Raw genomic sequence first — 144,179 nt, 5'->3', positions numbered from 1 at the left:
GGAAAAGACAGACACCCATTAGATCAATCAAAGAATGCTAAAGATTGCTAGAAAATGCCTATAAACTATGGAAAGGATTCTTGGTCAACATTTTGTTCTAGGTGGGTTTTCCAGTTTTCCTTAAGAAGAAGAAATGTCCAAGAATAATTATGAAATTTAATGATTCAGAGTACTAGTTCCCCAACATTGAAACTAATCCCACTTTTTCCTATAGTTGGAGAAGTGAAGGCCAAGAAATATGACTTTCATGGTGGCTACAGAAAAGATTCATTAGGATGTAAAAGGACACTTAGAAATAAGGATCTTGACCCAGGATAGGAGAATGCTAGGCCACTGAGACAGGAGTGGGTAGGAGGGTGGGGGAGCATCCTCATAGAGGCAGGGGAATAGGGGAGAGGGTAGTGGGCTTGCAGAGGGGAAACTGGGAAGGGAGATAACATTTGAAATGTAAATAAATAAAATAACCAATAAAAATGATTTTTTTCACCAGGGGTAGGTGGTGAAGAAATAAGGATCTTTCACATTGTGCCCTCTGTTCTGAGGAGACAGTGAGAAAAATTAAAGGGGAGTTTTCATTTTCAATGCAATATGAACATGTTTCCTGACTTTGGTGCAGTCAACCTGACCTAGTCATTTTCAATGGGTCTAAGGATAAAGCCTGAACATATATCCAAGTTGGAGAGTGTGAATACCTTAACAGAATACAGTAAGATGACATTATCATACCTGCCACCAAGTAATGGGGTATTAATCTCAGGGGTGACGCATGGTCCAAGCATGTGCAATGTCTTGGTTTTGATAACCAGGGCCAAACAACAAGAAGAAATTTAACTACAACCCAGAGGACAGAAATGACTGGCAAGTTAGAGGCGGAGTTGGTCAGTAGAGTAAAAAAATCTTGATTTTTCATCCCAAGAAGCTTCTGAGTGGAGTAGCATTGTCTCACCTACAATTTTGAATTTAAGCATTCTTTTGCAATGTGTTTATTCTTTTATTGTGTAATTAATGTGAAGTTAAAAAATGTTTCAAATAGGAAAGTGCTAGCTAGCATTTATTTGTCTCATAGGGTGGTCTGATTGACACACCTAAGTAGAGTAGCATGGGGCTTCTACTTGTGCCAGAATATCATAACTGCTGCTCAGTAACTCTATGATCATGGACAAGTAACCATAAACCTTAGGTACACTATAACTCATGTAACATAATAATACCCACTTCTGAGAGCAGGACCTGCACAGGTCTGTCTGCACCACATCTGCTGCATACAGACATAGTATGGCTTCCAGTTTAGGGGTTTTATATGATTTCTGAGACTGCCAAAAAAAGTGAGTTTCTGATTTTGTGCCTTCTCTTGGGTTCTTTTCATTTATTAGGCTTTTTTTTTTTTTTTTTACAACTTTGATGTGATAGTTTTCATCTCATCATGATTTATTTTGTTATGTTTTGTGGTGACATCTTAGAAGCCTGTTCTTTTCCAATGAGAGACAAAAGAGAGTAGATGTGAATGGGAGGGGAAGTAGGGAGGAAGTTGTAGTATTAGTGGCAGGTGAAAGAGTATTCAGGATATAGTATGTGAGGGGAAAATGTATTTTTTGTCTCTTTTTAGGAATGTATTTTTCATAGAAAAAGTAAGTCCACCCTTCTCCAAGTGTTACAAAGTTCATTTTTTATTTTTGTTTAGAATTCTGAGAATATATATATATATATATATATATATATATATATATATATATAACTTCTATACTACTTTATTAGATTGATTATATATTAAATAACTTTTGAACTTATATTAGATGATGATAATAATAGCTAAGTAACCAATATGGTTCATACACACTTGAAATGTTGCTACTATACATCATCCTCTCCAATAATATTTTTAAAAATCTATGCGAAGGGGAGACACATTTGTCAAGATTTTAGGAATTGCTAAGGAATTTCGGATACAAGATGTAAGAAGTCATGACCAATGGTGATAGTGAAGAGAAGGTGCTGATGAGATTGTGGGAGAAGGAAGAGTAAATGCAGATATGTAAAACAATTGATAATTCCATTAGGATGTTGAATGGCCAGGGATTTTCATCCCCAAGAAACAATAATAGTACTTTGCATAGTTAATGCATTAGTGTTATTCTAACATGAATTTTTCAATAACATAGTTAACTCATGTATAATTTAGTATCACAGTTTTTTTTTAGTTGATATTTTTTTATTGTTATTTTTTTTATTCGATATAATTTATTTACATTTCAAATGATTTCCCCTTTTCTAGCCCCCCCCACTCCCCGAAAGTCCCGTAAGCCCCCTTCTCTTCCCCTTTCCTCCCTCCCACCCCTTCCCACTTCCCCGTTCTGGTTTTGCCAAATACTGTTTCACTGAGTCTTTCCAGAACCAGGGACCACTCCTGCTTTCTTCTTGTATCTCATTTGATGTGTGGATTATGTTTTGGGTATTCCAGTTTTCTAGGTTAATAACCACTTATTAGTGAGTGCATACCATGATTCACCTTTTGAGTCTGGGTTACCTCACTTAGTATGATGTTCTCTAGCTCCATCCATTTGCCTAAGAATTTCATGAATTCATTCTTTCTAATGGCTGAATAGTACTCCATTGTGTAGATATACCACATTTTTTGCATCCACTCTTCTGTTGAGGGATACCTGGGTTCTTTCCAGCATCTGGCAATTATAAATAGGGCTGCTATGAACATAGTAGAGCATGTATCCTTATTACATGGTGGGGAATCCTCTGGGTATATGCCCAGGAGTGGTATAGCAGGATCTTCTGGAAGTGAGGTGCCCAGTTTTCGGAGGAACCGCCAGACTGATTTCCAGAGTGGTTGTACCAATTTGCAACCCCACCAGCAGTGGAGGAGTGTTCCTCTTTCTCCGCACCCTCTCCAACACCTGCTGTCTCCTGAATTTTTAATCTTAGCCATTCTGACTGGTGTAAGATGAAATCTTAGGGTTGTTTTGATTTGCATTTCCCTAATGACTAATGAAGTTGAGCATTTTTTTAAGATGCTTCTCCGCCATCCGAAGTTCTTCAGGTGAGAATTCTTTGTTTAACTCTGTACCCCATTTTTTAATAGGGTTGTTCGGTTTTCTGGAGTCTAACTTCTTGAGTTCTTTATATATATTGGATATTAGCCCTCTATCTGATGTAGGATTGGTGAAGATCTTTTCCCAATTTGTTGGTTGCCGATCTGTCCTCTTGATGGTGTCCTTTGCCTTACAGAAACTCTGTAACCTTATGAGGTCCCATTTGTCAATTCTTGCTCTTAGAGCATACGCTATTGGTGTTCTGTTCAGAAACTTTCTCCCTGTACCGATGTCCTCAAGGGTCTTCCCCAGTTTCTTTTCTATTAGCTTCAGAGTGTCTGGCTTTATGTGGAGGTCCTTGATCCATTTGGATTTGAGCTTAGTACAAGGAGACAAGGATGGATCAATTCCCATTCTTCTGCATGCTGACCTCCAGTTGAACCAGCACCATTTGTTGAAAAGGCTATCTTTTTTCCATTGGATGTTTTCAGCCTCTTTGTCGAGGATCAAGTGGCCATAGGTGTGTGGGTTCATTTCTGGATCTTCAATCCTGTTCCATTGATCCTCCTGCCTGTCACTGTACCAATACCATGCAGTTTTTAACACTATTGCTCTGTAGTATTGCTTGAGGTCAGGGATACTGATTCCCCCAGATTTTCTTTTGTTGCTGAGAATAGTTTTAGCTATCCTGGGTTTTTTGTTGTTCCAGATGAATTTGATAATTGCTCTTTCTAACTCTGTGAAGAATTGAGTTGGGATTTTGATGGGTATTGCATTGAATCTGTATAGTGCTTTAGGCAAAATGGCCATTTTAACTATATTGATCCTACCGATCCATGAGCATGGGAGGTTTTCCCATTTTTTGAGGTCTTCTTCCATTTCCTTCTTCAGAGTCTTGAAGTTATTGTCATACAGATCTTTCACATGTTTGGTAAGAGTCACCCCAAGATACTTTATACTGTTTGTGGCTATTGTGAAGGGGGTCATTTCCCTAATTTCTTTCTCAGCCTGCTTATCCTTTGAGTATAGGAAGGCCACTGATTTGCTTGAGTTGATTTTATAACCTGCCACTTTGCTGAAGTTGTTTATCAGCTGTAGGAGCTCTCTAGTGGAGTTTTTTGGGTCACTTAGGTAGACTATCATGTCGTCTGCAAATAATGATAGTTTGACTTCCTCCTTTCCAATTTGTATCCCTTTGACCTCCTTATGTTGTCGAATTGCCCGAGCTAGTACCTCAAGTACAATATTGAAAAGATAAGGAGAAAGGGGGCAACCTTGTCTGGTCCCTGATTTCAGTGGGATTGCTTCAAGTTTCTCTCCATTTAGTTTGATGCTGGCTACCGGTTTGCTGTATATTGCTTTTACTATGTTTAGGTATGGGCCTTGAATTCCTGTTCTCTCCAAGACTTTAAGCATGAAAGGATGCTGAATTTTGTCAAATGCTTTTTCAGCATCCAATGAAATGACCATGTGGTTTTGTTCTTTGAGTTTGTTTATGTAGTGGATTGTATTGATGGATTTCCGTATATTGAACCAACCATGCATTCCCGGGATAAAGCCTACTTGATCATGGTGGATGATCGTTTTGATGTGTTCTTGGATTCGGTTGGCAAGAATTTTATTGAGTATTTTTGCATCGATGTTCATAAGGGAAATTGGTCTGAAGTTCTCTTTCTTTGTTGGATCTTTGTGTGGCTTTGGTATCAGCGTAATTGTGGCTTCGTAGAAGGAATTGGGTAGTGCTCCTTCTGTTTCTATTTTGTGGAATAGTTTGAAGAGTATTGGTGTTAACTCTTCTTTGAAGGTCTGGTAGAATTCTGCACTGAAACCATCTGGTCCTGTGCTTTTTTTGGTTGGAAGACTTTCTATGACTCCTTCTATTTCTTTAGGCTTTATGGGACTGTTCAGATGGTCTAGTTGGTCCTGATTTAATTTTGGTATTTGGTATCTGTCAAGGAAATTGTCCATTTCCTCCAGATTCTCCAGTTGTGTTGAGTACAGGCTCTTGTAGTAGGATCTGATGATTTTTTTGGATTTCCTCAGTTTCCGTTGTTATGTCTCCCTTTTCATTTCTAAGTTTGTTAATTTGGATACTTTCTCTGTGCCCTTTGGTCAGTCTGGCTAAGGGTTTATCTATCTTGTTGATTTTCTCAAAGAACCAGCTCCTGGTTTTGTGGATTTTTTGTATGGTTCTCTTTGTTTCTACTTGATTGATTTCGGCCCTGAGTTTGATGATTTCCTGCCTTCTACTCCTCCTGGGTGAAATAGCTTCTTTTTGTTCTAGGGCTTTCAGGTGTGTCATTAAGTTGGTAATGTATGCTCTCTCCATTTTCTTTTTGGAGGCACTCAGGGCTATGAGTTTTCCTCTTAGCACTGCTTTCATTGTGTCCCATAGATTTGGGTATGTTGTGTTTTCATTTTCATTGTGTTCTAAAAAGTCTTTAATTTCTTTCTTTATTTCTTCCTTGACCAAGGTATCATTGAGTAGAGTATTGTTCTATTTCCACGTGTATGTGGGTTTTCTATTGTTTCTGTTGCTATTGAAGACCTCTTTTACTCCATAGTGATCAGATAGGAGGCATGGGATTAGTTCGATCTTCTTATATTTGTTGAGGTCTGTCTTGTGACCAATTATATGGTCGATTTTGGAGAAGGTATCATGAGGTGCTGAAAAAAGGTATATTCTTTTGTTTTAGGATAGAATGTTCTATATATATCAGTTAAATCTAATTGGTCCAAAGCTTCAATTAGTTTCATTGTGTCCTTGTTTAGTTTCTGTTTTCCTGATCGGTCCATTGAGGAAAGTGCAGTGTTGAAGTCACCCACAATTATTGTGTTAGGTGCAATGTGTGCTTTGAGTTTTAATAAAGTTTCTTTTATGAAAGAGGGTGCCCTTGCATTTGGAGCATAGATGTTCAGGATTGAGAGTTCTTCTTGTTGTATTTTTCCTTTGACCAGCAAGAAGTGTCCCTCAGAGTCTCTTTTGATGACTTTGGGTTGAAAGTCAATTTTATCTGATATTAAAATGGCTACTCCAGCTTGTTTCCTGAGACCATTTGCTTGTAAAATTGTCTTCCAGCCTTTTACTCTAAGGTAGTGTTTGTCTTTGACCCTGAGGTGTGTTTCCTGTAAGCAGCAAAATGTAGGGTCCTGTTTACGGATCCAGTCAGTTAGTCTGTGTCTTTTTATTGGGGCATTGAGTCCATTGATGTTAAGAGATATTAAGGAATAGTGATTGTTACTTCCTATCATTTTTGACGTTATTTTTTAAATTTGATTGCTTAACTTCTTTTGGGTTTGATGAAAGGTTACTATCTTGCTTTTTTCAGGGTGAAGTTTCCCTCCTTGTATTGGTGTTGTCCTCCTATTATCCTTTTTAGGGCTGGGTTTGTGGATAGATATTGGGTGAACTTGGTTTTGTCGTGAAATATCTTAGTTTCTCCATCTATGGTGATTGAGAGTTTTGCTGGATATAGTAGTTTTGGTTGGCATTTGTGTTCTCTTAGAGTCTGCATGAGATCTGCCCAGGACCTTCTAGCCTTCATAGTCTCAGGTGAAAAGTCTGCTGTGATTCTGATAGGTCTTCCTTTATATGTTACTTGGCCTTTTTCTCTTACTGCCTTTAGTATTCTTTCTTTGTTTAGAACATTTGGTGTTTTGATTATTATGTGACGGGAAGTATTTCTGTTCTGGTCCAGTCTGTTTGGAGTTCTGTAGGCTTCTTGTATATTCACGGGCATCTCTCTCTTTAGGTTAGGGAAGTTTTCTTCCATAATTTTATTGAAGATATTTGCTGGCCCTTTAAGTTGTAAATCTTCACTCTCATCTATGCCTATAATCCTTAGGTTTGGTCTTCTCATTGTGTCCTGGATTTCCTGGATATTTTGGGTTACAAGCTTTTTGCATTTTGCATTTTCTTTAACTGTTGAGTCCATGGTTTCTATGGAATCTTCAGCATCTGAGATTCTTTCTTCTATTTCTTGTATTCTGTTGTTGATATTTGCATCTCTGTCCCCTGATTTCTTCCCAAGGCTTTCTATCTCCAGAGTTGTCTCCTTTTGAGTTTTCTTAGTTGTTTCTACTTCTGATTTTAGATCCTGGATGGTTTTGCTTAGCTCCTTCACTTGCTTGTTTGTGCTTTCCTCTAATTCTTTAAGAGATTTTTGTGTTTTTTCTTTCATGACCTCAGCCTGTTGACCAAAGTTCTCCTGTATTTCTTTAAGAGATTTTTGTGTTTCGTCTTTCATGACCTCAGCCTGTTGACCAAAGTTCTCCTGTATTTCTTTAAGTGTTTTTTTGCATTTCCTCCTTGTTGGCTTTTGTATTCTCCTGGATTTCTTTCAATGATTTTTGTGTTTCCCTTGCAAGGGCTTCTAACTTTTGATCCATTTTCTCCTGAATTTCTTTATGTATGTCCTTCATGTGTTCCTGTACCAGCATCATGACCAGTGATTTTAAATCCAAATCTTGTTTTACTGGTGTGATGGGGTATCCAGGACATGCTGGTAGAGGAGAATTGGGTTCAGATGTTGCCATATTGCCTTGATTTCTGTTAGTGACGTTCCTGCGTTTGCCTTTTGCCATCTAGCTCTCACTGGTGTTACTTGGTCTTGTCAGTGCTGGACTCACCAGTGCAAGCTGCCCCTTCCCCGTTGGCCTCTGGTGCACAGCTTGCACCCTGCACTGCCTGTAGACAGGGTGCTGCTGTCCAGGCTGTTCAGATCCCGAAGCAGGCACCTGAAGGCTCCCGCTGGGGCCCGCAGGATTTATTGGAGCACACCGACTTCTCCCAGCTGGCCGCCCGGAAGCCCCCACTAGCCTCTTGAGGGACCTGGAGATGTGGTGCGGCCGCCCAGGCTGATCTGAAGCGGAGAGAGTTGACCTGAGGGCTTCTGCCTGAGGCCTTGCCCCAGATTGTGTCTGTGGACCAGATGGAACCCGTGTGCACCCCCAGGGAGCTCCGAAGGTGTATGCTGCTGTGACCTCTCCTGTGTTCCGCTCACTCCGCTGGGCAGCCGATTTCCCCAACCGTGCTGGCGCACACTAGGTTAGCCTTGTCGCCCAGGCCCTGAGTCCAGGCAAAAGCCTGGGAGGCCAAGGTCCGAGCAAAGTTCCCCTAGGGCTATGACTGCTAATTGGGTCTGCCAGGTGACCTGGATGGCGGGCGTGCGCGTCCGCGCTCCCCAAAAGCACCGGGAGAGTCTGTTGTGCTAATAACCTCCTGGGCGGGTTGACACACAGATGGCCCACCAAGCCGCCCAGTTCTTGGGGTCAGTCCTGTGCCTTTTGGGGCCTAGACCCCCGTTTTGTTAGCCTCAGGCTACGCTTGTTAGCAGTCTCTGCCCTCCCGAGCACTCTGGGTCCTGTGGGCAAAATGGCGGCTTGTGCGCCGGCCAGGGCAAAAAAAAAACTCCTGGCTGGGTTGGCGCCCCGATGGCCACTCGAACAGCCCAGGGCCTGGGTGCAGGCCAACGCCCGTCAGGCTCAGACCCCTGCGGTGTTGGGCCTAGGATTATGTTTGTGTACCTCAGTCTGTCCGATCTCTGGAGCCCGGAATCCAGATGGAGGTGAGTCTCTCCTGACTGGCGGGAAGCCGAGTTCTGAAGTGGCTTCCATGCAGCGAAAGGCTCCGCAGAACCGCAGCTGCTTGCCGCCCGGCTGGTCAGCGAAGGTCAGTGGTCGTGGACGCAGGGCCTAACTGGACCCTGTGTCGCCTTGGTTCCACCGCTGATGGCCCTTCAGCTGGACCAACTACTGCTGCCGCCGCCGCCGCCAGTATCACAGTTTTGAGAACTAAATTTTTAAAAAAGTATTTACTATTTCAGAAATATTTTAAGCAGGATTATATATCTTAATTAATTACATTAATTTTTAAAATCTAAATAAGTAAACTTCCAAAAGCTAATAGTCCAATTTCTAACTACTTTGGGTAACTTATCTATTACTTTTTTCATTATCCATGATATGGTGAGAAGAAAACACATATAATTTGAATGTAATAATTTTAATCATGTAAAATACAAGATACTCTCATTGTTGTCTTTAATAGTAAAATTCTGTTTGACCTCAAGAAAAGAAACAGCTAAAGTGATTATTCTTTTTTTTTGTGTTTGAGTTTCATCCTAATTTGCTAATTCACTGATTATTCTTTTCATCTGTCCATTCAAAACCTTGTCAATTCCAAATATTACATTCTAAAGTGAGAATACTGAGAACAGAATAATCATATTCTCCAAAGCACCATTTAGATGCAGAGATGGATGTCAAAAGAGATAGCTTCTCTTCCCAGAGAGCTACTCTGTAGGGATGCAAACCATAATCAAACTGATTTTCTACCTAAAACATGGCCAGAAAACAATAAAACTTTACACTATGTCTTAGTTACCCTTATATTACTATGAACAGACACTATGACCAAGGCAACTCTTATAAGAACAACGTTTAATTGGGGCTGCTTTACAGGTTCAGGGGTTCAGTCCATTATCATCAAGAAAGGAACACGACAACATCCAGGCAGGCATAGTGCAGGAAGAGCTGAGAGTTCTACACCTTCACCTGAAGGTTGCTAGCAAAATATTGGCTTTCAGACAGCTAGTATGAGGCACTTAAAGCCCACACCCACAGTGACACACCTACTCCAACCAAGTCACATCTACTCCAACAGTCATACCTTCTAATAGTGGCACTTCCTGGGCTGAGCACAAATGAACCATCACATTCAACTCCCTGGCCACCATAGGGTTGTTAAAACATGAGTCTATGGGGGCTAAACATAGCATAATAAAAAGTACATTTAGTTCAACTTCCAAAAGCCCCATAGTCTATCAAAGTCTTAACAATATTCAATGTCTGAAGTTCAAGGTCTCTTCTGAGATTCATCCACTCACCCGTAATCTCCAAGGCAAGACATGAAAGCAGCTGGGCAAACTCCAAACTCTGCATCTCCATGTCTGATGTCAAATTGGTCTTTAGATCTCTAACTCCTTTTTCATCTTTATTGACTGTAACAAACTTCTTTTTCCTGGTTTGGTTCTACTCCCCGTTAACAGATATCCTATAGCTCTGTCATCTTGAAAATCTTGGGGTCTCCAAGGCAACATCAATGTTTCAGCTTCTTGATTCTATGTCTGGGATCCACACATGATCTTGTGGGTTCCTCCAAGGGGCTGGTGTCACTTCTTCAGCTCTGCTCTCTGTAGCACTCTAAGTTCTGGTTGATCCACTCTGCTGCCACCTGCTGCTGTTCATGATGATCATCCCATGGGACTAGCATCTCCAAATCTTCCTCTGCATCTAGTCTTCACCAATAGCCTCTCATAGATTCTCTTCATGGTGCCAGGCCTCAACTCTTTTGCATGACCCCTTCAGTCCCGGGCCATCAACTACAACCAAGGCTGCACCTTCACAAATGGCCTTCCATGACCTCTCACAGTATCAAACCTCAGCTGTTCTTCATGACTCCTTCATGCCTTCAAAATCAGTGCCACCTGATTGACTCTTACACATTACCAAGTATGGCTTCAGCATGAGGTGTAAACTTGGCTGTCTCTGGAACATAGCTTCGGTGTGCTCTCAGAAGTTTTCACCTCACTGAAGCTGGTCTCTTCTTACTCACTGCTAATATCTTAGCTCCAGCTAACCAGCATCAATTGTCACAGTAGTCCCTTCTATTCTGGACTCTAAAGCTAGAGACACATGGTCAATGCTGCTTAGCTCTGCTGCTTACAGGGGTTAGAACACGGCCCCCTGGTTCCACTAGTTTTCCTTTTCCAACTCCTTCGCTGCCTAAGCTTGGCTTTCCTGAATCTTGCTTTGTAGACTGACCTTGGTCTCAAAGATATGCATGCCTGCCTCCTGGGATTAAAGGTGTGTACCACCACATCTGGGTCTAAATTTTGCTGGGTAGGATCTTGCCTCAAAGTCTCACTCTCTCAATCTGCTATCTCCTAGAACACAGAATTCAGCTTCTTCCTTCCTTCCTTCCTTCCTTCCTTCCTTCCTTCCTTCCTTCCTTCCTTCCTTCCTTCCTTCCTTCCTTCCCTCCCTCCCTTCTTTCCTTCCTTGCTCCCTTTCCCTCTCCCCCTGCCTCTCTCCCTCCTCCCCTCTCCTTTCCCTCTTCCCCTCTTCCCCTCCCCTTGTCCCCCTTTCCCTCCCTGTCCCTCTCCCCCTCTCCCTGTCTATTTTTCTTTGTTATTTCTTGATGTGGAACTCACTAGTTTGGCTAAACTGGATGGCCAGCAATCCTCAGTGCTCTTCCTCAGTGCAATGATTTCAGAAACATGTCATGGTACTGGAGATTAAAATCTGATCCTCAGGCTTTTAGGGCCAGCACTTTACTAGTACATTATTTCATTCATACTGAATTTTCCTGATTATTATTAGATAGTTGCTACCATGTGTTGAATACATTAATGATTTCTCAAAGTAAGATTTTCCTGAGTCGCATCATGACAATACATTAGGCATTTTAAAAATTATTTTATTTACATCCCACAAATTGCCCCCTTCCTATCCCACCTCCTAGACCACCATCCCATCAACCCTGTTCCCCTGCCTCTGAGCAGGTGCTCCCCCACTTGCCCACCACCTACACCTCACTTCCATCAGCATCCCTCTTTCCTGGGGCATCGAATTTCCACAGGATTAAATGTTTCCTCTTTCACTGAGCCTGGACAAGGCAGTCTTCTACTGATGGACATAGACTGGCCCACATATGCTCCCTGGTTGTTGGCTTAGTCTCAGGGAGTTCTGAGGGTTCTGGGTTAGTTGGCACTGTTGTTGTTTCTATGGGGATTTTAATCCCCCTCAGCTCCTTCAGTCCTTCCCTGTTTGGTGTTGCGTCTACGTTTAAATACATTGCCTCGATGTATTGTAAATAGATTCTACAGTTTTCTCTGAGAAATAAATGTGAAAATCCAATCTAGTATTGAAAAACAGTGTTCCTGAAAAATGGCAATCACATATTAATAAGAACTTTCTACTTACCTTGCATTGTGCCATACGTTCTTGTTTTATGCTAAACAAGTTTTTAAACGCGTAGTGTTTTAAAACTCACAGAACTTGTAAACTTAGAGAACACATTTCTGGTTCCTAGCCCAGAAATGAGCTAATAAGAACTTTCTTATTGCAGTTAAAGCATATGCATTGTGTGAAATGTTCTTGATTTCTCCTTAGCAACTCATTTAAACGCACAGTGTTTAAAAACTTTCAAGACTTGTAAACTGTAAAAGAGCATACTTCTAGTCATTAATACTAAAAATAATATGAATGCATCCACGTTGTAGTGCATTTGGTGTTGTGACTAATGTTTAAACACGTTTCCTTCACGAATGATGCATTCTACACTTTTCTCTGAGAAATACATGTGCTAATCCAATATAGTATTGAAATACAGTGTTCCTGAGTAAATACAGTCACATACTAATAAGAATTTTCTTATCGCAGTTAGACTTTATCATGCACTGTGCCATATGTTCTTGATTTCTGCTAAACAAGTCGCTTAAACCCATAGTGTTTTAAAACTTACGGAAGTTGTAAACTCTAAAGGAACACACTTCTTGTCATTGAACATGAATGCATTCACATTGTAATTTGTTTGGAAAACCTTCAATTTTATCAATTACTTTATGTAATCCTCAATTTTATCATACATATGTTCTATGAAAACTTCACTTTTATCAGAGAATGTCTCCACTATCTTGTTCAATCTGTTTTAATTGTATTTGCATGCCTACCATTGTATCTGAGATGTTTTCCAAAAAATCTTCAATTGTATCAATTATCGTATGTAATCCTCAATTTTATTATAAATGTTATATGAAAAACTTTATTTTCATCAGAAAATGACTCCACTTCTGTTATCAATCTATTCTAATTGTACTTGTATGCCTATCATTGTAGCTGAGGATTTTTCCAAAAAATCTTCAATTTTATAAGTTATCCTATGTAATGCTCAATTTTTTCATACATGTTATATGAAAATCTTCAGTTTTATCAGAAAATATCTCCACTTCCTTATTCAATTTTATTCTAATTTTATTTGTTTGCCTACCAAGGTATCTGTGAAAATTGCCACAAAAATCTTCAAATTTTACATTTTTCATACGAATTTCCTTAATCTTATCAGAAATATGTTATATGAAAATCTTCAGTTCAATCAGAATATGTCTCTACTTCCTTTTTCTATTAAATTCTAATTGTTTTTGTATGCCTACCATTGTATCTGAGATTTTTTTAAAAAAAATCTTCAATTTTATCATTTATCCTATATAATCCTCAATTTCATCAAACATATGTTATATGAAATCCTTCAGTTTTATCAGAAAATGTCTCCACTTGTGTAATGATTTTAGCCTGTTTTTTGAAGAATATGTATTTGTGGTGATTGCTTAGCTTGTGGTTATGAGGTAACTTTCTTTCTGAATAGAAAAACTTTGTCTTGGGGGTATAAAAAGGGTTAAGAAAAAAATAAAATGCTAGAATCTGAAAAAAAAAAAGAGGATCCTTTTTGAGCTTTGGACAAGATTGGCAATACAGCAAGAAGGGATAGAGAAGAAATAGGAAGTTCCTGCCCAGTACAGCATCAGAAGTCCAGGTCAAATACATTTTAGTATAACAGAGATTATTAATACAAAGACAACAAGAGATGAAGTTGGAGTAATAGAAAGAACAAAGTTTTGAAGGGGTCCCTGTATTATAAGAGGTTACTCCCCCTTACAGGGATATGATAGACATTTATCTCTCTGTTAGTTTTATTTTTGCAGTGAATGCTCAGCTTGAGAAGATGCATTAATACATTACAAGCCAGGAGTGGTGAATTTAATATGTAGCAATCCAGTGAAACTACCACGAAGAGAACTGGGAGGAAGGAGCTGTAAGCATCCAAGTGCAATTTAAGCAGCCTCATGCTGGGACTTGACAGGATGCAAATTTTATGTTTAGAAACCCTAAGTGTATGTTAAAATATTGTACTGGCTAGTTTTGTGTGTCAACTTGACACAGGCTGGAGTTATCACAGAGAAAGGAGCTTCTGTTGGGGAAGTGTCTCCATGAGATCCAGCTGTGGGGCATTTTCTCAATTAGTGATCAAGTGGGGAGGGCCCCTTGTGGGTGGTACCATCACTGGGCTGGTGTTCTTGGGTTTCTATAAGAGAGCAGGCTGAGCAAGCCAAGGGAAGCAAGCCAGTAAGAAACATCCCTTCATGGCCTCTGCATCAGCTTCTGCTTCCTGACCTGCTTGAGTTCCAGTCCTGACTTTCTTTAGTGATGAACTGCAAAGTGGAAGTGTAAGCTGAATAAACCCTTTCCTCCCCAACTTGCTTCTTGGTCATGATGTTTGTGCAGGAATAGAAACCCTGACTAAGACAAATATCAATGTATATTATGACCTAGAAATTATACCCTTCAGTACAATTTAGGGAATGCACATATATTGTGGGATTATTTTTAAATACAATGTATACATATTTGTCTGTTTAAAAAAAGTATCAATTGTTTAAGATTTTTAATTTATTGGTTATTTTATTTATTTACATTTCAAATGCTATCTTCTTTCCCAGTTTCCCCCTCCAACTCCTCCTGCTTCTATGATGGTGTTCACTCACCCACCCACCCACCCAATGACTCTCACTATTTTTGTACATTTTGATCATAGTTACCCAGCTTCCAACACTGTCCTTCCCTTCCCAGCCAAATTTGTGTCCTTCTGTTTGTTTTTGGTTATAACCTTTCAAAACAAGTCTCTATTGCCCAAATGTTCTTCAATAGATGGTCTTCCACTGGAGTGTATTTGCCTAACCCAGGGCTACACTTTAAACTGTCTTTTCTTCAGCAGCTAAAAACAGCCAATAGCTCCAAGGCTAGCATTGGGATTTCATGTGCATCTCCCATTCCCTTGCTGGGGTTTGGGCTAGCTTGGACTTCCCAGGTCTTGTGCATGCTGTCACTGCTGCTGTATGTTCCTATGTGCAGCTGTGGCTGTGTCCAGAGGACAGTGCTTCCTTATAGTTCTCCATCACCTCTGGCTCTTACACTCTTTTCACTCCCACCCCAATGAATGACAATGAACCCTGAGTCTTAGGGAAAATTCGGTGCATTAAGTATATTCCATTTAGGGATTAGGATTATGTAACCTGTTTTTCTCCACACCATGACCATTTGTAAATCCCTGTATTAATCACCATCTACTGAAAGCAGAAAGCTTTCTTTAATAAGAGCTGAAAGATGCATTGATATATCTTGATAATGATGAGTCATTAAGAGTCAGTTCAGTATTGTGTCCATTTAACAGAAGAATAGTTCTATGTTCTCCCTAGAGCCCTTAACCTGTCCAGCTATAAATTCTTGCGCTGATAATGACACCAGCTCTAGGTTTTATCTTGTGGAACAGGACTTAGGAAGTTGAGGCCAACAAAAGTACATGTGGGGGTGGGGTGGGGGTAAATGGGAAGGAAACAAAGGAAATGAAGACATACTATACTTCTGGGTGCCTTCCAAAAGGATTCCTTTCCTTTTTCTTCCCTTTGTTCCTTCTTTTACTTTTTCTGTGCTGGGAACAGAACCCTGGAATACATGCTGGTAATCCTTAATTGAAAAAAAAAGTTATCCACTTGGGAGGCAGAGAAAGGCAGATTTCTGTGAGTTTAAAGTCACACTGGTCTACAAAGTGGTCAGGACAGCTAGGGTTGTTACACAGAGAACACCTGTCTCAAAAAAGCAAAAGCAAAAACAAAAACAAAACCCCAAACCAAAAACAAAACAACACCACCAAAAACCCCTTGTAATGGTGTAATAAAATTTCGATATCCCCAAATCACTTTTGTACTTCATAGAAAGGAACAAACCTGTAGATCTTACTATCAAGCAAAACAACCCAGACACATTATTCAATTTGCTCTATCTGTGCTTTCTTTCATTTGTTGTCTTTGTTATTTTTGGTACTTAGTCTTTTCCTTAGGACACAGACTTTGTCAGTAAACCATGCAGATTCATCCAAGACAAGTTTGGTATTATAAAAGCCAGTTTACTTTGTCATGTCTTTGTCAATAAAGTAGTTAAAACGAAAGTAACATCTTTAAAGGTATGAGATGTACAATGTTATAATAATAATGGATAACATATAAGACCCAGTTACTCTCTTAGGAGCCTTGTATAATCCATTTCTCATTTAAATTATTCTGTGATGTTCATATTATCCCAAATCTACTGTCTCCATCCAACAGTTTTGAAAGCCCCACTTGGTTTCATTTTTTTCTCACATGAGAGAAATCTTACCTGAACTGACTAAGGCTTTCCTTCGCTCTCCAACTACTATAATAATTTATTATAAAACAAGAAGAGTTTGCAGCCATTTACTAAAATATGAAGGAATCTTAAATCCTTTCAGTTTTTGTAACATATCCAAATTATGAGCAATTTTTACAGAATATCTTTTATCTGTTGCGCCAATACAGGGTTGAGTCAGGGCTATTAATTCAGCCTCCTGGGAGGACTGAACAGGGTAGAATGGAGCAATCTGGATGACCGCGATTTCAATGAATACAACAAAAGAAGATGATACTGTTACCTTTAAGAGTACAATTCATCAAATGCCTGTCTTTAAGATCTGACTCGGCTGCACTAAACTTTCATTCCTGCTCAATGTATTTTCATTATACAAACGAAATCCAGTTTTCGGAGTGAGATCTGAACTGTGCTAAACAATGACAGTTAACAGATGATACAACTCGTTCTACACAGCATGGACAGGCCTTCAGTTTGAAATCCTGCTACCTCAGCTACCTGAGTAGCCAGCCCAGGTCACCAAGCCCTGTTGTAAGCACCATCATAATAGAAGCTTCAAACAATTTGGCTGTAGTCACCTCTTACAAACATGATATGTAAACTCCCCTGCCTTTTTCTTTTTTAATTGAAGGAATATGCTATAAGAGGCAATAGAAACATTTTGTTGGATTATTCCTCACAATATGCCATCGTCCCCTTCTTAAATAAAGGAGACACTTAAGTTGGAAGGTTTTGAAGAGAGAAACAAAAGAGAAAGCTTCTTTTACATCTATATCCATGAGGAGACTTAGGAAGTGCCATCTCAAAAAGTTCCTGAGATAGCTAATTTTTTTTAAAAGGGTGTTATTATTTATTTTTCTTTTAATTACCAGTCAGTCTTTCTAATATTTTCATCCTCTTTTAGTGGTGCGGTCTGTTCTTTGCAGGGCAGAAAATATCCACATGTATACAGTGCTTGAAATAATTTCTCTAGCTTTGGAAAGTATTGTGAATTTTGTTTTTATATATTAGCTACTTAAAAAAAAAAGATGAAGATCTTTTCCCAACTTGTTGGTTGCCACTTTGTCGTTTTGACAGCATCCTTTGCCTTACAGAAACTTTTTAATTTTATGAGGTCCCATTTGTCAATTCTTGATCTTAGAGCGTAAGCTATTGGTGTTCTGTTCAGGAACTTTCCCCCTATGCCCATGTCCTCAAGCGCCTTTCCCAGTTTCTTTTCTATTAGTTTCAGTGTGCCTGGTTTCATGTGGAGGTCCTTGATCCACTTGGAGCCAACCCTACATCTGATAGAGGGCTAATATCCAATATATACAAAGAACTCAAGAAGTTAAGACTACAGAGAGCCAAACAACCCTATTAAAAAATGGAGTGCAGAGCTAAACAAAGAACTTTCACCTGAAGAATTTCAAATGGCTGAGAAGAACCTTAAGAAATATTCAACATCGTTAATCATTAGGGAAATGCAAATCAAAACAACCCTGAGATTTCACCTCATACCAGTCAGAATGGCTAAGATTAAAAACTCAGGAGACAGCAGGTGTTGGTGAGGATGTGGAGAAAGAGGAACACTCCTCCACTGCTGGTGGGATTGCAAGCTGATACAACCACTCTGGTAATCAGTCTGGCGGTTCCTCAGAAACTGGACATGACACTTCCAGAGGACCCTGTTATACCACTCCTGGGCATATACCCAGTGGATTCCCTGGCATGCAATAAGGACACATGCTCTACTATGTTCGTTGAAGCCTTATTTATAATAGCCAGAAGCTGGAAAGAACCCAGATGTCCCTCAATGGAGGAATGGATACAGAAAATGTGGTATATTTACAAAATGGAATACTACTTACTCAGCAATTAAAAACAATGAATTCATGAAATTTTTAGACAAATGGTTGAACTGGAAAATATCATCCTAAGTGAGGTAACCCAATCATAAAAGAAAACACATGGAATGAAGTCATTGATAAGTAGATATTAATTAGCCCAGAAGCTCTGAATACTCAAGACATAATTAACATATCAAATGATTCCCAAGAAGAAGGAAGGAGAGGGCCCTGGTCCTGGAAAGGCTTGATGTAGTATTGTAGGGGAATAATGGACCAGGACAGAGAAATGGAAGGGGGGGGGGTGTAATTGGGGAATGGGCAGAGGGAAGAGGGCTTATGAGACTTATGGGGAGGGGGGAACCGGGAAAGGGAAAAGCATTTGGAATGTAAACAAAGAATATAGAAAAAAAAGATATGTAGAGTTTCTTGTGTTCTATTTTGATCAAGTAAGGATATCAATGTACCAATTATACATGATATGAGCCAGTCCCTTACATAATGTTCAGAAGAAATAATATTCAAAACACTCTTAGAATCTGTTGAAGTGATGTTGTGTACACTATGTAAAGGTTAGTCTTATATTCCTCAAATACTGATTTCTATACAGGCAGAGGGTTGAGTATAGGCTAGACTTCAGTATTGTTATTTTTATGAAGTATCATCTGTCTCAATGTTTTATAACCATCACCTTCTAATTGGTCAATAAGGAGATGATCAGCCAATTACTTGGGCAGAGGAAATAGGAAGGCTGGACTTCCAATCCCAGTTAGGGTCCCAGGGAGAGAGGGAAAGGCTCAGTGCAGCAGTGTAGGGGAATACCAGAACAGGGGAGTGGGAAGGGGTGGATGGGGGAACAGGGGGAGGGAAGAGGGCTTATGGGACTTGCGGGGAGGGGGGTATCAAGGAAAGGGGAAATCATTTGAAATGTAAATAAAGAATATATCGAATTAAAAATAAGTTGTTTCTCAAACACACAGAGTAAACTCCTTCAATGAATCTACTCAAAGGAGGGGAGAAAGGACAATATTATAAAAGAATGTCCATGATAAAGCAAAACAATCATTAATTAAATCGCTACATGCCTTTTTATTCTGTGTGACAGTAGTAGGAAAAAAAAAAAAAAGAGAAGGAACATGTGGAAGATTTGCCACCCCAAGTCATAAGGAGAGAGTAGACATTGGGACACACCAGAGCAAGCCAAGGTAAAGCTAGATCTAGGAAGGAATGGATATTTGTCTTCTACTAACAGCCTTAGAGGGTTAGAATACCTCAGAACCTGCCCAGCCTAGGCTAACAGCTTGTTAACAAACTTAATAGGTCTTTGTGTTTATTATTTAGGAGCTAGAGTGGGAAATGATAAGGATTTTATGCTTAAATCACAATCTACAGAATGTTTTGTTTAAATAATTTATAATTGAAAGAAACACGAGGAGACTGCATAAAACTCATACATAACCATCCATGCATGCTACTAGTTTACACCTAAAATAGCAAACAATTACCAATTATTGTTGTATACATACTTACAAAAGATGCATTATCTAGGTCTTTAGGAAACTGACAGAACACCTTGTCATTGGGCGCTACCATGATCTAGGAATCTGTTTCACTACTTCCACTTGAATTTAAATGTTCTTAAATATGAGTTTACTTCTTTGACTGGCAACTTACCCGAACATTTCAAGGTCTGAGGTGTCTATCATTATCTAATAAAGATTTAAGACCAGGTTTTATTCTGGTTTAAGTGGATAATAGGATGGTGTCAGTGTGGTTTTAAAGGACCCATTTACTCAACTACAAATATTCTAGTCATAACAGTAGAATGTCAAAGCCCAATAATAGAGAGTGTGATATAACGGTACCTTAAGAGAGGACAGTCCAAGCAAGAGAAGCATTGAAGCTCATTGTAAGGAAGGTGCTAACACCTGATGAGCACTCAGTTTGATAAGGCTATGAAGTTGGCACATAATTGACACAGGTAAATTTGCAGGACTGGTCAGGTTTATGCTATCAATATTTATTTAAAAAATACAGCAATTGTTATCTTGGCACATAAGAAATAAAGTAGAGATAGTTAAGATCATGTATATCCATTAAGAATAAGAAGGTCCACTCTGAAAGCAGACATAATGCCCAGGGTATAGTGAGGGTGTCACTGAACTTCTTGGAAAAGCATCACTGTTTTTCCAATTTGACTTCATAGGTTCCTTTGCCATCTCAGCAAGAAGATATTCTTATAGTATCTAATTGTTTCACATATATTGAAGTTCCTAATACATTAAAAATACTCCTACCATCTAATTTGGTACCTTCAAATTTACCAAAAGGAAACTAAAGCACTGACCAACACAAGACTAAATCAAACACTAAAAAAATAAAAGAAAGAGAGGAAGGAAGGAAGGAAAAAAGGAAGGAAGGAAGGAAGGAAGAAAAAAGAAATGAAGAAAGAAAGAAAGAAAGAAAGAAAGAAAGAAAGAAAGAAAGAAAGAAAGAAAGAAAGAAAGAAAGAAAGAAAAGAAAGAAAGCTTCAGTTGTTATGGCCAAACACTGAGAATAGCTCATTTAATCATTTAACAAATCAACTCTGAATGGATAGAGTATATCTATCCAATAAAATATTCCTGTTTCAGGAAAAACAAACTATTTGCAAATACTGCAGCAACACATATGAATTGATAAGTATTTGTGCTGACTAGACAAACTGCAAAAATAGAGCACAGTATAGAACCCTTGGTGTTGCAGGGCGGTGGTGGCACACGCCTGTAATCCCAGCACTCTGGGAGGCAGAGGCAGGCGGATTTCTGAGTTCAAGGCCAGCCTGGTCTGCAGAGTGAGTTCTAGGACAGCCAGGGCTACACAGAGAAACCCTGTCTCAAAAAAAAAAATTCCTTGTTGTTACTATTATTATCATCATTATCATTAGTATTTTGAAAATGAAGGCTGGATTGTAACAAAAGATGATCAGGTGCTGCTTTCAATCTGTATGGGGGCCACTGGGAGGACCCATTACAGAGGCCCAGGAAGAATATTTTGAAGCTGATGCTAGGAGACCATAGAGAGACTTCATGTGCAGATATATGTCAGACTCACCAAGTTTTCCAGTTATGTGTTTAATGACACGCCTCAGTGAAGCTGGCAGCCCTACAAATGATTTAATGGTGATGTTCTTAATAAAAGTTATTCAAATAAAGCAGAAATTCCAGGGGACATAAAAAAGGAAAATATTTATGCTTTCCAATTCTGCATGTTTTTTCTCATCAGGCTCCTGGAATAAAGTCAAAGCTTCATATGAAATCATCATCTAGGTCAACATTTTTTAAAAAAATAATTACCCCTAGATTCACACTTTCATACTGTTAAAAGTTCAAAAAAGTAAAAAAATTGATGTCCTCCCCAGTTTCATGTTTCACTCACGTGACACAGCCAAAAGTGTGCCTAACCCTCAGGCAGCGATTTCAGTGGGTTCGGCTTCGTTGTCTATTTTAAGAATGAACATGAGTCATGAGCTCTTCAAAAGCTAAACTGACTCAACACCAAGTCTGGAGTGTCTCTTGATTTTCAAAAGGCCTGAGACATTAATAAAACACCCAAGCTCATCACACTTGTCTCATACCCTCATTTAAAAGGCGGCTCTTCTGTACATGATTTCACACCCACAACTCAGTTTTTGCTTTTGCCAGTTGTAATCCGAATCAGAACCTCTGAAGTCGAAAGTCATGGATCTAGAGAAACAGGGGAGATAGCTGATGATGGCTTTAGGATCTTACAGCATGGCATTCACATCGATTGCACACTTAAACTAATCTGGAAGGCATCTGTCAACAAGGAGTTAAATCTATCATCCTCCTACATTTGGCATGGCAGACTGATTCTCTCCTCTCCTCTCAGGCAGTGAGTATTTGAGATACTAGTGCAGCCTTAAAAAGCAGAGCATTTACAGTGATACCATGCCAACCACTGGGTCCCTTTAACTACTTTGGCTCTTTCCTACTTACAATGGTCAAACTCTAGCAGTGTGCACTGCAATTCAGTGACTGGTACAAACAGGCTAGACCTTCAACTTTTCTGGAGCTCTGTACTGCACACAGGCATCTGTCTTGAAGCTATAAAAGCAGCAAGCACTGATTAATTGATCATATGTAGCATACCCAATTACCATCGTTTGTTCTGTCCTTGAATCTGAGTTGTAATTAAGATTATTATCTAGTTTTGGAAGCCACTGATGAGCCCCTGCTGTTCATACGTGCATTTTAAATATAGGTCAAGGTCAAGCCACAGCAGTCTGTACCTTGCTTGATATTAGCATACTTAGCAGAGCTTGTCAAGTGTCACCTTGGCTGCCATCTGCTGTAACCACCCAGAACACCAGCTTTCCTGAGCCGCAGTCTCAAGCATAAAGCCAGAGAGGTTTATTTGCTTTTAAACTTTGGAGGAGATTCTGTGCCTTAGATGAAGGCCATGTCCAGCACCTTTAAGTCACATATCACTTCTTGTCTGAGGCCAAGTATTACACTCCATTTCTGTAGACTATTTTTCTGATAGATAAAGCTGCTCTGAAGTTAGGTCAAACTCTCATCACAATCCTTTAAGGATGAGTGCAGAAAGCTGGATGTGGTGGCACACGCCTTTAAGCTAGCACTGGGAAGACAGAGGCAGGCGGATCTCTGTGAGATTAAGGCAACCCCGGTCTGCAAAGCTTCCTGTGTATGGTAAATTCAAAGACTGAGATCAGTCTCTGGTCATCTAAAGCTTCTTCATGTTCACAGTTATCCTTTTACAGTCTTCTCTTGGTAATGGACATATGTGGCTTAATATTTTAATTATTTTGTTTTGTAGCACTGGGGCTTTAGCCCAGGACCTTGACAAGCTAGACGAGCAACGTCCTGTAAGCTGTAACCTCAGCCTACAGAACAAGTTCTCAGCTACTACACTGCTCAGAACATTGGCCTTTTCCTTGCTTTGTGTCTATCCCCATTTTTATCCTTTCTCAATAGAATTTATTTTTATAATTTATGAGAATGGTGATCAACAGTGTGTATACTCTGGTCCAGTACACTGACATGTGCCTATAGTGCTACTAGCTGGCCCCTAGGGATATGGAAGATCAAGTCCAGTTGATGCCAGCTTAGGCAAATACCTCAAAAGATGCCCCAGTCAGTAAAATGACTCCTATGCTGTCCAAGCTGGTATATCTGAGCTGGGATTCCCCAATACCTGCTTAAAGGCCAAAATGATGTTCCTGAAACCCCAGTGCTGGGGAGGCAGGGGCAGGAAGACTGAAGGTTAGTGAGAAACTCTAAAACAATTAGCTTCTATGTGATTGAAGGCTTCAACTGTTGGGTGTCCGCACTCAAGCATACTTGGGCATATAAACATAATGTAGTATATGTACATCCAATATATATACAAGTAGGGTGGGTTGGGATATGAAGACTATATGTCCTCTAAACCAGCCTGTATGTCAAATTTAAGTTGCAATACTGTCCCAAGGCAGAACAAGTCAGTCAGTAAGGAGACAATATTTTCTCTGTATGAGAGGGACAATTAAGAATAAAGAGGAAATATGCACTTCTAGTTTGTCTCTAGCTTTAGTAACCTTGAAGCCTTTTCTTAAGCATTTACCCTTACAATTATTTTTCTCTCTGTACATGGCTGATACAACTAATCCCTTAAGCAACAGGATTGTCTCAGCCTCCACACCCAGCTTCCCTATGTTTTGTTTGTTTGTTTATTTACATTAAATTCCTCCATGATGTTTTGGCTAAGGCTTTGGGAAGTGTGGCACAAGAATCAACAACCATTACTGAGCCAATCTCTTCTATTCAAACCTCAGGGTAGAGGTTTCAGATGAGCAGTATGTTTTTTTGCCACACTCAAGTCTAAACCTTTTCTTCTGAACATAACGCTGATTGCTGTCCTAAAATATCTTTGGATGTAAACAAAATGAAATAAAAACATGTGACCAAGACTAAAACAAAAACAAACAAACAAGCAAACAAACAAAGCAAGCCCTCAACACAGACCTCTCCTCAATATTGTTGTAAAAGGTACTTCACCTGATTTTTCACTTAAATCTTAGAAGGACCAGATCTCTGTTTCAGCCTGAAGACTCTAGAACAGAGATTTGAATAAAGGAGTTCAATGATACTGCTTACTGTGTGTGCTTCCTTAATCAGATCATGGCTTTCTGGGCTGTTCAGGAGCAATAGCACATTACACACTTCTAAGCACTATTTTTCCACACAGGGAGCAAGTTTTGTATTTCCTCAATATGTTATTGAACTTTTAAACACAGGATGAAGGCTGTAACACACAAAGCTTCTTTAAAATCTTTAAGACAGTTTTAGAATGCATTTGCTACTGTTTATAAAGCACACAGTTTTATAACCATTACTGTGCAGTCTATTTGCTTACAATGTCAAGACTTTCTAGTTGTGGCAACTGAAGGCAGAAAGGTTCTCTCAGCTTGCAAAAGTACCAACAATATTACATGATGACAACACAGAACTTGATTGCTATGAAAATGCTGAGGTTCTACCATTATTTAAAAGATATTATACAAATGTTTCCATTAAACAGAATGCTTCTATGAAATTCAATTCCTAAATCAAATGTATTAGGTCTGTCTTACTATGGTGATACAAACTCTTTTACTCTACTTTTAGGTAGCCTAGAAAAATCCACTTTCCTGTACCATGTACTAAAAATTAATAAATAAAAACTCCAAAGGTGAGTCATTCCTTCCCTTAATTAAAGTGAACTTCAACAATGAATAATCTATCAGGGCTGGTGGTGTGGGTGTGACATCCCAGTTCTCCCGGTGGAGGCAAGAAGTTTGAGAGCAGAGACCTATAAGCTGCAGAGAAACCCTATCTCAAAACTCCTGGGGCTCCAACAGAGTTCTGTGTTAGTATGGCTGCCAAACCCGTGCAAAGACCTAAGGTTAATTTCCTAACCAACTGAAACATGTTCACATCATTGAAATGTCTCCCTGTGAGCTCAGGCCTATTTCAAAGTAGTTTATTTCACATAAATTCCACTGAAGTTTTTAAACATCTTAAGGATTAAAGTCATTTTTTTATGGAGAATATATATAGAAAATTTTCTTTCACAAAAACAAAAAAATAATTCAGCAATTCATTTGATATCAACAAATTGAGTCCATTCATGGAGGCTCCTGATACACATACAAAAAGAAGCAACAGTCAGTCAGATTCAATCCTTAAGGAGAAAGTGTCTGCTCTAACTGTTTTCTTGTATTTTCTGAAGAAGATACTCCATCTGTAAATTCAGGTTAGGCTGGCCCTTTTTTGTCTTTTTGCTCAGTATTTTGAAAGCTTCCATTTTTTTCTTTTTGTAGAGCTTCTGAGCCTCTTCTCTCTCTCGCTTTCTCATTTCGTATTCCTATGATCATAAACACACATGATTGTCATTAGTGATAAACAGGAAATATAAGCCAGAAATTGTTCTGAAATTCCTGTTGCTCTGCTATCTTGATAATCTTTTATATTTTTTAAGAGGGGAATTGATGTAGTTGTCCTCTTTGCTTTAATACCATAATGATATAAGGAGTACCTCATAGTAAGAGAATCAGCACAGCACTTAATGCATTTGTATATAAGAAAAAGAGAAGTGTTTAATGATTTCACTGAGAAATTACACTTAATTAACAATTTCATTGTTTAAATCCACTAATGAATTAGCCCTCTAATTTTTTATTGAAAAAAATGAATCCTTTCTAGAGGTTAACTGTTAATATCCTGGTAATAGTAAAAAGTTCATTTCTAGTAAACTGTACTTGTATTTTTTTTTTTTTTGCTGTTGTTGTTAACTACTTCACAGATTTAACTTAGAAAATGCTGACTACCTACCTACTAGATAAGTGCAAAACATTCTGCTAGACATGAGTCATTTCACTTGCTATGATAAAAATTCAAATCTAAGTATAGAGGACTATAATTCACAATGATAATAGTTCTGCAGATCCACTATTCATCAAGCACTCCAACATTCTTACTAGCTTCAATGTAACAGATGAAAAGACGCTGTACTGTACTTCATCTCTGGTCCAGAGTGCCTCAAAATGATATACTAGACAAAAATTAGACTTGTACTTATTTGTAACTAGAAGTAATTATAATTAGCAAGGAATCTTACATGCAATTTGTGCATCTATAGCACTTATCCTAAAAAACTCACAGTTTACTTTGTTGGTAAACTAGGGCTAAGCTCAGTAATAAGGAAGTGCTGTGCTGGGGACCACTCTGTGGCAGAGCTTGGTTTTATAAACAGATTTTCAAGTGCTCATCATGCTATATCACAATACTTAAAATCAGTTAACCATGTATTTATTTTAAACAAACTTAAGGATAAGAAGCTGGATGTGGTGGAGCAAGTGTTTAATCCCAGCAATGATGAGGCAGAGGCAGGGGGATCTTTGAGTTCCAGGCCAGCCAGAGCTACATAGTGACACCCTGCCTTAAGAAAGGTCTGAAAATTATTCATTTTCTTAAATTAAGAAAATCATCAGCCGGGCGGTGGTGGCGCACGCCTGTAATCCCAGCACTCTGGGATGCAGAGGCAGGCGGATTTCTGAGTTCAAGGCCAGCCTGGTCTACAAAGTGAGGTCCAGGACAGCCAGGGCTATACAGAGAAACCCTGTTTCAAAAAAACCAAATCCAAAAAAAAACCAAAAAAAAAAAAAAAAAAGAAAGAAAAAGAAAAGAAAATCATCAATATTTTGATTAATTAGGTCTCAAGAACTCAAATTTACATCACATAAGATTATTTCAAGGAACTTGCTAAAGAACCCAGTTCCTAGGCCATAGTTTGAGAAACATCACAGATGCTGATATTATAGACCAGCAACTTTTTTTGCTAGTTTGTTTTTTCAAATCTTATCATCGACCTACTAAGATTGTCTGAGCCAATCAAGGACTTTGACTATTGTACAATTCTACAAGTCTACTGAGTAAACCCTAAAATAAGTATTAAATCAGATAATATTATGTAGCAATAGCAACACTAAGAAGCATAGCTTGCTCACATGTTTAAGAAAAAGAGAAACAAGGCTAAATAACCACAAAGTAGGACTTACGAATTTCTTAGCAGCACGCTTCACTTGTACGCGCTCATACTCTTCTTGTGCCTTCTGGTTCGAAGTTTTCTTTTTATTTTTCTTTGGAAAAGTCACAGAACTTGCAAGATAGATTAAGAGAGGTAAGTGAAAGCATTCAAAAATGATTTAGCCAAAATTATGCTACTATGTCAGATCCAGTATTTATACACAAAAGCTTCCCTAATACAAATCAAAGGTAGCATGAAGAGAATACCAATTCCAACTACAGCAACAACAAAAGGGAAATGCCCCAAAAAGCTACAGTATAGTCATGACTGCAGATTAGAGGGTGGTAAATGAAGATCTGGGGAGAAATATTCAACAAGCTCAGTAAGGATGGAGAGTGAACTGTTAATACAAGTTGTAAGTGAAGTACCAGATGCATCAGAGGTATAAGCAAACCTCAATGTGACTGCTTTCGTCACCTTGTGTCTGTTTCCTCCTCTTACCACTAGTCATCCCTCTTAGACAGTCTCCATTCGCTGTTGAACTACCTTGAGCTCTTGGAAAGGGAAGTCGCTAGTGTGTCACTTGTTACCCGACTTAGTAACAACCTTCCTTCCCTGTGAGTCTCACTTTCTCAGATCATAACTATAATCCATTTCAGCAGTTCCTGAGTTAAAAATAAGTGTATGTCTTTCACCACCAAAGTCTATCTGCTGGCAAGTTAATAATGGTTAGCTTTTCATAGTAAATTTCTGGACGAAGAATAAACCAGTCATGACTTCCCATTCACTCCTCGACTCTCTGACAAGCGATTTCTGCTCCATCATTCTAAACCGTCCTTACCAAGACAGCACTCATCTCCCAGCCCAAAATATCCAATAGGCTTTCTGCTTCCTTCTATTATCTACTCCTGAAAACCTGAGTGTGACCCATAGAGTGTCATTCTTCACTTCTAATTCTCATGCCTGTGAGTGTTCCTGTAGGTTTGGGCACAGTGTGTGACATGTACGGAGACTAAGGGACTGCTCACCACTATATTTGAGGCAAGGGCTCTCCACAAACCAGATAGTACCTGTCTCATCTGTTTCCTGACAGAAGTCTACTGAAAACTAAACACCACCAACCCTCATTTCTTCCTTTATCCCCACTGTATACTTTGTTCTCATTTGCAACACAATAATGCTCAATGTTGTTTTTGAGGATTATATACATTCATACAAAGTATTATTGATCAAGCCTACCCACCATTTCTTCTTCTCCAATTCCTTCCCCACCCTTTACTTCTCTACACCTTTCCCTCCCAGCTTCATGTGCATCTTTTGTATTTTTATTAAACGGAGTAGTCCACTTCCTGATGCCAGCATGTGCATGGTTGTAGAGCCATCTACTGGAGCATGGGTAGTCTCTTGGGCATGTCTGAAGAAGACTGATTCCCGTCCCCAGCCATAAATGCTAAAATCTTCTAAGCAACATATGGGACTTTGTAACTCCCTCTTCAGTGCATGATGGGATTTTGCCTGGATCTTGCATATGTCTTGCGCATTTGATCATTGCCCCTGCTTTGAAAATAGTAAGTTTTATAAACTAGCTCTAATAAAATCAAAGTGGTTAAGATGGTTTTGTTTTAAGGTAAAGTAACATAAGCTGGTCTGACACTCACCATCTACCTTAGCCTATCCTCTAACTATTTGGTCCTCCCGTGTTAAGCCTCTTCAGTACTCAGTACAGGAATTAACAGGGATGAGCCTGCACTCATCCAGGAAAAAGTCCATGTGTTAAATATTTTTGTTGTTTAATAGGATGGAATTTTACTATGCACAAGCTAGCTTTGAATTACCAGCAATCTTCCTGCTTCAGCCTTCTGGGAAGATTTCAGGCATATAAAACCATCCCTTGCTTGGTTTTCATTTATTGCAAACTATTTCCCGTACCCTTTGTAGAGAATGCAAATTAAAATACAGACAACAGCAATTAGCAGTCATAAAGTTACCAAATACTAAGCATGTTTTAGAATACTTGATATAAATGAACATGACAAAATGTCATGCTTTAGGAACATGATTGACTGAGAACATGATCCAAGTTGAGGCTGCGAAAGATGGTGTACGGGATGGCTCTCAAATAATCTTAAACTATCCTACCTGTCATAGTGGACACTGGTCTACCAACATGGGATGTCTGGCTTTACAATCCAAAGTGCCAATGGCTACACACTTACTTTATTTTTCTAGTATCTGGCTATGTTGCCCATGCTGGCCTGAACTGGTAATTGTCTGGTCTCAACTTCCTAAATGTTGGGCTTGCAGATCTACAACATCGAACCCAGCCTCCAACCCCAAATTAAAACACACACATTAATACTGGGTTTAATTACAGTCCAATTATACGACTTATTCTTGAGAAGCTGCAATTCAAAACTCAGATCTATTAATTCTCATGTCAGATTTTCGTCATGTCTGCTCAATTAGCTTATTTCAGTCACTGAACACTAAAAGGGGATACTCCATGAAATATTATTACATGACTTGAAAAATGTTAAGAAAAATTTTAATTCTTACACAAGTTTCTCTGTGTCTTCAATAACACATTATTTACTTTTAAAGTGAAGAATTTCCCAAGAAGAAAGTGCATATTTAGCTGGGCAGTGGTGGCGCACGCCTTTAATCCCAGCACGCCTTTAATCCCAGCACTTGGGAGGCAGAGGCAGGCGGATCTCTGAGTTCGAGGCCAGTCTGGCCTACAGAGTGAGCTCCAGGACAGCCAGGGCTACACAGAGAAACCCTGTCTCAGAAAAAAAACAAAAATAAAAAAAAAGAAAGTGCATACTTTCCTGTGCTCAGCTCTTCTGGCTGAGGCTGGAAAACACTGGACTGCTCTTTGCATGAAGTTTGCTCAGTGTTGCCTTCCTCTTCAGGCAAAGGCTGGTCAACTTGTTCTGACAAAAGCAGGCCAACCTTTCTTTGCTGTTTTCTGAGTCTTTCTTCTTCAGCTAGATAGAGGTGTTTCAGATGTTCTGGGTAATGATCTGTGAACTGGGATTCCTGTGAGATTGGTGCTTTCTTCACCTTCCACAGCAATTTCTTGTAATTTTGCTGGACCTTCAGTTTTCTCCGGAATGCAAAACCTTGTCCTATCATTGAAGGATATCAGTCACAATTACTTTAACAGAAATGAAGGGTCTTAGTTTCTTTTACATATATTCAGATGATAGAATTACTTGGCTTTGCTTTAAAGATTGCATTTATGTAACACATTCAATGATATGATGAAGAGCAGGTCATTAATATACCTGAATATAAGACTAACAGTTGTTAGATATCGCATAAGAACTTCTAAGTACTGCTAATCAGTAAACAAATCTTTACTGCTCAGCTTGAATTTATAATTGTATCTACAAATTACATTTTCTTTAATTCACACAAAATCTCACTTGGGTCTCCAATAAATACTTAAAAATAAGGTAGGACAATCTATTATTGGAGAAATTTACTAATCACTTATTTCCCAAACAACACTACAACACACAATAAAACATAAAACAACAAAAGGGGAGATACTGTAAAAATTTCTGAACATGTCAATTATTATTAGATCGAACAAAAAAAATACTTAACCATTTGACGTGCAATGAGAGGCTTTAAAAGACAAGACATCAAATCTAAGGAAGACAACAACAGTATAACCCTGGAGGGCTACTGAGGTGTTTTTTACTTATCAAAGCTTCGGGACACTGTATTTTTTAATTCGATCTTGCTCTCTTTCCTTTGCTGTAACATAGAAGTCTGTTTGTCCGTATTCTACGTAGACAAGTGCACCTAGACGCTCCATGCTCCCGCTTAGACGAAAGAGCTGCGTTAAATGATTTAAGCTGACAGCACCGTCCGATTCTCCCAAAGGACTGAGAAGCTCTCGGGTTTGGCGGGCGTAGGAATGGTTTCCTCTATCTCAAGCTGAACCGAATCTACGTCCTGGACTTTTTCCAAGCCGGGAACCTCCACAGCTCTCTCCTTACATACCCTCGCGCACGCTCCCCAGGAAGGCTTGCTGGTGGTTCGGCCGCCAGTTCCTGCGTTTCCCATTCTGGTTTCCGAGTCTGACCTGAGGAGTCCCTTCCCCATGCGCCACAAATCCTCCGGTCCACCACCTCGAAGACGGCCGCCCGGCCGCCATTTTGCATCACCCGATTCTTAGAAGTACAGTGGACGCTGACATAACACGTCACCAGGCAGAAGCAATCAATTGCCCACACTAGTGCGTGCTCGGAGCTCGATTGCTTCAGCCTGTGCCGCTTCCTGGTAGAGAGGTGTCGTACGGCCTTGTTGGCGCCACCTGCAGCCGTGGAGGGCGAGCGTCATGGCGGCGGCCTGTCCTCTCCCCGGGACCCCAGACCTGCCCACGCTGCACGCCAAGTTACAGGACTTGCTGGGCTTCCTAAGGGGCGCCTTGGCCATTTCCAGCGCGCATACGGTGGACTTCTACACCAAGTCGGTCTGGCAGGAACTGGTCGACCTGCCCCCTGAGAGCGTGCTGGCCGCGCTGAGGAAGTCGGCGACGGCGGCCGAGCCGCGAGAGGCGCTTCCCCTGGAGGAAGCAGAGGCGGGATCAGGTGAATGACGGAGCGGGCGGGGCGGCTGTCAGTGCGTCCCCTGGTGGAAGTCGGCGGAAGTGGCAGGGACTTGAAGAATGCTGTCCCCAGTTGGAGGCTTGTGAATAGTGAGGGTGGGCGGGGACCGGCGGGCTCCTCTCTGGGTTCTAGTCTGGGTGTTGGTAGAGTTCCACAATATACAGTAGTCAACACAGGGAAGAGGCGTTCCTTCACTTAATGATTCAACAGTTTAGTTCACTTAATGATTCAACAGTTTAGTTTTGAAAAGATCAAAAGACCGTGCGACGACCATACAAGGTTGAAGTGAGCTTGGGAGACCAAAAAGAGTCTGTTCCTAATCGGTACGAGGAAGATTGCATCCTGGACGAGGAATGGTGATAGTGAAAGTTTGGAATGGTCGCTAGTTCGTTTGAGAACTGTACTTTCTATATCTGTTATGCGCCCGGGTGTTTTCTAGGCTCTGGAGTTTCATACCCTTAAGAAACTTAGATTCTCCCAAGTTTCTGGGGGTGGGGGGTTAGAAATAGAAAAAGAAACAATAGCAGCTACTGGAATTGCTTGTGCTTTGCTTCCAAGTTTTCCAGGTGTTGTCAGGGTTAGTGAACTTCATCTTTGAGGCATCCTGTACTTGCAAAGTGCTGCGGGGTGGAGGTAGGGGGGTGGGGGAGTGTTATAATGATAGAACTTAGGAAATATTGCTTCTTTGAAATCGTTCTTGGTTGTTGGAGAGTTAGGCACCTTTCAGTTTGCTCCCATAGTATTCTGCGTTGATAATTTGGTACATAAACTTGTAGAAAGCAGGAATCATATTTGCCTTAACAATAGATGGATTTCAACATGTGGGTAAATATTCGGCATACATTAAATATTCCATAAAATGTTTGTTGAACAAATGATTCTTGTTGGCTTTAAAAAAACAAAAACAAACAAGAAAACAACTTCCAAGTGCAGAGCAAGACTTTGTTTAACTTTGTCTCTACCTGATGGAATATTTCCTTAAATAAACATGTATGTGTCTCAGTTGTTACATCACTTTCCAGCTATTCTCTCAAATTCTATACAATAAAATCCTTACTGTTTGCTCCACAGTCAAGTTGCTCCTCACTAAAAGCAACTTTTTACCCCGTATTGATCCTTGTGTGGTGTGCATACATGTGGATATGTATGTTGTTGTGAGGGATGCACACGCATGTGGATGTGCATTTGTGTTAACTGATATTGCTGTCCAGTGTCTTCCTGGTTGCTCTCCACACCCATCGTATGGTAGGCAAGATCTCATGTTGGACTGGAGCTTGCCATTTTGGCTGGCCTGCCCAGTCAGCTTTTCCAAGGGTTCCCTGTTTCTCTCTCCCACAAGCAGGAATTATAGGGAGTGGGCTGGTTAGATTTGTCAGCTTGATAGAAACTGGGATTATTTGGGAAGAGAAAACCTTAATTGGGAAGGTGCATTCATCAGACTGCCCTGCAGACAAGTCTTGGGGAAGTTTTCTTTATTCAAGAATTGATGTGGGAGGGCCCAGCCCTCTGTGGGCAGTGCTATCCTTGGGCAGCAGGTGGTCCTGGGTTGTATAAAAAGCAAGCTGTTAGAGCAGTGAACAGAAAGCCAGGGAGCTTTATTCCTCCATGGCCTTGGCTTCAGTTCCTGCCTCCAGGGACTTGACTGCTGGAGATCTCGCTTCAGTTTCCCTTAGTGTTGGATTGATTGCGACATGTTAGCCACATAAACCTTTTCTTCCTCAAGTACGGTCTTTGTCACATTGAATAGTTTATTTCTGAACAAATTAAGCTATGTAAAGAAATTTTAAATTCAACTATTATGGTTAATTCTAGTTTTATATTTAATTTTATTTTCAAATGTAATGCACTTCAATGGGAAGATGCTTTTAGAATGATTGACTGTATTTATGCATTCATTATGGTGTTAATATTGGTGTGGTAAGGATCTGCATGTTACTCCTTCATATGTACTATTTCATCCAAAATCATGGTTAGCATGTTTAAATAAAATATTTTTCATTTTATATGCAACTGTACATTAAGCTATAGTTGTTTAGACAGAAAAAGAGAATAAATTCTAGCATATAACTGGATCATAAAATTGATTCATACTATGCAACAATATGTATATTACGGTATAATGGATATTTGCAAAGTTTGTAAATTTTAACACAACCCATTTTTCGAAGTTTAGTAAGACAGACTTAACTTTTGACTATTAAAATGTAAGACCCCCAAAAATCGAGGGCATCCTAGTGCCCCACGCCTTGGAAGGCGACACCCAAATCACTCTCGAGAAACGGTCTCAATGCAATAGCAAGAGGATTTTTTTATTCCAGAATTCTGGGTTCCACAGCCATACACCGAGCAGGGGTAGAGGACTGTGGACCCCGCGTGCAGAATTGCGACAGCTTTTAAAAGTTTACAACAAAGCCCGCGAATCACAAACCAATCATTCCTTAGCATTGAGAGCCCTGGTAGTGCGAACCAATCGATTTGTACCACTCTATAGTTTTTGGGCCAATCAGTTTAAATTATCGGAGCCCACGCTCCGTGGACCAATTAGTTTCCTATTTTCTTGGAGGTCTATAGCTACGTGAACTCCTGGATGTGGGTAATGGGTAAGCAGTTTACAGAAGCAAGATAAGCAAATAATTAGCTCATTTCCAGTTACCTTACTGTGGCCAAGATCACCAATTCAAGGCCTTTTTGCCTAACTCTTAAAGGGCGGGCTCTGGAATGTGAAGTGTTTGGGGCTCCTTTGAAGGCTGGAGTTAGAGCTTCTTTGGAGCGAGATAGCATTTTAAACTTCTGACTTCTTGGGGTCATTAGAATTAGGCTGTATTATTTTCTATCCTTTCAAAACAATTAATAATTAAACCTTGTAGTCAACTATTGAAGAAGCCAAAGCCTAAAACTTTTATTAAATTTTCATGGGATAAAAACCTCCTTTTTCGAAAAAACACGTTCAACTCATCCACCACTTGGGGACCATTGTGCTTTTTATCGAAAGGAAAACTACCATGAGGCTTTTGTGGCAGTGCTAGAACTAATGGGGTTTGCCCATAGCAGTGATGGGGAGGGATTTTCAAATGAAAGACGATTTTACATCAGGCTAGGTGGCTAGCTAGACATAAATTGAAGACACAGAGAATGTGAAAGATAAAAAGATTTTTTAACTTTTACAGAAAACGAAATGCTATTGATCAACACAGGAAGTTTGCAAAGAGAAAAATATGTCAGGGATAAGAATGTTTATAGAAATAAATATAAAATATTTTTATATCATTGTGAAGATAATTATCAAGAAGATACTCTTGTCAGTATCTTCCTGAAATTCTGGTCCATTGGCTGTGTGATTAATGATTTGCCCAATGCCTATAACGGAGTTATATCTGTAACTAGTACATGTTTGTATCTTATATTGTGTTCTGTAGGATCTAAGTCACTCTTGTCTCACACTAACATTGTCAGCATTCAGGCTGAAACAAGGTTTTATGCTTCCCTAACAGGCTCAGTGGTGCTATTGAAGTCCTCGTAGTGGCCTCAGTGATTACCACCACTATGGAGGCTTAGGAGAATTCCGTAGTTGATGATGCTACAATAGTAAGTGCATTGACGTATGCTGTCATTCATGCATGCATCCATCCATCATCCATTCATTCATGCTGTGTGCAAAATACTTTTGCTTTACAACTAAACATGGAATGGTAGTAATTCTTTGTTTCTAGTGATACCACAAAAAAAAAAAATCTTACACAAGTATTTTACTGTCTTTTCAGAGACATTAATTATCTCATATGTCCAAATTACATTTTAACTTCTGGAACCAAGATCATTTCTAGTGGAGAAGGAAATATTAAGAAGAGTAAAGAAAGTGACTAAAAAAATAAGCAAGTGTGTGATCTCTTAACATACCGCTATAGATTGATCTCTGCCAGAGAGGTTGCCAAACCTGATTCTGATAGTCAGGTCCATTATAATGCCTGCTGGTATTTTGCCTGGTGTGGCATGCTACTGGAACATGGGGATTAAGAGCAAACTGTAAAGTCAGACTGCCATGGTTTGTTTGTCCTGATAGTGTGTGCACATTTGAATCAGTTACCATCTTGTCAAGTCTTAGATTTTTCCACCACAAATGACATAAGAGCAACAATTAACTTGCTCAGATGACAGGTAAAATGTTTAACCATGCCTGGCATGTGGTATTAAACATTCAGCACATCTTAGCAATGGAGCAGTGTGTTGTTGTGAGACCTGATGGAGCGCGTCTTCCTTAGAGTCTGATAGGACACTCACATATGATAACAGGTGAGTAGTTTTGAAATCTTAATTACGAATATATATTTGTTGCTTTTATTTCTAGTTTTAAAGTTTTGTGCATTTTTCCTCGGAAGTTCTCATGGTCTGTGTGTTTGACTCTTGTTTTCCTGTATACATTGGCATCTGGTAGAAAGAGTAAAAGCAGGTTAGAAGTATCTTGGTATCATGTTTTGAAAACAACCTCTCCTGCCTCATTTCCATCTTATTTCCTAAGTTGTTATTGTCTTTAGTCTTACTTTTGTTTATTGTTTTGTGTGTGTGTGTGTGTGTGTGTGTGTGTGTGGTGTAAGCATGACTTGTTAGTGCAGATGCTTTCATAGCATACCTTTGTGAGTCTGTGGAGGTCAGAGAACAAGGTACAGAAATCAGTTCTGGCCTGAGGATAGCCTCCAGTTGTGGGAATGTGCACAGGCGCCTTTACCCACTGAGCCTCTCAGGCCGCTCAGTTCATCCGTTTTACATACTGCCTTGCAGTCTCTCTTACAAGAGACTGCTGTGGGACAGTGATGCAGGTGGCACAAGAAACCGCTTGAAGCTGACACTGAAGTAAGATCAGGAACCTCCAGTAGAGGGCTCTGTAAGCAAAACCGTCAAGCCTTGGAGTGTGCAGGGGTAGCCAGCAGGCAGCAAATTTTAACAATGCATCCTTCCCTGTGGGGAGGAATGTTTGCACCCAACTGAGAAGTAGCTAAAGCTACTGCACTGTACTGCACTGCAGCTTCCCTGCTCCTAGCTGCTAATCACAAACTGATTATGCTGACACCCAGTCACCAAGACACAAGGTGTGGTGAGGACCTCAACATCTGCATTGGCCTGTGGCCTTCTCGTATGCGGGATGACAGAAGAAAGGAAAGATTGTTCTCCTTTCTTATTCTCTATGAATCTCTAAAAGCAGCAAACTGAGTCTCTCAAAAGAAGAAAAGAAAATTACCTCAGCTATACTTAAGTGATCAAAATAATTTTTAATTGTGGAACTCTGGACTAAATAAACTGATTTTAACTCTAAATATATAAACTAAGATTGAATCAAAATATATATATACCCCTTTAAACATTAACTTCTGTTGAAAACACTTTAAATTAGGCATCCAATATCCCAAATTTGGGGGCGCCTGTAATTAAAAGCAAATTAATAGCATTTAGTTCAAGTCAAATTGGAATATTTTTAAGAATTTTCAGTAGGAAAGCTAAGCTGATTCAGACATTTACTTTTCCAACAGAAACATCACATTTCTTTCTGTTGGCAACATTGCCCAATAACTGACGATTATAATGGCCCCTCTGCTCAGTGCCATTTAATATTCTTAGTCTATCACACTTTGAGAAACTGCTCCCCTGGAACCTGCAGATGTCGAGACTGCTCTTAAACCTGAGAGTCTCACTTAATAGTTGACTGAGTTTCTCCCCCTGCATCATATCTAAATATTTTGATATAGATTTTTATTACTTTTGGCTGCATCAGTAAATTCAGCTTGTAAAATGTCCCAAAATCTACATCAAATAAATTCGCCATAGTAACTTTGTGTTTTTTTTTTCTATTTAGTTGTTTCAAAGTTCAAGTCACACATCTCTGCTATTTTTTAATAATAAATATAGCACACATTATAACACCAAATTAAGAAATACTAGTTTTACAAAGAAGGCATGTATGCACAAAAGCATTCACTTTTTATTTAGAATTTGAAGATATCATGTACATTATTTTCGAGTTTTGTCAGAGAACAACAGTTTTCTTTGTGTTTCAGTGGACTTTTAGTAGACAAGATTCATTCTGTATTTATTATGGCCTTCGTTCATTTGGTTTTCTTCTCTAGAGTGTGCTCCCCAGAGAGAATGCCTTGCACACTTGTTCAACACTAGATTTGTTGGTTTTGGAAGCTTGCTTTTAGTTTGTTACACATTGATTTAATTTTTAAAAGTCCTTTTTAAATGAATTGGGCTGTTTTATTCACTAAGGATTTATGAACTGCTATGTATAAGTTAAAATGAAAAGAAAAAACTTTAGAAACAAATTGATGCTCCTTGACAACAGCATAAAAGAATACGACTGTGCAATACTGTTCAACAGGAATGAGGAACAACGGTGTGGTAGAGAATGGCGTCTTAACATGCACAGTTGTAGGAATGAAAAACAGTTCATAAATTAAATATATTACTCTTCAGACTTAAAGCTTCTGCTGTTGTTGCTCCTAGAAAACGCAAAGACCAAATTTTAATTTGATCTTTAAAGACATGACTGGAGAAAGTGCCAAAGCCAGGTTTTATGGAGACTGAGAGTTTAAATAACAAATGCACAGGAACTGTTGGAAATAGTGCAGAGATTGAAGTTAAAACATTGTTAGTTGCTGTAAAATTCCCATTGTTCATTTGCTGTTTTAAAGATCTCAACCATAACTGTTGCTAATCTTTTTATGTCTGGTTTTTTAGGTTTCACTGATCTCCCCAAAATGTTTTGTGAAACTTCTCAGAAGCTGTTAAGTGTGGAAGCCTTTGCTCTAACTACAAAACACTATTCTGTGCAAAACTTGGGACTGTGTACTCCTTTTGAGCAGTTGCTTACAGCCCTCCGAGTAACTAAAAAACAGAGAATTGGTATGTGTGATTGTGATGTATACTTATGCTTTTTAGGTACTTAGATGCCGTATGTGGCTTATTGAGGTATGTCTGTCCACTATAATCTTAGTTTATTTACTGTTGGATATCATCAGCCCAGATAAGTTAGCTCATACTGAAAAGAACAGATTCCCTATACCCATATTAAGAACACTTATAGATCTCTATGCTCTTTCCTATATTAGCCTCTGAGTGTCTTTACCACAGTTAGTTTCAGACTCTCAAACACATATTGTGCTACTACATATTGTGCTACAGTTAATGACTTGCATTCATTTTTATTTCAGTGTGATAATGGTTTCTCTATGGCTGGTTCTTAGGGAAGATGTGAAGAACGTGGAGGGTGGTTGCTGGGGAAATGTGTCAGAAAATGGGGATTTTCCAAATTAAAACTCAATTGGCTGGATAGATTAAAACTCATGCCCATAGTTATGTAAAATGTCAGAAGATACTCCAGTTGAAAGGCTGTGGTCCGGAGGCTGTGGTTTTAGAAGCGGGCTGTGTTCCATGCTGAGGAACCAGCTTTAGTAGTAGAGACAGGGGGTTAAATTCTAATTACATCAATGATATAAATATGTGACCTTTATTATTTCCTAAGGTCTATATTGTCTATCTCATTTGACTCTCATTAGTTCGCCAACTTTTTTTAGAAAGCTATAAACTTAGAGAAACATTTCATGAACCCTGCCGTGAATCCTGATATGTTTGACCTAGATTTGCCTGCCATGCTACAACCCTCCCTGTTTGCTGTTAGGAGGCCCACATACATACTTTTTAAAAATCTGAGCCCTTTGACCATCAGTTACAGATACCGAGTTACCTTCTATATTTTAGCACATGTCTACAGAACCCAGTACATTCCTGCTTACCCTGTAGCATGTCGGTTTATTCAGGACTCTAACTGTGCGTGAGTAATACTATCTAATAAGCAGACTGCATGCAAATTTGTCTGTGTTGCAGAAATTGCTTATAGCTTCTTTTAAAAATATTTTTCTTTTAGATTTTTTAATCTTATGTATGTGAGTGTTTTGCTTTCATGCATGCCTGGTGTTTGCCTGGTGCACACAGAGTTCAGAAAAGGGTGTCTGAACTAGTTGTGAGCAGTTGTGAGCTGCCATGTCAGTGTCCTCTGCAAAACTAGCAACTGTCAGGTGGGGTGGGTGGGGACATTCACGTGGAGAAAGGCGGGGGCTTGGGGGGTATGGGATGTGGAACAGTCAGAGGGTGGACTGGGTGGGGGGAATAAAATATGGAGTGTAAGAAAAATTAGTTTAAAACAAAACAAAACAAAAAATTAGCAACTCCTCTTCCCCTCCTAGTCACCTCTCCTGCCTGCTTTTTCTTAATGTAGGACTCAGTCTGGGCTCATTCATGACTCTTCAATGTAAAGTTTATGTCCCTTCCATTGAGAATTTTACTCCAGTCTCTTTTCATGTTTATCCTGACACTGGTAACTTGATACATGCAGGAAGGTTGTTTTCCCATGATTAATCAGCTTTGCTATTTTAACGGGAATGCTAATTAACTTGCTTTTTCATGCACCTCACTAAGAGGCATATGAAATTTTGTCCTATTACTAGTAATTAGTGTTTGCTGGCAAAAGCTGCTCCACAGAAGTCCTTTATTGTAAAGTGAGTTTATCTTCCCATGCTGATATAATTTTTTTTATTATTATTGTTGTTCTTCCTTTATCTCTAAGTATTTTAACCAAAATTATTTTCACATGTTCATGTTTCACTGGAACAAATTACAAAGGACTTTGGGAAGTCATAGCTCGGGGTAAAGGTGTTCTGGCTGTAATTGTAATTGTATCCGAGGCATAAGTATTTTATCCCAGAGGTTTCTAACTGGCCACAACTGAGTGAAATTCTCATTAAGTATGTCTGCCTAGCCTTCCCTCTGCCTTCTAAAATTTAAGGACTATGTGTTGGGTATCAAAGTGATGGAGAATAGCAGGTGTGATCACCAAGATCTAGATGAATGCTGTCTTATACGAGTTAAAGAAAGCTGACATCACAGTGTAGAGACAAAAGCTAGTGACAGCTAGCTGTATATGGAGGGAATATACTCCCCATCCTCGAGTATGTCAGTTTATTTGTGTTCTAGGCAAGTACCTGGCAGTGGAATGCCATTGTATTAAAACCACTCCTGGAAACATCTTATTAGTAAGGTTTACATTTTCCTATTCTTCAGTAGGAAGAAATAAGAGGTCCAGCCTGTAAGCAGGCATGCTGCATGTGAGCACTACCGTACCATAATAGATTAATAGATTGTTTTTAGCCCAACCCTAAATGTGAACTTGCCTTCCCAGTTCCCACATGTGATGCTGTGACTGACTTGCTTTATATGCTTTATATTCTAGAGCATACGGCATGTGCTCCAAAGTGCTGTGTTGTTGAGTGTTCTGCAATACTATACACTAAAATCACACACATACACACACACACACACATTAGTGTATATAATTGCTATACGCTATATAGTAGAAAATAATCACATGTGGCTATTAAGCACTTCAAATATGGCTAACATAGCTTAGACGTTTAATTTACATTTTGGCTTTGGTAATTTTATGTGTGAGTGTAGCCACTTGTGCTTGGTAGCCACTGTGTTGGACAGTACAGGTAGTAAAATGGCTGTTCCTCTGTGCTCCAGTGGCTCTCGTACTGGGCAGTTGGTTTATTTTTACATATGAATATGTATTAGAATGTCTTTTCCAGTTTGTTGCTTGCTTATCTTTTTACTCTCTTAAAACGGTTCTTTGATGACACAATTTTTTTGTTTTGGTAGTTCAGTTTTTCACTTATAGCTAACTATTAGTTATATCAAGGGATGATTTTAATAATCTGTGGATTTTTATTACTTAAATTTGAACCATGATTGTTAATATATTTACACAGATAGTACAGTAGAATTTATGACATTTTAATGTTTAATTTAAAAAGTTATGAATTTCAGATGACAACTAAAATTTTCTTTCATAGCAGTATTCTAATTTTCTTTATGTTTGTTCAGATGAAAATGTGAAGGCAATTGAGTTTATGAATACAAAAAAGTCTCATGAGGTTCAGGCAATGTCAGAGCTAATCTGCAGTGTTGCTGATTACTGTGGCTTAAAACAGGTAAGAATATTTCCTTACAAATCTTACCAGTCTTTGGTATCATTCAGATTTCCTTTTCTACTTTTACCTTTGGATGGACTGTTGATCCCCACCCAATCCTCCTCTCCTCAACTTCCCTTTCCATGTTTATTTCACTTATCAAAGAGGTTACACATAGTACTTAAATCTTCATAGAAAGATCTGTATTGTATCGGAGCCACACCAAGCTGGAATAAGGCAAAGGGTGGTCTTCAGTACATGCTGGAATTCTTGACACGTAGGCTGTAATTCCAGTGAAAGAATGGACTTGCTGGTGAGGCGAGAGAGCAAGCAGGGAAAGAGAAAAAGCTTTCTTCTCCCTTGTCCTTATAGAGGCTTCAAGAGCAGATTAGAGGTGGGTTTTCCATTTCAGAAGATCCGGATAAAAAATGTTCCTTCACATCTCAAACATCTGTATTAGAAGTGTATCTTCTCACTTCTGATTAACAAAAAGCCCTCACAGGGGTACTTCTCCATTTTTTAGTTTTTAATCCCAGATAAGGGCAAGTTGACAGTCAAGAATAGCCATCGCAGGTACCCAGACAGCAAGATTCCATACACTTTAAGGTCTAAATTGTGAAAAGGAAGAGTCACAAAGAGGTTTTCTGTTCCGGAGAGGTAAATACCTAAGACAGCCACTGTCTTCAGCATACAGAACTTATTGAAACTTGGGTCCAAATGGGGCAGGCTCTATCTTGAGCTGGCACTTGAACTTGACAATGTTGCCATGTGGTTTTGGAGGCATAAAAGATGTAAGATTGAGGTAATCATGTTTTCTTCCTCCAAGATTTCAGAGTCATTGAGACCTGGCAACATGTGGCAGAGTCATAGTCCCGGTGAGGAAATCCAGAGAGGCCACTGTGAAGGTGAAACCTGAGTTACTGTGCACAGCCTGAGATACCAGAATGTCAGAACTGTGGGAAGACTGCCAAGGAAGGGCTGTGTAAGGGGATGGAATCAGTTTAAAAGAGAGATGAGTATTTTAGGCCGCAAATTTGGAGGGACGAAGCTACCTAAGCCCTTTGAAACCAAAACCCAGATACTGGACATGGAACCACAAAGTTTGGTGATTTTCCCCAATGTGTTTCAGTATTGTTTTAGTTCAGTCTTTGCTACCTTTATCCCAGTCCTCCCTTTTTACTAAAAATGTTTGCTCTGTGTCACTGGGTATTTAATAAAGAAGTATGTAATTAAGTACATGTACTATATTGAATAGATAGGGAGAGAGTGGGCAGCCTTGTTTAGTCGCTGATTTTAGTGGGATTGCTTCAAGTTTCTCTTCCTTCCATCATTGGTTCTCTTGTTATTTTATAGCTCAAGTCCAGCCAGTGCTGCCTGTATTACTCAGGGATGTGGAGTTACTGGAGCATGCTGGAGCATGCACTCACTGCTTGGGTCCCACCCTTAAAAGGACTTTTAAAAACTGACTCTTTCTTCCCTGTCCATCATCAGATGTCAGGTCTATTTCTAGAATCTTTCCCTGATGATTTATATCTGTTCTTAGAGCACTATTAATCTGTTTGGGTCATTGTTTTATGTTAATTTTTTGCATGTATATTCATGTGTAGTGTGACTCCACATCTATATGTGTCTTCAAATGATGTATGTATGGATGTGCTTGTGACAGCCCAAAGCTGACATCTGATGGACCTTCTGGTCGCTCTCAACTTTATTTATTGAAGCATCATCTCTTGTTGAACTCAGACCTTGCCAATTCAGATTAGCAAGTCAGGTTACTGGAGGGATCCTGTCCTGCTTCTTGGTGCTTTGCTTCCAGGTGGTTTCCTGCCTGCCCCACTTTATGGTCTTCTGGGAATCTAAATTTAGGTCATCATGCTTGCAAGACAAACTCTTTATCCACGGAGCCTTCTTCCGAGCCTATTATGTTAATTGTTGAACTAATATCTTTTAATTTCATTCTTTCTGAAAATCTTTTTCTTATTTACAGCTGATTTGCATTCCCATAAATTGTAATATATGATTTTCAGTGTCTTTAGACTCAGTTAGGATTGTGTTGATCTCTGTGAATTGAAAGAGAATAATTGCAATTTTAGGATTGAGATTGTTGGTTCAGGATATGAGCTACCTCAGCCATCTCTCTGTCTAACCTTTCAGGGTTTATGTCACATTTACAGTTTTCAGTGTATGCATCTTCTGTCCTTTGTTAAACTTACTGCTAGGCATTGTTATATTGTCTGGTTTTAAAACATTTGCATTCAAAATGTTCTTTACATATGTTCTGTTGGATCGTTGTTAATCTCTATTTACTTGGTGCCTTGTATTGTGGGACTTTCGGGGGTCTTGCTTGCTGACACAATCCCTCAGCTAGCCCAGCTAACTTAATCAGATTTCTCCTCCACTTCATCCCTCCACTTGACTCTCACCATTCATTTCCCTGCTCACTTTCTGCTTTGGTCCCACTGCCTCTCTCTTCTCTGCTTCTTTTCTTTTTCTGCCCAAGCTTCAGCCTACAGCACTTTATTGGTCAAACACCACACTTCTTTCTCAAAAAAAAGGGGGGTGGGGTGGGGAGATTCCTCCCCGACAGCAGCTTGCCTTTCTTTGTGGGCAGGCAGGGGAGGAAGTGACAAACTTACATGTCCTGCTAGCCCAGCACTGCTGGCATAGCAGTTAACAACTGAGAGCAGGGGACTTCGTAGCCAGGTGATACAATGTGTATGGTTATCCCAACACCTTCGTACAGTGTTTAGTACAGCAGTTATTTTTACTGATGTCTAAAGATATTCCTTAGAATTTTTTGTGGAGATAATAGTGCCATATATGATACTTTCTTCCTTGCTTCCAATATTATTTCTGTTCCTTAGTCGTTCCTTTGATTTACTGTACTATCTGGAACTGGAAAATGTTGGATAAAAATGATCAGTAATTTATTTTTAATAGAAATCGAAACATTAAATTAACAAATATAGCATGTAATGGATATATTGCATTTGTTACTCATCTTTATAAAATATGTGGACTGTTTCTTCTCTTTTGTTTTCTTCAGATAATTGACGTGGGTTCTGGTAAAGGCTACCTAAGCTCCTTTCTGTCCTTAAAATATGGTTTGAATGTTTATGGCATCGATTCCTCAAACACTAACACTGATGGAGCCAAGGAGAGAAACAGGAAGTTGAAGAAACATTGGAACCTGCATCATTCTCAGTCAAGAGCAGATGCCAACAGATTGGCATTAAAGATGCCAACGGAGTTGAAAGTACAAGAGGAAGTGAAGGGGGATCCTGAGCGTGTGCAGAGGAGCAGGCTTGGGAACCGAGACATGTCTGCCGATGCTTTGCCAGATTTTTCAGGGTCTGCAATTTCAATCATCAGAAAGCAGCAAAAAAATCTGCTTGCTCAGCCAGTTAAGGAAGAAAATGTGTGTTTTGAAGATGCCTTTTCTCTCATAGACTTTTTGCCTGTTGATGGCATCAAACCTACTTCATCACAGGTGCACAACACAGAAATGTCTGGACTGGGAAAAGAGAGAAGAAATATGACATCCAAAGCAAGGGACTCAAACATATATTCACCACTAACCTCTTTCATCACTGCTGATTCACAATTGCATGACATTATTGAAGATCTTGAGGTGATTCAACCTTCAAATTCTTTAGTTTGCAAAAGTGCTGTTGACAGAGAATACAATTTGAGTAGCTTGTTATTGTACTAATGTGATCTTATCTGACACAGTAATCCTAAAAAGCAAGAGTAGAATCCTAAAATAGTTTTCCCTGTACCCACAGCTGTCAGCACTGAATAAGGGTGTGCTATAGAATTCAAAACCCTCTACTCATTTCACTTGTAAATAGAAGAGCTAGCACAAATGCTAGTCAGAAAGTCAGATAATCCACAGTTAAGAGGTTGTTTAAATGTCTATTTTCATAATTTTATTGTTTCGAATTGACACAGTGTTTTCATGCACACACTTAATCAGATTAGGATAGTGGGAGCAGTTAGAGAGGTAATGAGCACAGACTTATTAACCAGCATTCAGTTCCTAGAGCAAGAATAGCCTATGAGTATTCTTGAAGGTTTTAATGTTTTCTAAGTTGTCAAGTTTATAATTGGAAGGCAGTACATCTTAAATGCACTGTTAGATGTTAAAACAGTATTATGCAGAAACTTAGCCTAACTCCTTTAAAAGGTAAAGTGTCTTTTGAAGTTAATATTATTCTTTGTTAATTTTTAAAGATCTTTCTAAAGGAAATGTCTAAACAAAGATATCAGAATTCTTGAGATATTTAAATCTTTGTTTTATATGATTTTTTTACAGGATTCCCCAGTCACTGATTTTCTTTTAAAGATGTTATTCTTATTTTTAAATTATGTGTATATGCATGTGTCTTTATATAGTTTATACGTGGAAGTGCAGCAAATACACAGGCCAGAAGAGAGGATAGGTGCCCTGGATCTTTAATATAGGCGGTTAAGCATCCCACCTGCGTGCTGAGAACCAAACTTGGCTTCTCTGCAAGAGTAGTAAATGCTGTTAACCACTCAGCTGCTTCTCCAGTGCACCCCATCCCCAGCCATGCACTTATAAAAGGTACAAATTAAATGAAACCTTAGTCAGCATGCATTTAAAAGCAGTAATTAGGTTGTTTTTGACAATTTTTAGGGGTAAAATACAAAATTTTAGTGCATTTTGTCACTTAAACTTTTCAAAACATTATTGGGATTATATTACTAGAACTTTGCAAACTGCTTGTGGTAGCATATGCTAGAGATAGCATAATGACTAAAGCAAGGTGACCCTGAATTCAAGGACATCCTGGGAGATATTATCAAAGGGAATCTATAACAAAAGGCAAAGTTAAAGTAGCAAGATCATATTTTTAGAAGCAGACTCCAAATTCAACCGTTTCTCAAGTTTATATTCCTAGTGATATTGATATATTTTATTTGTATAATTAGACTCATTGATGCTTAACCAGTTTTTTGATATCTCTTAAAGACTGTGTCATCTATATTTATTTTTTTGTTGTCATTTGTTTTGTTTTGAGACACAGTCTTGCTACATAACCTGACTAAGCTGTAATTCATTGTAGCCCAGACCAGCTTCGTGCTCGTGGCAGTCACTTGCCTGAGCCTCCTAACTGCTGGGACTTCTTGCTGCCATGCCTGACTTTAAGTTTAATTGGTATTTAAAAATTGAGCTGTTAGAAGAATCATTCCTTACTGAGCATTTGGAGGATGTGATGGCTTGTGTTTTCTATTGTTTTTATTTTTATGTTGTGGAAAAAAAAAAACCCTGAGAAGTTACTATGACTATATTCAGATCTTAAATCTAATACTAATGTGATCTATGGACTATCTATGTTTAAGGGTGTTTCCTTAAAAACTCAAAAGATCTTATAGCTTCCCTGAAACTCTTAGAATCCAAATACCAAAAGTACGTGGACACAGATTTTTCTACAGAGAGGTCCTACTTGCTTTTGTTAATTTACTTTTATGATTCATATAAAAAAAAACATGAGAATAAATTGCTTTGAGATAATTGCCAGATTGACAAAATTCTGTGCATGTATACATTTGTACTCAATTGCATGTGAGTACATTTAAATTAGAATTTGAGTAATTGGAAAAAAATTTTGTAAGACAGCTTTTACATAAAAGTCATGCTAGAAAATTGAGAGCAAAAATACATATCTCAATTCTTAGTTTGTTAAATTTGATCAATGAATAAAATAAGTAAGCATGTTGGCATTTGACTAGAAACGACAACTGTGTGCCATTTCTGTTTCTTGTATCCATGTTTTACAAGGTGAGCAGCCTAAAGAAGTTCAGTCAATAAAAGAAATTTGGCTAGTCATATAAAGATCTCAAATCCCAGGTTATCAGAATAGCTGAATTTTTGACCCAATTTCAACCTTTAATTTGCAGTATCTAGCTGTTGAACAAATATTACTTGTACAAGAAATGAGAGAAAATACAAATGAAGAAATTAAAAAACAAACAAACAAAAAAATCTCCACAGAAGCCATAGGAAAGTATGGTCATTTTGCCTAAAAGGAACCAATTACTCATTTTGAGTATAAAATGATACATAATACTTTTTAGGTAGAATTAATCATTTAAAAGGTCCACATATTTTAAAAGACATTTAAAATCTTTACCCGTGTAGTTTTTAACTCTCCTGTTGATTGCTGTTTTTTCTTCTTGTCTCTAAAGGACTGTTTAATGGTGGGGTTGCATACTTGCGGTGACCTTGCACCCAATACCCTTCGGATATTTGCATCCAAGGCTGAAGTCAAGGGAGTTTGCAGTGTGGGCTGTTGCTACCATCTCTTATCTGAGGAATTTGAAAACCTTCATAAAGGTAGTAAGCGTTCTATGTGTTGTGGTTTTCACTGATTTCAGTTATCAGGACTATTTTCTATTTCTCTCTTGGGCATTAGTGTGACTTGATTGCTTTGTTTTGTTTTGTTCTTGAGAATGAATCTCACTGTATATAGTCTTGTGTGTCCTGGGGCTCACTATTAAGACCAGTCTGGCTAGGAACTCTAGGATCCCTCAGCCTCTTCTTCCTAAGTGCTGGGATAGAGTGAAAGACCCCCGGAGAGGGGAGACCCTCACTCAAATTGTGGGATAACACGACCCCCAAGAACTCACGAAAAACCGTCCTTGCTGCAATCACATGAGGTTTATTCGGGGAAACCAGTGCACTGGGGTCGAGCTCATGTCCTCACTCATGTCCCACACAGGGGTAGAGGAGTTCGGACCCCCCCCCCCCCCCCCCCCCCCCCCCCCCCCCCCCCCCGAGCAACTGAAGTCGGGTATTTAAAGGGGAAAATCACAAGGCAAGGGGTGGAGGAAAAAACCTGCACAGGATGGGGAAATACAGAATGGGGAAGTACAGGATGGGGAAGTGCAGAATGGGGAAGTACAGGATGGGGAAGTGCAGAATGGGGAAATACAGAATGGGGAAGTACAGGATGGGGAAGTGCAGAATGGGGAAGTACAGAATGGGGAAGTTCAGAATGGGGAAATACAGAATGGGGAAGTACAGAATGGGGAAGTACAGGATGGGGAAGTGCAGAATGGGGAAATACAGGATGGGAAAGTGCAGAATGGGGAAATACAGAATGGGGAAGTATAGAATGGGGAAGTGCAGAATGGGGAAGTACAGGATGGGGAAGTGCAGAATGGGGAAATACAGAATGGGGAAGTACAGGATGGGGAAGTGCAGAATGGGGAAGTACAGAATGGGGAAGTTCAGAATGTGGACATACAGAATGGGGAAGTACAGAATGGGGAAGTACAGGATGGGGAAGTGCAGAATGGGGAAATACAGGATGGGAAAGTGCAGAATGGGGAAATACAGAATGGGGAAGTACAGAATGGGGAAGTGCAGAATGGGGAAGTACAGGATCGGGAAGTGCAGAATGGGGAAATACAGAATGGGGAAGTACAGGATGGGGAAGTGCAGAATGGGCTCGTACAGGATGGGGAAGTACAGAACGGGGAAGTACAGGACAGGATGGGGAAGTACAGAAAGGGGAAGTACAGGATGGTGAAGTACAGGATGGGGAAGTACAGGATGTGGAAGTACAGGATGGGGAATTGCAGAATGGGGAAGTACAGGATAGGGAAGTACAGGATGGGGAAGTACAGAATGGGGAAGTACAAGATGGGGAAGTACAGGATGGGGAAGTGCAGAACAGGGAAGTGCAGAACGGGGAAGTGCAGACAGGGGAAGTACAGGATGGGGAAGTGTAGAATGGGGAAGTACAGGATGGGAAAGTGCAGAATGGGGAAATACAGAATGGGGAAGTACAGAATGGGGAAGTGCAGAATGGGGAAATACAGAATGGGGAAGTACAGACAGGGGAAGTACAAGATGGGGAAGTGCAGAATGGGGAAATGCAGAAAGGGGAAGTACAGGATAGGGAAGTACAGGATGGGGAAGTACAGAAAGGGGAAGTACAGGATAGGGAAGTATAGGATGGGGAAGTACAGGATGGGGAAGTGCAGGATGGGGAAGTACAGGATGGGGAAGTACAGGATGGGGAAGTACAGGATGGGGAAGTATAGAAAGGGGAAGTACAGGATGGGGAAGTACAGGATGGGGAAGTGCAGGATGGGGGAGTATAGAAAGGGGAAGTGCAGGATGGGGAAGTACAGGATGGGGAAGTACAGGATGGGGAAGTACAGGATGGCTCAAATTTTGCAGGTTACCTAGTTCCTTGAGCAGGATGTTCTAGCCCTGGGGCCAGGCCAGTTCCCAGAACTAAGAGTCCAGTAAGGTGGGGCTTAGCCAAACGTGCAGTTCCGACTCTATTTCTGTCTCAGGCTCTCAGTTCGATAGGGGTCTAATTTTCTCATGAGGGACTTAGGTCTTTCAAGAGCAGCTGTTCTCATCCTTCCTAACACAAGGCCCCTCCAAACAGTTCCTCATGTTGTGCTGACCCCCAACCATACAATGATTTTCATTGCTCCTTCATAACTGCAATTTTGCTACTGATCTGAATCCTAATATAAATATCTGATATGCAGGATGTCTGATATGTGACCCCCTGTGAAAGGCCACACCTGAGAACCACTAGACTTGAGGCTTAGGCTACCATAGCCAGTCATTATTGTCACTTGAATTAGCATTTGAGATAGCATCTAATATTGAGGCGAATTTAACTTTATTAGTATTGATGAAATTAGATATAATATCACCTTTATATTTTATGATCATTTCTTTGGCCGTAAAAAGGACTTAATGGAGGCTGAAAATTTTGTAAATATTTCCAAAATTCTATATTAAAATATCTATTTTATAAGATTTATATTTATTAACTCCTTAAAGTTTTGCTTTGATTGTGATAGTAATATTATTTTCATAAATACAAAACTTTACTCTCATTTTCAATTTTCTTCATTTCTGAAGAATTGATATCTTTTTAAAAAGAGTAATCAATATACTTAGATTTCTATGCTTGAAAATCTGTAGAACTTTTATTTTATTAATAGCAAAATTCCGTTTGTGTTCTTTGTACTCTGCCTGCAAAGCAAAATGAAAAATGTGTTGGCAGCTTCTAATATATCATTTGCTTGGCGGGATTTGAATGATAAATCTTTCCGCAAGTTATAGCTTCAAAACTGCTATTTCAAATTTATTTTGCATAATTTTTAGGCTATTAATAATGGCTATTCTCTTACGTATTAGGTCGTATTTTAATTAAATTAACTTTGAATAGGACATTGTTGTGGTGTGAATAAGAGTGGCCCCCATAGCTCAGAGCTTGAATGCTCGTTCTTAGGAAGCGGTATTACATGACTCTACAATTCCAGCTTTGCTGAAGGTAGCACACTTCTCTCTGGCTGGTTCTACTCCCTATGTGCAACTTTCCCTAGTCGCATCCATGGCTCTGGTGTGTCCACCATTTTTGGGTCCCCAGTGCAATCCAAGGTTTACTTTTTACAGCTTCTTGTAATGGTATCTTCAGGCCTCCATGCAGGAACTCCCCTCTTAGTGGTTTTCTTAACCACAGAAGATGCAGCCCCTTTCTGCTGTATCCTCCATACATTAAAGCCAGAATCGTGTAGCTGATGCTTGCTCCAGATTGCTCTCAGCATTACTTCCTTCCAAGCTCCTATGAGGATAGGATGGCTCTGTAAGCCCAAAATATAGCAATCATCCACTTTTTAAATCTTAAGTCCCATAGTCTTCCAAAAAATAGCATGGCAAGGCCCGTCACAGCAATATCCCACTTCTGGAATCTTCTTAGTTAACTTTTTATTGCTTCCAGTTTGAGAGGGCAAGTCCATGACCACCATGGTGGGAAACATGGGAATAGATAGTCACTGAAGCCATATTTGAGGGCTCACATCTTGAGATAACAACCATGAAGTAGACAGGGATAATTGGGAATAGCATGGGCTATAGAACCCTCAAAACTTACCCCCAGTAATATCACCTTCTCCAATAATATCACAACTTCCCAAAGAGTCTCACTGACTGGACCAGGCATTCAAATATTTAAGCACATTGGGATCATTTTCACTCAAACTGCCACATATTCCAAAGAAAATTTTTGCAATGAGCCATTGGACTTCTTGTTTGCAGAATTAAGCATATCAAGTTAAACTTGTTTATATGGTTTATATGGATGAATAATGTGTATCTAATAGATTGTTTCAAAGAAGTCATCAAGTATTGGGACAAAGTACTATTTCCTATCATAGCAGCTGCATTTTATGTTAGTAAGGAGAAAGGTGTCATAGCCAGTGTTCTGTGAAGAGAAACCATGACTTTGGCAACTCTTAAGAAGGCATTAAATTGGGGCTTGCTTACAGGTTCAGAGATTTAGTCCATCATAAGTGTGGCAGGGAGCATGTGGTACACACACAGACAAGGTACTTCTGGATCCAAATGAAGCAGAAAGAACCACTGGCCTGTCTTGAGCTTTTTAAACCTCATAGCCCACATTCAATTACAAACTTCCTCCAACAAGGCCAGACTTACTTGAAGACCACACCCCTAATCCTTTCAAATAGTACCATTCCCTGGTGACCTAAGCATTTGAATATTTTATAGCCTATGGGGCCATTATTCAAAACTTCTTCTGTTTTTAAAGCACTGGGCTTGAGACTTCGAGAAGGGAGGAGCTTGGGGAGTGGCTCATACAAGTCAGTATTTCAAGAGCTAAGACAGGCAAATGGATGCAATCATTGAATGTCAACTATTTACACTCTTTTTTGTGGTAATAATATAAAATATGTGACGTGCCATCTTTATCTTCAAAGAACTTTGTTGCTTTTTTTGTTTTTTTATTTAAATTTATTTATTTTTTACACTCCATATTTTATTTCCTCCCACCCCATCTACCCTCCTACTGTTCCACATCCCATACTTCCTCCCCACACCCCTGTCTCCACATGGATGTACCCATCCCCCCATCCCACCTGACCTCTAACCTCCCTGGGGCCTCCAGTCTCTTGAGGGTTAGGTGCATCATCTCTGAATGAATACAGACCCTGCAGTCCTCTACTGTATGTGTGTTGGGGGCCTCATATCAGCTGGTGTATGCTACCTGTTTGGTGGTCCAGTGTTTGAGAGATCTCGGGGGTCCTGGTTAATTGAGACTGCTGGTCCTCCTACAGAGTTGCCCTCCTCCTCAGCTTCTTTCAGCCTTTCCCTAATTCAACCCCAGGGGTCAGCGGCTTCTGTCCATTGATTGTTCAAATGTCTGCATCTGATTCTTTCAGCTGCTCATTGAGTCTTCTGGTGTGGTCATGCCAGGTCCTTTATTGTGAGTGCTTCAATAACAGCTTAATTCTAGGAACCTTCTTTATAAGTTGTAAAAATAATGTAGACTAGAAAATGGAAGAATAGAGAATATTTAAATGCATAATTAATTTCTCTTAGTCTTTTTGGAATAAAAATATACATAGACACATTAAAGCTACATACACCTGTTGTGTTATTTTAGCACGAACATAAACCATTCTATTACCTTATATTTCTTAATATACTTTGATGGTCTTTGTATATTAGTACAGAGCATATTCCCTTAAGTCTTTTTTATTATTATTCCAAAATATTTATTTACCATGCTTATATGTCCCTAATTAGGAAATGTTTGTTTAAAACAGTGGTAGTTCTAATGAACAAAAAATTAGTAAATAGATTGGTAATTCATACAGTGAGGAAAACACAAAGTGTGCCACCTGTATTTAGCTCTAGTTTCTTCTGAATTTAGCTTCAATGGAGTGTAATACAAGTTCTTTGCTGTTACGAGTATAGTATATTTATAAAACTATTATATCTGTTGCAGAGTAGCACATCTTTTCTCATTCTGAGGGGTTGAATGTGTATTCCAGTACAGTCATCTGTGGTACATCTTGAAAAGTAGGGAAGGCACTGCAGTAGCTCAGTGACCAAGGTAATGAGTATCCAAGGTCAAATCTCCTGTGTTCACTTTCATGCTTACTGGTTCTCCTCATAGCTGTCTTCTGTCCAATTGTCTTCGTACCATTCCTTCCTAGGAAACAATGTCTTAATGACCAATTCATTGACATACCATTTTTATAGCAAATAGGGTCTTTATATTTCAGTTTATTTTAGAGCTTATTATCTAAAGAATTTCTTGGTTCACTTTATTTAGTTAGTATGTTGTTATTCATAGATTAATCTTTGAATGTAGGTTAGCTTAAAGAAAATCGTTGGTTGTTTATACCCTAGAAATGGAAACCTAACAGATTCTTGAGCAGCGAGTCTTAGCAGCTTGCTTTTAGCTACATTATCACTGATAGAACATTACCAATGTTCAGTGAATTCATTGGCCGTTTGGGGTCCCAAAATAGAAAAAAGAATTATGAAAGTTAGTCATCAAAGACCAACAGCCACATTCTCAGTTTCTCTCCCGATATACTATTTAATAAGGAAATACCATAATACCAATAGTAATAATAGCTTTATATTTATTGTAAAATAGAAGTCAATGTCCTCATAGTTTTTTTCTTATATATTGTCCTTTGTCCCTCATGCAAAGCAGTGTGAATTTTAACATGCAAAATTCTGTTGTTCAGGTTTGTAGTGAACGGATTGGAGAACCACTGTATCTTTCCTGATTCTTCTCCATCTTTCCTGATTCTTTAGTAGCAGCAGCTGGAAGAGTGAGCTATAAGAGCAATGTGTGGCCTACAGAACTCCCACAATGCATCCATTTCATATGCATTTGGCCCTACAACCTCTTGGTAGCTCATTCTCACCTTGTCCTGTTAACCTCTGTAGACCTCCTCACCCTTGCTCAAAACTCAGCTCCTCCATTCTAAGCACTACAAGTGCCATTCATGTTGATGTCTACTGGACTTCTAATGGTCTTCTCCAACTCCCTTTCATTCTACACAACTGTCCCTGAAGCTTCTATCTTGGTGGCTTTTCTGAAAAAGCTCTTGCCATTAATGAAAGCAATGGAAGACCTTCCTGATAAGATCTTGTTTCTTATCTACAGAGAATTCTTGATATTATCAAATAGATAGAGATAAACTTTAATCAGGAAAGAAAAATAGTTGTATCCTGGTTTTTGTCATATATACCTAAAAGCTGGGAGTTCTGCTTCTCAGTAAAACAGAGAATAAACAGGAGGACAGCAGTCTAACTGACTTTTGAAATGGGTGGAGATTTAGACAACATGAGTAACTACACAACCTGGACATCAGGAAAAGAGTTGTACCTCCAAGCAAAAGGAGAAAATGTATACAAAAGCAAGCAGGAAGAAAAGAAAAACCTTGGTTTACGGTTCAGTTTTTCCTAGACAGAACTTGGTCTTTCTGCAAAGCCAGGTAAGTTTGGGAGGTCCATTGCTTGGCCTTTTGCAGATTGCACTTCCATTTTCTCATCGTGTCCTCAACTGTAGTGAAATCGAGATGGGGTGAGCCACTCTGGCAGCTTTCATAGCAGGGCTTCTTAACTCTGATTGACAGCTAATTCAAACTTGTTATCACTGCATGCTAGAGAACTGCCTGTGAATTACAGCCTAGGTTCAGAACATGAATATGAGAACTTGTTGAAGCCCCATATGGAATTCTGATGAACACCACCGTGAAAACAATGGTGTTATAATAATTCTTTTAAGACATAGAATTTGAGAAGATGGTTTGTAGAAACATGTTTAAGAAAATACACACAATATTTATTTTAACTTTTTCTATGCAGACTTAGGTGGGACACATATTCAAATGCCAGTTTGCAGATCATAACCAAAGATTCAGCTGCAAGACCCCAGCAGGACATATCAAATTCAGGGCACAGAAAGCCTGTTCCTAACAGTGCTATTGTAAGACCCCCAAAAACCGAGGGTGCCCTAGCACCCCACGCCCTGGAAGGCGACACCCAAATCACTCGTGAGAAACCGTCTTGATGCAATAGCATGCAGATTTCTTTATTCCAGAATTCTGGGTTCCCTAGTTGTGCACCACGCAGGGTTAGAGGACTATGGACCCGAGTGCCTAATTGCGACAGCTTTTATGAGTTTACTACAGAGCCCTCGAATCACAAACCAATCATTTCTTAGCATGGAGAGCCTGCAAAATGTGAACCAATCGCGACAGCTTTTATAAGTTTACTGACAAAGCCCGTGAAATGCGAGCCAATTGATTTGTACCACTCCATAGTTTTTAGGCCAATCAGTTTAAATTATCGGAGCCCGCACTCAGTGGACCAATTAGTTTCCTATAAATGTCTACAGCTGTGTGAACTCCTGCTTAGACGTAATGGCGTAAGTTTACAGAAGCAAGATAAGCTTAGCCCATTTCCAGTTACCCTATGGAGCCAGGATCACCTATTCAAGGCCTTTCTGCTACATCTCAACAAAAGGCGGGCTCTGGAATGTGACCTTTTACCTAGTTTCTAACAAAGCGAGATAGCATTTTAAACTCCTGACTTCTTGGGGTTATTAGAGTTAGGCTGTATTATTTTCTATCCTTTCACTATAAGAACAGGCCTCTAGCTTTTTCTAGGAAATAAAGCTTCATGAACAGAGGAAATAGTGTTGTAAATCTGGAATGAAGAGTTTGAAGCTAACCTAACCCTAACCCTAACCCTAACCCTAACTCTAACTCTAACCCTAACCCGAACCCTAGACACATTCATGGGGAAAAGCCTGAGCCAAGCAAGGTGTATCTCTGATAATTAATCTTGATTGTTAGAGTGATGAGATTTAGACTCACCATGGAGGCAATTCTGGGAAGCAGCTGTATGCCACTGCTTAGATTAGATGAGTAGGTTAGTTAAAATGGGAAGACGCTCCCTAAATATGGATGGTACCATTTCATGAGCTGGGACTCTTGACTGGATAAAAAGGAGAAAGTGACACAAGCACAGGTGGTCTTTGCTTTCTGCTCCCTGGCTGTGGATACAGTGTGGCAGTTGCCTCAAGGCCCTGTTGCCAAGATTCCCATACCCTGATGGACAGTACTCAGGAACTACAAGCCAGAAATAAGCAGTGCTGTTACAAGAAGGAGAATTTTGATAGCTTACAGTTTTCATTGGTGAGCACATTTGTGTGTGTGTGTGTGTGTGTGTGTGTGTGTATAGCGGCCAATGGAATATAAATGCAGCCAGACTTCCTTTGTAAATGTAATATAGATCCTAGTATTCTTTTTAAATTATTTTAGTTTTGTTTGTTTTGATTTTAATGTATATGAGTGTTTTACCAGCATGTATGTTTGTGCACCGTGTGCCTGCAGAAGTCAGAAGAGGACCCCAAATCCTTGGAGACTGGATTTACAGATGCTTGTGGGTGCTAGGAACCAAACCTGGGTTCTCTGCACGAGCAACAAGGTTTAAACCACTAAGCCATCTTTTCACCTCCGACACTAATGTTCTTTCCAGAAATAGGAATATGTCACTATATAGTTTAGTCATTATATTAGACCTGCTGTCTTTACAGGGCAAGTGGTTTATGTGCACAAGACTAGCATAATTTCTGTCATATATCAGGCACTAGGCTCCATGGTATTCTGTCTCAGAGTTGACAAACATGTGTCCCTCACCTCATATCTTACCCACCTGACCCTTTATCCTCACTTTATTTGAACAGCTGTTTTGAAGTTTGAGTTGAGGTATAAATTTGAGTTGTTAATGGTCTTAAACAATTTAGTAAAAGATTCTGGTATATACACTGCAACTTTTTAAGATTGTATTGACTATGTAAACAATGTGTCTTATATGAATATATTTATCCCATAACATCAGGCATGGTAGACCATACAGGTGTGTAGCCGCCCTCAGCTACATTTGAACGTTTTCCCTGGAAGGAAAGCTGGGGATAGGGAACAGGGTGACAAGAGAAACATGGAGTCAAGACAAGATTTCCTGCTCAAGGCTCAAAGTTTAATGAAAGTATCCTAATATATAATATATGAGACCCCTCCCCAAAAGCTGGAAACAGGTCTGCAGAACTGGTTCTGCTTGCTCAGCAGGAGGAGGCTTAGGGTGGTGGCTAGTGTCCTTGGAGAACAGTGCTCAGTCTGAGCGCTCCACCCTAGGTGGGAAGCAGTGACTTGCAGCTAGCAGAGTTTTGAGCTCTTTTGAGCTCAAAAAGGCTGGGGGGGGGGGGAGGGCACACAGGTGGTTTGTCATGGATATGAGTTTAAAAAAGAAAAATTCCCCAATGTTCTGTAAATCATTAGAATACTAAATTTATACCATATGTTTTACAAAGTGCTTTTAGATGCATTATAAGCCAGTAGCTCCCAAGTGAACATTAATTTATTGCAGTGTATTATAGAATAGTTTGACTTGATATTATTATCACAATTAAGTAGAAATAGTCATATTATTTCTTGTCCTAGAAGGAGTAAGTCGATTTGTCCATTTTAATTTTATATATGTATATTTTTTCCTTTTACTTATTCCCTCTACATCCCACTCACTGACCTGCTGAGTCCCTTTTGGCCCTTGTTTATTTTTTACATCTCGATCCAGCCCAGCTATTTCTTATACAAATGGAAATGGAGTACAGAAACATGCCTGAAATGACCCGGATCCACACAGCACTTCCTGATAAAGGAACCTTAATCTTGTCCAAGTATCAGTTATCAGGGAAATTAAGCTCTTCTGTATTGTAACCTTAGAACTAACCAAGTCTCTTGTATCCTAAATTATGCTGATTCAGTTGCCTTAGGAGTAGCTTTGAGACACAGTTGTTATAGGTGCAGCATGTGAGCACAGCTCCTAGGTAGCATTTCTCCCTGATATGGTTTGAGTTTGTTTTTGTTGCTATTAATTTTCTATTTTTATTAGTGTAGAGGGTGTGGAGAGATTCCAGGGCTTGTGTGTGAACATCAGAGAAAGCCTTGTGTGCGAATGTCAGAGAATGCCTTTGTGGACTTGGTCCTGATTTCCCACATCCCCATGGGTTCTGTGGATTGAATTTAGGTTGCCTGACTTTAGCAGCAACTGCACTTCTGGCTCAGCCCTCTCACTGGCCTGCTTGGTGTTCTTCAAGCCATCCAAAGCACAGGAATACCTGCCACATTTTGGTTTTGTTTGTATATTTGTTTGTTCAGCCTAACAGAATGCTGCCCTGCTCTGGCATTAAAGGGCATTCTGGGCATATATCCAGAGGCTTCCCGGGCATGCAATAAGGACACATGCTCCACTATGTTCATAGCAGACTTATTTATAATAGCCAGAAGCTGGAAGGAACCCAGATGTCCCTCAATGGAGGAATAGATGCAGAAAATATGGTATATTTACACTATGGAATACTACTCAGCAATTAGAAACAACGAATTCATGAAATTCTTAAGCAGATTGTTGGAACTGGAAAATATCATCCTAAGTGTGGTAACCCAATCACAAAAGAATACACATGGAATGCAATCACTGATAAGTGGATATTAGCCCAGAAGCTCTGAATACTCAAGATACAATTAACATATCAAATGATTCCCTAGAAGGAAGGCCCTGGTCCTGGAAAGGCTTGATGCAGCAATGTAGGGGATTACCTGGACAGAGAAGTGGGAAGGAGTTGATTGGGGAATGGGCATGGGCGGAGGGAAGAGGGCTTATGGGACTGAGGGGGAGAGGGGAACAGGGAAATGGGAAATCATTTGGAGTGTAAAAAACCGACTGTAGGAAAAAAAAGACCAGTGCTCAGAATGAGCTTCTCTGGTGAGTCAGAGGAATGAACGGCAACTGCTTTAAGTTTATGCAGCTGTTCCACTGATTTGGAGGTACTGGGGGATTAGAAAAGGGACAGGCACCCAGAGAGTTGGATGGTTTCATTGCCCTTCTTCCCTGGCTTTCCTAGGACCAGCTCTGGCCAGGGAAGTGATCCTGTGTCCTTCCCACCAGCTCCTCTTATCACCAGGAAGTCTGAGCAGTCAGGCTCAGGTGAAGCCTGACTGGAGTGTGCACTCAGTCTTTAATGTGTCACAGGGTTCCTCACAGCATGTTCTTCACTTGCCTTATTAGCCTCTCTGGTTGTTTATTAGGCAGCAAATTGTACACAACTTTTGGAAACATCTTTCATCCTGATTCTTAATATTTCTTACTAAACAAAAATTGCCAAAGGTGAATGAAAGCTGGATACTTTGTCTGAACCACTCTAAAGGTTATAAGAATTGGTTTCATTGCTTTATTAGAGCTAAACAGATCTAGCACTTGAATAAAAGCATACTGAGTGTGAAAATGTAACATTTGAAAATCTTACGTACTTGTTGAAAACCCAGCTTTTATTATGTTTCTGTTCTTCCTGATATTTAATGTGTAGCATGAAGAAATGATGATATGACTATTAGTAAACGTAACAGCAACGAGTTAATCCCATCATTGCATCAGTGTTTGAAATTACAGTCTTATCAATGTAGACCTGGCAGTATCTCTTGTCTATGTCACTATGCACTTTACTAAGTGAACATATTTGATTGCACATAACACTGTCCATCATATGTGCTATATAGCAAGCAATGAGTGTAGCAACATGCTTCCAGCCATGAGAATGGACCAGTCCTCTGAAAGTGTAACCAGCCCCCAGTTAGATACTTTCCTTCCTAAGAACTGCATTGGTCATTTTTTTTTCACAGCAGTAGAACAGTAATTAACAGAAACCAACATAGGAAATAAAAATTCTAATTTCTAATAACTGATTCAATATGAAACTAAAGATATTTGGTAAGAGAAATAACCATGTTGACTGCATTAAGCTCATACTTAACTAGAGTCACTGGTTCTGATTCTTTTTTTTTTTTAATTGAATATCATTTTCATTTACATTGCCAATGGTAAAACCTTTCCCGAGGTAAAACCTCCCCAAAGACCCCTCCTCCCACCCCCTGTATCCTCATATATGCCCCTCCACCCAACACACTCCCCCTTCTCCCGCCCCCCCATTTCTCTTTGTTGGGGCCACTATTGAGCCTTTACCTGACCAAGGACCACTCCTCCCACTGATGCCAAACAAAGCCTTCCTCTGTCACATTTTTGGCTGGAGCCATGTGTTGTACCCCTTGGTTGATGGTTCAGTCCCTAGGAGTCTTGGGGCATCTGGGTGGCTGAAGTCATTGTTCTTCCCATGGGGCTATAAACCCCTTCAGCTCCTCCGGACCACACCCAATCCAATAGTTGTTTGCTAGCTTCTGCCTCTGTATTTGTAAGGCTCTGGCAGGGCCCATCCAGAGACAATAATGGCATGCTCCTTTTGGTATACAATTCTTGTCATAGTGGCAGTGTTTGGTGACTGTTTATAGGATGAATCCCCAGGTAGGGCAGTCTCTGGGTGGCCTTTACTTCAGTCTCTGTTCCACACATTGTCTCTCTTATTGCTCCTGTGAGTATTTTGTATCCTTTCTCAGAGGAATGAAAGCACCCTCACTTAAGTCCTCCTTCTTCTTGAGCTTCCTGTGCTGGGTGAATTGTAACTTGTTTATTTTGAGCTTTTGGGCTAACATCCGCTTATTAGTGAGTACATACCATGTGCATTCTTTTGTGATTGGGTTACCTCGCTCAGGATGACACTTTCTAGTTCCATCCATTTGCCTAAGAATTTCATGAATTCATTCTTTTTAATAGCTGAATAATATTCATTGTGTATATATACCACAGTTTCTATTTCCATTCCTCTGTTGAGGGACAACTGGGTTCTTTCCAGCTTCTGGCTGTTATGAATAAGGCAGCTATGAACATAGTGGAGCATGTGTCCTTATTACATGTAGGAGCATCTTCTGGGTATATGCCCAGGAGTAGTATAGCTGGGTCTACAGGTCTATGTCTAATTTTCTGAGGAACCACCAAACTGATTTCCAGAGTGGTTTTACCAGCTTGCAATCCCATCAACAATGAAGAAGTGTTCCTTTTTCTCCACATCCTCTCCAGCATCTGCTGTCTCCTGAGTTTTTCATCTAAGCCATTCTGACTGGTGTCAGGTGGAGTCTCATTGTTGTTTTGATTTGCATTTCCCTGATAACTAAGGATGCTTAACATTTCTTTAGGTGCTTTAGAGCCATTTGAGTTTCCTCAGTTGAGAATTCCCTGTTTAGCTCTGTACCCTATTTTTTAATTGGGTTATTTGATTCTCTGGAGACTAACTTCTTGAGTTCTTTGTATACATTGGATATTAGCCCTCTATCGGATGTAGGATTAGTAAAGATCTTTTTCAAATTTGTTGGTTGCCATTTTGTCCTATTGACTGGCTCCTTTGCCTTACAGAAGCTTTGTAATTTTATGAGGTCCCATTTTTCAATCCTTGTTCTTAGAGCATAAGCCATTGGTGTTCTGTTCAGGAACTTTTCTCCTCTGCCCATGTGTTCAAGATTTGTCCCCACTTTCTCCTCTCTAAGCTTCAGTGTGTCTGGTTTTATATGTAGATCCTTGATTCACTTGGACTTGAGCTTTGTACAGGGAGATTAAGAATGGATCGATTTGCAGTTTTCTACATGCAGACCTCCAGTTGATCCAGCACCATTTGTTAAAAATGCTGTCTTTTTTCCACTGGATGTTTTTAGCTCCTTTGTCAAATATCAAGTGACCATACATGTGTGGGTTCTTTTCTGGGTCTTCAATTCTATTCCATTGATCTTCCTGCCTGTTTGCATACAAATACCAAACAGTTTTTATCACTTTTGCTCTGTCATAGACCTTAAGGTCAGAAATGGTGATTCCTCCAGAAGATCTTTTGTTGTGGAGAATAGCTTGTGCTATCCTGGGTTTTTTGTTATTCCAGATAAATTTGAGAATTGCTCTTTCTAGATCTATGAAGAATTGATTTGGGATTTTGATGGGGATTGCATTGAATCTGTATATTGCTTTCTGCAAGATGACCATTTTTACAATATTGATCCTGCCAATCCATGAACATGGGAGATCTTTCCATCTTCTGAGACCTTCTTTGATTTCTTTCTTCAGAGGCTTGGAGTTCTTGTCATATAGATCTTTCACTTGCATCTTTAGAGTCACACCTAGGTATGAAATATTATTTGGGACCATTGTGAAGGGTGTCATTTCCCTAATTTCTTTCTCATCTTGTTTATCCTTTGAGTAGAGGAAGGCTACTGATTTGCTTGAGTTAATTTTATATCCAGCCACTTTGTTGAAGTTGTTTATCAGCTTTAGGAGTTCTCTGGTGGAAGTCTTGGGGTTTGCTTAAGTATACTATCATATCTGCAAATAGTGATGTTTTTACTTCTTCCTTTCCAATTTGTATACCTTTGACCTCCTTTTGCTGCCTGATTGCTCTGACTAGGACTTCAAGTATTTTATTGAGTAGATAGGGAGAGAGTGGGCAGCCTTGACTGGTCCCCGATTTTAGTGGGATTGCTTCAAGTTTCTCTCCATTTAGTTTGATGTTAGCTACCAGTTTGCAGCATATTGCTTTCACTATGTTTAAGTATGGACCTTGAATTCCCGATCTCTCTAAGACTTTTATCATGAAGGGACGCTGGATTTTGTCAAAAGCCTTTTCAACATCTAATGAAATGACCATGTGGTTTTGTTCCTTTAGTTTGTTTATGTAGTGGATTACATTCACAGATTTCCATATATTGAACCATCCCTGCATCCCTGGGATGAAGCCTATCTGATTGTGGCGAATTATATTTTGATGAGTTCTTGGATTCGGTTGGCCAGGACTTTGTTCAGTATTTTGCATCACTGTTCATGAGGGAGATTGGTCTGAAGTTCTCCTCCTTGTTTGGTCTTTGTTTGGTTTATGTATAAGCATTATTGTGGCTTCATAGAATGAGCTGGGTAGTGTTCCTTGAGTTTCTATTTCATGGAAAAGTTTGAAGAGTATCGGTATTAATTCGTCTTTGAAGATCTGATAGAATTCCCGGCTAAACCCATCTGGTCCTGGGCTCTTTTTTGATGGAAGACTATTAATGACTGCTTCTATTTTCTCAGGACTTATGGGACTATTTAGATGGTTTATCTGATCCTGTTTTAACGTTGGCACCTGGTATTATGTATCTAGAAAGTTGTCCATTTCATCCAGGTTTTCAAACTTTGTTGAGTATAAACTCTTGTCATAGGATCTGATGATTTCTTTGAATTTCGACAGTTTCTGTTGTTATGTCTCACTTTTCATTTCTGATTTTATTAATTTGGATACTGTCTTTGTGCCCTCTGGTTAGTCTGGCTATCTTGTTGATTTTTTTCAAGGAACGAGCTCCTTGTTTTGTTGATTCTGTGTATAATTCTTTTTGTTTCTGTTTGGTTGATTTCGGCCCTAAGTTTGATTATTTCCTGCAGTCTACTCCTCTTGGGGGTATTTGCTTCCTTTAGTTCTAGAGCTTTCAAGTGCACTGTCACGCTCTCTCCATTCTCTTTTTGGAGGCACTCAGAGCTATGAGTTTTCCTCTTAGCACTGCTTTCATTGTGTCTCATAAATTTTGGTATGATGTGTCTTCATTTTCATTAAATTCTAAAAAGTCTTTAATTTCTTTCTTTGTTTCTTCCTTGACCAAACTATCATTGATAAGAGCATTGTTCAAAGTCCATGTGTATGTGTGTTTTCCATTGCTTTTGTCTGAGTTTAAGACCAGCCTTAGGCCCTGGTGATCTGATAAGATACATGGAATAATTTCAGTATTTCTGTATCTGTTGAGGCCCGTTTTGTGACCAATTATATGGTCAATTTTGGAGAAGGTACCATGAGGTGCTGAGAATAATGTATATTTCTTTGCTTTAGGATGGAAGGTTCTATAAATATCTGTTAGATCCGTTTGGTCCATAACTTCAGTTAGTTTCACTGTGTCTCTGTTTATGTTCTGTTTCTGTGATTTGTCCATTGGAGAGAGTGAGGTGTTAAGTCTCCCACTATTATTTTGTGGAGTGCAATGTGTGCTTTGAGCTTTAGTAAAGTTTCTTCAATAGAGAAACTGTTGTAATACTGATTACTAGAGGTCATAGAAAACATATTGGTAAGAGAAATAACCATGTTGACTGCATTAAGCTCATACTTAACTAGAGTCACTGATTCTGATTCATTTCTGCTCATAAACTGTAGTTTTTTTTTCTCAGTATTTCTTGAGAAGGAAGAACAGGCTCCAAATGTTTTGTAAACTCCGAAGCTCTTATTCCTTTCCTAATGTGTGATCCTAAAACAGCAAAACATACAATATAAAACATATATATGTGAGTGAAAATTATGTATTTTTCTTTAATAAGAGTAGTATAGTCACACATTTTGCTATGGTCACCTAAAGAAATATATTTTAGGGTTTGATACATGTAATCCATGACAGGGCATTTATATGTCAGTGTGAGTAGAGCCCTGGGTTCCACTCTCCACCACACACATGCACACACAGAAATGCCCACACACATTGCATACATGTTATGATCTTCTGTATATTTAAAAATTATACAAATATAAAAGAAGTGCTTCAGCTTTATAAAAAGGTACATTTTTATCTTTTGGGTAATATTTATACTTTAATAGGTCCTTAATGTAATACCATGGAGCAGGTTGCCATTTTTCTTCTACTGTGCTCTTGAAAATTTTGTAAAGTGCTGATGACAATTCACCGGGTTGATTTTATAACTCATCAGTTGGTCGTAGCTAGATGCATGTTGGTAAATTGTTGCCCTTACTAAAGGCTGTTTTATATATACATATGTATATGTATATACAATATATATTTTTATTATGTTTTGTCATTTTATATATTATATATAAGATATAAATTTATTTTTATATAAATATATATTTTATATTTAAATTTACATATGGCATATTTATGTGCATTGTATATGATATATAAGCACATATTTTATATGTTATGTGTATAATAAACTAAACTTAGCTAAATAAGCATGCAGCTGATGGCAGTGACCAGTGTTCCAGGTGCGCTGACATCTCAGTTGTTTCTGTTGTTGTGTAAGGATATTGAACACATGTGCCTTAAACCCCATCTTCATTCTTTTTTCCCCCTGTTCCTGTAATAAAATACCCTGATAATAGCAAATTAAGGGAGAAAGGACTTACTTCTCCTTTGGTTGTAGAGGGATATAGTCAGTCCATCATGCAGCAGGCAGGGGAGTCTTGGCAGCAGTAGCAGGAAGCTGGCAGGTTGGTCACATGTCAGTGCATTCACACTTGGGAATCAAGGAGTAAACAGCAAGTGGAAACAGGTTTCAAAGCCTCAATCCCACCCAAGTAGTCACGGCTCTACTTCCAAAAGTATGATCACAGTATGATCTGAGAACAAGTGTTTAACACATGAGCATTATCCATGTCTTCTCACAGTGGAGCTAGGTAAAAAAAAAAAATGTATTAGAAGCCCCTGAATGTCTACTGGAGTGCAGAAGCACTGGTCAGCCAAGTTAGGTTGTCTAACTAGACTTCTCCTGTATATTTTAGTGTTTGCCTTGGTAGCTCTTTTGTAAATTAGTGGAAGAAGTCAACTTTGATGATCGTTGTCTCATGCTGAAATGATTTTGGAATTTTAAATGATTGATTTGAATACAGCTGTCCAAAGCAGGTTTGTTAGTTAAACTTACCTTATTTTTATTTAACATTCTAACTTAGTTTCATCTCATTTTTTTAATTTCATTGGCTTTACATAACCAAATATTTGGTTTCCTGCTCTGATTCATTTGGCTGATTCTTTGAAATTTAAAAACCTGCACCAGTGTTATAGTGCACATAAATTCTCTGTTTCTCAAAGTTTTTATGTTTGGTTTCTAAGAAGTGAGTCTAGCAATAATTTACAGCAAATACATATATGAGCTTTGACTTTCTTAGACAGCAATATTAAGTTTAATAGTTAACGATTAGAAAATATCAGGACCTGTTTCAGTCTCACCTTGAAAAAAGGATCAGGCCAGGCTGTTGTTGGTATTGTTCTATGATGGTTATAGAACAGGTGGATGAATTTTCCTGCCAAACTTAAGAGTTGCCTATTTATATAGATTTTCTTATATAGCACATGGCTTTAAAAAAAAAAAAGTTGGACCTATGTCACAGGAACCTTTTTGGCAGTTTGCATGGGGTAAATGCAGGTATTTTTAATGTATTTGGCATTCACTGCAGTTTCTTCACATTAACAGCTGTATCTGATCTTCAGTTAATTCTATGTTTTCTACAATGTTGGCAATGATTTATTTTTTGCCCTAGGGCATCTTTTAGCTGTCTAGCACTTTCTAGAAATGGATTTTTAATATTCTTTCCTACTTTCTTACTTTAGTTTGCACCTCATTATTTTCTCCAACTAATATAAAATGTTTTTAAAGCTTATGTAGGGTGCGGTTAGTCAGCACAAAAGTCCATCTTATGTTAATTCATAGTAAATAAGAGAAGCCAAAAATATGAATAAATAAACCTAAAACAAATTGTAATATATCTACTCATAACTAAGAAAATAAACAAGCAAAGGCAAGCCTGGGAAGACAGCACGGTTGGGAAAGTGCTTGCCACATAGCCTTGAGGTCATGAGTTTGATTTCAGTGTGCATGAAACTGGGTGGTGGTAAGCATTTGTGTGTGGGAGGCAGTAACAGTAGGATTCCTCTGGCTCGCTGGCCAGAAACCCAGGCCAGTCAGTGAGCCCCGGGTCTCAGGGAGGGTTCTGTCTCAGAAAGAAGACAAAGTGGCAGGCTCCTGAAGGACAGCAAACTTGATCTCTGTCCTCCATGTGTGTGCACCTGGACACAAATTATACTTACATACAAAGCATGCAAAACACACAAAAGCAATAGTAAAGAGAAATCATTTCAACTGTGAACATGAACAAATATTAAAGTTAATAGAGTCGGCTGATAGACCTTAACAAAAACTAGTTTATATATATTGCAACTTATATGCACATCTGAACTTGGATACCTTAGAGAAAATGCTCTTAAATATATGTTGGATGCATTGCATTTCATGGTTTTTTTTTTCTGAGAAAAATCATACACTGATTGTCTAAATTTTCTCCTTCATCTGAAACAACAGAAATAAAAGCACAGTCTGATCTACAGTATGAGTTATTTCAAAAGTTCCATGTATATTAATATAGTTTAGGTTTTAATAAAACACAGCTTCTTACAGCAGAGGAAACCCTTGCCATACACAGTGATATACCTCATCGGGGAGCTGTTGTTATAGTGTTTACTAGAACAGCAGTCCGCAGTCATGAGTGAAAATAGAACAGTCCTATCTGGACAACAGTCCATCACAAACACTTTCAATCTAGAAGGAATGCTAAATATGTATACTTTTTCACTTAGTGTATGTTTGTATATATGTACATATGTACCTATAATTTGTGTATGTGTACACTGAAATTATATATCTACCTTGTATTCAAAACTGAAGAATAAGTGAAATCATAAAGCATTGATTACATAACACACTGGTTCTCAACCTGTGGGTCACAACCCCTTTTAGGGTAGCATATCAGATATCCTGCCTATCAGATATTTACATTACAATTCATAACAATAGAAAATTGTTCTGAAGAAGCATAGAATAATTTTACAGTTGGGGTGACCACAAAGGAGGAACTGTATTAAAAGATCACAGCATTTGGAAGGTTGAGAACTACTGATATAGTGGAACTAGATATAGGAATAACAAGCAGGAAAGTTATTTCATCAATAGTGCTATATGCAGTGGTGCAATAGTCAGGTTCTCATGTATTACATATGCACCCACAGAAGCTCCATGCACATATATTATGCATACTTAAATAATGTGATTTAAAGAATTGGTTTCCATTGATTATGGAGACTGAGAAGTCCCACATTAGAAAGAATGAGGATACTAAAAAGCCAATTGTATACATCCTAGCCTGAGTCTGAAGATCTAAGAACTTGGAGTACTGATCCAGACTTCTGAGTCCAAAGTTAGAATACAGGTGTCTCTGCTCAAGCAGTCAAGGAGAAAAAGACAGTCTAACACTTCCCCACTTCCTGCTCAGTTGTGGCCTCAGGGTATCAGATGGTTCCTCCTTACACATGGGAAGGAACCATTCACTCGTTTTTCCAGTTTAAATTTCAGTCTCACCAGGACTCCATTATAGACACACATATTTTAAGCACATACAAGCCCATCTTGTAACACAGTCAAGTTAGCATAAACTTGACATTTTTTAGAAAGAAAGAAATCAGAAATAGTACGTTGTTCTTTCACTATTATCCTGATGGGGAAGTGAGCATTTTGCCATTGTGGTCATCCCCTTTAAAATATTCCTTGAAGCAAAAGCATATTTGTGAATCTGTATCGTAGGGACTCAAAGGTCCTTAACATATTTACAGAATGAAACCATAACATTGAGCATGTAACCATTATGCTGTCTTGCATTCTAGGATCTGTGTCTAGTAAGTAACTCCTTTTCAGCTAGAATCATTTAAGTGTTTGCATTTAAAAGTCTCTTAAGGATTCCAAATTTTTAAACTCATTTTGCACAACATGGTAGGAACTCCTTTTAAACTTACTTTTTATTTATGTGAGTTTTTTATCCTCAGTGTATAGAATTTATTTGTACATTTTATTAGTCTTTACTATGCTACACAGTTTATATATAGTATGTATACTATGTATATATATGTACATAGTGTGATTTAATTGTGATTATCTGTTTAGTTTTAATATGAGAAAGCAGTAACTCATTTTTACTTCAGAAATCTTAACAGTCTTCATATTAAATTTATTTTTAGGTGGTGTTTTCAGTGCTGTTTGAAACAGCCTTATTTATAATCGGAGATCATTAATGCAGGTAGAAATAATAAACAGCTATAGAAAGTATTAGGATTAGGTTGTAGGAACATTGATACAAGATAGAAAGTAATTAGTCAGCAATGTGATATGAAGAGAATTAAACCTACAAATAAGAGACAGTGGTATCATAGAACCCAGATGCCACACCACCCTAAGTGTGCCCGATCTCGTCTGATCTCAGAAGCTAAGCAGTTTCCAGCCTGGTTAGTTCTTGGATGGGAGTCAAGACTGTTTTAAGGAAACAATATCAAAAACAACTAAAAATTCATAGTAAGAAATCAATCATTGAGCCAGGCAGTGGTGGCACATGCCTTCAATTCCAGCACTTGGGAGGCAGAGGCAGGCAGGTTTCTGAGTTTGAGGCCAGCCTGGTCTACAGAGTGAGAAACTCTGTCTCAAAAAAAACAAAAAAAGAAAAGAAAAGGAGAGGGAGGGGGAGGGAGAGGGAGAGGGAGAGGGAGAGGGAGGAGAGGAGAGAAAGCAAAACAAAAACCAAAAACAAAAGAACACAAACAAACAAAGAAGAAAAAAGAAATCAATCATTTAGTTAAGGACACATCTTCAGTATAATTTCCTTTTAGCTAACTAACTTGCAAAGACCCAGTTTGAGGACTAAGGATCTACAGTGTACTGCAGTACTCTGTACCACAGAGTACTAGCTTGTCTTATAAGTGGATCAGGTTACATTCACATTACCATCTCAGGTAACTCACACTTGCTATAATACCAGTTCCAGGGCATTAGCTCTCTCTTTCGGCTTCCTTCTGTGGACATCCTTGGGGGAAAAAAGATTCACTTTCCATTGAGTTTATCATATATATACCACTGATGAGGAAAACAGAAGGTGTTGAAGTGGCCTAGCTAGGTGTCTGTCCCCTTAGTACCCCCCTTTTTCCCCCATTTTTTTTTTATTAAATATATTCTTTATTTACATTTCAAATGTTGTTCCATTTCCTGGTCCCCCCCCATGAAGATCCCCTAACCCATCCCCCCTCCTCCTATTCACCAATCCACCCACTCCCACTTCCCTGTCCTGGTATTTTCTTACACTGCAGCATCGAGCCTTCTCAGGACCACCCTTTGATGTCCAACAAGGCCATCCTCTGCTGCTTGTGCATCTGGAGCCATGGGTCCCTCCATGTGTACTCCTAATATAGAGAGAGGGTAAGCCATACTAGAAGGAAGTAAATAGTGGTTTTACTGTAAGAAAGTAAATAGGTGTTGCATATCAGTTAAGAGCTAATGAAGATGAGTGGGAAAGTAAAAATCTGTGTCTGTGAATTTGGAAATTACAGAAGGAAAGAATAGGAAATGATTCTAAATTTCAAGTTTGTTTAATTAGTGGACAGGGATGCTGTTAACACAGGAAAAAAGACAAGTAGAATCCCTGAAGAGATTCCTAAATGTCAAAAGCTTACTCATAATAGTAGTAAGGACTAATTATATTGTGAAAGAAAACTGAAGGACTTTGTCTGCTCAGAATTATTATTTAAAGATATCATGAAAGAGACAAAGGTAACAAGGGCTATAGATGCCCAGCTTGACTAAAGGAAAATGTTATAAGAACATGTCTAACAGAAGCTGTGAACTCTGGTTTTCATTCAAGATATAAAGGCCTCATTCTTCACAGGAGTCAGGGTGAATCTGATAAATGACTTCCAAAGACAATGTTTAACATTTACCTGGAAGACCTTCACTGAGATTTTCAGTTATTTCCACTTACTGTGTTCAAAGAGCTGAGCTGTCATAGCATTCTGATCTCAACAGCTAAGGTAATAACTTCAGAGAACTTCTCTCTTTCTCTCTCTCTCTCTCTCTCTCTCTCTCTCTCTGTGTGTGTGTATGTGTGTGTGTGTGTGTGTGTGCGCGCGCACGCGCTCGTGTGTCTGTTGGTTAATTTCAACTGTTCACATATCATATGAGCACAATGCTTCAATTTAGGGATTGCCTATATCAAATTGACTTATGGGCATGTCTTGGTGGGAGGGCTTTGTCTTAGTTATTAATAGACCTAGCCTATTGTGGGTGTTATTGTTCCCTGGTTCATGGGCCTGGAGTGTATACAAGGAGAGGAGAGGTAGTTGAGGTCTAAGCTCACAGGCAACATGGTACATTTGATTCTCTTAGTTCTTGGCTGTGGCTGTAGTGTCAGTAGCTGTTTGAATTGCTCCATTGGCTGCTATCAATGATAGACTGCAACTTGGAACTGTAAGCCATATAAATCCTTACCTCCTGGAAGTTGCTTTAGATCATGGTGTTTTATCACAGTAACAGAAATAAAAGTAGCCCAAATGGTTTAAGATGAGACTGTCTTACATGCAGGTTGGGGTCTCTCTAATTGCCCTTCATTGCAATAGTACTAACTTTATATGTTCTAAAGAATATACTCTTCTTCTGCCCTCATTGCAACTATGAGTACAAGTTAGGAAACATGAAACTCTTTAATAGTGTCTGCTTTTCCAGTGATAGTTTCTTGTACTGGGGCATGACTACTCCTCAAGTGATTGTCATGCCAAATCATATAGAAGCATGGACAATTATGGGTGTGTCTCCCAAGCCTTTCCTTTAATACATAACTTGCTTGGGAAATCAGAGCATTCTCTGTTGCCTCAAGAGAAGTCCCTTCCCTGTACCACAAGACGCTGCTTTACTACTGCCAATCTTAGAAATAATTTTACCTTTCATCCCATCCCAGACCTTAACAACTCATCTTTAGTGAGGCAGAGTGGCTCATCCCTTTAATCCCAGCATTTAGGACACTGAGGCAGGTGAATCTCTGAAAGTTGAATGCAATCCTGGACTCTATAGTGAATTCCAGAACAGCTAGAGCCATATAGTAAGACCCTGTCTCAAAACCACCAAAAAAAAAAAAAAAAAAAAAAAACCAACCAAACAAACAAAAACCATATACACACACACACTCATACACACACAGAGAGAAAAAGTTTGAGATTTTATGACACTAGTGAATAATTACATGTACTTTGATTTAACCTGCATTCTCCGACTTCTCAGTTACAAAGTCCTACTACTGCAGACTTACAGTCTCTCCATTTTAGAAGTGCCAAAACTATCACTATATGGAACATCTGCTCCTAATGCTCTTTTTATTTTTTTATATAATGAAAACCTGTCCTTTCCCCTGAAGAAATACGTTCCTAGCAGTACCTACTCTCTAGTCATACCTCTTGTTTGGGATAATTGTAAGGCACTCAAGGCATGTGAGAGGCCCCTCCCCTAAGGACCTACAACCTGGAGTTTCTACCCATAGATCATGCCAACTGCTAGGCGCTGACCCAACAGACAGAGTGAAAAACCCAAGCTCTAGACTTAAAAAATCCACCACTCCTCACCCTGAAAAGCTCCACTTCCCAAGAAACACTGTATAAACCCTGCCTTCCACCCCATTCTCTGCTGCTGCTTGCCTGATTAGAGGCGACCACCCTCATAGGTCCTTCCCTCCCAATAAATCTCTGTGAGGTTTTTTTGTATAGTGTGACTTTGTGGTATTCTGTGGCTCTCAACTGCCAGGATATCTTTTCCTTTAGAGCTGTAATACTTTGGGGAAGCCTTTCCCCTGGAGCTGTAGTATCTACAATAATTACCTCCTTACAGTTCATTGCTAACTCCAAGATTATATCTGTGCCCTAAATCTATGTAAGAAATCAACCCTGAGATTTTATGTTTACAGCCACAGTAATTTATTATTTCTCACAGTTCCTATACTTAAGAGATTAGGGAATAACCTGGCTATGGGTTAACTACTAACTTTTTTCCTGATAGTGATATACCCCTTCCAAAGTATTTTTTTCAGAAGTTCTTATTCTTTTCAATCTAGCATTAAGTAATTTTTTATAGTGTAAATTTTGTTTATTACTCTAGGAGACTCTGTTTACCTGTTCCCAGGCAAGTAAACATACTTTTTTTTTATTCGATATATTTTTTATTTACATTTCAAATGATTTCCCCTTTTCTAGACCCCCACTCCCCGAAAGTCCCGTAAGCCACCTTCTCTCCCCCTGTCCTCCCACCCACCCCTTCCCACTTCCCCGTTCTGGTTTCGCCGAATACTGCTTCACTGAGTCTTTCCAGAACAAAGGGTCACTCTTCCTTTCTTCTTGTACCTCATTTGATGTGTGGATTATGTTTTGGGTATTCCAGTTTTCTAGGTTAATATCCACTTATTAGTGAGTGCATACCATGATTCACCTTTTGAGTCAGGGTTACCTCACTTAGTATGATGTTCTCTAGCTCCATCCATTTGCCTAAGAATTTCATGAATTCATTGTTTCTAATGGCTGAATAGTACTCCATTGTGTAGATATACCACATTTTTTGCATCCACTCTTCTGTTGAGGGATACCTGGGTTCTTTCCAGCATCTGGCAATTATAAATAGGGCTGCTATGAACATAGTAGAGCATGTATCCTTATTACATGGTGGGGAATCCTCTGGGTATATGCCCAGGAGTGGTATAGCAGGATCTTCTGGAAGTGAGGTGCCCAGTTTTCAGAGGAACCGCCAGACTGATTTCCAGAGTGGTTGTACCAATTTGCAACCCCACCAGCAGTGGAGGAGTGTTCCTCTTTCTCCACATCCTCGCCAACACCTGCTGTCTCCTGAATTTTTAATCTTAGCCATTCTGACTGATGTAAGGTGAAATTTCAGGGTTGTTTTGATTTGCATTTCCCTAATGACTAATGAAGTTGAGCATTTTTTAAGATGTTTCTCCGCCATCCGAAGTTCTTCAGGTGAGAATTCTTTGTTTAACTCTGTACCCCATTTTTTAATAGGGTTGTTTGGTTTTCTGGAGTCTAACTTCTTGAGTTCTTTATATATTCATATTGGATATTAGCCCTCTATCTGATGTAGGATTGGTGAAGATCTTTTCCCAATTTGTTGGTTGCCGATTTGTCCTCTTGATGGTGTCCTATGCCTTACAGAAACTTTGTAATTTTATGAGGTCCCATTTGTCAATTCTTGATCTTAGAGCATACGCTATTGGTGTTCTGTTCAGAAACTTTCTCCCTGTACCTATGTCCTCAAGGGTCTTCCCCAGTTTCTTTTCTAATAGCTTCAGAGTGTCTGGCTTTATGTGGAGGTCCTTGATCCATTTGGATTTGAGCTTAGTGCAAGGAGACAAGGATGGATCAATTCGCCTTCTTCTGCATGCTGACCTCCAGTTGAACCAGCACCATTTGTTGAAAAGGCTATCTTTTTTCCATTAAATGTTTTCAGCCTCTTTGTCAAGGATCAAATGGCCATAGGTGTGTGGGTTCATTTCTGGATCTTCAATCCTGTTCCATTGATCCTCCTGCCTGTCACTGTACCAATACCATGCAGTTTTTAACACTATTGCTCTGTAGTATTGCTTGAGGTCAGGGATACTGATTCCCCCAGACTTTCTTTTGTTGCTGAGAATAGTTTTAGCTATCCTGGGTTTTTTGTTATTCCAGATGAATTTGATAATTGCTCTTTCTAACTCTGTGAAGAATTGAGTTGGGATTTTGATGGGTATTGCATTGAATCTGTATATTGCTTTTGGCAAAATGGCCATTTTAACTATATTGATTCTACCGATCCATGAGCATGGGAGGTTTTCCCATTTTTTGAGGTCTTCTTCCATTTCCTTCTTCAGAGTCATAGAAAGTCTTCCAACCAAAAAAAGCACAGGACCATATGGTTTCAGTGCAGAATTCTATCAGACCTTCAAAGAAGAGTTAACACCAATACTCTTCAAACTATTCCACAAAATAGAAACAGAATGAACACTACCCAGTTCCTTCTACGAAGCCACAATTACGCTGATAACAAAACCACACAAAGATCCAACAAAGAAAGAGAACTTCAGACCAATTTCCCTTATGAACATCGATGCAAAAATACTCAATAAAATTCTTGCCAACCGAATCCAAGAACACATCAAAACGATCATCCACCATGATCAAGTAGGCTTTATCCTGGGAATGCAGGGTTAGTTCAATATACGGAAATCCATCAATGCAATCCACTATATAAACAAATTCAAAGAAAAAAAACCACATGGTCATTTCATTGGATGCTGAAAAAGCATTTGACAAAATTCAGCATCCTTTCATGCTTAAAGTCTTGGAAAGAACAGGAATTCAAGGCCCATACCTAAACATAGTAAAAGCAATATACAGCAAACCGGTAGCCAGCATCAAACTAAATGGAGAGAAACTTGAAGCAATCCCACTAAAATTAGGGACTAAACAGGGCTGCCCCCTTTCTCCTTATCTTTTCAATATTGTACTTGAGGTACTAGCTCGGGCAATTCGACAACATAAGGAGGTCAAAGGGATACAAATTGGAAAGGAAGAAGTCAAACTATCACTATTTGCAGATGACATGATAGTCTACCTACGTGACCCAAAAAACTCCACTAGAGAGCTCCTACAGCTGATAAACAACTTCAGCAAAGTGGCAGGTTATAAATCAACTCAAGCAAATCAGTGGCCTTCCTATACTCAAAGGATAAGCAGGCTGAGAAAGAAATTAGGGAAATGACCCCCTTCACAATAGCCACAAACAGTATAAAGTATCTTGGGGTGACTCTTACCAAACATGTGAAAGATCTGTATGACAAGAACTTCAAGACTCTGAAGAAGGAAATGGAAGAAGACCTCAAAAAATGGGAAAACCTCCCATGCTCATACTTTTGTTTATGAATGCATTGCAAAGCACTTGTGCCTTTCATTATAAAACCATTGTTTGGGGGTTGGAGTATTTTTAAAATGTATTTGTACTTTTTAATATATTCTGATAATATATTCTGATTACATGTTTCCTTCCCTCCCAGTTTCTCTCCACCTCCCTTCCCATCTGGCCCCACCACCTTCATTCTGTCTCTATTTAGAAAAAAAAAAGAGAAAGAAACAGGTTTTGAAAGGATAATGTGAAAATCAGTATCATAAGATAAAAAACAAACTATTATTTGCACCCCCTATGAGAGCAGATGACTTTATGTTAAAGGGTGTGTGTGTGTGTGTGTGTGTGTGTGTGTGTGTGTGTATGAGAGAGAGGAAAATTTAAAAAAAAAAAGGAAAAAACCTGACATGACAGTATGCAACAAGGAACTTGCAAAGATACTGTTGAGTTTGTTTTCTGTTCTCCATCTAGTGATAGACATGCTACCTGCCAGCTGACCCTTAAAGGGGGTTCGTTTCCCCTGTGAGACACCCTTAGAAAAAACTAGATTTTCATTTGCAAGTAGTTATCAACAGAGATTTTTTTCTCCGTTAGTACCCACTTGTCCATTCAGCCCTGGAACCCCATCTGTTGCAGAAGCCTGTAAGCCTTGTGCATGCTGCCTCAGTTTCCATGAGGCCATATACGCAGAGATTTTCTGCCTCTGCTTCTTCCATTTGGAGTTGTCTGGCCCTTGAAAGGAGGGATTTGATGGAGACATCCCATTAAGAGCCAAGTGTTCCAAGGTCTCACTTTCTATATAATGTGTGTCTGTGGATCTCTGTATTTGTTCCTGTAAGCTGCAGGAGGAAGCTTTTCTAATGATGGCTGCACAAGGCATTGATCTTTGAATATAGCAAAATGGCATTAGGAGTTGTTTTATTGCTTTTTTTTAAATAATAATAGTCTTTGGCTTTATCCAAGGTTCCTGGGTGATCTAGTCCCAGGTTCTTGGTAACCTAAGCAGTGTGGTGTGTGATGAGTTCCATCTCTTGGAGTAGACCTTAAGTCAAATCAGAAACTGGATGGTTACTTCTACAGGCTTTGTGCCACCATTGCCCTAGCATTTTCTTACATGCTAGGACAGCAGTGTAGATCAAAGAGTTTGTGGCTAGTTGGTGTTTATATTTCTCCTTTGGTAGGTGCAGGATAGCTTCCCTGGGAATGGAGAGAGTGAGGAGAGGCTGCAGAGCTGAGGATGAGACTGGAAGACTGGATGTGGAGCAGAGGAGGGGGAGTGAAGGTCTGAAGCTCACAGGCCTATTTTTTTCCTTGGGAAACTTGGCTGGCAGGTAACCAGGGAATGCCTGCTGAAGTGGAAGGTTGGAACAGGAGTGAAGGAGGAAGTGTGGAGATCTGTGATCTACTGAGATCAGGAGCTTTCTGCGGGGTGTGGGGTGGAGGGGGTGGAGGGGGGGTGTCTGCCACAGAGCTGGGGTGAGAGTGCAGAGTGGATTTATAGGAAAGGAGAAAGATATGAAGTTCTACCTGCTTTCCTTTGGGATTGGAGCTTTTTTACTTTGGGGACAGTGGATTTCTTCTGTTTCAAGTAAGAAGAATTAGTGTGTTCTTTAGTAAATAAATTGGCTTTTGTACACTTTTTTCAGTGGAATAAGCTTGCTTGCTTACAAGTATGTGGTTGGGATTTTAGAAGGAATTGAGAAATTGCTATTCAGTTATGAGTTTTGAGGTGTTTATATATTCAGCTGTTTGTGGAAAATATCTCACTAGAAGCTTGAGGGTTTTGTTTGTTTATGGGGTTTGTTTGTTTGTTATTTTGATTGTTATATCATTCTGTTATCAGAATCATCCCTGATACTATTGTTCCTCAATTTCTGCAGGGTATTAGTTACAGGCTCCTTCAGAGCTAAACTGAAGTTGTCTAGTTCTTCATATAAAGTAGTATAATGGCGTTATACAACCTATATAGAAAATCCTCTATATTTTCAAACATCATTCATAGATTAAATAGATACCTCATAAATATAGATGTGATATAAAGACATGTTAATGCCATTTTGTTTAGGGAGTAATGACATGGAGAATGTATTTGCCAATGTTCATTCGGTACAGACTGAAATTTTAAAAATATGTATGTTACGCTTTAGTTGATGTATCTACTGACATGGAATATAGGAAACAGAGGGCCAACCATAATCTCATGGCTTACTTTATCATTTAATTTTTCTATTCAACTATCACATCCTTAAGGAAGATTAATAATTAGGACAGAACTATCTGATTACTGTCCTTTTAGTGCTTTATGTCTGTTCTTAAGGTATTGCTTCTCTTATCCCATGAGGTTTGCTTCTGAATAAGATCGTGTTGATGTGCAGAATTTACATCACCCTAAGACTGCTAAGACAAACTTGAGGAAGCATAATAGGTTTAGACAAAGAGTGACAGTGGCCTAACCAAGACAGGGGCATAGTTCTGTTTCAGTCCAAAGACAACAACTAGGATTGGTGTGGGAGCTGTCCATTATAAACAGCTTCTGAGACTCCATGTGCTGTGCCTCTTGTTTCTGTTCCAGTTGTTCTACCACAGTGATCACATTCAGCTAGAGCAATAACAGAGGGAGGAAGAGCGTGCCCACTATATTTAGCATGAGTGTGCATCCATTGCTGCTGCACACATCCAACTGGCCTCATCCAACAGTAGTAACTCTATGAGAGACTGGAAATTTCAGTTGAATCTCAACAACTAATGTACAAATAACAAGGGCACGGTAGAATTAGCTTTTATTAGTGAGAGTTTGTTCTAATAACAGTAAGTAAAACAGCACACCTGCTCTCCAGTGCTTCATTCTTTGCAGTAATATCTAACTATGGCAATCTTTCTATTAAGCAACAATTAATGTCATAGTTAAGTCATAAAAACTTGAGTAAGACTCAACCAAATTTTCTGGGTAATCTTGAAAATAGAAGTGGTCCAGGGAGCAGTGCAGTTTGGGTAGGCTTCAAGGGCTTCATGCCTCAGATACAGTTGCAGTGAGATGGATCGGGAGCATGCATTGTCATTGCTGGATATCTGAAAGCATGGAACTCTGCAGTCTCACTGCCTGTGTGACAGCGTGTAAACCAACCAATGCACTTTCTTCACTTGGCTATGCCCAGTTTCCTTATCTAAAACATAGGAAGAATAGCATACCTAGATCATAGACATTGCACATTAGTACATTTTAAGCACTCAGAGTAGTATTTCCTAGTATTGAACACCATGTCAGTACAAGAATTATATCTGTGCTCCAGTGCTAAAGGTAGGAGAGCCAGACTTTGAGTCTGGCTTTTGGTAAGCTTTGTTAATGAATTTTAATTCAATACTTCAATGATTTATTATCCACATAAAATTAAAACTTTATCTCTTTTAATCAAAATTTACCCAATCCTTCATAGTATAGGCATTTCTTAGTAGAATAAACCTCTATTGCATTTTCTTTAAAGATTTTTTTCAAGTTTTTAGTTTTTATTAATCTAAAACAATATGTTTATCTCAATTTTCAGTTATTTGTCACAATTTTAATAATATTAATATCTGTTTCTGAGATCTCAATTTAAAATACAGAGAGTTTCTTTGTCTTCTCAAAGTATAGTGGCTTTATCCACATAAGGTGTTTGAGCCTTAGCAAGTTGTACACATCTGAGTTAGTTGGTAGTAGAAATGTTGGGTTTTGTTGTCCTTGTTTGAACCAAAAAAGTGCAGTTGACTCAAATGGCAGTGCACAAAAAACATTATGCCTTCTTAAAACAATTAAAAAAAAAAAAAGAGCCCATATAGCTGTTCCATTGCAGAAAAGGGATCACAGTGACAGGAAGATGATGCTGTAGTGTTGTTAGGAATGAAGTCATAAGTCATACTGTTCTTCAATAAGTTGTCAGCTCTTGTATTTTCTTCCTCTTAGAAAGATGGGTCCACAATAAATGTCGAGTATGTCTTTAGTTGTCTCCTTTGGTTACACTAAGGATGAAGACTGTTGAATTTTAAGTTGATTTTGCTAAATCTTATATAAATAGTTTTTGGCAAATTGGTTAATACCAGATCTGAAGCTGAAACATGAGGTAGCTGTTGTTGAGCAAATGCATTTGATTACATGACAGCGTTGGAATGCATTGTTAAACATCTTGTCACCACTTCATTTTCATCCCTGTTTGACTGCCTCAATGACTGATGGACTCTCAGGAGATTATTTATGGCCACTGGAAGAGGAAGAATTTTATTGAAATAATCCTTATTTTTCCCATCTGCAGGATATGCTAAAGAAAACTGGGGATTTCCAATGTGCCGCTATCTAAAAGCAGAGCGATGGTGCTGTGGCCGCAATGCAAGAATGTCCGCATGTCTGGTATGTCTGTCTCCTAGAAAACACGAGAACATTATCCAGCTCTTATGTGATTTGCTACTTTTGGAAACAATTGTTTAGCAACCATTAATGTTTCTGAACATTGCAATTTGTGAAAAACATGATAAAGGTATTCACCCATCCATTTTGCATGCAGCATCATAGAAAACTTTACATGTGACTGTTTTGTTTATGATATGAAGTGCATCAGCTACATGTCTTAAACACAGAATTAATTCAGCAATTTATTATATATAGCTTGACAGTGTCTGTATATTTGTAAAAGTCTTTACATAGTCTAACTTTTTATAGAATATGAAAATATTAAACTTTAGTCAAAAACTTTATTTTGTTTTATTTGAATGGTGTTCCTAAATATAGAACATTTTGGCCATTGGCATTATTTTTCCATGTTACCATACGACCTTACAAAAAGGCAAGCTAAATGCTTACCACCAGAAAGCTTAAATGATGCAATTAGTTTGGAAGAATGAATCTAGAAAATGAAATTGGAGAACCAAGACCATAATATTACAGTGCTATATTCTTAAATATTCTGAGTATAGTGCTCTTAAAACACACACACACACACACACACACACACACACACACACATACACATACACACACACAAATATACAATAATGGAGATGTGATATGGCTTTCCTGAGCTAATCATTGCACTGTGTATATGTGGCCAGAGTAAGTCTTTAAAAACAAGATAGAATTGGTTGAACAAGTTGCTTGAGGTCCAACCGCTAGATAAATGAACTCTCAAAGGCCATTGTCTCTACGTCACTGGTCTCCTGCCGTGTGCAGATAAGTAACTGCAGAGGTTTTGTATCCCATGAATACCTTAGAGATCTACTTCTCAAATAATAATTTTCTTGCGTAGCACGTTTAACAGACTTCTCTGGAAATTTCTCTTCTTCATTTTATGTGTGAATGAAACACACAGACTATTGTTTGAGTGACGGTAGTCCTTGGAAGGTCATGACCATGGAATGAGGCTCACCAGACATATACCTAAGGCAGGACACTGAAATAGATTTGTTAGTGTATGTAACATTTCAGTGTTATATACACTGAAATGTATTTGTCCATAGAGTTACCTCGATGGACCTTTGTTGTGTGACATGCATGAAAGCACATTTCCATACAGTGAGCATCCCCCGCCTGATCTGTGTGACATGAGGAACAGAGATATGAATAACGGGTTAAATAACAAGGTTAACTTAGAATCACTTACTAACTAGCCTCCCAATCTCAGGTAAGCCACAGCTCATGACCATGCTGGTGACCTTGTGTGTATGTAAACACTGCACTTACACAGGATAGTCTGGACAGTTCATTTTAATTCACAGTGTTCGTTTCAGCTATAGCTTAAAACCTATTATGGAAACCTAGAAACCTGAAGCAAAATGCAGAGATTTATAATTTTTGTAGCAAGCTTACGCAGATCAGTTATACTTTATCTGTCTTCTGTTTGGAGAGTTTCTAATTAAAATTTAAAACAAAATTTTAAATATTTAACATCCAATAACTGTAGAAATACATATCTAAGAAATAAAAAGTTTTGTAAAGGCTTATTCTGTATATAAATTATATGGTAAATATCATATATATGTATTCAGCATGGTTATTAAAAGTATTAGGATATGTTTTATAAAATATCTGAGTTCTTAAGTATAAATGTAAAATCAATAACATGGATTTATAGAAGTGTGCTATAGTGCTCTATTAATTATGTTTGTGTCACTGTGAGTATAATACCTAACAGTAACAATATAAAAAAGCTTTCTTTTGGCTCACAGTTTCAGGAGGGTCTCAGTTCATTGTGGCAGGGAAGGCAGGGTGAGGCAGCCCAATTCATGTTAGTGAGGGCATAGTATTCACACCACTGCACGTCTGGAAGCAGAGCCACCGTGACTAACCAGAGCCTGGGTATAACCTTCAAAGGTCCGTCACTAGTAATTGATTCCACCAGATGACTGTCTCTAACATGTTCTACAGCCTCCCAAAATAACGCCAGCACCAACCAAGCATTCAAACCATGCGTTGACACTTCACACTTTTAACAAAGTCCATTTCTTCTGGCAATAGACTGGATAAAACTGTGCTTTAAATTCATATAACATGCAGATTATATTTCCCCTAAAATACTCTTCCACCAGCAATCTGTTTATGCTTGCTTGGGAAAGATGAAATTAGGAGATCAAAGGGGTAGCTTACTGGTAGAATACCTGCATAGTTAGAACAAGAACTTGGGTTTAATTCCCAACATTGGAGAAAAACTAAAATGATGAAATTACATGCCCCATAAACTATAAGACATCACAGAGAAGTTTATAAATACATCTATGAGTGTGTCATATATAAAAGCAGCTTTGAGTTTTATTATCTAGTCACACTAAACACCAGTCAGACTCTGTCATATTTCCTGCTAATTCCTTCTACAATTCAGAGTATATAATCAAAAAATGAATGTTTGTATATATGACACTTATCCATTACAAATTAGTCCTAATTTATACAAGCATATGAGGTAATATTCTTTAACAATATTAATGCTTTTAACTATGTAAACTTATATGTTATCACTTAATTAATCTTTTTGCTTCTCACTGTTGTAAATCCTTGTAGAGTATATTTATAAATCTCCCAAGACTAAATATGTCAGCAGACTTTGTCTTGTTTCTTTCTTCTTTAAGGCATTGGAACGGGTTGCAGTTGGCCAAGGGGTAAGTGAGAGTGTCTCATGTATGAGAGCTAATGTATGAATATAGTTTTTCTCTCAAGCCCTCTTCAGACTTGACCTGCTGTTGAACTCGAAACCTGGTGGATTTTAATAAATATCACCTCTGCTTGTCATCGCTGCACATTCAAGTGTATACAATGCTCTGTGTGTTTAAAGTGAACTTTGAGCATGATACATTAAGGTTTGAGGAAAATGGACCCTTTGCCCTCATCCTATGTGTCACACACAAAAGTGTCAGAAGGTCCACAGTCTCGTTGTTTCCTCGCTTAAAATCCACTGTAAGTGTCAGGGGGATTTGTTCCTTGTGGAAAAAGAAAAGTCGATTCTAAGACATGTCTAGTTTATTCTCAGAGCAGCCAGCTACAGGCTACGTGGGAAACGTTGACCATCTGTCCCTCCCTCTCATCCGTACTCACCAGGATGGAGCAGACTCCATATTCCAAGAACGAGCACTTGAGGGACCTGAAAATCCCTTCATTTCGCTTGGAAAACAACTGTAAAGCTGTATTTGCTCACAATAACTTGGGAATAATAGTTGGTTTTATCCTGTTGGTTTTTCTCTGTAAATTCTCTTCATGTATATTCCCTTGTTTAAAATGCAAATGCATCTCATATAGTCTGTTGTTACTTTCTCACTCAACTCTTTATTTTTTATAAAATATACATTTACTTACAAAGTATCTTTTTATAATATATCTAGATATATTATGATAATATAAAGAAAAATTGTCATCTTCTCTGTAGCTATGCTAACAAAAAGTGAAGAACTTTGTAAGCAATTTGTAACTAACAATATTCCAAACAAGAGTAAATTTACCAAAATACTTGCCATTTCAGTAGGTCAAGCGTGTAATTTTTAAACCCCAAGTCACTAGTATTAATTTTGTTTCTGGGTTTCATTTATTCTTATACATATATCTGCATTTTTTTCAGCTGCCTACTGAATCACTCTTCTATCGTGCTGTTCTTCAGAGTATTATTAAGGATTATTATGGCATCGGCAAATGGTATGAGAATTTTATTTTGTCATTTTGCTGGGGCCCAGAGATAGATAGTTTACCTATAATATGAAATACCTTTGGTTCAATACCAAGCAACTAAACAATGAGTAAATAAATAAAATACCTGTGTTATATTGTTAGATGACTAGGTTTTTTGTTTTAATATTTGAGTTAGTTTAGAAAGAATAAATTATAATTAGTTTAGTTTGCTTATTCTTTGAAAAGAAACATATTAGAGAGAGACAATTGAGTTTATTAATTATTACTAAATAATCAGTATGGCCCAAAATTGGCCCAAGCAAACAGGAGCAAGATTATCCCTGATCTTAAGTACATTTCATCATCTGCAACAGTGGAATGACAGTGCCAGCCTCAGGGGTTTTCCACAAGCAAGAACATGACCATGAAAGTAAAGCAAATGGTGCAGTGTCTGACAGTTGGAAGTGAGGAGATGCTGGTCTTTCCATTAGTAAAACTTGTTTTATTAATGTTAAAGGACTTGCATAATCTTTCCAGTGATGCTTTGTAACTAAAGCAGAAATTTCCAATTTCCCTTGACTGTGGCACACACTGACACTGAGATATTACATGAGAGTCCATCAGAAACCCAGGAAATCCATGATTCAGCTGTTCTCAAACCAAGGTATTGGGTCTCCAAATAGAAACACTTTTGAAGGCAAATTTCCCGGTTTACGAGCTTTCCATTGAGTGGGTTTTAAATTGGACGGGACATCTTGTGATGTGGCTGGACTCCTGTAACTGCAGAGCAGAAAGATACCGTGAGGAGAGCTAGGGCCTGGAGGTTGAAGGGTATGTTCTTCAATGCCAGGGAAGATGATGCGGTGACTTGTGAGTATGCTTAACCTTTTGTCTTCCTTCTTTCATACTCAACTTTTTCCTCTCCCCCTTTCACCCACATCAAGATTAATTTATGCTGCCCAAATAATCTTGAATGTGTGTCCTTATACTGGAGTGTAGTTGACTTCCCAGACAGTGACTACACTAACTAACCCTTCCTTTCCTAGCACTTAACAAACGCCAGAAGTCCTCAGGGGTGGAGCTTTGTGCCCAGTTCCCCCTCTCCATACGAGAATTCCATCTGGCTTCAGCTTCATGGTCTTGTGTATGCTGTCACGGCTACTATAAGTTCATATGTGCAGCTGCCGTGCTATGTTCAGAAGATACCATTTTCTTGGCATCATCTCCCTGCCCTGGCTCTTAAACTCTCCCGCCCTGACAATTAAGGCTAAGGCTGAATAGACAACTTAGTCTTAGACCACATGAAAGCTTTGCTCCCTCCCTTACCAAGTGACCCAGCAATGATTAGTTGCCTCTGCCCCTTTCTCCTACCAAACACAGTAAAATAGAGATTGAGAATTTACACTGTTTCTCAACAGTATTTAGTTACTCCAGTGTCAGTATAGATCACTTGGGGCCATAACAGTAGCAAGGATGAACTCTACCAAGCATGTAGAGTATCCGTAAAGACTGACTGCAGAGCCGGGTGGTGGTGGTGCACGCCTGTAATCCCAGCACTCTGGGAGGCAGAGGCAGGTGGATTTCTGAGTTCAAGGCCAGCCTGGTCTACAGAGTGAGTTCTAGGACAGCCAGGGCTACACAGAGAAACCCTGTCTTGGAAAAAAAAAAATCCAAAAAAACAAAACAAAAAAAAACAAAAACAAAAAAGACTGACTGCAGATGTTTATAGCACATTATTCCTAGGGTGTACAAACTGAAGCAAACAAATAGATGTCCACCAGTGTAGCTGTAGTTAAAACAATCTATGATAACACCTATCAGAGACTGGGTAGCAAAGCAGAATGAAATATTGATATATACAACAACTGGGGTTAATCTCCAGAGAACTATGTTGGGGAAAAAAACCCAAATTATAAAAGTATATATAGTATTTGATTCTGTTCTTACCTATTCTTAGGGATGGAAGTATAGCTCAGTGGAAGAACAGTTTTGTAGTATTCACAAGGCCATGGGTTTATTCCCAGTATGACAACAGAGCAAGGTGTTGGGGACAACAAAGTAGACCCATTCCAGTACGTTCTTGAAATGACAAAGTTATAGAAGTATAAAATATTGCTGATTTCTGGGGGAAAGGGGAAGAAGGTGGGATGACAAGGTGTGGGTGTGGTTGTAAGACTGCAGCCCAAGTGACCCTGCAGTAATAGAGCTGTTGTCTAGGCTGTTAGAATCGATGTCTATGACTTAAGCACATTAAGGGTATACTTAAAAATCTTCTTTCTTACAACTTTTTTAGTTTTACATTTTATGATTAAATATTTAATAAAAAAATGGGAGACAGAACATACAATGGCCTACATAAAAGTTCTAGATGTAAAGTAACAGTAAATGACCAAATGAAGAAAAAGGAGAGTGGGGCATGACTTGGAAAGAGAGAGGTGCATGTATGAGAGACTTTAGAAGGTCTGTTTAATAAATGTATAGGGCAGAAAAAAAAACTACAAAGAAAGTATTAAACAGAAGATCTTAGGATGAGGTCAGATTTTTCAGAAAGATGTTTTTTTTTCTTCATTTAAAAGCATAATTTTTAAATACCACTAGAATCTTAAATAAAAAGTCATCCATATCTAGGCTTGGGCATGCTCAAACACAGCATAACCCCAGCTAATCAAGAGACTGAGGCAGGAGTATTAAAGTTTAAAGCCTGTACAGTCTTAAGATTGGAAGTCACTGTTTTCGTGAACTTACCCATTATATTTTATTCTATTCTAGTTTTAGTTTAGCACTCAGTACACTTAAAAGTCAGTAACTTGTAGAAATTACTTTGTTTCATAGTCCATGTAGGGAATTTCTGCCCAAATGACCAGAAAAGAGAAAAATAGTATGCCTAATTTATAAGCCTAACTACAATAATTGAAGACACTAAGAGGAATATAATAATAGAAAAATGTATGTACTGAAAAGCTAAATTGCAAGCTCACAAGCGGATCTCAAGCTTCCTGTGATCCACTGCCTTTAAGGGCTAACCCAGAGCAAGGATATGCCAGTGTATACACAACATTTACCAAACCATGTATGAGAAAGCTAAATACCAAGTAAAGCTAAGACAGTCATGAAGAGGAGGGAGGTAGATGTTGTCCTTGTGATAGAAGCTTTATACAAGGGAAGGAATGAGGTGGCAGGATGGCACAGCAGAGTTCCCGTGTTCTTGAGTTCTTTGACAGTTTTACACATAATTGTAGTCCTGTGTTTTTGTAAATCATGCATATTCACCCTGCATTGGCCCCTCACATCCCTACACATGTTCACTTGTACCTCTTCTCAACAAGTTCCCACTCCTAGTACTTTGTATACTATGGCCCCTGAGTTTAGCTGGCGTTTCCTGTATGATGGCAGATGTGGGGTTATTTACTGGCTTATGGATAACTTTCCAGTGGTAATAAAGTGGCTCCCATTCACCAAGGCCTCACTGCCAGTATTTCCTGCTCTAAGACTAGGGTCTTAGACCTCTTCTTAGAAAGAAGTCTTAAAAACTACTTGTCCTGTGAAAATTGAAGGTCTCTTAGTACCCCCCTTAATCCTTTGTAAAGACAACATCCCAAGGTAAAAGCTACCCTATGTTCCATTTCTTAAGGACCCCACTGCCTATCACATCATCCAGAAGGACACTAAGCTTCCAGTGCCTGAGCTATGGTGCCTGATCCATGCAGACAATAGCATAAGCTTAACCTGATTGAAATGTATGGATAAGATTTGGAGTTGAAAACCAGAAAAATACTCTGACTTAATCCTTTTATATTTTGTTTAGTTTTCTTTGTTAACTCAAATTATCCTCAGGTGAAAACCTATTGTAGAATGCCTGCACCATTATTCTGTAACTTTCTCTGGGTAATTGTTTATACAGTCTTAAGATTGGAACTCACTGTTTTCATGAACTTACCCATTATATTGTATTCTATTCTAGTTTTAGTTTAGCACTCAATACACTTAAAAGTCAATAACTTGTTGAAATTACTTTGTTTCATAATTAATCCTTATCTGGAAATTTCATAAGGGAATAAATCACCAGAGAAGGAATTTCACAAGGTAAAAGTCTCTTACAATACTTATACTGAAGTCAGGAAGATACAATACACACAGTTCATTCATTTATATTCTTATTTTTTGCAGTGTTGGGATAAACCCAGAAATGCTCGGCAAGCATCTTATTGCTGGACTGCATCACTACTGCCTTATCCATATTCTCTTCTGTAGTGAGAGCCATAAGAAGCTGATCTTTTTCTGTTAGAAGCTATGAGTTACCGAGTTTATTTGTAATTTTTCTTTTAGTCTTACCAAATAGTGAAATGAAAACCCAGATCTTTAAAACTTTCTCACAAAGTTACAGCAGATCTTTTTATCTACTCTGTGTAGCCAAGTTAAAATGAAAAGGACTTTATCTTTAAACTGAAATATAATTTAAAGATTTACAAAGAACAGTCTCTTACATGATGTCTGAAGTCATCAATGTGCATTAGTATGTGAAAGGTACCAGGTGAGTCCACGGCTCTCTGGTGGTGTTGGAGAAGCTGAGGCTTGCACATTCTAGTCTTTGTGTGCATGCTTTCCTTTGTTCTGTGTCCTGTGACTTCACTGTGTCCTCACACTGCTCACAGCTGTTGGTTAGAGAGTGTGTGTGCCGCCCCTGTGTGCTTGGAGGGTTGTATCCAGGGAAAAGCTGCAAGTAGAATCTTAATTAGATCTAATGTATTCACTTCGGTTAAAAGAAAGAGCGCACTCCTCCTTAGCATGCTGACCACGCTTTATTCTCACATAGGGCCCTGTAATCTGCCCTCGATTTCCTCTCATTTTTCTTTGAACCATTACGTTTTTCTCACTTACTGAAAATATTTGATAATGCTTCACCTTTTCGTAGCTGATCTAAAAGATATTCTTTGTCACATTGCAAACCACTTCTGATCTGTCACATCTATCCTTTCCACTTAATACATTCCTGGCTCTGAGCAGCTGCCCATGCACCCTAGCTACATTTCCTATGTGACTATTTTTGTGTCTCCTGTGCGTTTTGGGACACTTTGATCTACCTGGTATAGTCTCTTGCCCATTTCTGCCACTTCTTTCCCCTAGAATATGCAGCAGATGGGATCCTTAGTGTTCTTTCAACTCCACACAGGAGTTTTTTTTTTTTTTTTTTTAACTTTTTAAACCTTTCTGCCCATTATACTTGAGTATAATAAATGGCTTCTAAAGATTTTCATAGTAAAATGACTTATCCTTCTCAACCACCTGAACTCCTAATGGCCACTGTCCTGTTACATGAAAAGTCCACTGTGGACCACATTTCCTGTTAATGATGTTCTCTCTATTCACTTGTAGTCATACATACTTACTTTCCTTTACAAAAATATGTAAAAGGACTCTCACTCTTTTTCTACTTCCCTTGAATATATTCTGCTGTTTTACTTCCCCACTGGAGCGAGCAGGCCTCTTCAGGAGCCTTGATGTCCCTGGCACTCATACCACAAGCATCACTCGTCTCTTACCTGTCTTTGCCTGGGATCTGTGCTGCCCAGCATCTATTGGTCTATGTTGGAGCACACTTCTCTCCTGTTATTGTGAATTACTGACTTGCTTGATGTTACTTGAAAATGCTGGAAGAGCTAGGGCTTTGCGTCCTCTGTTCCCTGGCTGGAATGCTCTGCCACACACCGTCCTGTGGATCTCCCTGCTGCTGCCTTCAGTTCCTCACTAAGCATCATCTGCAGAATATCTCCCAGTCACCCACCCTCACTCCCTCCATCCCTCCTCCCTCTTTTCTACAGAGCTTCCTTTCCGCACTTTCTCATTCTAGCTCTCTGTTTGACTTATCTTGTTCTCACCTCAGAAGTCCTATGATGTTCTTTTTCTTGGTTTTCTTCAGTACAACTGGTAGGACCTGATAACCTGCCTCCAAATTTTTGAACGCTTGGAAAAGGACAAATCATACCTTGGTCAGTGTGGGTTGATGTCCTCCAAATTGTTCTCACAGCCTAGTATTAGGAAAGCATTTGGTAGAGATGTTAATATAAGTTCATGCTTCATCTGATGTCCCCCTGCCTATAGTCCTGCATACTCATATTTTAAAGACTAGGTAATTAGATGAGAGACATCAGAGTCATCATTATAAGAAAGGTATTTTGGGATGGCTGAGATTAAGAAGATTGTCCTTTCATGACTAGTTTGGGCAACTTTGTGAGACTCTGTCTCACAAATACGAAGATAAAGAAGATCATAAGCACAAGAGCTCTCTGCACCTCAGGCATGATTCCTACTCCCAGTGTAATAACAGTGATGCCTTCAGGACTTCTGAGTCTCTTCCCCTCTGTTTTATTGTTTGTAAATTGAGATTGATAATAATACCTTAAAGCGATACTTTGAAAATTCAGTCACTGCTCAAAACAATGTTTGAAACATAATGTTCATTACTTTGGTCTTTGTTAAAACCATCTCTCAAAGTATATGCACACTGATATTCTTAAACTGCTTTGTGAAACAAACTCTTAAAAAACATTTTAAAAAGAATTACTCTGGCCCCTCTGAGAGCCTCTGTTGGTAATAAGTCGGCATCTGCCTGTTCAAAATCCAAAGGAGCAGCATACATGTTAAAAACCTTTGTGAATAACTTTAAGGTACTAAGATTCTTATTAAATAGAACTGTTTACATTAATATTTTCTGTCAGCTGTAGTAAATACCAGCATGTTTTACATCATGGAAGTTTTGTGCAACTTACTTTCATTGGCTGACTAATCTTTGCTGTCCTTGATAATTTATGTGTGACAGAATTCCATCTGTCTAGAAACCTGCAAGTATTTTTGACAGTTTCCTCTGCATATTATTTGCCTGTATATCACAAAATACTTGTGTAAAATATTCCATAATATTTTAAATGATATACCAAGCAAATATTATTTAGATTCATGTATTAAATACTTACAGGAATCAACTCTAATGTATTTTCTGTTCATGTATATATACCATATAGTAAATAATTTGGGGACACTGGTTCTTCTCATATAAGACAGATTCTGTCGCTCAAAATGAAGTTCATGACTTGTCTAGGCTGGCTGGCCTATCTGTCTGCATCTCTCCAGCTTTCCGGGGCTAGGGTTAAAGGCACAAACTGCTATGGCAAGATTTTTACCTCAGGCCTAGGGATCCAAACCTAGGTCCTTATGCTTGAAAACCAATTGAGTATCTATATGGGTCCTTGAATATTTTGGTTTTTACATATTTTTAAAAGAAAGTATTACACTTATAATTTTGTTTTTCATTCAGAGTTTGGGAAACACTGTCCATGTAGCATGGCATCTGTGTTGAGGACAGCTTGGAAGAGGGAGTTCTTTGCTTCTACTAATGGGTCCTGGGAATAATCAGGTCACCAGACTTGGAGGCAATGCTCTTACTTGTTGAGCCGCCTCTCCAGTCCCCCTTGAAGATTCTTATATGGTGAGAATAAAGAGCCTGTGAGTAGAGAATCTCAGAAAGGGACTAGAAAGGTGAGTTGGTGGCTCTCCACCCAGAGGACCAGAGTCAGTTCACAGTATTCATGTTGAGCTGTGAATATCATTTGTAAATTGTAGCTCTAAGGGAGTTTCCATCTTCTGGTGCTGCCTTTCTTGAACATACATGCATATGCATACACATAAATCTAAACAAAAAGGTTTCAAAGAACAGAAAAGAAGGAAAATGATAACTCTCGAATATTTAATCGTATGTATTTTCTGACAGAAAATATTACCTAGATAACAAATAAAAAGATTTCTATTTTATTGAAATATTCCAACATAAATTAACATAGTGAATGGGTCTTGTAAGTAATTGAATTATCCAAGCAGACTCTAAATACATCTTATTTCATAATGCAAATATGAGATTAGCATTTTATGTTTAAGGCTGTTATATTCTGAAGTTATCTAGGCAGATTTCATTGTTATAAATGATGATTATAAAACTGGAGGGTGCAGTCTAGTTATCTAGTTGACCAGCATTACTAAAAACACAATACATCTATATTCCATCCTTATTCCACCCATTGATTTTTCTATAATTTAAATCTTAAAGGTCTTGGGCCTACATCTTTTTCTCGTGTTAACAAAATTCGGTATCAATCCTTAGAATCATAAATGCTTCTAAATACTGGTCAAAAAAAAATCCTTTTCGTAAAATTACAATAGGTCACATTCTTCATCAGAATTTCCATAACTCCTTTTCCCTAAGTGTGACAAGAGTCACGTGGCTATTCTGTAAGCACATAGGCATAGAAAGGTGTTCTGCAGTATCCCTAGATCAGTTTACCTGTAGCTCAGCGGTGACTATTCTTTGTTTGCAGCTTAATAATATAACCATGAGTTCCATCCTTGCTCTGCAGGATGTTGCATTGGCTAGGAGTTACTAACTGACGTGCAGGAACAGCTATCAGGCAGCTTGCTAAACCTCTCACATTATTTTCCTTACTGGTGTTAATAAGTGAGAGCTAGCCACAAGGAGCTGTTTGTGGGCTGACTGAGTAAAAGACCAGTGTGTTCCTTACTTTGAACTTTACCTTGTGTTCGCATTTAATGTTTTTTACGATGCCTGTCTTACTCTTGTTTGTATCGCTAGGCTTGCCTCTGTTTGTGTTCCCACAGCACATGCAGTAAATATAGTAATACATCTTCCTGTTGCTGTGGAACAAGGCTTGTTCTGGTTGGTTGGTTGATGATTGGATCCACTATTGAGGTCCTCCCATGTTTGCCTACTGTGCTAGCAGTATGCTCATAAACAAAGCAGTAGAGCTTTTCTGCAGCTGCTTAAAATAGCGGTGACCTCAATTCAACCCCTGGGCCCCGCACAATAGAATAAGTGCACATAGGCTTTTGCAAGCATATTGTGGTCCTCCACATAGGCACCATGCTCACAGTTACATAGTTGTATATGTCATATCTTGCTCATAAAATGAATACTTATTTGTGATATGCTAGTGTAGAACTTTTATAATAAGCTCAAAATTTGGAAGAGGGCAAAAGAGAGAACGAAAGAAAGAGACAGAGGGGGGAGAGAGGTTAAAATTAGAATGTTCATCTTCTTTGGAAAAAATCTACTAAGTTAAAATATCAAGGAAAGAATAATCAGAAAAGTAAGAATATGTGAAAGAACTGTTTGTGTCAGGATTCTAATTTCATCTTGAGTGCCAGAGAAGGCTTCCTTAAGGAAGCAGTGTTTGAGGTAGGTTCTGAAGGGAGTTTGCACTTCCAAGGACAAAGTTTGAAAGTGGATGGATGTTCCAAGAGCAGTGTTTATAGTTAAAAGAAGTGTGCTCAAAAGCTGGGCAAGTGCTGGTGTTGCCAGGAGACAGAGTCTAACACAGTGTTGGAAAGCTCACTGGGAACCACAGAGCAGGCTGCTTAGTGCGGGGCCCACGGCTCACTCCTTATGACTCAAGGTTCATGAGCCACTCGTGATTAATGGAAACAGCAAGAGTGACCCAACCAGTCACCTTTCTACTTGGTTTATATTTTCTTCCTGTTACTGCTAAGAAAATACATAGTAATACAGATAAGTACAAGATTTCAAATGTCTTAAGAACAAATTATTGTATAGTATACTTAAAGTAGTCTTAATAACTCTGAGATTTTGGAGCTGTAAAAGAAATTAAAATTGGAAGTATTTCTTTTATTTTTATGCAGTCTAAATTAATAAATCCACGAATCATACCAGTCCGCTTATACTTGCATTCTGATGTTAGCCTGTCTTGCCATCTACTTCTGGTAATTTTGATGTTTTTTAACAGTTGATAGCTACTAACACGGGAAGAGAGTTAGTTTCTTTAAAATGTTGGTCTCTGATAGGCTGACCTCATGTCAGTGAAAGTCCATGGGAATCACAAATTGAACTTACTGGGTAAAACAAAGGACAAAAATTGGGTGGGTGGGTAAGGAAGAAGGGTGGATCTGGTAAGAATTGGGGGAAGGATATATAGGCTCAAAACATGGGAAATTCTCAGAAAGGCAAAGTTAAATAAAATCGCAAAAGATTACTTAACAGACATGAATATATATTGAATATAAAAATCTTAATAAAATATTTTCACAGAAGGCTAAAAAAATGTTCCAGGAGCTTAGAGGATGGCTTATTAGGTAAAATGCTTCCTGTCCAAGACTTGGGACCTGAGTTGGGAATCTCATGTATCCACATAAAACCACACCTATAATAAAAGCCATCACAGGCCTAAAGCACAGTGGCAAAGCAAGACAGCCATCAGGCTTGCTGGCCACACAATCTAGCCAAAATGTTGGGTTCCAGGTCAGTGAGAAACTCTGTCTGAAAGAGTAAAGTAGAGAGGAAAACACACACACACACACACACACACACACACACACAGACAGACACACACACACACAGTAACCCAAACATGAATTTAGGAACGGTTTTGTTTTTAATAGCGCCAAAGAAAAGGCTCACTGGTTAAAGATGCTTGCTGCAAAACCTGATGACCTCGGTTCAATCCCTGGGCCCCACATAATAGAATAAGTGTATAGAGGCTCTTGCAAGCTGTCTGCTGTCATCCACATTAGGCATTGCAGCACACCCATGCTCACACCCACAAAGTTAATAAAAGATAATATGTGTAGAGATGACTAATATAAAGTCTTGTCTAAGGACTGCAGATGTATTATATCCATGGTAATCCTTGCAGGGCCTCTAATAAGGAAGTACTATTTCTATTAGGAAGCTAGCCAACGGCAGAACTAGTGTAACTGAAAGCAACATTTTTGTCTATGATACTTTTTCTGTTGAGGACCTCCATAAAGTAATAGTGAATAATGTACAATAGAGTTCTTTCATCAAGGGAAAGACTTGATGGTTTTTCCCTTTTGTGTGCAGAGAGGATACTCTAGAAGCATTAAGATGAAAAGCCTGAGCGGCTCTGTCAGAGACTGACAAATACAGAGGTGGATGATTGCAACCAACCATTGGACTGACCACTGGGTCCGCAATGGAGGAGATAGAGAAAGGACCAAAGGAGCAGAAGGGGTTTGCAGCCCCATAGGAGGAACAACAGTATGAACCAACCAGTACCCCAGAGCTCCGAGGGATTAAACCACCAACCAAAGAGTATATATGGAGGGACCAATGGCTCCAGCTGCATATGTAGCAGAGGATGACCTTGTTGGTCAACAATGGGAGGAGAGACTCTTGGTCCTGTGAAGGCTCAATGCCTCAGTGTAGGAGAATGCCAGGACAGGGAAGCTGGAGTTGGGTAGGTTGGTGAGCAGGGGGAGAGAGGATGGGATGGGGGTTTTCAGAGAGGAAACCAGGAAAGGGTATGACATTTGAAATGTAAATAAAGAAAATATCTAATAAAAGAAAAGCAGGAAATGACATTAGATGACATCTTTTGTGACTAGCTAATCAGCTCAATTCAGTATTCTGTGGTGGTTAAGCTATACCTGTCTACTATATCAATATCTATTAGGCATAAGATGTATAAATATTTGTCAAAACTGAGAATGACACATAACCCTGTATAAAACATTTGCTTTGTCTTCCTCAGACTGTACCTATTCAAATGTCTTCTCACTCAAGACAGTGGTAAAATAACAGAATGAGAAGATGATAAGGACTATAGAAATTCAGAAGCAGATTGTATCTACTTTGCAAAAAAGACTGGGTGCACATGAGGTTTTCCGTGCAAATTACTACTACAGCTAAGGAAAGGAGAAATTGCTTCCCTTTTCAGAAGTTATTACTTACAGAGATAAAACAAGCAGAAATCTGGTAGACAGTCCAAACCAGTAACCAAGCATTTAAAAGGAGAAAACCAAAGTCGACAATGTAATGGATGGTGTGTATAAGAAGGTGGAGAAATGTTGCTATATATGTGGGTCCAGGTTGTATACTTGTTGGGATAGTGATTCACAACTTTTGGGGTCAAGGGGTGACAAAACACTTCTGAAAAAAAACTTCTAAAAGCATAGAAACAGAAATGTAGAAAGATTTCAAGGATGGGTGTAGAACACTGGTGGGGTGATAGAGGCAGGAGGAGCCAAATGGGCAAGGAAGTAGGAGAGGACAGCCTGTGGGGAGGAATAGCAGACAGGAGAGAACTTGGAAAGTGCCTTATAGAAACCTACTGTAGAAGCTTCCAAAAGTATGTACATATGCATATCCATACATTAAAGGAGTTTAAATGCAGTTACCCTGTAACAGGGCTCCGTCCCCCTCCCAGATACCACAGGCCATTAAATAAAAGTCCCAGTGCCAAGTGTGAGGTGCCTCTCTCTGAGTTGTTAGCCAGTGAGGTACCATAACCCACCTCCAAAACATTACAGGCTACTTCCATTTATTTTGGTTACCTTCCAGACCATGATAGAAAAATCCTATTTGTTTAAAGACATCAAATACTTGAGTTGTAGGATATGGAGAGATCAAATTTCTACTCACCTGGAAGCTCTCTCCTCACTGGCTACTTTCATGGTTCTGGAACTGTGCATACTAATAGGGCAGAAAAAAATCATCAAATGTCTTACTAAGTTGTGAACACTGAACATTGCGATAAGAGCTGACAAGGCAGGAGATGCCACTGGCATGGCCCAGATGGCATAGGACAGCAGCATTTTGGCTGGATTTAAAGCCTGTCCCACAAGGTGAAGCTCATGCTTAATACTGTTAACTGAGTCAAAATCCCATAACTGGCTAGGTCCTGGTCCCTACTTCTATTGTTCTGCTAAGTGGACATGGCCCTGGCAGCATACTGCCTTCACCTCCTTGTTCCTATCGTTATGCACATTGCTTAGTCGTTATATTCATACTGCTCTCTCATCAGAGAAGCTAGTCTTTGCAGTAGATGGTGATTTAATATGGAGATCCATAGTTAATCCACCTGCAGAGAATAAGAGACTCTGGGGGTGCTTAGCTTTAAGTGAGACATCTGACATCTGTGTCATGCCTCTTCACCCTAAGGCTCAAGAATCATTGTAGAAGAAAAGGGGAAATGTAAAAGCAGAAGTAGTGGCCTTCCATAGTAAGGTCATATTTGCCAGTCATGACAACATCTCTGAGTAAATAAAGTTGTAATTGAATGTGTAATAAATCAATCCAGCTAAATTAGAAATATAAGTCATGGTGGAATCATAGAATCTCACCCTTAGCTCAAGAGATATTAGCAGTTGATGGAGACTGAGAGACAGACTGACAGTTTTTTATAAGACCCCAGAGAGGCTTCCAATGTTTCAATACATGATGCTATACCCATGCACATACACACAACACTTAGTGGACTTTATAGGTTTACAAAAAAAGCACTTAGAGTGGAGAAGGAAAGGTGATGGGGCTTAAGGGGGAAAAGCGGGGAGCTAGGAAGAAATGGGGTACATTTGACCAAAATATACTCATGTATATAAAATCCTCAAACAATAATTTAAAAAATCCAGGGGATACTTGGAGTTATGATTATTTGACATAATAAAGTAGAATTGAGGTTGTTGTCTTGAAGTGTAGCTAAAGGAATCTAAGATACATTGCTAAGGTAGAAGGGTAGAATATAATGTCTAACCATGGGTTTACTATTCTTTCATAGGCAAATGAGGCTTTATTTACCACTTTTGATAACATGTATGTACTGACGTTTTTTATGCCTCTGATTTTTACATTATGCTTAAGTTGCAGTGAAAATTGAGAGATGTCATGGTCCATTGTAGCGTTATTTAAATTGAAAACTATTTCATGACACTTTGTTTAAATTGCACTGAAAATCTGTAAGGCATAAATGATAGTCTAACCTGAATTGGCTGTTAGTGCCTGGTAGCTCTCTTTGCATAGCTGTTGAAATATTGCCCCTGTTAGAGTGTGTCACCATAAAATGTGCAATGTAATGTCAAGCCAATAAAAGGAAAATGTGTTTTGAGCACAGTGGAAACTTTTGAGGATCTTATTAAACCGAGATTTTTAATAGTATAAGTTTGAAACATCTCTTGCATAGTACTGTGTGCAGAATATTATCTTCTACTGCTATGTGTTCCAAGAATTCTCAGGAGCAGATTCTGATATAATGTCACAAAAGTATTACTTCATTTTTACCATGTGTGGATTTTGTGCCTTATAGATGGAAGATATTTTAAAATATTCATATTGAAATTTAAAACTATCTATACTTTAAAATGGAAAAACTAAAAAGATATTGGCTTTTGTTTTGCAGTAAACAGCACGTTGGTAAAATTTATTCCAAATGTTCGTCTTTTCTGGAGTATGTCAGAATGTCTCTAAAGAAGCTTGGATTGGATGAGTCCGAGGTCAGTGAGTGATTACCCTTCGTTTACACGGTACCAAAATTCCTGGTAGAGTCGTGGGTTAAGGCAGGATAGAATCGTTTGCTTTCTGCTTATGTCCCTCCTATGAAAAGTCTCAATTATATTAAGATTAAACCTCTATTACCTTTTTTGCAACACACCTTCCCTGTCAAATATATGGAAAGTTTATTATTGTATATCACCAAAGAGACTTCTTTAGGTTAGTTAGTTAGCTAGTTAGTTAGTTAGTTAGTTAAAGACAGATTTTGCTAAATAAAGTAGGGTTGACAAACAGAACATTGTCAATGTAAATTAGAATTTAACAAAGAAAAATGATTAATTTTAAAATTTGCATTTTTATGGCTAACTATAACTTTCATTATTAAATTCAGAGAGCCTGCAAGTGTGATCTTTCTGTTCAGTTGTACCATCACGGCGGCTCTTGTCTAACAGTGTTGATAACATTGTTGAAAAAATAGTAAGCTACTTGACTCTTAGGGGAAAACTCAATATAATTCTAGTTATACATTAGCTAAAAAGTCAGATTGAACTACTGGTATTCTGGCATGCTAAATTGATTTTAAATTGGAAAGTGATAATATACTTCTCAGTTTCCTTTCTGGTTATGTGATAGCATGTCCTGACACAAGCTGTAGGAGAGAAAGGTTTGCTGTTGCATTCTCTATCAGATGGTTAAAGAGCTGAGAATTTACGAACAACAATGGACAAGAAATATGTAAAACTTCAATATTTATACATAATTGCTGACTTCATAACACAATTTACTGTTTATCTCTAATTGTGTATTATTAGTTAAGACCTAATTGATGAAACTCTCAGAAATAGTCTTAATAAAATGAAGCCTCTTTTACTGTTGAATGAATGATTGCACTGGACACTATGGCTTACTCAAACTGAAAATATACTATCCTTTTTCATAAACTACACACACACTCACACACACACAATTCAGGACTAATATCTATTCTTCTTTCTGTCTTTGCCTTCTCAGTTTTATTATTGATAATAGTAACCATGGTAAAAGTTCTTTTATACATCTATTATGCGTAATTACTAGAATACTTTACATTTACTAAGCACTTTGTGAGTGATGCTATGCTAAGGATATCACATAGGCCAAAACACTGATTTCCACCAAGTGGAGAGTTACAGGAGACTGTACACATAGGAGCAAACAATGAAGTATAAGTTTGGTAGAAAAAGGAACCACGGTTAGAAAATCTGGCAGCTTCTCGAAGGTTCAGGGTGGACAATTCTAGAATGAAAAACTTGAGGTGTCCAGACAATTATAAGTGGTTCCCACACTGTTGAAGTGTTTGCCTCTGAATATAACCTAGTTCTAATGAACACTGGAGAAAAGGTCCCTCTCTATTGAGGCAAGGGAAACAAAGAATAACCATTTTTAAATGAGTAAGCGATTCTGTTCTTACCAAAATCCACTTCTAGAGAGACAGTATTTAATTCGAACACAACTACTGGGGTTTCATCTACACCTAACTGAAGAGGGCAAGGGAACATTACTCAGTTCTGTCAGTTCTGGGCCACACAATAGAACATGAAAATACGGAGACATGCTGGGAAATTTCACAGTTCAGAAACACGTTCAGTGACAGACAGATCCAAGCACAAGAGTACAAAATGCTATTTACCATCACAGTACTAATGACATATTTATGACAGTGCTTTTTTACACAGTACATCATCTTTATACCAAAAATTTACAAGGCACACTGAAGAGCTGGAAGTCATCAGAACCACACTAAGATGTGAGAAGAAAACTAGAAATTATAATCTGCAATTGCAGATGGAGTAATTTGCTAAAAGTTGGAATTAATAAACTGAACATTAGACAAGAGCAGGTGGGCAATGTAAGCAGAGAGATTTTGGAAATAGTTAAAATATTATTAAAATATAAATGTTTAAAAATATTATGCACAGACGGAAAGGTTATAAAAGCTAGAGGTGGTGGGTGCCTCTCAGGAAACAAAGCAGGGTTGGTGTGCACACAGACTCACAAACTGTGATAGCACAAGCAAGACCTGCACAGGTCCAGCCTAGAGCAATGTGACACAGATAGGTGGACACAGGGTCCCAAGAAGCCATTTGCAGTTGATATCTTCTGGGAAGGGAGAAATCTCTCCAGTGGAATGTCAACCAAATTCTATGATGGGCAACATGCTTAGGAGTACTTGGCTAGCACAGAACAAGACTCCATGGTGTGTGTGTGTGTGTTGTGTGTATTATCGGGCTTGGTGGCCTCTTTGTTTCATTTTGATAATTTTTTTAATCTTAATAGTGTTTTGATGTTCGTTGTTTCTGCTTTTGGAGAGTAAAGGAAGTGAGAATGTCAAGTGGTAGGTGGGAGCAGAATGGGAGGATCTGGGAGAGGTTAAAGGAAGTGAGAAGAACAACCGAAATATAGCCTGGGAAAAAAGGATATGTTTCTGAATAAATGACTGAATGGATGGATAAAACTTAGTATGAGCAGATGGAAGAAATGTTTGTGACTTACTCATATACTGCATACAGCAGAGGAAACAAGCTCTGAGGTTGAGGATATGTGAGCAGTGAACTCAATCAGACTGTAAAACAGAAAACAAACAAAGGAGTCTGAGCACTGGACAAGCTAAAGTTTTATCAGACTGAAGAAAATAAAAGGAACAGAAGAAATAGTTGCTTTGCTAATGATGGAAATGTCTTCCATTGGCCAGTTACCAAACCACAGATCGAGAAATCAGAGACCAACAACACCAAGACAAGTAGCCATATATATATATATATATATATATATATATATATATATATATATATATATATATATATATATATATATATATATATTGCATCAACAGATATCTTTATTCAACAGAAAATTACAGCTTCATTCCACTTAATGTGAGAAACACATTTTCTCAATAAGAGGGGAAACAAGATTTTTTTCCTCCATACTTTTCAATCTCATACTGTAACTGCTGGCTCACTCAGTCAGAGAAGAAAAGGAGTGAATGGTATTTGATTGGGACAAAAGAAGACTGTTCTTGTTCAAGATGGCATGATAATGTTCATGGAAAAAATCCAAAGAAACAACAAGGAATTAAAATAATAAAATTAAACAAGGTAGGATATAAAGACAGTATATAGAAAATCGTTTTCCTCTATACAAACAATGAACAAGTTGAATGTGAAATTAAGGTATATCAGCATTTACATGAGCACCCACTCCCAAAGTGAAAGATACAGTTTTCCTAATAGAATACAAATAAAATGCCTCTAAAGTACAAAAGTAGAAATAAGTAAGTGGAGAAAGAGTCTGTGTTCATGGATAGGAAAATTTGCTGTTCTCAAGATGTCAGTGCTCCCCAACTTGGGTCAGTGTTTCAGTACAATCTCAGTCAATATTTCAGAAAGTTATCTTATAGATATAGAAACTATTTCTTTTATAGAAAAGTCTTGTAGAAAAGAATCAGAAAGCTAACAATATTAACTGAAAAGAAAGCTTACAAGTTGTTACTAAGTAGCTTTAAGATACGCTGATGGGACTTTTGGGAGTGGGGGGTCTAGAAAAGGGGAAATCATTTGAAATGTAAATAAAAAATATATCAAATTAAAAAAAAAAAGAACAAAAAAGATACACTGTAAAGACAAGTTGATATTTGGAGAGTGATAGACAGATGGGTCCAGTAACAGAACTGAGCCCAGAAGTAGACCCACACAAATGCAGCCAAGCGGTCTTTGGCAAAGAGACAAAGGCAGTGGAGTAGAGCAAAGAACTTCTTTACCACGAGCTGTTCAGACAACAGGACAGACACAGGTAGGTGACTCTAGAAACAAACTTTACATTTTTCCCAAATTCAAAATGAATCACATATGGAAATATAAAATGTAGGTCTATACAGAAGAAGCAAAATCATAATTCATGAAGTTACCTAAAGCTAGGAAGCACGTACTATTGAGAATGGATCCCAGTGTATAGTCCTGGGCAACAGTGATGTACAGACTATCTATAGCCAATGCATTGATATTTATTTTAATTAGATGTATTCTTCATTTACATTTCAAATGTTGTCCCCTTTCCTGGTCCCCCCGCCCAAAGTCTCATAAGCCATCTCTCCTCCCCCTGTTCCTCAATCAACCCCCTCGTGCTTCCCTGTCCCTACACTGCTGCATTGAGCCTTTCCAGGACAAAGGGCTCTCTCCTCTCTTTGATGTCCAACAAGGCCATCCATCCTCTGCTGCCTATGTGTCTGGAGCCATGGATAACACCATGTGTACTTTCTGGTTGATGCTTTTGTGCCTGGGAGCTCTGGGAGCACTGGGTGACTCATATTGTTGTTCCTTCTATGGCACTGCAAACCCCTTCAGCTCCTTGGATCCTTTCTCTAGCTGCCCCATTGCTCAGTTCAATAGCTGGCTAAAGTGTCTTAAATGATTTCTTGCTTTTAATTAATAAAGATGTTAGCAATGGCCTATTGGTTTTCTTTTACAATCACGTGACCACTTTTATTTTGTTTTGTGTTTTAACTATAAAGTAATTTGAGGGAAAACAAAAGTATAAGCTGGAATAAACTGAGAAAGAGGAGGACCAACAACACCTTAGGTTATAAAATAATAGTGTACTAAGGAAAGAAGCAAATTGATAAGAATGTATTTGGGAGTGGGTTATTGTCTTGATTTTAAGCAAAAGAGATTTTAAAAGGGTAGTGTCATTTAGGTCAGTGTTTGGAAACAGGGAAAGTGATAAAACCAAAATTGTATTTCTGATATAAAATACAAATATTTCATTTTATGTGCATACCATGAAATAGAAGTATTAAAATTAAAATCTTCACCTCAACCTATAGATATTTGTATATAACATTATTTCAAGAAATCATGAATGCTATGTAAAACTTTAATATTTAAATATACCAAAAGACTTAAAAGAACTTTGACTAAATAAATCCATAATTGTTTTATTAATGACATTTCTGTGTAATTCAATGGGTGGCAAATGTACTGATGTGCACTAAACTAAACAGTGTAGGTAAGTGAATTAACTACTACACTTGTTTAAATTGTAGTCACAAGAAATTATATTAAACATGAAAGGAAAGGAAAGATTCCCAGACATATCTTTTCAAAGGATACCAAGGCTGCATGTGCTGGCTTTACAGTGGCTCTCACAAATCATGAAGAGTTTCTCTACAAGTCTGTAGTCAATTGTGAAGGCCAAGTGGACATAGCTCTCGGGCCCTTTCCTTTCCTTTCCTTTCCTTTCCTTTCCTTTCCTTTCCTTTCCTTTCCTTTCCTTTCCTTTCCTTTCCTTTCCTTTCCTTTCCTTTCCTTTCCTTTCCTTCTTCCTTCCTTCCTTCCTTCCTTCCTTCCTTTCCTTTCCTTTCCTTTCTTCCTTCCTTCCTTCCTTCCTTCCTTCCTTCCTTCCTTCCTTCCCTTCCTTCCTTCTTTCCCTTCCTTCCTTCTTTCCCTTCCTTCCTTCCTTCCTTCCTTCCTTCCTTCCTTCCTTCCTTCCTTCCTTCCTTCCTTCCTTCCTTCCTTCTTTTAGATATTTTCTTTATTTACATTTCAAATGTTATTCTCATTCCTGGTTTCCCCTCCAAAACCCCCCTAACCCATTCCCCCCCTCCTGTTCACCAATCCACCCACTACTCCCACTTTCCTGGCCTAGCATTCCCCTACCCTGGGGCATCCAGTCTTCTTAGGACCATTGATGTCCAACAAGACCATTCTCTGCTACATTTGCATTTGAAGCCATAGGCCCCTCCATGTGTACACTTTGGTTGGTAGTTTAGTAGGTAGGTGGCTCCATGGGAGCTCTGAGGGTACTGTTTGGTTCATATTCTTCCTCCTAAGAAGCAGGGCCTTTTTCTTTCTTTTTTTTTTCTATCACATATTCATTTTTTTTTATTCAATATATTTTTTATTTACATTTCAAATGATTTCCCCTTTCCTAGCCCCCCCACTCCCAAAAAGTCCCGTAAGCCCCCTTCTCTCCCCCTGTCCTCCCACCCACCCCTTCCCACTTCCCCGTTCTGGTTTTGCTGAATACTGCTTCATTGAGTCTTTCCAGAACAAGGGGCCACTCTTCCTTTCTTCTTGTACCTCATTTGAAGTGTAGATTATGTTTTGGGTAATGCAGGTTTCTAGGTTAATATCCACTTATTAGTGAGTGCATACCATGATTCATCTTTTGAGTCTGGGTTACCTCACTTAGTATGATGTTCTCTAGGTCCATCCATTTGCCTAAGAATTTCATGAATTCATTGTTTCTAATGGCTGAATATACTCCATTGTGTAGATATACCACATTTTTTTGCATCCACTCTTCTGTTGAGGGATACCTGGGTTCTTTCCAGCACCTGGCAATTATAAATAGGGCTGCTATGAACATAGTAGAGCATGTATCCTTATTACATGCAGGGGAATCCTCTGGGTATATGCCCAGGAGTGGTCTAGCAGGATCTTCTGGAAGTGAGGTGCCCAGTTTTCAGATGAACCGCCAGACTGATTTCCAGAGTGGTTGTACCAATTTGCAACCCCACCAGCAGTGGAGGAGTGTTCCTCTTTCTCCACACCCTCTCTAACACCTGCTATCTCCTGAACTTTTAATCTTAGCCATTCTGACTGGTGTAAGGTGAAATCTCAGGGTTGTTTTGATTTGCATTTCCCTAATGACTAATGAAGTTGAGCATTTTTTAAGATGCTTCTCCACCATCCGAAGTTCTTCAGGTGAGAATTCTTTGTTTAACTCTGTACCCCATTTTTTAATAGGGTTGTTTGGTTTTCTGGAATCTAACTTCTTGAGTTCTTTATATATATTGGATATTAGCCCTCTATCTGATGTAGGATTGGTGAAGATCTTTTCCCAATTTGTTGGTTGCCGGTTTGTCCTCTTGATGGTGTCCTTTGCCTTACAGAAACTTTGTAATTTTATGAGGTCCCATTTGTCAATTCTTGATCTTAGAGCATACGCTATTGGTGTTCTGTTCAGAAACTTTCTCCCTGTACCGATGTCCTCAAGGGTCTTCCCCAGTTTCTTTTATACCTAAACATAGTAAAAGCAATATACAGCAAACCGGTAGCCAGCATCAAACTAAATGGAGAGAAACTTGAAGCAATCCCACTAAAATCAGGGACTAGACAGGGCTGCCCCCTTTCTCCTTATCTTTTCAATATTGTACTTGAGGTACTAGCTCAGGCAATTCGACAACATAAGGAGGTCAAAGGGATACAAATTGGAAAGAAAGAAGTCAAACTATCATTATTTGCAGACGACATGATAGTCTACCTAAGTGACCCAAAAAACTCCACTAGAGAACTCCTACAGCTGATAAACAACTTCAGCAAAGTGACAGGTTATAAAATCAACTCAAGCAAATCAGTGGCCTTCCTATACTCAAAGGATAAGCAGGCTGAGAAAGAAATTAGGGAAATGACCCCCTTCACAATAGCCACAAATAGTATAAAGTATCTTGGGGTGACTCTTACCAAACATGTGAAAGATCTGTATGACAAGAACTTCAAGACTCTGAAGAAGGAAATGGAAGAAGACCTCAAAAAATGGGAAAACCTCCCATGCTCATGGATCGGAAGAATCAATATAGTTAAAATGGCCATTTTGCCTAAAGCACTATACAGATTCAATGCAATACCCATCAAAATCCCAACTCAATTCTTCACAGAGTTAGAAAGAGCAATTATCAAATTCATCTGGAACAACAAAAAACCCAGGATAGCTAAAACTATTCTCAGCAACAAAAGAAAATCTGGGGGAATCAGTATCCCTGACCTCAAGCAATACTACAGAGCAATAGTGTTAAAAACTGCATGGTATTGGTACAGTGACAGGCAGGAGGATCAATGGAACAGGATTGAAGATCCAGAAATGAACCCACACACCTATGGTCACTTGATCTTCGACAAAGGAGCTGAAAACATCCAATGGAAAAAAGATAGCCTTTTCAACAAATGGTGCTGGTTCAACTGGAGGTCAGCATGCAGAAGAATGCGAATTGATCCATCCTTGTCTCCTTGTTCTAAGCTCAAATCCAAATGGATCAAGGACCTCCACATAAAGCCAGACACTCTGAAGTGAGCAGGGCCTTTTTCAAACTGCACCAGTGGCCTGTGATCAGAATTTGTGGTGAGAAGCAGCTCCATGTATTCAGCAGCACCTCTGGCGGCTGGCCACTAGATGTCAGCAGTACAACGATTTTAAAAAACTTTTAATCGAAAAACCATTTGCCAGAATTGCTCCCAGTTGAGAGTCACTAATTTTGAGCTTTTTTTTTTTCTTTTATGATTCTCTCTGCAACAACCTAACAGTCACATTGTGTACCTGTTTTAAATTGCTGTTTACCATCACCAAGTATAGGAAAGGAAGGCCGGCACACTGTGGAGACTGTAGGACACTGTTTTATCTTTGAAGACTTTTTATTCAAAACGATTCCTTCTTTGCTCTTTCATTTTGGATACTTGCAGTAACCTTGGAGTGATGTTTATTGACCCCCTTCATAAAGTGTGGACTATTTTAAAAGCACATTTACCATTTTCCAGGACAGTTAATCCTAAATATGTCCCTCTGAAAGCAATTAACTAAGGCATACTATCAAATGGCAAATAGCAGGTTTACAGGATTCTCTTCTTTTTGGAGGCTGAATAGTATTTGTGTGTGTGTGTGTGTCTGTGTGTGTGTGTGTGTGTCTGTGTGTGAGAGAGAGAGAGTGTGTGTGACAACACAAATACCAGGTTTTTTTTTTTTAATCCATTAATCTGTCAGTGCAAGACTAAGTGGTTATTACATCTTGACTCTTATGAATAATGCTCTGGTAGATATTGGACACACTGTGACATACTACAGCTTCTACGATGAGTTGTGCTCTATGCTTTATTTGTTGGTGTGTGTGTGTCTTTATTTGGAGGAGGGAATCACAAGATAAATGATGACAATGAGGGGACACGCACACAGTGTGCCTGGGGCGCAGGATGTGAAACTCACAAAGATTCAAAAACGTTTTAAAAAATTAACCTTGCCTCTAGAGCCACCTCTTTTAATCCTCTTTGTTTCCTTTTCTTTCTTTTGATAATGTATACAAAGGATTTTTTATTTGTTTTTATTAGAGTATATTTGTTGTACAAACTGGTTTTAATAATAGCATGTTTTGTTCAATATGTTATTCACTCCCTGCTTGTTTAGACTTCTCAAATAGTGCCCCCTTTAATTTGCATGCCACATCTGTGTTGTATGGGTGATATCAGTATGTGTGTTTGTGTGTCTATGTGTTAACTAGGTTTCATATCTAAGAAAGGAGTACATAATATTTGTCTTTATGTGACTAGCTTATCTCACTTAGGATTACCAGCTCTGTTCATTTCCTGAGAATGACAGAATCGCATACTCTTTTATGTCTGAATAAAACCCCGTTATTTATGTATGCCACAGTTCATCTCTTTATGTATTGATGAACACTTAACCTTTGTTCTAAAAATTAGTTATTATAAATTATGCTCCAATAATCATGGTAGGACTCATTTTTCTCTAGTAGACTAATTTACATTCCCAGGAATGGTATAGCTGGATCATAGGGTAGTTCTGTTTTTTAATTACATACACTATGTTTAGAACTCTACTCTTCTCAGAATATATTTGCCATCTCTATCCTTTATTACATGAGGTATAGTCCTTCTCCTAACCTCTTTGATCTGTGTAATATACTGTACCTATTGATTTGTATATGTTGAATCATGCTGGCTTCCCTCAAATGAAATAATATTGTTGAGTTTGTAAGTATTTATTAGAAGTTTTTACATCCATGTATTTCCATTTTCATTTAATTTTAAGAACTTTTTTCTTTTCTCCTTGATTTCTTCAGTGACACCCCCCCCCCCTTGTCGTTTAGGAGCATGTTTCTTGGTTTCCATGTGTTTGTAGAGTCTCTGTAGTTTCTCTTACTATTTATTACTATTTTTATTCCATTATTCCTAATAACATAAGCAAATCAATTTGATTCCTTTGTATGTTAATGACTTGACATAAGGCCCTAACTGTAGTTTCTTTTAGAGAAAGTTGAGTAGTGTATTTTGTTCAGAGTGTATTTTGTACTCTAGCTGTTGGGAACAAAACCTTTTAGATGTCTGCTATGCCCATTTGATTTATGACATGTTAAGTCTCAATTTTCTTTGTTGACTTTCTATATGAATGATTTTCTGTTGCTGAAACTGGGGTATTGAGTTCATCCGTTCATGTCCTATGTAGGCCTGGCTGTTCTTTATGCTCCATGGTTGGTTTTCTTAATGTAAGTGCTTCAACTGTTGGTGAATATGTATTTAATTGTTGATTCTTCTTGATGAATTGTATCCTTTACAATAGATAGTGACCTAGTGACTGTTTTACCTCTTTAGACTGTATTTGTCTTTTTGTTTTCTTTGTGAGGTAGCATGCCTGCTTCCCACTACCATTCACTTGATAGATACCACTATGTCCTTTGTTTTTCTCTGTGATTCTTTTTTGTTGAGTTGTGTCTTTTAAAACAAAGGCCTAGATCTTTTAGTTTGATCCAGTCAGTTAGTCTAAATGTCTTAATTGGAGCATTGAGAACATTAACATTTATCCCAATTATCATTAAGATTTTTCCAGACTACTGTTACTACATTTCTAGATGGTTCTGATAATGTTTTGTTTTGTTTTTCTTTCTCCCTTTATCTTAGACATGTATTGCTTACTGAATTGGAAATGTTTGATTCTATTTGAGCTCTCATTAATATAAAAAAGATTTATTCATATGTGTGTGTGTGTGTGTGTGTGTGTGTGTGTGTGTGTGTGTGTGTGTGTGCTTATGTGTGTGTTTATGTGTACACTTATATATGGGGCCAGTGGAGGCCAGAAGAAAATGTTGGGTCCCCTGTATCTATGTTATAGGTACTTGAGTTGCCCACAATAGGTGCTGTAAGCTGAAATATAGTCTTTTTGTAAGAACAGCAAGTGCTTTTAAAGATCAAACCATCTTCTGCCCTATATTCTCATTTCTTAATCTGTTCCTCATGAGATATGCTCTTGTGTTGTGACTTTATTTCTCTTGTGTGTGGAATTTCTCTAAGTACCTTCTGCAATGCATGCTTAATGGGCGTGAATTGCTTTCACTTGTGCTTATCTTGGGAAGTATTTTCCATCAATTTAAGCTATATTTACTAGATAAAATATAATTTATCTTGACAGTTATTTGCTTTCATGACCTGAAATATATCATTCCACGTGTTTCTGGTTTTTAAGCTTGTTGAAGTTTTGTTATTACTGGGGCGGGGGGGTACATACCTTGGTGCAGTGCACATGTGGAAATCAGAGAACAGCTGTGTAGAGTTGAGTCTCTCCATATTTATGTGGGTTCCAAGGACTAAACTGAGGATAGCAGCTGACACCTTTTCCAATAGAGCCTCTTCCCTTAGTTTTTTTTTTTTTTTATTCGATATATTCTTTATTTACATTTCAAGTGATTTTCCCTTTCCTGGATCTCCTCTCCCCAAAAGTCCCATAAGCCCTCTTCCCTCCCCCTGTTCCCCAATCCACCCTTTCCATTTCCCTATCTTGGTATTCCCCTACACTGCTGCACTGAGCTTTTCCAGGACCGGGGGCCACTCCTTTCTTCTTCTTGGGAACCATTTGATATGTGCATTGTGTCTTGGGTATTCCAAGCTTCTAGGCTAATATCCATTTATCAGTGAGTGCATACCATGAGTGTTCTTTTGAGACTGGGTTAACTCACTTAGGATGATGTTCTCCAGTTCCATCCATTTGTCTAAGAATTTAATGAATTCATTGTTTTTAATGGTTGAATAGTACTCCATTGTGTATATATACCACATTTTCTGTATCCATTCCTCCACTGAGAGACATCTGGATTCTTTCCAGCTTCTGGCTATTATAAATAGGGCTGCTATGAACATAGTGGAACACGTATCCTTATTACATGCTGGGGAATCCTCTGGGTATATGCCCAGGAGTGGTATAGCAGGGTCCTCTGGAAGTATCATTCCCTGTTTTCTGAGGAACCGCCAGACTGATTTCCAGAGTGGTAGTACTAACTTGCAGCCCCACCAGCAGTGGAGGAGTGTTCCTCTTTCTCCACATCCTTGCCAGCACCTTTTTTCTCCTGACTTTTTGATCTTAGCCATTCTGACTGGTTTGAGGTGAAATCTCAGGGTTGTTTTGATTTGCATTTCCCTGATGACTAAGGATGTTGAACATTTCTTTAGGTGCTTCTCAGCCATTCGATATTCCTCAGGTGAAAATTCTTTGTTTAGCTCTGTACCCCATTTTTAAGGGGGATATTTGGCTCTCTGGAGTCTACCTTCTTGAGTTCTTTGTATATCGTGGATATAAGCCCTCTGTCGGATGTAGTGTTGGTAAAGATCTTTTGCCAATTTGTTGGTTGCCGTTTTTTCCTTTTAACAATGTCCTTTGCCTTACAGAAACTTTGTAGTTTTATGAGGTCCCATAGTTTTTAAGCTTTCTGTTAAGGAGCAGTATTGTTCTGCTGTGTTTGACATAGGAAGGATGAGGTTTTTTTTTTTTTTTTTTTTTTTTTTTTTTCTTGCTACTTAGATACTTGGATTCTAGCTTTAACATGTTAAATATTCTCTATCTCAGAAATTCACTTTTGGCCATGTCTATTTGAAGTTCTAAATCGCTCTTACAGTTATCCATCCCTATCATTTCCTACATTTGGGAATTCTGTCATAACTGCATTCCATGAGAAGCTTTTCTGTTTACCGTAGTTCTTGAGCCAGCTCTGTGCTGGACAGTGGTTTCTCAGCAGCTTTCCTCTCACAGTCTGGTGATGGGAAATTAGTTCCTAAGTCACCGGATCAAGTGTGAAGTGGGGGGAAAAAACTGAACGATTATGCAACTCTCATGAACTCATCCAGTGTTCCCTCTAAGTTGCATTATGGCCACCCTTGCTACCATGCAGTCCCTTGTACTGATCTTTTTAAGAACAGAATAAGTAGATAAAAAGAGATGAATCTTTGTTGAAAAATAATTTATGTAGATACTTGCATTAGTTACTTTGCTAGTGCTGTGATGAAGCACCATGCCAAGACAAACTGTAGAAGGGAATGTATATTTGGCTTGTGATTCCAGATTCTGTCATGGCATAAAATCATGGCAGGTGACAGGCTTGGTGGTAGAAACAGTTGAGAGCTCATTTTTGACCTTCAAAAAGAAATGCAGAGAGCAAACTGGGACTGGTGTATGACTTCAAAATCCCAAAGCCTATGCCAGTAATTCCTCCAATAAGACTGTGTTACTAATCCTACCAAACAATTCCACCAAGTGAGCACCAGGTATTCAGACATCTGCGTCTGGGGAGGACATTTTCACTAAAACCACCACAGTCTTCTATATATGAACACAGGCATCATGACTGTCAAATAACTAGGCGTGGGCAGTACATAATAACATGTTTCTGAAGGGTAGACTATGGAAACGATGAAAAAGGAATTCCCCTGTTTAAAAAAAGATCCTTATAGACATTGTCTCAGCCAGACAGTCAAGGTCAGCATCCACAGTGACAAGTTATGAGGCTGATGTGGACCCTGGCTATGAGGCATGGGCATGGTCCTGTCTGCCAGTGTCCTCCTTGCCCTTTTTGATTTTTGAGGGAAAAAGTATAAAACATACAGGAAGAGTATTCTGTAATACATGACCAATATTTCCTAAAATTGTTAAGGTCATCAAAAACAAGAGTGAGAACATGTCAAAACTTATACAGCTAAATGTTATGTGACATCCTTTGATTCTAAAACTGAAATGTATATAAAAGTCAGGGAAATCTGAATATGATATGGGCTTCGGTTAATAATCCACATTAGTTCTTAAAATAAATATACCACCGTATATGATGGAGAGATATCTCAGCATGAAGACTGGTAACTCAGCATGTAGGTGCACTTGCTGCTCTTGCAGAAGATCAGGATTTGACTCATAATACTCACATAGGGTGGCTTTAGTTCCACAGGATCTGTCACCATCTAGACTCTGAATAGCTGCATATACACAGTGTACACATACATACACACACACACACACACACACACACACATACACACATTCAGGCAAACATGCATGCATGTACATAAAATAAAAATCAGTCTTTAGACAGCATGAGAAAACGTTTATGAATTTCTGCTCATGCAAATATTGTACTGTAGTATTTTATCATGTTAAGTTTTAGTTATTATAAAATAGTTGATGGGATTTCCATTTTACAGAGGAATATTGAGATACAAGTACACTTCTTTTTTTTCTTTCTTTCTTGGCGCCTTTGAAGTATTTTATTTTAAAAATCTGATGAAGGCAAAAAAAAAAAAAGTCTGAAAAGTTGTTACCTGGGCACATGAATTTTATTTTTCTAGATGCAGTCACAAGTGGCTAGAACAACACAAAATGTCCAAGGCTTCAAACTTGCTCACCAATTTCTATGTAAGACTATAAAGCACTTCTGTTTTTATTTTCTGAATTCTCATTTGGATACTTCTCTCCAGGTCCTCATTTTCCAACTTCACACATACACACACATATGTATGTGTGTGCGTGTGCACATGTGTGTGTATGTGTGTGTATGTGTAGCTGCATACACATTGTGTATATATATATACACCTATATATAGATAGATGAATTATTGAATTATATACATATAATTTTTCTTTTATTGAAAATAGATTCTTTTCTCATGCAATATATAGCTTCTACTCCCTTTCTGTTTCTCACTAGAAAAGAACAGGCAAACCCTATGTCTAGATAAATAAATAGATAACAACAACAAAAAATTGCAGGCTTCTAAGAGGTAACACCCAAGCATAACAAAAAAAATAGAATATGAAGAAGCTATAGTATCAAAGATTTGGAGTTAAGTGAAATTTGTGTTTTATCAAGACAGGGTTTTTCTCTGGTTATCCTAGAACTACCTCTGTAGGCCAGGCTGGCCAAGAACTCACAGAGATCTGCCTATCTCTCCCTTCTGAGTGCACCACTACCTGGCTGTAAGTAGACTTCTAAGGGCAAAATGTAGGTCACTGGGAAAAGAATATTCTAATTTAAGACAACTGACTCCATAGGCCATATTTTGTCATACTTATATAACATCAGCAGGCATTGTTCATACAAAGAATGTTTGTTGGACATGTTTCTGACACTGGCAGTTATCAAGGAAAGGGGCTGAAAAGGAAAAGTAATAAGGAAGCCCATGTTTGCCAAAGCAGACTAAATATTAAGGTTTGAAATAAAGGCAGAGGAAATTCAAGGAATTACAAGTTAGTGAATAGTTAAGAAAGATGCTCCATCCGAATTTTAACTCTTGAAATTCTGCCAAGCAAGATGCACATGATGAGGTGTACAAAATCCATTGGGCAGTAACACATATATAATCTTTCTCTATATGTATACATTATCCCAAGATATAAGCTGTTACAGCCAGAATAATTCAACAGATTGCAAGGCGGTTGGGAGACAGAATAGAGAGCCTGAGATGACGGCTTGTTCAGTTTCCACTCCAGCTCTCCTAACTGACCATTCCTTTGACCATACCCCATGGTCCTCACATACAGTTCAACTCAAACTACTGGTTTTCTCTGGGATGGCGATTGGGCAGCAGGAAAGAGTAGAATTATTTCAGTGCTTCTATCTGCCATATAATGTACATGCAGTGCTCAAAGGCAACAGGCATACAAGAGCAACACAGTTCACACTTAAAGGAATGTTCTCATCCATAAACAATTTCCCATTTTTCCCTCTGAATAATATACCCATACTATCCTGAATTATCACAGTTGAGAGCCATTTTATAGGTCATGTACAAGTCTGCATTCAGCAGTTGAACTTTATGATTAGCGAGTCAATTGTTTATATTTCTGAGCTTTTTAATGTCAGTTATATTATCACAATAACAATAGAAATAATACATAACTAATGAAGTTACATAGTCAATAAACTAATTGTAAACACAATTGTTTTTATAAGGTGAGTATCTTTGTGAAGTGCTAACCAAAGGGGAGTCACCAGATGAAACAACTGTCAAAATGCATGAGAACACCAGGAATCATGGCATACCCTAGAATCCCAGCACTTGGGTGGCCCCGGGCAGGAGAACTACAGATCTTTAGACAAGACTGGGCTACACATCAAGATCTTATCTCACAAAATAAAAATTAACCAACAAAATAAATAAATGACATGTGATAGTTTGAGAATGCCCAAAGGCTCATATATGAATGCTCTGGTGAAACTGGGAAGGATTAGGAGGTGTGGCCTGTTGGAGGAGTTGAGTCACTGGGGGTAGACTTGGAGGTTTCAAACAGCGTTCCCATTTAGCTCTCTGGCTCTTCCCTGAGGTTCCATGGCTACAGCTTCAGCACAATGCCTGCATACCTGTTGCTCTGTCCCCCATTGTAATGGCCATGGTCTTACACCCTGAAACTGAAATCCTCCAATAAAGTCACATCTGTAACTTGCCATGGTTATGGTATCTCATCAAACAGCAGAAAAGTCATGAAGGCAACATGTTAAAACAAGTAAAAGAATAAAGAGCCAAAAAGAAAAAACTTGAAAGCATGTTAGATTTTCCTCATACGGGTCTAAAGTGCAAAAGTGTATAGTGGCAGTCAGAGGCAGCAGAAGGCCTTAGCTTGGATTTTTCAGAGTCACAGCCATAGACTTTTTCTCCTATGTCTTACGATCAGCAGTTGAAAGGCAGTATGAATCTTTAGTCTCTATCATGTTGATTTCTACAAGTATGCATTTGCTGTGTGATTCAGGATTCTCCATGTTCCTTTCTCTTGGTGCCAGTTGAGAAGAACCAGTCCCCATGGGTGGTGGTGGTAATGGTGGTGCTGGCTCTGTTTGGTGATGTTGTTGCTGTTGTTGTTGCTTGGCTAGCACTTGTTGATTTCACTGCTTAGAATATATAATGATAGAGAGCTATGTTCTGAAAATTATTGCTTCAGATGGTGAAATTATTATTTTGCAAACATAGTAATAAATGAAATATTTTACCACTATATACTGAATTTGGAAACAGTTAAGGCAGTGTTATTTATAAAATAGTGAATAACATCAGTTCAGAAAGATTTTAATGGAAGAATTTTGTTATATTCCCTTGCCTAAAACCAGTTTTTCTGACATTAGAGTTATCTTAAATTGATATTATACATATTTTACTTCAGGTTTTGTTATAGGAATTTTCTATATTATTTAACTTTAATTATTGGTTAATTTATTGCTACTGTTTTTATTTCAAAGGTCTCTGAAGAAATTATAATGGACTACTATGAGAAATATAAACCTAGAATGAATGAGCTAGAGGCATTTAATATGGTAAGTCATACACATACATACATATACACATATATGCATATACATATATAAATTATATTAGACATGTTGCTAGACTCAAATAGTAGACTATTAAATTTTATTATGGGCCTGTCTTGTTGTTGTTGTTGTTGGTGGTGGTGGTAGTGTATATTTGTGTGTGTGTGTGTGTGTGTGTGTGAGAGAGAGAGAGAGAGAGAGAGAGAGAGAGAGAGAGAATTTTCTTTTTGTAAGAAAACTATTATTTGGGATAATTTCCTATTTTAGAACTATATTAGGTGTTAGTAATGTCATAAAAGGAGCACATGGTAGATTTCTTTTGAAGTACATCATAAATGCACAGAGTGATGCTTCAGTGTCCTTTGAACACATGTTGATCTCCAGAGTAGCTACTTCACAAGCTCTCCCTTTAATGAACTGCGTTCTTGGGAGTCCTTTAAAAGCTTTCCATCACATGATTGCTTCCTGGATCCCACCTCATGTCTCTTAGAGGACATTCTTTTTCTATAATTAGTAAAGAAACTCTTTTGATCTGTAGTTTTTATTTCCTGAAGATGTACAGTGAGTATCAGATATCTGACATATGTAAAGTCTTGTAGATACATTTTCTCAAACACAAATGTTAAACTTTAAGGTACCACTACCTTTTATGTTTTGCTGCAGTTGAAAGTTGTTCTGGCTCCTTGCATAGAAACACTGATTCTTCTTGATCGACTTTGTTTCCTGAAGGAACAGGTAGATTATGTTGTTTTTTAGTATGCAATATAGATTTCAATATCTGGAATGATATAAGTAAAATCATATAGCTGGGACAAAGTTATTTCACACAAATTAGTAAGATGATGTCCTTCATACTCTAATACTTTTAATATACATTCTATTTTCTGCTTTATGGATACACATATGTACAGCAGATGTTTTCATAAAATTGCTGTAATAAACTTGATGTTCTTTTAATTGTATAATAGTTAATATTCATAGGCAGTGAATACAAGCAAACATATATGTTTTAGAGCCAAAATTAATTATGGCCAGATATTGAAGATCCTGTGTATAGATTCACTTTGTAAGATTTGATCTCTTAATATTCTTTGCACATATGTCTCTTATAATGTACAAATGTCTTTGTAATCAGGGAAGAGTATTTCTCTTCCACGACCATATTGTTTCATCTGTGTCGTGCAGTCACTGAGCTGAGGTCAGTAAATTTCTTTGAACAGTTTGATCCTGTTCATGGAATCAGCTTACTGCCCACTATAAATCCTTGATTTTAGCAAACTTATTTTGTCATTTAGTGATTATTCTTTTCCAAAGGCCTCTTGAAACAAGTGGATTTAAGTGGTTTCATTTTAATTGTTGGTTTTGCAGATTAAGGCAGGTTTTAAGTATTTAAATAATAAACTTTCCTTAGCCTCCAGTTACTTCCAAATCACTAAAAAGCCTTGAGGGATGAGGCACTCAGCACCTATTTTAGTACTCACTTTTCTTCTCAAGAAATTCCATTGACCTAGGTAAATAGTTAAGCTAACTAGTTCATAACAAAGTTGATTGGTCCAAATAAAAAGATACAAGCATATGATCTTTCATTTTGAATATTTAAATGTCTTTTGAAAGTTCTCATATTAGTTTTAAAAATCTAAGCTATGTAAAATAAGAAAGGAGAGGTAAAGAGTGATAATCATTCTGCCTTTCAGACTTAGTTATGAAATGTTAGCAATATTTTATAATGGTGTCAGACAGGCCATTGTGCATGTACATGTGTGTGCACATGATTTACACTTTAAAACTATAACAGTTGTCTATTTTCTTATTTATATAGTATTCCCTCTGTACAAGGTGAATAATGTTTTGTCATAGAAAATGTGTGTTAAGAATACAGTTATTTCTTATTGGCCTTCTCCAGCTTTTCTTTATTGAAACAAAGAATACTGAGGCAGTCAATCTCTATAGGTATATATATTTTCAACATAACTTCTTGAAAATAAAATTATAGATTTTAACTTTTATTCAGCATAAAAATTACAACCTTTGGTTTCTAGTGTTTTCTATTATTATTTATAGTCTGATTTATCTGTGTATTCTGATTAATCATTTTATTTGCTCAAAAGTGGTTGTATATGTAAATTTTTTATCAATTTTCAGGAAGATATAGCCTGGTCTGCCCTCGTGAAGTTGTTTGACCCTGTGCAGTCCCCAAGATGCTATGCTGTCGTTGCTTTGAAGAAGGAGTGTGATCACAGCTGAAGCAGGGTTTGGACTTACTCAAACACTAGTTTTCTAAACATTTTTATTCTGTTATGTAAACATTTTTAAATCTGTATTTTAAATAATAAAATATTGCCTAACAACATAAAATCCTAGTCAGTTTTTTTATCCTCAAAGCATACATTAATAAAATAAGAATTTTTATAAGTATTATGATCAGTATTCCTGTTTGTCAATAGTAGATTGCAATCCGATTTTAATTTTTGTTCAATATTTGGAAGGCTTAGTGTTTAGCACACATCACATTTTGAGCTTTATTTACTCAATAAAGGAAATGAAAATCCCAAATGTAGTTATCAAATGCTGAATATTATGTACATTTTTCAAAACATTTTAGAAAATTTTCCACATTGCTCTAAAGGGAGATATACATATGAAAAGACTCATGAGCAGGTCAGTTATACAATCGGCCTAATATAAAGCATATTTTAGGCTGTGTGAATAAGGCACATGGTGATATTCTCTTTCCTTAAGGAAATGTGCATTATATGAGTAATAAGTACTCACTCACGGATTCCTGAGGCTATTTATCCTACTAAGATGAAGTGATGGGGAGATACTTGAGGGAATTGAGCTGTGCTCTGTAAGAAGCCTGCATGAGTGAAGCCAGATTGAATGGGAAACCTCCCTGCCCAGTGTAGAACAAGTCCTTTCTTTAGCAATACACAGTTTCTCCTTTACACTAAGGAGCTACACAGCTGGATAAGGTGTCGTCCTTTCTGCTCAGCTAGAAAGCCCTCCTAGATGGAGTCTCTAGAGAAGAGAAAGGAACTGCTTTTGTAAATGGTTGAGCCTCTCCCTAGGACAAGAAGAATTTTATTTCTTAGGGGTTACATATAAAGTTTCTAGCCAATATATAAATAAATGATTAGGAAAGGTTCAGAGTTCCTTCCTAGTCCTGGCTACTTCAAACTACTTTTTTGTTTTGTTTTGTTTTGTTTGTTTTTGTTTTTCTGAGACAGGGTTTCTTTGTATAACCCTGGCTGTCCTGGAACTCACTCTGTAGATCAGGCTGACCTTGAACTCAGAAATCTGCTTGCCTCTGCCTCCCAAGTGCTGGGATTAAAGGCATGAGCCACCACTACCTGGCTTCAACACCTACTTTTTATCTGATAAGAATTCTAGTATCTGGAAGTGGCAGGTCATTTTCGAGGAATTGCTGTATACTGGGCACAAACTTTAATGATTATCAGTATGTTATCAATCATACTTCACCTTTATGTATATACATATGCATATCCATCCCTTGCTAAAGAATTGTAAGGGAAATCCCAGACAGCTTGGGGTTTTGCATGATTAATGTATTATTTCTGAAACCTAGGAATCTTTTTCTATACTAACATTGTAGGTGTTTCCATTCACATATCTTTGATTGGCTAAGAAAGTATATCAGCTCAGTTTGAACTTGATTAAGTTGAGGTTGTTTAGGGGTTCGAGATTTTTGTTCTTATTGCATCTTTTTTATTCACCTGTTTTCAGAAAGAGGGGTGTTAGTTTGTGTGTTTGTCTGGAGGTCAGATGACAACTTGGGGGAGTCAACTTCGTCCATCCATCATGTGGATTCCAAGACTCAAGCTATCAGTCAACAGTGGGTGCCTTTACCATTGAATCATCTTGCTGGCCTTCGATAATTTGTTTCGTTTCCCTTTTTTTCTTCTTTTTTTATTGAATATTTTTTATTGACATTTCAAATGTTATCCCCCTTCACAAGTTCCCCTCCACAAATCCTCTATCCCCTCCCCCTGCCTCTGTGAGGGTGTTCCCCCACCTCTCCACCCACTCCTGCCTCAGCACCCTAGCATTTCCCTACTCTGGGTCATCAAGCCTCCATATGACCTTGTTGGGCATCATCCCCTCCCACTGAAGCCCAACAAGGCCATGGGTCCCTCCCTGTGTGTTCCTTGGTTGGTGGTTTAGTCCCTGGAAGCTCTGAGGGAGCTGATTGGTTGATACTGTTGTTCTTCCTATGGGGTTGCAAACCCCTTCAGCTCTTTTAGTCCTTTCCCTAACTTCTCGATTGTGGTCCCTGCGCTCAGTCCAATATGCAATAGCTCATGGTTAATTTTTTTTTTAATTTTTTTTATTCGATATAATTTATTTACATTTCAAATGATTTCCCCTTTTCTAGCCCCCCCCCCCACTCCCCGAAAGTCCCGTAAGCCCCCTTCTCTTCCCCTGCCCTCCCACCCACCCCTTCTCACTTCCCCGTTCTGGTTTTGCCGAATACTGTTTCACTGAGTCTTTCCAGAACCAGGGGCCACTCCTCCTTTCTTCTTGTACCTCATTTGATGTGTGGATTATGTTTTGGGTATTCCAGTTTTCTAGGTTAATAACCACTTATTAGTGAGTGCATACCATGATTCACCTTTTGAGTCTGGGTTACCTCACTTAGTATGATGTTCTCTAGCTCCATCCATTTGCCTAAGAATTTCATGAATTCATTCTTTCTAATGGCTGAATAGTACTCCATTGTGTAGAGATACCACATTTTTTGCATCCACTCTTCTGTTGAGGGATACCTGGGTTCTTTCCAGCATCTGGCAATTATAAATAGGGCTGCTATGAACATAGTAGAGCATGTATCCTTATTACACAGTGGGGAATCCTCTGGGTATATGCCCAGGAGTGGTATAGCAGGATCTTCTGGAAGTGAGGTGCCCAGTTTTCGGAGGAACCACCAGTCTGATTTCCAGAGTGGTTGTACCAATTTGCAATCCCACCAGCAGTGGAGGAGTGTTCCTCTTTCTCCACACCCTCTCCAACACCTGCTGTCTCCTGAATTTTTAATCTTAGCCATTCTGACTGGTATAAGATGAAATCTTAGGGTTGTTTTGATTTGCATTTCCCTAATGACTAATGAAGTAGCTCATGGTTAATTTAAGCCTACAGTTCATTTGTGATTCATAAGTATTTTATATAACCTGAGAAGAATTTTTTTCTCTATTTTCAATAATTCTGTACATAAAACACTTCTGTGCATGGGATTTTCTAGGTGTGACAAATATGTCCTTTCTATGTATGACAGAAAATATTTTGAATTTTAGATCATTTCAGTTTTAGGCTTTTCAGATTAAGGATCTTTAACCAGAAGCACCATAGTTTATAGAGTCCTATGATTTAAATCATTTGAGTCAAAATGATGTAAATTGGATAAGTAGCTCATGTCTTCAGTATACCTCAAGTTTCTCATCTTTTAATTTTTTTCCTTCATAATGTTGGTAGGTCTTGTGTGAGCCATTTCCTCAAAACCTCATGTTAAAAACTTCTACCTCATCAAAGGGAAATGAAGCTTCTCAAAGGTATTTAGATCCTGAAAGCCCCACTGTGGTAAATGAGGTTGCAGGGATGTATTCACTCTTTGTTCTTTGGGTTTTCACCAAGGAAGACACAATAAAAAAGACCCACATCAGTATCCAATACCACGATGGACTGTCCAGCTTTCAGAACTGTAAAGAATGAATTTTGATTATATATGAGTCTCAGATACGTTTATAACAACATAAAACAGTAAGACAGCTCTTATGAGAACTGTACTAATAAGTGCTACTGAACTCCAAGACAGCCATGAAAAATGAGATTAAGTTTATTAGAACTTACTGCAGCAACAGAGTTGGCCAGCTTGAAAGTCTGGCTAGCATTGTTGAAGGGAGATATTTGTGCTATGTAAGTGATGTAAGTGTCTGGGCTCCATTTTGATAAAAGACTGGGCTTTGTAAATGTTGGGACACCATTGTTCATACACACACACACATACACACACACACACACACACACACACACACACACACACGGCAGTGCAGGATCTTGAAGAAAGTCTTGATAAGTAACCTTGTTTCATAAGTGAGCTTTTTACCAAGCAATGATTACTTTTCTGAGATAAGCTAATATGTAAGAATTTCCATAAACAAACAATGAGGTTATTTATTGCTTTACAGCATTATCTTTCCCTGGCAACGCTTTCCTATAACAAACAAATAAATCACAGTGATGCAGGTGCTTTCAGTTTCTAGACCCAAAAGCTCCATCACATTGGATCTGAAAGTGGTGATCTGAAAGTGTAAAGCACTTACTTCTTGGCCCTGACTACATGAAGTTTAATCCTTGTATTAGTTAAGTATTTTAGAGGGACAGATATGGGAACTTGCTCGTGTTTATAGCATTGAATTAATAGGGAAAAGCGTGTTATAAATTCTAGTCAAATGACTTGCAAATGAGATAACCTACTTTTGAAGGTGAAATATTGTCGGAAGAAAAAGTTTTATGGCGTTTTTCTTGCTGAGATAATTCATTATCTTTTAATTAATCATTTGGGTGGGCTAGGGAGTTAATATCTCAAGATTAACATTTTATGTCAATTGCTACCATCTATATTATGTATTTCCTGTCTTAGTTTATAGGCATAAACAGACTTGCCACAAAAAGGTTATTCTCGTATGCTTCAATAGATTGTTCTTTGATTTGTAATTCTAGCTCAGTCACAAATGATGATGAAGATGGTGGTGGTGGTGGTAGTGGTGGTGGTGATGATAATGATGGTGATGATGATGATGGTGAAGTAATAATACCCCTTTTAAGCTTCCATACTTAAGCACATCTCTTTCATGAGGCGTGAAGGTTCATATTTTCCTTAAATGGCTGTGAGTTTTAGTTTACTATTCTTGTTTGCTTTTTTTTTTCTTTCTCAGAATTTTGCTATTCTCTATTTTTGAGTTAATTTTCTTAATATAAGAAAATATGTCTATTTAATTCTCCTTAACGTTAGCTCATTGCTATAAAATTACTTAAGGATATTGTTGCCATAAATTATTTCACAAATGTATATAGCCAAGAGAGGTGCCGTTGCAAACACGGGGCAGTGTCTAGTCTAAGTTCAGCGCAGATTGTGCCTTTAGTATTACAGAGGATTAGAATCGATATGAACACAGATGAGATGCCTAGAGTATGTCTAAGTATAACATCTAAAAATCAACTCTGCCAGCAGCGTGCCATGCTGTCATACTCAGTTTCCAGACTCACATTGAGTCTGGGAAGAGAGCCTATCATGTGCTTCAGTCACATACTAAATATGTTATAGAAGGTAGTGGTTGATGACATCACAGTGCCAGCAAATGAGCTTTGTTTAGACACAGCCAAACACACACACACACACACACACACACACAGAGAGAGAGAGAGAGAGAGAGAGAGAGAGAGAGAGAGAGAGAGAGAGAGATCCTCTGTAAGGTTCAGAAAGGTCTGTCATTATCCTCATATATAGATGGAAACAGGTAGAAGTACATTTCTTACCCAACACACCATTCCAAGCTTATATTACTCCCATAAACAGTTTGGCCAAGAATTGTCCACTCACAAAAGTAAAAGCATATAGACATATTAAAGCAACTAATGTGTAGCACAGGCTCATATGACTTCTATATATTTCAATTTGAAAGCAAAGCCACATGGCGCTCTTTGTGGCTATATTCTGTATATTTAGTGTTTTAGTGTATGTTGTGGAGGCTTTCTTTTCCGGTTTTGCCTATTTGATGTTCTGTGTGTTGCTTGTATCTGAATGCTTATGCTTTTTCATAATTTGAGGGCATTTTTATTTATGATCTTGGTGAAGATATCTGATCTATGCCATTGATCTGGGATTCTTTTCCATTATCTGTGCCTATAATTCAAAGATTTGCTCTGTTCATGGTGTTCTCAACCATGGATTTTTTTAATAGTCTTTCCTTGTGTTGTCTAACTTTTCTACTTTGTCTTTGAGACCTAGTATTGTTTTGTAATCTAAGTATTAGAAAAGAAATATTATGTAAGTGAAAAGATTAGTAATGAATAAATGATGCACATATAAATTGTTAAAATGTTATTAGATAAGTAAGAAAATTGATACAACTTTGACAAAACTAATTAGATTTAAAATGATGCTGAAATAGAGTATCAGGAATGACCAAGACAAATGTTACTGTAGGTCCTACATTAATCAGAAAAAAAGGAATAACTTTTGCCCATGAAATTTAAGCATTATATAATCTTTTGGAAATGTTGTTAAAGAATAAACTGCTTCAAGAAAAGCAAACCATTAATTAGCATATAGCCATATAATTGAAGCTGTAATCCCCTATTGATTCTCTACTCATCAATAAAAGTACTATGTAAATGGTGCATAATTTTAAATCCTGTTTGTTTATTGGCTAGGAAGGAAGGCTATCTATTACTGCTGCTTAGCTGAAATGGCGTAGCATCAAATTACCTTATAAGTGTTGTGTTTATTCACACAAACAAAAACTTCTCTCAGCCTAAATCAGAAAAGTTTCTTGCAGAGAATGGAGGTGAATGTAGGCATCCATAACCATACAAGATGATTCAGTGTCCAGCCCTAAACAAGACATTTTATACCACTCCTGAGGATCAGGAAATGAAAGAATTTAAGACCCAGAAGGTAGGGAGAAGAGTTGGAAAGTGCTAAGTTTTCATGGCAATCAGGAAATCATTCCAGCTGTTCCTACAGATGCTGGGCCACAGAGGCTGGACTCTCGTAACAATTAGCTATAGATGGAGAAGGTCCTGCCTATTACTGCTGACCTCTTGTCAACTAGGTTCTCTGTGAAAGGCAGAAAAATAGCATCCAGTTTTGTAGCTACTGGTGAGTCTGCCAGGCTCTGATGGTTAGTTCCAAATCCAGGAGGATACAGATGTCTCTCACCTCTATGGGAAATGAAACAAAATAAAAGTTGTGAATATGAGGAATAAATTAGTAAGGAAAGGGAAGCTGACAGGAGTGAGTAGAAAAAAAAATGTTGTGAAGGACCAGAATTCATTGTAAACACATATGAAATCATCTAAAACCCAAATTGATTAAATAAAAAGGACTATGCTTAACATTAATTGCTACATATACACACACACACACACACACACACACACATATATATATATATATGAAATCTGGGAAATTTTTTAATCTTTAAGAGTTACTAATCTAATTACTGAAACATATAGAATAAATACACAGAGAGTTAGGACAGTGGTCCAGTCTTTACTTAATGACATTTGAGAGTCAAATAGAAAACATGCTTTATAAACTTGTAAGAGTTCAAGAACAATGCACTAATCTACTGTGTGAAATACTGCTCTTAGTGAACCCACGGCTAAATCCTCAAGCCTGCACAGATGGCTTGCACTTGGCCAGTGAAGCTATTGTACAGAAATTTGTTAATTGATGCATTTATCTCAGTGGGTTCCCTCATTAAATTTGCAGATGTTTTGTCAATGAAAAAACTTTTTCAAATGTTTAGTGTTTTTACAAGAAGTTTCCAAGGTACAATCCAGTCTAAGAGTATTAACAGATTGCAGCATAGAACAAACAAACAAGCGTGTATTTAAATCTCATGGGAGTGAAGGCCTTCAACATGTACAGAAGCAGTTGGGAATTGAACGTGCTGGTTTTTAGAAAAGCAGAGAGAGATGTAAATTCCAGGCTAAATTTTACTACATTGCTTTCCATTTGACTGGCATGGGATTCTGTGGATCCCAGTGCATGTTACTGAACTGTAAGGGCACCTACACTCAGAGTTCACTGCCCTCCACAGAAGAGCTTTAGACTTCTAATATTGCTGTTACACTTAGCATGACTTGAACAGAAAGGCAGTATGCAATCAAGGAGAATACACTGAAATCACATATGTCAAGGAAAGATACAACAATTTATGGGATCATAAGGTATGTCTGAATTGCTGGTGGCTTTAGCATTTTTTAAATTTTGGTAGGTGATGTAAGTTCATATTAGCAGAATCAGGTGGAATAAAGTAGAAAAATATATATGTGGAGAGAGAAAGAATATATATTTATATAGAGAAGAATATATATATATACACACACACACACACACACACACACATATATATATATATACATATATATATATTTGTAGAGGCCAGCTCACACATCTTAATCGTGGGTTCTCTGAGAGGAGAGATGGGTAAGGAACAGGCTGCAAGAGAAATTACATGGAGAGACACAAAAGACATGGCTTTTGGTTCAAGTCTCCGTCTTTAATCTTTAATGCCTCTCTCCCAGGAAACAAAGGCAGACCAAGCCCCTCCCCTGAAGGCTGGAAACTGGTTCTTCTTGTTCTTCAGGAGGTGGGTGGTCAGGTTGCTGGCTGCTATTCTTGAGAGCAGTGGGCAGGGGGAAGTCACAATTCTTCCCTTCTATTCTTGAGAGCAGTGGGCAGGGGGAGGTCACATATATTTATGTATATATATACATACCACCCCTACCGCATTTATTAAAAATAGATTGTCTTGTCATACAATATATCCTAATTACAGTTTTCTCTCCCTCTACTCCTCCCAGTTCTTCCATACCTCCCCTTCCATTCAGATCCACTCTCTTTCTGTCTCTAAATAAAAAAGAACAGGCTTCTAAGAGATAACAACTGAACACAACAAAACAAAGTGTAATAAGAGAAAACAAAAACCGCCACTTCAAAGTTGGACAAGGCAAGCCAACAGAAAGAAAAGAGCCCCAAGAGGAGGCACAGGAATCAGACCCACTCACTCACACACTCAGCAGTACCATAAACACTCAGCCGAAAGCTCTAATATATATATATGCAGAGGGCCTGGTGCAGACATGATGGGCCCTCTCAGTCTCTGAGCTTTTGTAAGCTTTGCTCAGTTGATGCAGAGGCCCTTCTTCTCCAGGTATCCGCCATCCCCTCTTACTCTTACACTCTTTCCCTTCATCTTACATGGTATTCCCTAAGTACTGAGGGGAAGGATTTGATGGAGACATTCCATTTAGGACTGAGTGGTCCAAGGTCTTTCTCTGTACATAATGTCTGACTGTGGATCTCAGTATTTGTTCCCATCTGCTCAAAGAGGAAACCTCTCTGATGTCAGCTGAGTAAGGCAGTGATCTGTGAGTATAGAAGATTCTCTTTAGGAGAGGTTTATACTACTATTTTTAACATACACATCTGTTTATTTAACATAAATAATCCTAAAATCTTTTGAAATTTCCCTGGAATACATTATAGAAATACAATAATTTGTAGTGTGTGTGTGTGTGTGTGTGTGTGTACATGATTTGGCAGCAAACACCTTTGCCCACTGAGCCACCCACCTCTCTGGTATCACAGCTAACTTTATATATGAACTTAGATTTCATATCCATGCTACCCAAAGCCCAAAGCAAAAACGTTTAAATCAGTTACAACTTGTGAAAGCAGTTCTGTGCCTACCCAAGACAAGACCACTTTTTCTAAATGTGTTACGATTTCATCCTCTGCAACCAACCTTGTTCCAGTCTCTGCTTCCTCTAGGATCCTGTCCTCTATTTTATAGGGCACTGGATTTATGACTCCTCCCTGCAAAACGATGTCAGAACCTGAGGTTCTTTAAGTGCTGTGCTTAGAGAGTATCTCTATAGAGCCCATGCACAGTCTTCCATGTAGTTTGGATCACTTCTAGATGACATACAATACCCAATTCAGTGTAAATGCTATGCAAGTAGTCATCATACTGTATTTTAGGGAACAATGCAAGACCTGTTCTTCCTGCTTCCAAAATGTGCTTACTCTACAGCAGGTCAAATACGCAGGTTTCACATTTGATTTGGCGGCACAGTCTCTTTTCTCTTATTTGCTTATCTCAACTCACTTTAAATAAACTTCTGCCCTTACCTCTCCTCAGATGCAGTTACACCCTTTCATTGCTCCACCCAGAAATCTCGAAATCTTTTTGCTTGTCTGCTTGACTTATCACGGTCCTCAATTTTATTGTCTTCCAAACAGTAAACACCCTCAGAGCTGGGGAAATTATGACCATGTTGTTTTATTTTAATAATTTTTTAAAAATGTTTTTAGATTTATTTGTGTTAATTTCACATTATGTACCCCAGTGCCACTCATCTTCCCATTGTAAAAGTCCAAAAATCCCAAAAAAAGGAGACCCCAGACTCAGTATGCTAAAGCAAAGAGCATTTATTGTGCAGAAACAACCAGCATGTGGGGGTCAACCATTCTTTGAAATGGTGACCCCATACAAAGGGACTCAGGCCTTTTTATGGGGAACCAAGGGAACTCTCTAGAAGGATTAGGTCATCTAAAATTTCCTTGGTGGGTGCTAGGAGGGTCACAAGTGATCAGTGGTCTGCATTCCTATGTCATAAATGTTTAGCCATAGGATATGATAGGCCTGCCCAGGTCACATGACCCCTTCTGAGATAAGATATCTCCCCATTTTTGTGGTTATCCCCAGGCTGCTCTTTGGGATGCGGTTTTATGATCATGGTCTGGGTTTTATGGCCTGTCCCTGGAGCTGATGTCTTATGCCATAGTTTCTAGGACTTAGGGTCTGTTTCTGGGACTGGTGCCTTACAGTCTTTTTTATTTTTCCAAAATCAGGCCAGGTGTTCTTTTAACATACCTGCTCTCCACCCATGCAACCTCCCCACCAAAAGAAAACAAACGTCTTCCCATGGAAGCTTTGGTGTGTCACAGTGTATCCCACAGGTTATCCTTTTGCCAAAACAGTACATGCAAATGTTCATTGCAATGAATCACCAGTCTGGTTTTAGAGCTCTGGGTTCTGCTAAACCATCAATACTGAATCCTCACTGGGAATTCCTCTTGGATATATTGTTGTTGCCTGGCAGCCAGCTCTCCTCTGCACGGCCAGAAATCTTAGAATCTTTTTTATTTTCTTGTCTTTTTGTGTGTGTGTGTTTGTTTTTTTCTGTTTTGTTTTGTTTTGGAGGGGTTTTCTGTTTGTTTATTGTCATTTGTTTTTTTTTTTTCTTTTTTGACTCAGGAAAATAGAGCTCAAAGTTAGAGGCAACATAGGACTTTTTTTTTACTATATAGAATAGTGTTAAATGTGTTCTGTTAAACGAAAGCAGGTCTCCAGAGAACCCAGGCCTGCATTCACATGATCAACTGCTGCAACTACTTCTAGACGCTATTTGCTGAGAGCAGCTTATACTACCCTGGAGTCTTTTATTTTATTCCTTTATGTTTGAGACAGAACTGACCTCAAACGTGCTGTGTTGTTGAGGATAACCTTGAACTCCTTATACCTCAGCCTCCCAAGTGTTAGGGTGGCAGATTCACATCCACAACTGACCTGAAGAATACATTTTAATGTTTTGAAGTTCAAAAATTTTTTTATATATATTTTCAGGATCAGAATTTTGAATAGGAAACTAAACTTTTGTAAGAAAGTATTAGATAATGTTGCTCTCCTTTGAGTGAGTGATATTTAGAATATATTTAACTTTAAAAAAAAAAAACCACAGCAACAACAAGCCTGTTTCATTTCTGAATCCTTTTGTCTAGATGGTTCCATTCATCCTGATCATTTCAAAGGTTATCATGAGACTGGAGGTGAAGCACTGACCCTGCTCCTAACCCAGCGTGGACTTGGAGAGAGTGGGACCAGACTCTTGGAGAGAGTGGAAAGTCTCTTCCAGCTGAGACTGTGAACCTTTGCTCTCATCTCTGGAACAGGGCACACATATTTTCACACTTGAGTTTGATAGGTTTAGAGGACAACAGTGTCTAAGTGTGAAGATTTAGGCTGTCGAGGCTGAGAAAGAAGGGAGCAGCAGGGGTGAGAGCCATTAGCTCTCAAGAGGAATCAGGTCTCTTCCTCACAGTTTTATTCATGAGATGCAGGACAAAGCTCCTTCATCAAATGTTGCTTTGCTTCCCTGCTAGTTGTTTGCTAGCTTCGAAGCATGTTTACTCCTTGGTATCACTATGCTTACCTTTCCTGTATTTCTCTAGAAATTTATTCTTTACTCAAAACTCTGTCCCTTTTGTTAAGAGATAGAATCCAAAAAGGACTGTGATCCATGGGATAATCCGTCTTTTTTTCTTTTCTTTTTATTGGATATTTACTTTATTTGCATTACAAATATTATCCCCTTTCCCGGTTCTCTCCCCCCACCCCGCAAAATCTCCTACTCCCTCCCCTCCCCCTGCTTCTATGAGGGTGTTTCCCCAGCCACCCACTCCAGCCTCCTCACCTTGGTATCCCCCTACACTGGGGCATTATCCTTCCCAGGACCAAGGGCTTCTCCTCCCATTGATGGACCACAAGGCTCTGCTACATATGTGACCAGAGCAATGGGTCCCTCCATGTGTACTCTTTGTTTGGTGGTTTAGTCCCTGGGAGCTCTGGATGATTGATATTTTGCTCTTCCTATGGGGTTGCAAATCTCTTTAGCTCCTTCAGTCCTTTTTCTAACCCCTCTGACTCCCTGATCAGTACAATGGTTGGCTACAAGCATCCACTTTTGTATTTGTCAGGCTCTGGAAGAGCCTCTTAGGAGATAGCTGTATCAGGTTCTTGTAAGCATGAAGAGCATGAAGTTCTTGGTATCCACAATAGTGTCTGGGTTTGGTAACTGTATATGGGATGGGTCCTTAGGTGGGGCAGTCTCTGGGTGGCCTTTCCTTCAGGCTCTGTTCCACACTTTGTCTCTGTATTTACTCCAGTTAGTATTTTGTTCCCCCTTCTAAGAAGGACCAAAGCATCCACACTTTGATCTTCTTTCTTTTTGAGCTTCATGTGGTCTGTGAATTGTATCTTGGGTATTCTGTGCTTTTGGGCTAATATTCACGTGTCAGTGAATGCATACAACGTGTGTTCTTTTGTGATTGAGTTACCTCACTCAGGATATTTTTCTAGTTCCATCCATTTGCCTAAGAATTACATTAAATCATTGTTTTTAATAACTGAGTCACACTCTACTGTGTAAACGTACCACATTTTTATTAGATACTTTTATTTACATTTCAAATCCTCTCCTGAGGGACACATGGGTTCTATTGAGCTGGCTATTATAAATAAGGCTGCTATGAACATCTGACCTTGTTATTTGTTGGAGCATCTTTTGGGTATATGTTCAGGAGTGGTATAGCTGGGACCTCAGGTAATGCTATGTCCAGTTTTCTGAAGAACTGACAGACTGATTTCCAGAGTGTTTGTACCAGCTTACAATCACACCAACAATGGAGGAGTGGTTCTCTTTCTCCACAGCTTCACAAACATCTTCTGTCACCTCAGTTTTTGATCTTAGCCATTCTGACTGTTGTGAGGTAGAATGTCAGGGTTCTTTTGATTTGCATTTTCCTGATGACCAAGGATGTTGAGCATTTCTTTATGTCCCTCTTGGCCATTCAGTATTCCTCAGTTGAGAATTCTTTGTTTACCTCTGCACCCCATTTTTAATAGGGTTATTTACTTCTCTGGAGTCTAACTTCCTGAGTTCTTTGTATATATTGGATATTAACCTTCTATTGGATGTAGGATAGGTAAAGATCTTTTTCCAATCTATTGGTTCCCATTTTGTCCTATGACAGTGTCCTTTGCCTTACAGAAGCTTTGCAATTTTATAAGGTCCCATTTGTCAATTCTTGATCTTAGAGCATAAGCCATTGGTGTTTCTGTTCAAGAGATTTTCCCCTGTGCCCATGTGTTCTAGGCTCGTCCATACTTTCTCCTCTATTAGTTTCAATATATCTGGTTTTATATGGAGATCCTGGATCCACTTGGACTTGAACTTTGCACAAGGAGATAAGAATGTATTGATTTGCATTCTTTTACATGCTAACAGCCAGTTGAACCAGCACCATTTGTTGAAAATGCTGTCTTTTTTTCCCACTGGATGGTTTTAACTCCTTTGTCAAAGATCAAGTGCCCATAGGTATGTGGGTTCATTTCTGGGTCTTCAATTCTATTCCACTGATCTTCCTGCCTGTCTTCATACCAGTACCATAAATTTTTATCACTATTGTTCTGTAGTAGAGCTTGCGGTCAGGGATAGTGATTCCTCCAGAAGTTCTTTTATTGTTGAGGACAGTTTTCACTATCCTGGGTTTTTGGTTATTTCAAATAAATTTGAGAATGTTTAACACGTGCCCTAATTTTCATACCCAAACTTCCCTGCAAGATGCTATTGTAAAAAAAGAGGGGAGGGGTGTTGAAGCCAATCCAGAGTTTCCATCATGGGAAGACAGGAAACAGGAAGTCAGGTCTCTACAACCTTCCCAACAATAGGTTGTGATAAATACTGAGATCCAGCAGAGCTTTCTCATCTGCAAGCTGGGCACTCTGGTGCGTGTTTTCACACTTATCCAGTCTCTCAACCCCCAGAACAACTGACTTTTTAATGTGTACTCAGTATGTGGATTCGTAATATCAAAGCACTAGTCTCCATCCAGGAAGAATGCAATAGTCTTTTAGAATGTTTCATCAATTCCTTACTCACTCTAAGGATTTCATTATCTTGAAAGCATGATTGAATGAAATATCTATCTGCATGGGAATTTCTCTTTTGTTATTTCAAATTTTTTAATTCCCCTAATGTCTAAGCCTTGCCTAACCAGGTAACTAAACAATAATAATATTTCCATAAATGAGTGACAAAATCATAGAAACATATTTTCCATAGAAATTTGCTAGTACAAGAAATATACTTCAAAATCTTTCTGTTTATAAGCTTAAAAATGGGATTCAGGGATAAGAATTTCATTGATTTTTCAAATACAGCATTTTAATTTTACTGCAGTGAGTAATATGTTTAGTTTTTAATATCTCAAAATTATGTAAGCTATTATTAGAACTTTCAATTATAGGATAAAAATTTTAGCCCGAGGCTTCTTTTGAAGGAATTGAATACTAACAACAGTATTAATTATAACTTACTTTGGAAGACTATGGAAACCAAGAAATTTCCTGTCCAAAATAGTAACTTTCATTTAAAAGTATTCCTAAAAGAACTACTAAAAGTAAAACCTAACAATATTGGTAAGTATTAAAAACTAAATGTTTTAATGCTTTACATATATACTCAAGGGCCACCAAATGTAAGAGGGTCTGTGAAGAGATCTATTTGTTAATGAAGCTTGAAAAGTCTAAGGCCTTTTTTTCAAAGCAGTAGTCACTATGACTTCAGGTTTAGTGTTACATGCTGCAACCTCAAATTCAGTATTACTTGCTACAATCTGAACTTCAGTGTGTAGTGTTAATTAATTAATAATGAATACTGCCGGAGTACTATTCAGCCATTAGAAACAATGAATTCATGAAATTCTTAGGCAAATGGATGGAGCTGGTGAACATCATACTAAGAGAGGTAACCCAGTCTCAAAAGATCAATCATGGTATGCACTCACTAGTAAGTGGATATTAACCTAGAAAACTGGAATACCCTAAACATAATGCACACATCAAATGAGGTACAAGAAGAATGGAGGAGTGGCCCCTGGTTCTGGAAAGACTTAGTGTAGCAGTATAAGGCAAAACCAGAACAGGGAAGTGGGAAGGGGTGGGTGGGAGAACAGGGGGAGGGAAGGGGGCTTATGTGACTTTCAGGGAGTGGGGGTCCAGAAAAGGGGAAATCAATTGAAATGTAAATAAAAAATATATCGAATTAAAAAAAAAGAAAATGGAAAAAAAATAATGAATATGCCCCACCAGGCCTCTGCACCAAGTCCAGGTGTGCCCTGCTCAGGAAAGCTCTCACTGTTGCAGCCAAGACCATCTTTCCCAGATAGCTCTCACAGCATCCTAGCTGTGTTTCCTCTCTGCAATAGACTCTGTAAATAGTGGGAGTCCCATGCTCCTGCTTTGTACCCAAATACCTGGTAAAGCATGACTCTTAAACTTAAATAGTTAACCAAATATCTGTATGTATATAAAACTCCCAATTACATAATGCCAATTTACAGTAATTGGTAAGGTCTTATCCCAATATTTCTAACCTCTCCAAAACACCAGAAATATATCTGAAGCCATCTGGATATCTGAGTCTCTTCCTCTGCCTCTTGGTGTTGTCCACAGAGCCTCTCTCCCTCCCTCTCCACCCATTACTTCTCTTAGCTCCTCCTCCTCTATCCCCTCCAATCACTGGCCTCATTGCCTGAATGGATAGGAAATATCTTGCAACATTTCACCCTTTCTGTTGAAAAAAACGTTGTAAAAAAAAAAAAAAACAAAAAAAAAACCCAACCTTCCTCTCCAAATAAATTGAGCACAACTATTGCCATTTTATAAATTATAAAGTATAAGATAGACCTAACACCCAGTCCATCATTTCTGTCAAACAGAACCTCTGTCATCTATTCTATCTTAAAATCAGTGTTACATGCTGCAACTTCAACTTCATTGTTACATGTTATATTACTGGGTTATCAATACTAATCTGCATTTCATGGACCAACTACATCAGTATCTCTAGAGGCCTTGCTTCCAAATATACTCAGTCAGAATCATCATTTCAATGAGATCCCTGTGTGTTCAGTATTTGAGAAGCACAGACTTAAAGAAGCTCTCTGAGAAAGTGTTCTGCTCAGCATAAAGGGTCTTATCTGGATCTCTAGTGTCTATGCGTCCTAAATCTAGAGATCTTGCAAACCTCCTAGACCCAACACTACCTTTGCTCTGAATGGGCACATCGCTAGGCTCATGACCCAGAAATTTGTGTCTGAAAAGACGTGATTTCCCTCTTGTTAGGCACTACCAACAAACAGATACAAAACATGGCTAGAATTAATGAGATAAGATCTACCTTCTGCTGATACACTTAGCAAACGTTTTTTCAAGACAGTTTGTCAATGGATTTTGGATTTACAACTATGACCATTGCCCCTAGTTGACTGTAGCTACATCTTTTGACTGTAAAGAAACTAATTTAAAAATAAAAGTTCATAGTGGCTTGGAGTTGCTATCTATCTTCTAAAAAAGTAAGTACTGCAACTTAGAAAATATAATTTATTAGTAGATATACATACTGTAGTGGCTATTCCTGGTTGTCAATTTGACTATGTCTGGAATGAACTACACTCTAGAATTGGAAGGCTCAACTATGATCCTAATCTGGAGGCTCAGAGATATAAGTTTCTGACCTGGATCTTGGCATGGAGATCTTGAAGCATAGTAGCTATGAATTCCAGAAGATTAAGACAAGGAGATCTCTGAGTTCAAGATCATCTGGGATTAAAGGCATGGAGGCACACGCCTTTAATCTAGACCACACCCTCTGCTGGAGACCTACAGCCTTTAATCTGGGCTACACCCTCTGCTGGAGATCTATTTAAGGACATTGAAAGAAGGAAGACTTACTCACTCTTCCTCGCCTGCTTGCCACGTGGGACTGAGCAATTGCTAGATCCTTGGACTTCCATCCACAGCTGCTGCTGACCATTGTTGGGGAGTTTGACTATAGACTGTAAGTCATCGACAAATTCCCTAACTATAGAGACTGCCCATACATTCTGTAACTCTAGAGAACCCAAACTAATACACATATCTTCTGGTGAACTCTACATACCACATGCTAGACACTTCCTGATTTTTTATTTTCATTGTCAGAATAGTATGAAAACAGTTGGCACAGAAACTTGCACAGAATTTATTAAGAAAACTGAGAGATAAAGTTCAAATTGCCTTAACATATGAGGTGTCACTTTTACAAGTCTATGAGGAATGAGCAAGGAAATTAGCTCTTGAATAAAATAATTCTGACATTTTAAACTGCATACTTGTCTCTTCACTTTGAAACAGTGCTTTGAACCATCCCTGAGGCTGCCACCCTTAAATACAGTTCTTGTAGTGTGGGGAACCCAACCATTAAATTATTTTTATTGATACTTTATCTCTGTAATTTCTTGTTGCCATGAATCATATGAATCATAACATAAATATCTGATATACAGGATATCTGATAGGCAACCCCTGTGAAACCCACAAAAGAGTTGAAATGCACATATTGAGAACTTCTGCTTTTTTTTATAAAAAAAAAGGCAAAAACAAATACATTTAGATTACTTACTATTCTTATTGTAGAGCAAACACGTTTATTTGTTCTTGGGCATACATTATTTGTGTTAGCCTTAGCACTCAGCACATCATTGTGTTCATATTTTTAGTCTTTAAAACTTTTCTATTGGTTATTATCTTGAAGGACAATGTGCCACTGCTCATACAACATACTTGTTCTTGCTGAGAGAATAATGCTTTTTAATTGGTTCTCTTCTGCCACCTTATTGTGTCTACCAGGAATCAAACTCATGTTGTCAGATTCTCATCTTCTGGTGGGGTAGCACCTTTACCCACGGAGCCATGCTATTATCCCATCTTTCATTCATCATTATGTAACAACCCATTTTGTATAATCTTGTACCACTACTATGATTAAAGTTTTCATGGATTCATGAGGTCCACCCATCCTATAGGAGAATATTATTATCCAGTGTTTTATTTTCTGCCTTTTAGGTTGCTTTAAACTTATTGCTATCAATACCTAAGGCGTCTGTGAATATCCTTTACCCTAAAGCATTAGTGTTCTTCTGCCCATTTGGGCTTCCACCAGACACAGTCCCATGAGTTGCATTTTCTGTATTATTAATTAGGAGCTTCTTCTTCTTTTTTTTTAATCCAAAACAACACTTTGAAGTTCAAAGTTATTGACTCTGCTTACCTTGGGAAAACATTGGTAGTTGAAAACAAGATCTAAAAGCATCTTGTGATGCAAACTTTTAATAGCTTCCTGAGTAGTTATTTGCGCATAAACTATCAGGAAATATAAAGATCCAATCTCTTAATGGTTTGAGAAACAATCAATTTAGATAACTAAAGTCTTCCATGTTGGGAGTTGTTGTGGTAACTGCTATGTATTCAAATGCTAAAATCTATACCTTAAGATCTGGTTGCCCCAATTTTATTATGTAAACTTTGAAACTATTGGTTAATTTAAAATGGCTGCTGCCAATTACTGGGGAGAATGGGGGAGGCAGAGTTTGTGTGACAAGCTGGGAGTGTTGCAGGTAGGGACTACAAGAAGAGGAAAGAGGAAAGAGGAAAAGAAGGGAAGAGAGAGAAGAAGGAGGAAGGAGGAAGAAAACACAGATAAATCATGAGGTCTTCATTGGATGTGTCCACATGAAATGTTCTCCACAGGACAGACTACAGGAGCAAAAATGACCTAGGAAGATGCAAACAATAAGTATTTGTAAAGCACAGCTGGGAATTCACAGTCTGGCAAATAGAAATATAGATTGGGGGGGGGGGATTCCTCAGTAATTGCCCTAAGCTAAATTAATAAATCATAGTCTGAGTCTCATTCATTTGGAAGCTACACATGGTCAAAAATAATATATATACATATACACATACATATACACAAATACATATATGTGCCAGGAAAATTATTTCAAATACCTTTCATTTATGCACAAATGATCACTCACCAGGTATATATAGGCTGTTTTCTATGTGCCCCATATAACTAAAAGAAAGCCCTTTACTTAAATATTGTAAACTCTTTTCCCATCCCCAAAATGTTACCTCTAAGCTAGAATATGCAAAAGGTATAGATAGCATAATAAAGAATTAATTACTTTACTCACTTGTATCAACTAATAAGTGTCTAAATGGTCATTTTGACAGCAATAGAAAAATGTGTTCACCTTAGTTATAGATTTCACAGAGCCCCTCAGAATTTCCATTTTATCGGCCTCATATACAGCCCTAAGGTGTTATATAAGCACTTCCTGGCAAGCAGGAACATGTTTTTTGACAGTTCCAAAAGTCTCTTATTCTAACTGATATAAAAGTAAAGCACATTATACATTAGCATAATCCCATAATATTTGCTCCTGTGACTGTGTACAGGTGCAGACAGGTACACAGGGATCACCCGAGTAGAAGACCGCTTGGGATACCTGCACCCAGGAGCTGGGCAGCGTCGCCACAGCAGTCTGTGCACCTAGTCTGCTAGAGGATGTCTGCTCTTCATTGAGTCCTGTAACTTGAGGTGAGGCCAATATGTTCTCTCCTGCTACTGAGCGGGTTGTTGCAGCCAGGAATTCAGAGAACCCCCAAGTGTAAGATCACCTGGGAATCTGTCTGCCAGGGCCTGACCTGCACCCAGGAGTTGGGCAGCCCCACAGCAATCTGTGCCAGGGGAAAGCCAGTCATCCAGAGGTGCTGAGATAGGCTTGCAGGCACACAGGAGGGACAGGCACCAACTAATACCAGTGACAGCAGGACCAACTAACACCAGAGATAACCAGAGGGCAAAAGGCAAAAGTAAGAACCTTGCTAACAGAAATCAAGGCAATATGGCACCATCCTAACCCAATTCTCCCACGATAGCAAGTCCTGGATACCCCAACATACCAGAAAAGTAAGATTTGTATTTAAAATCACAGCTCATGATGCTAATGGAGGACTTCAAGAAGTACATAAATAACTCCCTTAAAGAAATACAGGAGAACACAAGTAAACAAGGAGAAGCCCTTGAAGGACTAAAGGAAAACCAAACAAAACAGGTGAAGGAATTGAACAAAGCCATCTAGGATCTAAAGAAGGAGGTAGAAACAATAAAGAAATCACAAAGGGAAAGAACTCGAGACATAGAAAACCTAGGAAAAAAGTCAGGAGTCATAAATACAAGCATCAACAACAGAATACAAGAGGTAGAAGAGAGAATCTCCGATGCAGAAGATACCATAGAAAGCATTGATACAACAATCAAAGAAAATGAAAAATGCAAAAAGCTACTGACCCAAAACATCCAGGAAATCCAGGACAAAATGAGAAGACCAAACCTAAGGATTATAGGTATAGAAGAGAGTGAAGATTTCTAACTTAAAGGGACAGTAACTGTCTTCACCAAAATTATAGAAGAATACTTCCCTAAACTAAAGAAAGAGATGACCAGAAAAGAAATTCCTCCTGTCACATAATAATTTAAAAAAAAAACAAATGTACTAAACAAAGAAAGAATATTAAAAGCAGTAAGTGGAAAAGGTCAAGTAACATATAAAGGTAGACCTATCAGAATTACACAGGGCTTCTCACCAGAGACTATGAAAGCCAGAAGAGCCTGGGCAGATGTCATACAGACCCTAAGGGAACACAAATGCCAACCCATACTGCTATATCCAGCAAATCTCTCAATTACCATAGATGGAGAAACCAATGTATTTCATGACAAAGAAAATTATACAGTATTTTTCCACACATCCAATCCTTCAAAGGATAATGAATGGAAAATACCAGCAAAAGGAGGAAACTACACACTAGAAAAAGCAAGAAATTAATCTTCTTTCAACACACCCAAAAGAAGATAACCACACAAACATAAAAATTACATCAAAAATGGAAGGAAGCAACAATCACTATTCCTTAATATCTCTTAACATCAATGGACTCAATTCCCCAATAAAAAGATATAGACTGACAGACTGGATATATAAAAAGGACCCAACATTTTGTGGCATATAGGAAATGCATCTCAGTGTCAAAAACAAACACAACCTCAGAGTAATAGACTGGAAAACAGTTTTCCAATGCAAATGGTCCCAGGAAACAAGCTGGAGTCGCCATTCTAATATCTAATAAAATAGACTTTCAACCAAAAGTCATCAAAAAAAGGCACAGAAGGACACTTTGTACTCATCAAAGGAAAAATCTACCAAGAAAAACCCTCAATTCTGAACATCTATGCTCCAAATACAAGGCTACCCTCATTCATAAAAGAAACTTTACTAAAGCTTAAATCACACATCACACCCCACACAATAATTGTGGCTGACTTCAACACCCCACTCTCCTCAATGGATAAATCAGGGAAACTCAAACTAAACAGAGACACAGTGAAACTAACAGAAGTTCTGGACCAAATGGATTTAATAGTTATCTATAGGACATTTTGTCCTAAATCAAAAGAATATACCTTCTTCTCAGCACCTCATGGTACCTTCTCCAAAATTGACCATAAAATTGGTCACAAAACAGACCTCAACAGATATAAGAAGACTACACTAATCCCATGCCTCCTATCAGATCACTATGGTGTAAGGGTGGTCTTCAATAGCAGCAAGAACAACAGAAAGCCCACATACACATGGAAGCTGAACAATGCTCTACTCAATGATAACTTGGTCAAGGAAGAAATAAGGAAAGAAATCAAAACCTTTTTAGAATTTAATGAAAATCAAGGCACAGCATACCAAAATTTATGAGACACAATGAAAGCAGTGCTAAGAGGAAAACTCATAGCTCTGAGTGCCTCTAAAAAGAAGCTGGAGAGAGCTACACTAGCAGTTTAACAGCTCACCTGAAAGCTTTAGAACAGAAAGAAACTAATACACCCAAGAGGAGTAGAAGGCAGGAAGTCATCAAAGTCAGGGCTGAAATCAACCTAGTTGAAACAAAAAGAACTATACAAAATATCAACAAAACCAGGAGCTGGTTCGATGAGAAAAATCAAGAAGATTTGATAAACCGTTATCCAGACAAACCAGAGGGCACAGAGACAGTATCCAAAGTAAGCAAATCAGAAATGAAAAGGGAGAAATAACAACAGAAACCGAGGAAATTCAAAAAACTATCAGATCCTACAACAAAAGCCTGTACTCAACACAACTGGAAAATCTGGATGAAATGGACAATATCCTAGACAGATACCAACTACCAAAGTTTAATCAGGATCAGATAGACCTTCTAAATGGTCCCATAACCACTAAAGAAACAGTAGTGGTCATTGACAGTCTCCCAACCAAAATAAAGCACAGGACCAGATGGTTTTAGCGCAGAATTCTATCAGACCTTCAACGAAGACCTAACAACAATATTCTTCAAACTATTCCACAAAATAGAAACTGAAGGAACACTACCCAACTCTATGAAGCCACAATTTCGCTGATAACAAAACCACAGAAATATTCAACAAAGTAAGAGAACTTTAGACCAATTTCCCTTATGAATATCAATGTAAAAATACTCAATAAAATTTTTGCCAACTGAATCCAAGAACTCATCAAAATAATCATTTACCATAATCAAGTAGGCTTCATCCCAGGGATGCTGGGATGGTTCAATATCCAGAAATCCATCAATGTAATCCACTATATAAACAAACTCAAAGAAAAAACCACATGGTCATTTCATTAAATGCTGAAAAAGCATTTGACAAAATTCAGCATCCTTTCATGCTAAAGGTCTTGGAAAGAACAGAAATTCAAGACCCATATCTAAACATAGTAAAAGCAATATACAGCAAACCAGTAGGCAACATCAAACTAAATGGAGAGAAATTTGAAGCAATCCCACTAAAATCAGGGACTAGACAAGGCTACCCTCTCTCTCCATATTTATTCAATATAGTACGTGAAGTTCTAACTAGAGCAATTAGACAACAAAAGAAGGTCAATGGATACAAATTATAAAGGAAGAAGTCAAATTATCACTATTTGCAGATGATTTGATAGTACACTTAAGCAACCCCCAAGACTTCCACCAGAGAACTCCTACAGCTGATAATGTCAGCAAAGTGGCTGGATATAAAATTAATTCAAGCAAATCAGTAGCTTTCCTATATTCAAAGGATAAACAGGCTGAGGAAGAAATTAGAGAAATGATACCCTTCACAATAGCCAAAACAATATCTTGGTGTGACTCTAACCAAACAAGTGAAAAATCTGTATGACAGGAATTTCAAGTCTTTGAAGAAAGAAATCAAAGAAGACCTCAGAAGATGGAAAAATCTTCCATGTTCTTGGATTGGCAGGATTAATATAATAAAAATGGCCATCTTTCCAAAAGCAATCTACAGATTCAATGCAATTCCCACCAAAATCCCAACTCAATTCTTCATAGAGTTAGAAAGAGCAATTCTTAAATTCATCTGGAATGACAAAAAACCCAGGATAGCTAAAACTATTCTCAGCAGTAAAAGAACTTCTGGGGGAATCAGTATCCCTAACCTCAAGCAGTACTACAGAGCAATACTGTTAAAATTTGCATTGTATTGGTACGGCGACAGGCAGGTAGATCAATGGAATAGAATTGAAGACCCAGAAATGAATCCACACACCTATGGTTACTTGATCATTGACAAAGAAGCTACAACCATCCAGTGGGGGTGAGGGGGGGGAATAGCCTTTTCAATAAATGGTGCTGGTTCAACTGGAGGTCAGCATGCAGAAAAATGCAAATGGATCTATTCTTATCCTTTTGTGCTAAGCTCAAGTCCAAGTGGATCAAGGACCTCCACATAAAACCAGCCACACTAAAACTAATAAAAAAGAAACTGGGGAAGAGCCTTGAGCACATGGGCACAGGGGAAAATTTCCTGAACAGAACACCAATAGCTTATGCTCTAAGATCAAGAATTGACAAATGGGAACTCATAAAATTACAAAGTTTCTGTAAGGCAAAGGACACTGTCAAAAGGACAAAATGGCAACCATCAAATTGGGAAAAGATCTTTACCAACCCTACATCAGACAGAGGACTAATATCCAAGATATACAATGAACTCAAGAAGGTAGATTCCAGAGAGCCAAATAACCCTATTAAAAATTGGGGTACAGAACTAAACAATGAATTTTCACCTGAGGAATATTGAATGGCTGAGAAGCACCTAAAGAAATGTTCAACATCCTTAGTCATCAGGGAAATGCAAATCAAAATGACCCTGAGATTTCACCTCACAACAGTCAGATGGCTAAGATAAAAAACTCAGGAGAAAACAGGTAGCTGGTGAGGATGTGGAGAAAGAAGAAATCTCCTCCAGTGCTGGTAGGGCTTCAAGCTAGTACAACGACTCTGGAAATCAGTCCTGTGGCTCCTCAGAAAACTGGGCATGATACTACTGGAGAAACCCATTATATTACACCTGGGCATATACCCAAAGGATTCCCCAGCATGTAATAAAAACACATGATCCACTACGTTCATAGCAGCCCTATTTATAATAGCCAGAAGCTGGAAAGAACCCAAGAGTCCTTCAATGGAGGAATGGATACAGAAAATGTGGTATATTTACACTATGGAATACTAGTCAGCTTTTAAAAACAATGAATTCATGAAATTCTTAGGCCAGTGGGTGGAACTGGAGAATGTCATCCTGAGTGAGGTGACCCAATTGCAAAAGAACACACATGGTATGCACTCACTGATAAGCAGATACTAGCCCAGAAGCTTGGAATACCCAAGAAACAATTCACATATCAAATGATGCCCAAGAAGAAGGAAGGAGAGGCCCCTGGTCCTGGAAATGCAGCAGTATGGGGGATTGCCCGGACAGGGAAGCTGGAAGGGGTTGATTGGGGAACAGGTGGAGGGAAGAAGTCTTATGGGACTTTCAGGGAGGGAGGATACAGGAAATGGAAAATTATTTGAAATATAAGTAAATAATATATCTAATAAGAAACATAATTCCACAAGCAACTCTCTCTGAAGCAAGTTTCTCTGATGACCCAAGCTGTTTGAAAAATAAAACTTTTTAGAAGTGATTGGAATTGTGGATCTTTGTTACATGCATGAATACCATTCATGCACACTCTCCTTGGCAACAACTCAATATTTAAAAGCTTTTGAAAGTTCAAAATGGCACGGCGAAGTATGAGAATAATGCCAAGCAGATATTGACTGGGTGCCTTCTCAGTGAGACGTACCACTCTAAGCACTCCAAATGTTTTATAATCCTTAAAATAATCTTAAAAGCAAAAGGCTATAGTGTGTCTATTGCTTTTTTGAAATGAGAGTTATGCAGATGACAAGCTACTGGCTCCAAATAAGTAAAGGTAGAGAAAGCTTTAAAATATAATAATAATAATAATAATAATAATAACAATGAAGTGTCAAAGTCAAGCCTTCTCACCTGAAAAATCTAACCATTTAACTGTTTAAAATACCACCTTACTCCTTGCTTATTTGAATGCTTTCTGTGCTGTTCTTCTGACCTTTTCAATAAGCCTTTAAAAATTGCAAGTTTTCACTCAACACATAAACCTTGATATCATAAATTATTAATGATGCTCTTGTATCCTGCCTCTAAATAAATACAACTTATGATTTCCCAGTGAGATAGAACTGTTCTTGTAGGTGAGTAAATTGTTTGAC

General features: G+C 38.5%; 2 protein-coding genes across 5 annotated transcripts; one reads left to right on the top strand and one right to left on the bottom strand.

Moving 5' to 3' along the window:
- Window positions 1-25,147: 25,147 nt before the first annotated feature.
- LOC127670714 (thyroid transcription factor 1-associated protein 26-like) lies at window positions 25,148-31,382 on the bottom strand. Its single transcript, XM_052165197.1, has 4 exons — window positions 31,229-31,382; window positions 30,039-30,342; window positions 27,246-27,345; window positions 25,148-25,552 (listed from the first exon to the last, which is right to left on the bottom strand). Exons 1-4 carry the CDS (start codon window positions 31,380-31,382, stop codon window positions 25,391-25,393), a joined length of 720 nt encoding a protein of 239 aa, XP_052021157.1. The 3' UTR covers window positions 25,148-25,390.
- Window positions 31,383-31,565: 183 nt separating this feature from the next.
- Mettl25 (methyltransferase like 25) lies at window positions 31,566-118,356 on the top strand. Of its 4 annotated transcripts, XM_052165196.1 has the most exons (13): window positions 31,731-31,818; window positions 35,328-35,421; window positions 38,566-38,730; window positions 41,767-41,873; window positions 44,899-45,483; window positions 48,066-48,213; window positions 80,490-80,584; window positions 83,293-83,322; window positions 84,273-84,346; window positions 98,533-98,626; window positions 115,930-116,004; window positions 116,665-116,736; window positions 118,144-118,356. In XM_052165196.1, the coding sequence occupies exons 3-13, from the start codon at window positions 38,586-38,588 to the stop codon at window positions 118,243-118,245; spliced, it is 1,527 nt and encodes a 508-aa protein (XP_052021156.1). In that variant the 5' UTR covers window positions 31,731-31,818; window positions 35,328-35,421; window positions 38,566-38,585; the 3' UTR covers window positions 118,246-118,356. The 4 variants fall into 4 exon arrangements, with proteins under 4 accessions (XP_052021153.1, XP_052021154.1, XP_052021156.1 ...); XM_052165193.1 differs by lacking the exon at window positions 35,328-35,421 and having other exon boundaries at window positions 31,566-31,818; XM_052165195.1 differs by lacking the exons at window positions 31,731-31,818; window positions 35,328-35,421 and adding an exon at window positions 35,775-36,126.
- Window positions 118,357-144,179: the final 25,823 nt, after the last annotated feature.

Source organism: Apodemus sylvaticus, chromosome 20 (genome assembly GCF_947179515.1).
Source record: "Apodemus sylvaticus chromosome 20, mApoSyl1.1, whole genome shotgun sequence".
Taxonomy (NCBI): domain Eukaryota; kingdom Metazoa; phylum Chordata; class Mammalia; order Rodentia; family Muridae; genus Apodemus; species Apodemus sylvaticus.
This window is presented reverse-complemented; position numbering and strand designations above follow the sequence as displayed.

Excerpts from the sequence above, each read along its gene's own strand:
- LOC127670714 (XM_052165197.1), bottom strand. The coding sequence starts at position 31,382 with ATGGCGGCCGGGCGGCCGTCTTCGAGGTGGTGGACCGGAGGATTTGTG. Across the intron at positions 30,343-31,228 it reads CCTGGGGAGCGTGCGCGAGG|GACAAGGTTTTGCATTCCGG; the intron begins GTATGTAAGGAG and ends CTTCAATGATAG. Across the intron at positions 25,553-27,245 it reads AGCGTGCTGCTAAGAAATTC|GAATACGAAATGAGAAAGCG; the intron begins GTAAGTCCTACT and ends TTATGATCATAG.
- Mettl25 (XM_052165193.1), top strand. The coding sequence starts at position 31,566 with ATGGCGGCGGCCTGTCCTCTCCCCGGGACCCCAGACCTGCCCACGCTG. Across the intron at positions 38,731-41,766 it reads AACTAAAAAACAGAGAATTG|ATGAAAATGTGAAGGCAATT; the intron begins GTATGTGTGATT and ends ATGTTTGTTCAG. Across the intron at positions 80,585-83,292 it reads CAAGAATGTCCGCATGTCTG|GCATTGGAACGGGTTGCAGT; the intron begins GTATGTCTGTCT and ends TTCTTCTTTAAG.